The sequence below is a fragment of the Diprion similis genome, chromosome 2, assembly GCF_021155765.1.
Source record: "Diprion similis isolate iyDipSimi1 chromosome 2, iyDipSimi1.1, whole genome shotgun sequence".
NCBI classification, from domain to species: Eukaryota; Metazoa; Arthropoda; class Insecta; order Hymenoptera; family Diprionidae; genus Diprion; species Diprion similis.
Genome location: NC_060106.1, coordinates 22,243,274 through 22,345,839, shown reverse-complemented (window position 1 = coordinate 22,345,839; position 102,566 = coordinate 22,243,274). Strand labels below are relative to the sequence as shown.

The window sequence follows — 102,566 nt, the reverse complement described above, 5'->3', positions numbered from 1 at the left end:
TAGAAAGAATGTTAGATTGAAATGCACTGGAATTAATGATGGTATATTTTTTTCTATACGCACTTCGTCGATAGATTATGAGTATCTAACCACGAGAAATTTGGTCATTCAGTATATGTGGATCCATGACTGTGTAATTATTGTAAGTGTACATAATAAATATCACATAATCTTCGGCCAACAAATAGAGTGAAATGAAAGAAAAGAACGAAAATACGCGATCTTCGCAACACACTTTCATACATCGCACATCTATTTTGCGAATTGTGGCTTTCGTGGTGCGCGTATGGAACCTAAACGCCGAAAATACATCAAGTACAGCGTGTATCGTAACCTTAGAAACATATATGTATTTTACTTTACATCCAATGCACTATTACTTCTACGATTATTTCTGCTCCAGGGATACAGTGAAAACATAATGATTTACTGGTATTCAATAAAAAAAAAAAAATGTGATTCATGCAAAGTGTGTCGTGTGAGAAGAGAATAGGGAGATGAGAAAGTCCATTTTTGATGTACCGACTGCGATTCCAAGGTTCATTCATCATTACTCCTTCGTCACTCTTGTATTCCACCGGAGGCATTCGGTTGACTTTTGATGATCACGAAATATTTGGACGAAGGCGATCGTTTTTCATTTCGCTTTGCATCATCCGTCGTGTACTTTCTTGCGGGATATTTGATCACATTTCACGTTCAAAAAGAATGAAAACGAGGTCTTGCCGTGAATATTTACAAATGTACTAAACATAGTCATCGTAAAACACTGTAGGGCTTATGAGTGATTTCCAAAGAAATTCCATTTGTCACCTTCGAGATCTTCTTGCAAGATTAGTACGCGATATGCGAACGCTGAATGATCACGCACTAAAAGAAATTGGCAGCTAATTACAAAAAGTGTGATCCGAAATTGAATCGCTTCGAGAAGTACCTATTATAGAAAAACAAAACGTATTATTAATCCTAATCATATTCGTAGTATTACCAAGTGTGATTTTAATCCAATGTTTATACATCACCGTTCGTACTGCAGTTCATGATATTTATTAATCTTAATTCAAGTTTATACGTTAATACTTATAATCGATATACTTATATCGTAATGCAAACTGTATAAAATGCATTATTTCGTAAGAAAATTTTCGATACAAGTTATTTTCCTCTCCCATTACTCCCCTTATGCTGCATCGTGTGTCCCAATGTCAAAGAAATTTAGTCAGATGTGCCATCTTGTATTTCAACACGAGGCTTGACCACAGGTTTGAACTCCATTTCTTTCTTCTTTTCCGTGGTAAAAGATTTGAATAACTATATTTTTTAATTTTTAGATCAATTAGAAATCATCATATCGAACCAAATAATCATTAAAAAAAACCGCAAAACAGATTAGTTTTATAGATTCTTTTTAATCCAAGGTCTACGAAATTCGAAAATATCAAGGTACTCTAATAACCATTCAACCATTTGTAATTTTTTTCACATCGGGCTTAGTAGAGTATCAGTAAAATCGGATGGAGAGTCGCGTTCGAACACCGTTCGATTTATTTGAATTCAAATCTTCAAACGGATAACCAATATATCGATGCCGCCACCTGGGCAAATGTTTCCGTATCATTTTGCCGTCATAATCGGCACTGCAGTGGTTACCCTTGCTTCCAATTATCAAATCCAACCTGTTCTAGGGTAAATAAATTCATGTGTCGAAACTGTCGGATTACGATCTCTCAGTTACCGACTGGTCGTAACTGGAAACTTTCGAACGAGGACAGCATGGTTGGGCCAAGAACTGTTAGATGTCAGTTATGTCGGAGACTTTTGTCGAGGAGGGGGATAGGAGGTAGCTTAATCTTGTTGTCGGTAGGTGTTCAGTCATGGTAGGGAGTCCGCTGTTGATAGGCGCGAACGAGTTGAAAGTCACGTGTGGCTGCATTCCCGTTCCGTACGGTTGGGATAGTAAAATCATCGGTGTGTCAAGTAAGCTCGGAGGTTTTGAGGAGTAGTAACAGGATAGTAAAATTGAAATAGAAAAAGAAAAGAAGGGGAATGATCAGGTGACGCGTGTGATGATCAGCTTATGCGAGGACGCGGCTCCTGGGAGCGGTTCACTCTTGGACGAAATCAATACAATCGCCTGCGACTTGGCCAGCTTCGTACTCGCGACACTCGGTTTTCTAACCTCAAACGCGACGAGTACCTCGGCGAGGAACGAAGAGGACGCATACGGCCAACAACACCAGACTCTGCTTGAACTTTGCCAAGAGTTTTCCGCCTGGCTCGCCTTCGACGAGTTTCAACTCCAGCTCTTCAAACTCTTCGCCTTAATCCTCGTCAGCAACGTCGCTCTCATTTACGTCGCTTGGCACGTTTACGGCGATCGGATATCTGATCGGTTCATGAAACCAGGTCAGCCAGGGAACACCGATCTGACAGAACACATTTTCCTTCACACTTTCCCTTCTCACGCGTATACTGTACCTCCGTACTAGCAAACTTGTGGCATTGCGTCACATCTTTCTGCACAGCACAGGAAAAACTCACTATTCAATCCAGTCTCGGGTTAGGCTGGTTCCCTATACCTGCATTCAGGTATATCTGTTGCGTTGTCAAGTAACCTTGCAGGTAACGGTCTCCAATGCTCATACACCTAGTTAGAAACTAAACGCGGACCGTGAGCAGGCATCCAGTGTCATTAGTCTGGGTTTGTGTCGTATATAGAGAGCATTCATTCCATTTTTAAATTTGAAAACAAGCTGGGCCGCGCTGCGTAACGTATTTGTATTAAAATTTGTGAAATTCGGTGTATTCGTTGCCGTTCAATTTTATTCTGTCGAGTTGGCACGCTAAATAAATTTTCTGTTTTCACTAGGTGACTTAGCAGCGTGTAAAAAATATCCCGAATAATATCATTTTCGAATGCTGTGATCATAAATCACGTTAATCAAAGGCAAATTCAACTTTACACGGGATACACCGCGAAGGTACGACAAGTATACCCTCGTAAAGAGACCAGAATCGTCTCGGTGGTTTCACTTCGGTATCATCTTACGAATTAAATTTAAGCACTGCATTTACGCAATGCTACAAGACGCTAGTGCTGTATACAGGATGTAACCTTCACCTCTACACATGTACATATTTGTCGTTGCTATAATGTATAATAATACAACCTACATAGCGTTATTGGACCATACGTCTGGATTACAGCTGCTTCTTCAAGTTTCTTCGCGACTAAGAAGCGAAACGATTGGACGCAACAATATTTTCTATACCTCACAAACATATCTCAAAACATATTCACTCGACCAATATTATTTTGAATACTAATTTTTATTTTATAGAATGCCGTTAAATTTGATAGTGATAGTGCGGAACACGTATGACAAGTTACCAGTAATTCGCGACACTGGCGTAGGTAATACTCATGTGGCTGGGAAAGTTCTCTATGCATGCACGTTCTTCATTACTTGAAATTGTTATGAAAATATGGCACTATTTATGTTGTATACTAATTCGGAGAATATAATATACTAATTACTGTCCTTCTACATCAGTCTCAATTTGAATATTTCGCATAGGTATATTCACGGTATCAGTCAAATATTTGGTTCCTATTTTTTTCACATTCTTATCTCGAGCTTAGTTGTCGTCTCTGCGTCACAATTATATAGACGATGCACTGACAACGGCGTACACGATAAAATAGGAAGCAGTGTCATCCTTAAGAATTTACCCTAATTAACGACTGTAGAATTCATCGATAGTTTAAACTACATACGCGGTAAAGCTTCGCGGTAAACGTTCCGTTATAATCGTACCCTTGGGTAATATACATTGCAAAATCTATATTACAACGACCTTGAAATTCTTAGCATATGTGGTGAAAAAAATCGAATTTTTTTTCCCATCTCACTTTCGTTCCCTACTTAAAATGATAATTTTGTAAATATAGCGATGTAGATAATAATTAAAGTGATAATTCATCTGTTTTGATGAATGCGACACATCTTTTAAACGACTGGGAATGCAACGTGAGTAAAAATAGAGGAACGGGTACTATAGGTATGTAAGGAGTAATCAATTGCGGCAGTAATTGAATCAGTAGAGGGCATGTATATTTAATGTACATACACATAGCAAGACCTATGGATTCTGAAGCAGCCTAAAACGTTAATATAGGAATAGACTATAGGCGTATATTTGTCGTGCTTGGACGTAATTCGAAATACTGCGTTGTACGTAGCCGCCAGCGGTAGCTTATAAAAACCCCGAATTCTACATTGTATCATCGTCGTCTCTACTGAAACAGAAAATTTTTTATACAGAATTTTTTCATGTAGTACCTTCACTATTTGTGGAGATGCCTCTTCTAAAGAGTCAAAAAAATTGTAGCGATTCAAATTAGACGTACCAGATCCAAGTATACAAAAAATGTTCAAATTTCATGTATTTACCTGTAGAGCATATTAGTTTCATGGGTGGCATAAAGTTCTTGACTATCGATAAGTATAGTACAGAATTATGCACCCACAGAAATAATGCAATTAAGGTTGTGTAGCCATGTGTCAAGAGATTTCGAAAATTCTTGACGCCATACTCGCAGAGCCTGGTGTACATTTGATACATTTTATGTTAATGAAAATATGTAAAAATTATGTGATGAATATGATAATGAAAATTTGTAATTCACAGCGACTTCTGCTGCCGTTGAGGAACTGAAGAAAAGCGTCTCCCGTTTGAAGTTACCCAAGGAGCATTCCCCCCGAGTTTAGAAACTCATTCGCCAACTAACACTTCATCGATAACGAACCGAAATCAACTAACATGGCGGACAAGATCAAAGCATTTTTCCAGAAAAAGAAATCCGATGCCAAATTTAAGATGGCTGGAAAGGGGTACAAGTTAGTATTATACGTTTGATACGTATTCACTGACTGATCGATGTTGATTTACTCGCAAAAATTAGTCGTTTATTCGGGAGACATTTGAACGTTTTGAAATATTGTGATAGCTACAATTATAAAAAACCTAGATTATATTCTTTGTTTCAATGTTTGCAGATTGACCGAATCCGGGAGTTCATCAAAATCGAACTCTAAGGAAGCAGTGAAGCCAGTGACACGGGCGGAACCAACCACAGAGGCTAAAATTGCCGGACAAGCTGCCCTGGCGAGGCTCGAGTCGAAGAGGCCAGACCCGACAAAGTTCAACACGTAAGTTTAGCCGGAGATTTCGATTCCGTGCCCAGTGTAAATTAATCATTAATCACGATGGATGAACAATTTACTAAGTTTTCCTCACTTTTTGCTTATTTACAGATCGTACGCGGCTATCCAGGCACAAGTCAAACGAGAACTGGAGGCGGAGAGAAAAGCGGCGAGTAACGAAGTGAAGGAAATCGCGCTGCCAAAGAAGCAAAAAATCCCAGAAGAGGTCGAGGCGAACCCGCTACTCGCTGTACGCGGGGTTTATTTTCGCTGTCCGATTATTTCCGACGAAATATTAACCAGGGACGAGTGGAAGAGCAAGATTCGACAGTTCCTTTACGAACAGCTTAATCACGAGGAGCCCGGACTCACCGCCTGCCTCATCATTCATAGTTGTAATACCGGGAAAGAAAAGGTTGAGCAGTGTGTCGAAACGATATGCAAATACCTGGAAAACATCGTCAATAATCCGGGGGAGGAGAAATACTGGAAAATACGAATGTCGAATCGGGTATTTCAGGTGTGTAGAAGGGTTGTTGAAATCACGACGTAAAATACGCGAATCGAACGATTTCTCGGTGAATTCACGTGATACTTATTCAATGTTTAGGACAAAGTGAAGCCCATCGAGGGTGCCTTGCAGTTGTTTGAAGCTGCTGGTTTTGAAATAGTCAAAATAGCACATCAGGAACAGGAAGAGGACTTCCTGGTCTGGAGTCCAGAAAAATCTTCGATCGAGCAAATCGGTGTGCTGGTTGATGCTCTGAGGACGGCAGAACCCGTTCGAATTGAGTTGGACAGAAACTTACAAGTCTTACTGCCGAGTCAAGCAGCGAAAAGAAACGAATTGCCTCCGATTTTTTTCACCATGTCACCGGAGGAGATTAAGAAAGAGCAGCAGCTCAGGTGCGCCATTATTTTTCTTTTCTTGGATTAAAAATATAGCAGTTGACACAACTTGTCAAAAACTTAATTCATACCACAGGTCTGAAGCAGCAGCAAAGAGTCAAATTCTCCGTACGAAAGCGATGCGGGAAAAAGAGGAATTGCGAGAAATGAAGAAATACCGTTACGCGTTGATACGGGTGCGTTTCCCGGACGGGGTACTGCTTCAAGGAACGTTCGCGGTTTACGAAAGGGTCGAAAACATCATAGAATTTGTCAGAGAGAATTTGATCAGCGACGAGATACCGTTCGTTTTAACAACGCCGACGGGTCATCGGCTCGGGGATGAAGACTATGAAAAGACCTTGGTTGACAACAGACTGGTCCCCGCATCAATATTGAATTTCAGCTGGGATACGGAGATTTTAGGCGCCAAGGGTCCCACCGAATATCTCAAAGAAGAAATTATCTGCCTGATACAGTCCACGTAAGCCTTTGCACCCTGATTGAGCTACGATTTTATCATCATCAGTCTCAACCGGTCAATGGTAAGCGCGGACACTCTTGTTTGTACGAAGCGAAGTTTGGAGTCGTTGTTACTTTTCAAGCTGTAGAGAAGTCAGACGCCAACGCATTGGTAGGAAATGATGCATTAAATTACCAAAATAATCGGTTTTGAACATGTTAATCATTGACTATTGTGCTCACGGTGCTGATTGGTTGTAGAAATCGTCGTGGTCCACCGTCTCACATGCGGTTTGGTTCTGTTTTCGATATTCTACAAGACGATGAAACTGAAATCAATACGCAAGGGAAAGAAAAAAATAGAAACTGAGTAAACGAATTAAATAAAGACGGTGACAACATTCTTTACCGTCTGGTATGCTTAGATTTTAAAATTAATATGCCTTTTCATAGAAATATCCCTTAAGAACGCGAATAACGCGATGTTCTGCCGAACGATTGTCAGGGGTAAATGCAACACTAGGGACATACAGGTATTGTACACTATCGATAGCAAAATATTCTCTTTGTAATTGATTCCATACTTGTTAAAAAAAAGAGACGATTGAAATAAATATCCTGTTTTATTTTCATTTCTGTACGATGTGCTCATCTTTGTAAGACATCAACCAGTTGTAAGAACGGCGTGGAGGAGAAATTTTCACCCTCTCCCATTGATGGGTGCGCATCAATACGAAATGGGCCAACGTCAAAGTTCTAATCCGCATGTTTCGTACCATATGGAGGCACCTTGAAATCGTAATCAGTGCGTAAGTCCGCCTTGTCGCAGGCAACCACCTCAAAATCAAGGGGTCGGTGGCGTCCTCGTCGGAAATGTACGAAACTGTTTCATCGCAGAGCAAAGCAGGCTGGTCAGCCAGCCAGCGGTATTTGTAATAGATTTCAATTGGTGGATCGTAATATTCCATGAAACGCCAACCGTAACCGGTGTTATTACCCAACGGCAAAGGCCGCTTCGATGGAATTTCGTCCCGTCGTCGACTCGTCAGAGAGAAAGTACGGTTCGAAAAAGAACCACGAAAACCACGGGGACTTTTCATCCGGCGATGAAAGGCGGTTGGCAAGGCTGCTGCTGAGAACCGTCTGCGTCGTGTGTCAAAACATATGACGACAAGGCGAGGATTTTGAGGATCTTGAGAATTTGTAAGAGAAATTTGGATACACGTCGTTACAGCGGATAATAAAACCGGCGACATCGAAGGGTCGGAACAGCGAGTTCGTCGAGGGTACGGCGGACCTCGTCGAGCGCAAATACTTGGTTGGCAGAGGGCTGAAAGGTGTGCGGAGGTACGTAGCCTGACTTGACTCAGTTTGCTCGTGTATCTGACGTGTGTGGAGGTAGGTTGATAGGTAGGTGGTTATCATCTCTCCTCGTCGCACGCTTATCGGAACGCACCATTATTGCACGTAAATATTTGTGTATAATTTGTGCCCCGTTTTCGTCGTCACAACCGAGAAACTCGTCCGCGCACTTCGTCCGTCTTGGCCAACAACTCGAACTGCGTATTCCTCGAAGAGCGAAAAGCTGGAAAGACTCGCCGCCGTCCGTGCGACTGGTTCGCTCCGTAGTCCAGGACGCACGGCCTGTCGTTGACAGTTCGATAGCTGCATGATTAGCGATATTGAAAACCGCGGAGTCACCCGTCGTCGTCGATGATGATGATTATGCCGTTGCGATAATTACGTAACTAAGAAACGTACGTTGTCTTCACTTGGCTCTTCAGTATATCAGCGGCGGCAGGGCTTTGCTATGGTTTTCGGAGAGACCAGCAGCACCAGCTGCACCAATCTGCTACTCTTCCGCGTTTCTAAATATTTCATATTACCGTTCGTTGTAGATTAGAATGCATCGCCGCGGTGTCGTCTAGATGCTTGTCCCTCGACTCTTACATACACTTTCTCGCTGTTTCTCCGCGCTTATTTTTGTCTTTCCGGTTTCCTCTCAGTCAGTTCCTTCGTAGCCCGCTTTCTTTTCCAAATTCATTTAAAACTATAACGAAATAGATTCACGAAACACGGTCTCTCGGGAAAGCGTTAACACTGCGATTATGTATGCGCGTGTGCGTGCGTTTTGTGTCCAAATTTAATACTGCGCTGTCATTGCCACGTGATCGCGCGATATGATACATGATTATTATTGTTTTTTTTTTTTTTAAATTCATCAAAATACGAAATCGAAATATCAAATATTAATACATGGGAATCCGAGGAGTTGTGATGTACCGACGATTAACAATGGCCATAACTGTTAACCGATAAGGTGAATATATGATTTACTTTAGGGAAACATTTCTTTCCCAAAAATTGTTTCAGGAGCCTCTCGCCGGCGGTGTCCGGAGCTTCGCTCCATCCCCCGGGTCGTCGGAAATGTTATACCGGACGAAAAAGCGTCCCGGAAACAAGTCAATCCGGTCTCATACGATGACTAGTTGTCGGCTTTGAGAATAAAAAAAAAGCGAGTAAAGACGGGGTCCGAGACGACGAAGACACACTGACAATAATTTCACGCAGAGAAAGAATCATAACAATATCGATAATAATAGAGATAAAGGCAACGATAAGATACGAGAGTAATAATTTCCGAATCGTTACATTTTGCAAAATGTCAGAAATCGACGCGGCACCGCCACCGGAAGTACCGGACAACCCTGAGAGCCGGGTAACGGTTACTCCCTCGACATCATCGTCATCACCGTCGTCTTCGATAGCTTCGACGGCGCCGACGCCACCGCCTCTACCACCTGTTCCACCGGTCAACACCATCAACGGCGTAATCGGGGCGGATAACAATCACGGACTCGCAGCGGCCATTGGGCCCTTGAATAATAACAATATGAACAGGGCGAGGAACAACAATAATCAAAATCCACTATTCAATGTTCGGGACAGGCTATTTCATGCCCTCTTCATCAAGGCTGCCCTTGCCTACGCCAGAGCCTTTCCAAGACCCATTCGACGATTTATCGAATTTATCGTTCTGCTCAAGGTAATTCTCATTATATTACTACGACGTTGACCTTATTTCTCTTATTTTATATAATCTGTATTTACGAGTAATTCAAAGAGTTGCGAGATCTCGGGGAAATTGGGCAAATAGCGGCGAACGTAACGGAAATTAGAACCAGTACTTGCCGGATTTCTCCTTTGGATAGTGTCGTTTGACGGAATGCCATATGGAGCAGTCTTGTTTTACTTATACCATACTAGATTGGCGGGGAAGAATGCGTATGAATGAAGTGGTTGAAACAGTAGTGGAGTTGTTAGGAAATATTGTAAAATGGTAACTGGAAATTTGCGAAACCGACGGAGATGTATTTTACTGATTATTTTCCGTGATCTTTAAAAATATATCGTGAAGATATTTCGAATTCATTCGAATTCCTCCCCGAATACTTATTATCACACGGAGTTCTACGTTGTTAGGTACTTGTTACATCCCGACGATGTCCTCCGTGCTTGCCTGCGAATGAATTGCACTTTAAAATTGTTAATTTGGATCGTTTCAGGCGATAACGTCATTTTTCGTGCTGGCTTACATCCATATAGTATTCTCCCGAGCACCAACCAACTGTTTGGAACACATAAGAGACGACTGGCCTCGAGATGGTATTCTCAGAGTCGAGATCCTCAGAAGTGGCGCTGAGGATTATACCATAGAAAAGAGTTACGCCAAGGAGGAGAAATTGAGGCAGGAAAAGGTCGACGACCTCGCTAGTGTGTTAGGAATTTTAGCTAGAGATGGGTAAGTCTTCTCCAATATATCACTACCTAATTGCACAGCATATTTTCAAAGAGAAGCAGCGAAGAAAATGAAAAATCAATGATAATCGTACGAAGGTTTTTATTCTGATTCCTAATCATTGACAACAGATCATTTCTGAACATCGAACCTTCGACTGTCGAGGAAGACGCGCAGACAAATGCTGAGACGGAGAGTGAGAACGTTGTTAAGAATTTCACGCAAACGGAAGACAACGTCGAGATTGGAAGTCTGTCGGTTACTGGCGATGTGCAAAGCCCGAATTTAAGTACAACGAACGCGACGATAAGCCCACCATTATCAACCAAGCTGTGGGACGGTCCAAGTAGTGCGGAACCGCTCGAGGTAATGCGATCGAAATTGAAAATATGGAATTAAAAGGACAATTTTATTTGATTATTTTTACAAGATTCCTGGTATTCCTTAACCAACTATCTCACGCTTGATAGCTTTGGAAACATCAAGTTCGTGTTTTTTTAAATGTTCTGTTGTATTGGGCAGTCTAGAAGAGATGCATGTTCCAAGTACCCTTGATTGAAATAGCGAATTAAATTTTCAGACAGGCTCAGAAGTGGTGGACAAAACGACGATACCTCCTACGCACTCTTACGACAATGTTACCGAGGATCAATCGAACGATGAAACAAATGCCGATCACATCATTCAGCCGTTGAAAGGACAGGTTTCCGAAGTGGAGAAGATAGTCAGAGCAGGTAACTGGGGATATTTTTGACTATTGTGTTAACGTCGGCACAATGTATGTTACAACATGTATATATCAAGATTGGATTTTGTAACGTTAACGTAACGTAATACTGGCAGAGACCACTCGTCTCCAATTAAGAAAGAAAGATGCTCATACTTGATTGCACCGCGAATTTACGTTTTACTTAATTTAACCCTGAATTCTCGGAATATGGTGTATCTTAAACACTGATTCGTTAGGATAACGTTACGAACCTCAATCTTATACATTGTTTTAGTAGAATACATTGTATGCGTCGGGAAAACCGCAGCAAACGAGACAACTTCAATACCGATATTGGTAGTTGTGCACCAGGCATGTTCTGCCTACGAAACCGAAAGTCATTACTTTCAGATTTTATAAATGCAGGATAAAATAACTAGAATGAAATTAAATACGGTGTCAGGCAGGGGGGATGTGGAAAAGAGGAATACATTTACATTACAAATTAGATGAAGGATAAATTCTATACAACAGAACGAGATTAACACAGTTTCGAACCATCTACCCCCAGGTAGGATGGTAAGGTCTTTGATTCTATCACTTTGGTCACAACTCTTATGTAAGGTGAAAATAAATATGCGGTAATTGTCATGAAAACTACGAATGATATGTTCGCTGTTCAAGAGAAAATTCTACTGGACATGGGTAAAAAATCACCGAATATTCCATTTTCTTATTACAAAGTGATGAATCACATATTCGGTACTGCGATTTATAGTCTATGCAGGTACAGTGAGTTCGAAAGGAAAAAATTTTCTGCAATCAAAATAAAACTTCCGAAGGTATACATTCTCATCGCAGAGTAATTCCCTTTTTCAGTAATGTCTATAGTATACCAAGAACAGCATAGAATAGTACTAAATACGGAATTTTGGGTTCATCATTATCTGTTCACGAAATCTATTCTGTGATCATTTTTCACCCGATCTCGGCAGCAGTCTCCCGTAAAAAGAGATTTCAGAAATCTAGGTAGAATAATCACGGAAATGCAATACAATGAAGTGAATTACTTACATGGCGTCGGCTGGAAACAAAAAAGCACGCGAGTCCAGGTCGTTGATATCGGCGTCAAATACACGAAGCGAAGGGTATGAATCCCACACAGCATGACAGAGAATAAAACAGTTGCAAAATTTTTAAGCGAAAACGAGGTTAAACGGTTAAATACGTTGGCACGCCGTGAATGGAAAACTTGTTCACTTATACTTTGCGGTGACACAACCCGGTGCACAACGTGCAAACAACGCTTTTCGGTAACACATAGGTAGCAAAAAGCTAAGACATAAATAAAAACACTTCAGACACATACGGTCGCGGAACAATAATTTGCCGTCTTCGAGAATCCTCAACAACGATTCGTGGGGTTTGAGGGACAAGAGCGTCAATGATTCCTGCGGTGTGGCACTGATGTCCTGGCAGAATTCTGCGGCGGTCAGTAGTTTCGTTTTGTCTCTTGCTATCGTTGTGGGATGGCGTTGGTCTCTTAGAAGGACGTGGAAGGTGCGTTCTGATGTTAGCTCCCGGTGCTCTCAACAATCTTTTATCTCTTTGCGCTACCGACATCGTGAGCAACTGCCAGCTAATTTCGGAACGCACTGAAGTTGAGCAACGCTGTCGCGAGTCCAGCCGGGGAATCACGTTATTCCTGAAACCGGCGCCGGTTTATTCCGGGGATTCCGTTGTCACGTATGGACCTTAGAATCGCGATGCACACTTTCAGCATATTGCTGCGATAGGGTTGATGGAGGCTTTGTTCCCATTGACGCATAGCTGCCTCGATATTTATTATTGCTTCCAGCTTTCGACGGTCGATCTGTTTGGTAAATACCACGAATAGAAAAAGCGGAGACAACGGACAGTAATGCGGGTGCATGGCGCGTTGTTAAAATGTCTAACGGAAAAAAGGAAATATTAATAAATGAGGTGAAAATCGACTGATATGAATTGAACGCGCTTTCGACGTTTAATCCTATTTGATCTTTAATTCGATCTCAGTTTTTCCAGAAGACGAATACATTGTGGAATACTCGTTGGAATACGGATTCCTGAGATTATCACCGGCTGCACGACAGAGGCTTAACATTCCGGTGAAAATAGTCACCCTTGATCCGTCGAACGAGAAATGCTTTGGGGACGCCTTTTCCCGCCTTATTCTTGACGAATTCTTAGGATACGATGACTTGCTGATGGCCAGTATAAAGACTCTAGCTGAACACGAAGACAACAAGGGTTATTTGAGGTAGGTTTTCATCTCTCTACTTTTCTCTGGCCTTACTAACGTGGGCATGAAGGTGCAGATATGACGGGTGTCAAAAGCTTTTCATTTACCTTTTAAATTCCAGCGAATGAGAGGCTAAGAATTATTTACAAGTTTAAATTACTTGAAACTTCAGTTTCTCGTCTTTCGCCGACAATGCAGAGCACTGTTTATGGTATTCATCAAAGCGCTCGCTTTTATCGACGAATCTTGATACCGTGAAATAATTTATAAGAATTTGAATTTCGCGTAGAATTTTGGAGATCCTTCTATTTGTTTTTGTCTACCGACTTCGAGGTTTATCCAACTACATTTGCAACGTGGTTTATTTTTGTCATCAATCTTCTTATCGACAATTCACAGAACTTCATATCAAGAACCGGCCATTCAATACCGATAGATACAATTCCACCTCTTTGCTGGTAGTTTTGATAAACTTATCGGCAGCTGATACTTTTTAGGCTTGGAAGGTAATTAGTTTCAACTAGATGCAACTGCTCAGTGGCTTGCGCGACTTTAAACTTAGTTTCCTTAAGTTAATAAAACGCTACACGAAGATTGTATAAAGGAACATTGCACGTACCGACAACTTAGAGCTTAAGAAATTCGAAGAGAAAGATCTTTATCAAGAAAGAAAATTTTTGGTTGTTAAAAAATGGTCTAAAAAAGCTGATGAATTCCTTATAATCAAAGATGCGTATTGCAGACATTCAATTTTTCATTTATATAGAAAGAAAATACGTTAAGATTATCTATTGGGCTGATTCAAACCGTAGTTTATGAAATTTGAGCTCACGTTATATCATAAGTTCTTTTTCCCAAGTTTAACATTACCTTTCAATTGACAATTTCAGAAACGTCGTGACTGGAGAACACTATCGCTTCGTAAGCATGTGGATGGCTAGGACGTCTTATCTTGCCGCATTTTTCATCATGCTTGTCTTCGTAAGTATGCCAAAACCTCACATTGATAATTACTGTTTCCATTACCTTCTAGGTATATAACTATCTATGTAGTACTGGGAATTTAGAAACCCTATACTATAGCAAAAACGGCTCGAAGATAGGATTTGCGCGTTAGGTTGCGTTGGTAGCTAGGTCGAGTCGTTGCATGACGCTGATCGTGACGAGGGGTAAGACGTGGGTTACGTGGCTCATGTTTCGGGACCTAGGGGATAAGTGCTTGTTAGCAGAAGCCTGCAGCACCTTTCGAAAACTCGGCTACATTCCCGCGAGTTTATCTCAACTTTCGTCTTATATACGGGTGATGCCGTGTTTAAGAAATTCAAATCCGAGTTCAACTGAGTGATCCTTAATTACAAAGTCATGTTTTTTGAGTGAAACTTCTGTCGGAGTGCTGCTGGAATTTTATGCACCTTTTGATGCTCGGTTCCTCCAGGGTTTCGTTTTTTTGCGATTTGGTTTGGATTTACTTTTTCTGATCTGATCCTTTTTTTTTAATTTTTAAGTGATCCGTATATTTTTTTGCGATCAATTGAATCGACAAAATATTTTTTTTTGTCAATGTTCTCAACGGCACAATCCAGAATTTTTTCTCTTGTTATAATTAGAATTGTGTGTTTTTCTGATCACATTATTAATAAACCGAGCTGTACTATAGGAAAATTATGATAACAAATTGTACGAAATATCCCAATTTCTATAAAAATTCATAGAAAATCGTAGAAACCATTTTCAGCAGGGTAGTACACATGAGACTGAGAATTCGTCGAATAAATGAAGATGTAACCTAATTAAACTTCTGTAATCCCAACGTCTCATCTCTGGTAATTATTGGATCTGGTATTAAATTTCATTCGGTGGGGGTTTCTCTCGGCGTTTCCGCGCGCTTCGCCTCGACATTATTGCCATCGCTGGCTGCCTCTCTGTTTTATCCTTGCAGGTAACTAAGTAGATCTGATACGCACAAATATCCTGCCGTCCGCAATTGTCTGTAATCATTGCATTTTCCCTAATACACGCAAGTTAAAGTACTGATAATTTCGAAATGTGAAAAACAAAGAAAATCAGAACCCAAATATTTTTAACGCTTACGTTTCATCTTCATAGTTTGTTTCGAAAAGGAACAAGTTATATCAATTCAATATGTTTGTAATTTCTTTTGCTTATGTTAATCAGTGAGTATAAGGTAAGTGTGCCAGTTATTGACCCTGTCTCAATGATTGACGTTTTTTGTTAGAATTTCCAATTCGTGCCGTCAAGTTACAATTTTGGAAAATAAAAGGGTCAATAGTTGGGTCTAAACGTGTCGATAACTGGTACACTTATCTTACTAGGGAGCATATCGCGTACGCAGGTGCCTTTGCCATTCCTCCAGTACGTCGAAGAATATAGAATAAAAATACAAGTCAAAGAAGAAGTGAGAATTTCGTTCGTCGCTTCGTACAATTTCATGCCTCACGGGGGTTGTGAGGGAGAAACGGCAGAATGCTAGTAACCAAAGCTCCGCTGCCGGCGTCGCGGACGTTCACGCCATACGCGCGTTAAATCTGAGAAGGCGTAAAAACGAACGCGACACCCTCGCAGCGGCATAAGGGTAGGTAGGTACCTCATCGAGCGCTCCTCTTTCAGCCCCTCAAATATAATACAGAATACGCAGGACTAACCAACGCTTGCGGAACTCTTGTATAATCATCCATCATGCATCCACCCGCCTTAGTGCCTATAATTGTGCAATCACGAAATCACGATCATGCATCTTCGATCGCCGACGCCAAGGAAATATTCGATCCTCGCTAGACCTCGGGGGTTGTTCCTGGGTGCTGAACGTTGCGAGGGCAGTGGCAATGGCACCGGCTCACCTATTTCAATATAATTTGATACGAAACGGCCGGGCTGAGGTCGTCGTCAGGAACACGAGGCACCTAATAACGTTGATTTATACCGGGCGTCGTCCTGAACCGGCAACCGAGTCGACGGGGTAGGTATCGGGAGAGCGAACTGGCTTCTGGTGGTTAGTTTGAATTGATTGCCATATCTTCTTACGCGTGTGAAGCCGCGCCGCCACGTATGCTTCCCTCCCTCGTCCACCAGCCTCAATCTGCGCGCTGCAATTCTCGCCTTGCCCCATGCTCGATTTTACACAGCTTCGCCACCAATTCCACGACTAAGAATTTCTCGCTGTAGAAATAATTCCGCCAAGAGATATACCGTCGATCAGGCTTGAGCTTCTCTGAAGACCTACGGAAATCCAAACAAGTTTAAATTAAAACACGATAAACTTGCAATTTTACCGCCTCACTCCGTGAAAAAACCGGTAATTTTTTCAGTTTAATATGACTAATAAAATGAAACGAGTTTCACAAAGGAGCCTTTAATTTTTTTGCCGATTTTATTCGTTCTCTCTACAAAACTTTCGTAAGCTGTACATACATTCTCATATTAATGGATACGGAATATAATATTATTATAAATAGGAATACGACGTTAGAATTTTTTTTCTTCTTTTCTTTATTACGCGACGTTCTTACCGCCACGCGTACCTTACATTAAACCTACGTTCGAGTGATGAAAATAGCTGTACGCCCGCTTCCTCCGGCGCTGGAAGAGCAAGGACTCTCGTCTGGTTTTGTCTTCTGTGATCTCCGGGAGCGTCGTGGTTATCGTCGATCGTGGCTCCTTTGGGATAAAACGGGGTAGCGAACCGCAGGCCGGAAATGGCAGCTGAAATGGATTTGCTCTATACGAATCGCAGGGGCGTCTACGGGCGCCGAGGCATGGCCGGACAACCAATTGGATGATGCACGGGCAGACAGTTGGATTAGCACGCTTCTAATAGTTCCGCACATACGCGGTGTCCGATTCCAATTCAGCCATTGTCCAGGGTGCAACCAATGTTCGAAGTCAGGGAAGTCGGCGAAAAATTGGCCAATTATACGTACACAATATTTCTATACCCTCATCATTAATCATACCAATGGACACGATTGAAACCGGTTTGAATCGCGTAACATTTTCATCGTGAGTAGTGCATACTTTGATCAAGTAAACAAGATTATATACAGTTATTATTTAAGATCCCTGCCAAGTATCAGCACATTTTTGCGGTTTTCAGACGCGTTCAATTTACATTCACGACTTAACATCACTGGGTATATTATTGGTGCAATTGTGTAATCGATCAATCGAAATATTGTGTATTTAAGCAACAAATTATCACTAGTGCATGTTATCTTGATTGACACTCATTAATCAGACGCTTGGAACTTGTAGAATGTTTATACAGATGCATAAAAACTTTAAGGAAGTCAAAGTGTCAGAATTCGTTACTTGTCTATTCGAATGATAAATACAGTGCGTGGGAATTAAAGTCGTCTTAATAGCCGTGCAGGCTATTAAAACAGTGGTTTATATATTGTCTGCTTCCACCGAAAAGCTTTATTTTTGGGAGGTAAACCTTTTTATTGAACCGGTTTGATTTAATAGTGTTGATTAATAGCTGTTTTGCTTTGTGGGGGAATACAGTCAGCTTATTGTCTGTGGAATCTTGCATGCCTGCGATGCATTGTGTCAGATTGATATACATTCCATCCCCGTCAGGGTCGAGGTCAATGTCCTAGGTTTCATAAACAAAAATGATGGTCCATAGTGGGGACATTCCTGTGCAGGTTTCGGTCGATTATTCATAAAAAGAATAAGTGAGGTAAGGGAGAAATAAGGAAATAACTGAGGATCTGAGGAACAAAGAAGCAAGTGCAGGAGAAAAGAATAGGAAAAGAATGTTAAAGTATCGCATTGAAATTTTAACTCACTTTTTGTGAAATTCGTTAGTCCTAGAAAAGTATAACATTCCGTCGCCTAATTAAAAATATACAGCTCTGAATTTTGATTCCATACTTTGCATGCATTTTTCATACTTCCATCGTTCGATCAACGATCAGCTTCAATTTCCAAAGTGCACGTTGCAGGGCATCCGAATTTATTTCATCTACTATTGTCCTTTTTTTAATACTATGGATCCAAGTTGAAACAAGTGGAAACGTTACGAACGAAAAAAGAGAGTGTCAGGCATCTGGATCATTGATTTTGCTCAAACCCCGCGGGTCGCTTCCTTGGACTAATTGTAAGTTATGAAGCTTGTGATATGTAGTTTCATCTTACAGGCCTCTCTTCATTTCGGGTAAAATCGATTGTACATTAGCAGTTCGCAGATGAGTAAAATGCCATTGTAAATAGAATTTCCTGCGTATTTTTGCCTTAAGTATTGAATTTCGTTGTCCTCGGTTAAAGTTTCGATGGCGGGATCTTATACATACAGCGAATTTTCTGATCAATTATAAATTAAACAGAGGAAAACCCAGTTGATCGAACTACGCACAAGACGCTCCGAATTTAGGATCAGAGAAAAACACCCCCAAAAGTTGCAGCAAAATCCGTGATCCGAAGGCCCGATACTCTCTCTCGCTCCTTGTAAGCTCCGAGTAAACGCTGAGCGATTCGGTAACAGTTATTTCGACAGCGCGGTTCAACTTGCGGCGAAAATTCTCCACCTCTCCTTTCCCTGTTTCGCCCCATTCCACGAGCCCGTCGCTCGTGTCGAGCCACGTGAGTGAAACGTGAGCACCGCCTAGCTACCGTCTGAACGTCACGTGTATCGGACTGTCGCTCCTACGATTCACCCCTTGCCTCCTCCCCCTCCCATCAACTTCGAACTCCCTGGTTCACCACGAGCGAAAGGGGCTGTTGGGAACTCGTTAATTTTCCTGTACAACAGATTTCATCCTGCGGTCGCATCTTCGTATCATGTTTATTATTACATATCGACGAAACGATTTTCAGTAATAACCATGAGTGCGGTTAACTCTTTTGCCAAAGTTAAGGCGAGAGATTGTACGAAGAATCATATTTCGCACGAAAGGCGAAAGCCATGGCCTGAACTGAGAGTGCGGATCGGAATGATTTGTTTATTGTACTATATTTATGCACATTTCGATATGCTGAACGTTTCATGAGTCCTGTGGACGTACACCGCCAGTTTCCGGTGAAAGTGTCGACTCCGGGCCACGCGGTCATCACCAGCGCCATCACACGTATAATTTTTACGTGAGCCAAGCGTAGCGGATAAATGCTGCGAAAGAAAACTTGTGGATGTGAAAATTCCGGGGATATTTTAACTGGCAACTCACACTTCGTGAGGGAGACATACTTCCTATTTCAATTATATTTTGAGTCAAACAATCCATGTTTTACCAAATTTTGGAACCATCGACGTTGACTTTTAACCCCTTCATGCATACATTTTTTCTTACATGCGATTCACTTGATATTTTGCATAGATACACGGGCTTCTGGGGTCACTGATTACGAATCTCAAATCGAATTTCGAAAATTCAAAATGGCGGATCCAATATAGCGGACAAACAAAAACAACAAGAAGAAAAAGATTTTCGTAAAATTCCTATCTGGATTTTCATGGTAGATTACCAGAAAATGCTTGTTTTCGTGGAAAAGTACAAATTTCAAGCATCTTTTTACGCGTGCTATTTTTACAATGATTAAATAAATAAAATTCATACGTTTTTTAGACCTAGAGATATTTTAGGGATCATGTAAAATCACAAAATTCGGCAGTTGTTGCCAAAAAAGTTCTAAAGATGAAAGGCTGTAAAAAAAAAGGGAGGACGCTGAGGGTCCCAGAATTAATTACAAGCTTAACACACTCTTTTTGCGCAGTAAATAAAGAGTTCAGCTCGTTTCCCGGCCGTATTGGAACCTTGAAACTGGGAGCCGGTACATTCACCTTGTTTTCAAAATAAGAATCATTTTTGAGGTGATTGTGGCCAAGTTTTCGGTTCACTGCTGAATGTGAATTCCAGTTGCGGCATTTAATGTGGCCACGAGTATATTAAAAAACAGCATGAAAAATGTGGATTGCGAGAAGCGTAACGTATAGTTGCGGATCTCTTACTGTTACTCCGACTTCGAGTTCTTGGTCAAAAAAGCATGACAGGCGCAGTATAAGGCGCAAAACGAACGATTTCGCAACGCAACGAAATCCAAAAAAGAAGAGAAAGAAACAGGAATAAATAATGAAAAAACCGAAAAGAAGGGTACTTGGAGGATAAACGTTCAATGCGCCGATCGATCACGCATACAGACGATAAAAAGTCAGGTAGTTATATATACGGGGCTGTGGCGTGGGTACAAAGGGAAAAGGGTTGGTCTCGGCGAAGTTGCGGGTGTAGGTAGAGGCAACCGGTGACCATCCATCAGCGGGGATTCATAATTCATAAGGCTAATCGATCTTGCCGAGAAGCACCCTCGTTTTCATTCGTGATTCTTAGGCCCGGCCGCAGACTCGCTTCAGCCGCACTAGCTACCCTCTCCTTTCGAACGCAGGAACCGATGGAATTCCGGTCGAAATGAAATCAACCGTTACGGTGAAGAACTTCCAATTATTTCCTCGATTATTTTCATTCAGTTATTTTGATGCGATAAAAATTTTATTGCATAATGGAAATTCGGAATTCATCTTTGCTTTTGGTACTGTGAACCGGACAAACCTGTTCTCTGTTGTTATTCGATTGTAAATCACAAGGTGAATCGCCCCCTTGGAATGATTTCATGCTTTCTTTTATAATTCAGTAGATTCAAAACTAAACTTCGATTGACGGATATTGGGAAATGCCGATCGTACACAGAAGAATTGAAAAACTTTGCTATCGACCAGAGGAAATTGAATAATTTGGTAACTTTGAAATTGCTTGATATTGAAGATATTATACTTGATACTTTCAGGTAATTATTATATCGAGTTTTCGCAGCGTTTTATTTTCTAAAAGCACCCTGAAATCAATGACATTTCAACATAAAATTATAATTTTCCAAATGATTTACCAGGATTTTTATTACATTTGAAAAATTCTGAACATCTTCGTAGAAACCTTTCTTAACCAATCAAAGTCTTCGGTGTTCCTTTTATGGTGAATTTGGGGTTTTGAAGACACGATATTGAGGACTGATGGAAGTAGACAATTATTTCAAATTCCTGCACCAAGTAGACTTCTAAACTTGAAATCCCGAAAGTGTTCGCAATGAAAATTCTACCTCGAATTGATATCGCCATTGAAATAATCATATTACCTGCGACGTACGTCGCTACACGTATTCTCGTACCCGAATTGAATTGCTTTTCTGTTTAAATTCTCCGAATGCATCAATTATTCCCATCTCAAATGTCAACGTCTGGTCTTGCAGTTTCTTCGAAATTTAACGCAAACAATTTTACTGCCCACCGTACTCGTTATTCAGTATTTTAATCAGGGTCCCCGTTTCATAAGAATGACCAAAAATAATCGATTTCCGATTGAGTCACAATCGGTTTTTGTTTTTTCACTTCCATGAACGACGCAATGCAACATCAATTTATATTATTAAAGTAACAATTACCTATTATCATTGTCTTACTTACTAAGTACTTATTTTATATAATTAGTGAAAGATCAATCAATATTTTTACCTGAAATTGAAATTTTGTTTTCATACCAGTGGCCACCGCTTGAGTCCCCCAGCAACCTGGCAAATCAGAAAACGCTGAATATCTGTCAATGCATTTGCGTTTTTCGGGATAAAAAATCAGGAAAGAATTTTGCGTCGTTGAGTTACACATTTTTATTAAATACATTTTATTTGTATTCCAGTTCTTTTACTTGTATATAAACACTAGTGAGGTGGAAAGAAGAGGGGGTATTTCAGGAATAATTAAGACGATGCAAGCTCTTCAGACCTGCAGCTAATTGTGAGAAAGCTGTTTGTTGCAAATAATACGTTTACTTCTTTCGATGGGGTGCAGGTGCCGATTCGAGCTGCAATATTCAACGCTCGATTCTATTATTCGCTGCGCTCGATCCATTAACGGGTGCAGTGCAATTCCCAATATGCGATTTGCAATTTGCCGGCTACAATTTGTCTCTAAAGCTACGCTTGTCCTTTCACGAGAATTATCGAGCGGGTTTCGTGCTCGGTTCCCTTATATTTTATATATATATATATACATGAATGTACATCTATAACGTATATTACGACGCCTTACACATTTTTATATACATGAATGTTCCGTGAAATGAATTACACAAGTTTTTGGAATCAAGGGTTCGTTGTAAATGAATTGGTAATTACAAGTAATTCATCATCGGCCGAATATTTTGTCCACAGCTATTTCGCTTCACGTATTAGACTGTAAGATGAATTTTGTCGACTGATGTGAATTTTCTTTCTTTTCTTTTGATAATTATCCAGTCTTATATATTTGTCATTTGCTTCTTTTTGTTGCAGACTGTCTCCATCTCAATGCTCCTTCGATACTCCCATCACCAGATTTTCATCTTCATAGGTGAGTGATTTGCATTTATTATTGATATACTTCATTCTTTCAGCATTCGAGTACCTATTACGTATAATTCGGTAAACGTGGTTCAAGATGAATCGGTTCGATATTCTGAATCAAACATTGTGAGAAGTTATATTATACCAGGTGCCCTGGTTGATTTCAACGTTGACGTATACGTCTCCAAATATCAAAGTTCACGTGTCTTGATCGTGAAAAAGGGCTCAACACACCCATTCTATACACAATTCTGAACAAAAACACTCTAATCTATTTTCATTTGACGCAGAAATAACGAAATGGCATGAATTCTACGATTAGAATTTAATAATTTTAGATGATTTACCATCGCCATTTCTTAGAATACTCGCTATTTCATTATTTTTGCATCTAAGAAAAATGCATTGTGACGTTTTTGGTCAGGATTGCGTGTGGAATAAGAATGCTGAGCCCTTTTTCGCGTTTGAGATACGTGGACTTCGATATTTGGAGATATAAACGTCAACGTCGAATTCGACCAGGCATCTCCTTAAAACACTGTTCGAGAAATCCCCAACAACGTTGTTTGCTCCGAAGATAGTGAACATCAATATCAGAACATCCCGAAACCATGAGTCCAAAAGTATCAAAATCAAAATTAGAATCGAATAAAAAATCACCAGAGTTCAATCATTTTCAATCAGTATAGGCATGTTCAGGCGGCCCTGTTGATTCATCCTTTAAGTGATTGCCGCGATGTTTTCACAGCTACGAACTATGCATGCTTTGTTTTTTGTACGCTACAGATTTTCTGCCGTTTTATTTTCTGCACTTTTGTTTCCGAATACAAGTTCTTACAAATAACTGCTTTACGTACGTATTCAACTGTGTTCTGGGAAAGTTTATAGCAAGCAAACTGCAGAACTTGTTAACACCGTGCGTCGTTACTGCCCATGTCAAATAGCTTTTTTTATCAATGATGATCACTGGGTGATTATGCAACGATATCAGCATGCCCCACAATTTTAGTCATGATGGCTTCTCTTTAGCCTCATATTTTCATGCAGAACATGAATACTTTGCGACAAAACTGTGCAAAACAAGTGATCCACGTCTCAAATAACTCATATTTGACTTATTACTGGTAAAAAATAACGTCATTGTTATTGTCGTTCCTGCCAGCCTCTCGGTAACAAGATTCCAAGATTGTGATCTGCATTTTGATGGGTGGACGAATTCGGTCGCTCAGTTTTAATACGGTTATCATATACAGCAATTGAAAGTAGTACGTATACATTATCTGAACCATCGCGGATCTCTGTATAAAAGATTATTTGATGGCAGTAATCAATTAGTAGTTCTCGTGATTTCATAAATTTTTTTTTTAAGAATCAAAAAGTTTTTTCTCCGGGTGTAGGTATAACTGACAGGTCGAATACAAACCAGGTTTATTATTCGAGTATAAGAATACCATGGACTTGTCAATTGTAGACGGCCAACTGTCAAAAGCTGTTAAGTTTATATGCAAGGTCCGTGCGCCTGTGACGTGTTGTTTTGCAGGATTGCGTGTCGATTAGCATACAAGGCCGCCTACCTGTTCCTTGCTACCCAAAGAACCTGCGTTTTCCCTCCCCCAATGGTTTTCAGTCTTGATAAAACTCGCCCGGTGAAATTAAGAGGCTGTAGTATTCGAGTGCCAAGATTCGGCGAAATATTTCGCGCAGTATAATCCCGTCCGTTTTTCCGCATCAGGTTCAAATTTCCGAACGATCGGTGAATTTTTCTGAAACCATGGATTTAGTTTCAACGACACTGTTGCTCCTCGGTATCGGTGCTTTATCGGTACTCATGACCTGGGTTCGAAAAAGAATTTTTTTCTGGCAGCTGAGGGGCGTCCCGGCCGCAAGCGCAGTGCCATTTCTGGGTAGTTACATGCCGTTGTTTTTACGGAGACTGGCGCTACCCGATTTTCAAAAGTACCTGTACACCATAGACATGGAGTCGAAATACATAGGAATGATGGACTTCAATACGCCGTCTGTTCTCGTCAGAGATCCCGAGCTCATTAAGCAGCTTGGTGTCAAACAGTTCGAAGAGTTTCCGGACCACAAGCCTGTCGTTGGTGAAGCTACCGATTCGTTCTTCGGGAAAATGATGTATTTTGTGACGGGCAACCGATGGAAGGAAATGAACGCCGTGATTAGACCGGCCTTCACGTCCAGCAAGATCAAGTTCATGTCCGAGCTGGTCTCAGAGACCGCGACCGACTTCGTTGCCTACCTTTTGCGACACCCCGAGCAGACTTCGTCGATAGAAATGAAAGACGCCTTCACGCGCTTCACCGCTGACGCCATAGCCACAGCAGCATTTGGCTTAAGAGTCGAGTGCATGGAGGACAAAAACAACGCTTTTCACACTTGGGGCAAACAGGCCACGGATCTCAGCAGTTCCTTGGTTCTGTCAAAAATTATTTTATTCCGAGTTTTTCCGCGGCTATCGCGCTGGTGGGGCATGTCCCTGATCTCTGAAAAGTCGGCTAAGTTCTTCAAGGATTTTGTCAAGGAAAACTTGGCGAGTAGAAAGAAGCTGAACATCGCGAGGCCGGATGTTATCCACTTGCTTTCGCAGGCCAGTAAGAAAAATGACGGCATAGTCATCACCGTTGACGACGTTATCGCCCAATCGTTCAATTCCTTCTTTGCCGGGTTCGACACCTCATCGACGCTGATGTGCTACACCGCCTACGAGCTAGCCGTTAATCCGGACGTACAGGATCGTCTTCGGGATGAGATTGACCGGTGCTTGCAGGACAACCATGGAATCATATCGTACGAATCGCTCAACGGCATGAAGTATCTCGATGCCGTTGTCGCCGAGGCGCTCAGGAAGTATCCACCGCTGCCATTCACCGATAGGATATGCCGCAAACCCTTCGAATTACCTCCTGCTCTTCCCGGGACCGATTCGTTCACCCTACAACCAAATATGGTCGTGTATTTTCCGATTTACGCAATCCATCACGATCCAAAGTACTTTCCGGATCCTGAAAAATTCGATCCGGAACGTTTCAGTAAGGTAAACAAAGCCAAAATCACACCCTATACTTATATACCTTTCGGAGTTGGCCTCAGAATTTGTTTGGGAGATCGGTTCGCCTTGATGAGCGTCAAGCTGATCCTGACTCATTTGCTGGCAGAGTTCGTTTTAAAGCCGACTCCGAAAACCCCGATGCCGCTCAGATTTTCTAAAAAGTCCTTAACCATGGGTGTAGAGGATGGGTTTTGGCTTGAATTGCTACCGAGAAAATCGGGTTTTTAATCAACTATTCAAATCCAAGATATACCTCCTGATATTATTATTTTTATACTTTACTCACAGCCTGAATTTCATTCTCACCAAGTACTCCTGGTTTTTTTTCCTCTCTCTCTCTTTTATTTAACCATCAATTCGACCAAAATGAATCATTTTTGCCGGAAATTATTTGGATATTAAGTTATTTATACGTATGTGCTACATGTAATCCAGGATTTCATAATCCCAGAGAACTCATTTTTTATCAGTGGCATAGTTTATTTTATAATTGAAGCAATAAAATGTGTGAAAATGGATAAAATAAAATTGATGATCTGATAGTAGTAAAGGTTATTGTTCTGGTATGACCATGCGCTGTGGCTAAAAAGTCTGTATTTTTATTTCGTTTTCTGATCGTAAATGGACAAAAGAGACGTTTTACTATTCTTTTTCTAATTTTGTGAAAAAGTTTCCCAATAGCTGCCCTCTTAGATGGGCTTTTCGTTAAATTCTTTGGTAGCATCGGGCTGCGTTTCAAAGAGCTTTGAAAGCCCATATACTTTTACGTCGGTTATTATAGCTTCTGATGTAAGAAGTAATTGCTCACTGTCGTAAAATTTATCATACGCGTCGATCTCAGATGGCAAGGCTGCTAAGTTGCTAGTTGGTGAAGACTAAGGCATAAAGGATCGTGTTTCTTTACCGATAGAAGCAATGCCATTTGTGGGAAAGGCCAATCCCCAAAAAGCATATCAGGTACAAAATCCTTGCGCCAAGTACATGAGTGGAAACGATCGATAAAAATTTACTTTTGTTTACAATTTAGAAAGCACCAAAATAACAATGTACTTTAATAAGCACCAACAGCGATACTCTTACCTGGAAAAAAATATTAAAATCAACATCCTTACTATAGATAAAGAAGTACGTATCTCCTTCGCAGGAAAACTAACGAATTTATGATGAAGTCTGAAATTCGGAGTTAGTTATACTTGGTGGGCCTATTTAGAAAATGAAGAACGAACCAGGGCGTAAGTCCATCGATATGACCAAGATGAATAGAGGCGCCTTTGGAGCGAGTAAATATAAAATTTTGCTGTCATCGGACCTCTGAGAAAGTCTATCTCATTTAAGGACTCGCATTTTCCCACTTCTGAAAGTTTTCCTTCTACGAAGATCTTTTCTGTAGCCCAAGTTTGAAGAATATTATTTTAAATTCCGTCATTTATTTTTATTTTCTCAGATACAGTTATCAAAATGAGAAAATCGAAGTTGGCTATCCTGTAAATACTGAGCTTAAGAAAACTCATTGGTTACATTGAAGTTACATTGAAATATTACGAGGTTGACGAATAATGCACTTCGGAGCACTGAGGAGGCCCTACAAGCAAAAATTGTACTTTGTCGTGAAAAATGATTTCTATAAGATAGTGCGATTGGGGACAAAATTTTAGACAACAACATAATCCGATTACTATTATCCGTTAACTTTCTTTCTGTGCCAAGTACCTCGATTTAAAATAGTTTTCAGACCTGTAAACGCTTCCAGGTATTTAATTAGCGAACGTATCGAGTCGAAGGCGTTGGTGAGTATGTGAAATTGACGATCTTATCACACCGATTCTGAATTCGAAAAAGAAAACCTCAATTTTTTGGAAAATTACCGTAAATTCGGTAATCTAGATAAAGAGTAACAAGAATGGATTTGGTCGTTTCGGAATCCAGATGTGCTGTGGATCGTTAATTTTAGCGAAGAACCGTTGACAAAAGATGTAGATAGTGGAAAAAGAAAACCAGAAAATAAAAAATAAACTTATTGTATTCCCTGTAGTTGTATCTCGATATTCCTGCGCGAAACTCATGACGCACACGTGTGACCAGCGACGGAGGAATAACGTCGTATCGTAAATACGCGGAGTGATTGGCGTCTTTCCTTTTTCATCTGAGTGGCTCTCTCCGCTCCGTTGCTTCGCCTGTCGGTTCTATGGCATTTCTTGCCCACGTTAAGTGGAAATGACCCCTACGCCCCCGCCTATAACTGACAATAAATATGCCCGCATCCATAGGAACCACCCATACTCTCTTACTCAGGCGTGAATACGCTCACGTGACTCTATGTGTGTCCATCAAGAAGAACGTATCATCGCCCCAACGCACTCAATTAGGTATCGATGATGTTTACAAAGAAAATTTCGTCCCTAGTCCGACCAGTTTCGACGACAATAACGGAGCTACGAAATCGAGTGGACGGTCAAGTGATATCGGGGTGTCCAGAAATGATTAATCCCTGCAGGCCTTTCACCCCTTTTCTTTTATTTCACATTTCAAGCAATATCATGTTATTCTCCAAAAATTAAATTGAATAAACTAGCTAAATAATTATTGTTTCATAAGTGCTAATTATTTTTGTAATCTAGCATGATGATATTAATAAGATAACTCTGATGAAAGGTTGCAGATAATCGAAACCTGTTCGTAACTCTGAAGTGTTTATTGAAACCACCATGTCATTTAATACTATAAAAATTTTCACTCCACTGGAGAAGGAAGTTCGTAACAAATTGACCACAATGATGAGTATTGTTCATTCTTCGCCAGTGCAATTATTCGTTTTTTTTTTCATCATCACGTGCATTTCAAGCTCAACAAGATCATGCTCTGCTCCATCATACTTTCATCGCAAGGTGTCAATCTCGTTTGTCAATATTTTTTTTCTCATTCAGAGCATTTCGACCCGAGGCTTGTCTTCTTTCCACAATATTTGGCGGTCCCATTTGCTTTACGTACGTGACGTACAGACGAGTTCCGATCCATCCGGCTATCATGCTGACTAGAAATATGAGCCAGTACCACGAGTCGATGTCTCCCTCGAACATGGTTCGCAGCCTTTGGAACTGATACAGTTATTTCTCCGACTTCTTCTCGTTACAAGTCTCGGCGATCACTTCTGATTACACTTGGAGCAACACTACGGTATTCCAGTGATTAATTCCTCTCGTCTGTGGCTTCTACTAGACAGTGTTGAACGTCGAACGGTAAAACCGTTACTTCGCCAGAGTCACATGACTAACTTCGGCTCTCATCGTCGACAGTCGTGCTTGTCTCTTGACGGGACTCGCTTCGGTGATCGCAATCCATTTCACTCATGGTGGAAAGTCGTTATAAGCTGCACAATTGCGGGGTTTGCGAAGGTGGTCAGCCAGAACATAATGTCTCTTGAAAACATTGGGAGATTGGCAATCCCTTCATCATTTGTTCGTTTTTTAATTAACACCCACGTTGATATTTCTCCGCTACGTGTTGAGAGCCACTGAGTTAGTTCACGTAGCGTAGATTACATGAGCCAGATTACGAAATACATATGGGCGTAGCTTGCTCAGAGCAGACGACAGAATGAGATAGTGTGGCGTGGTTACACACCGCGTACATTATTTCGCTTATCCACGTGACGGCATGCCCGAACCAAACTGACGAGTCTTCTCACATGCATAATTGCTTATACTTGGAACGCAAAATTATCTCGAGATTTCGGCGTAAGAAATTAATCTAGCCTTCAAATTGGTCAATGTAGACGTGTTCAGCCGAGTAGAACGCCGGTTTGAGTTCCTAGACCATTAAATAAATTTCCGCTTTGTTGTATTCATACCCGGTGATAATGTTGAATGTTTCTTAAAAGTTTTGGAAACGAATTGAAAATTATTTATCTATCCCTAGAATGGTTCACTGGGGTACGTTTGTACCCGATGATGATTCCAAATCTTCTGACAAAGCAGGAATCGTTCGGAATCAAACCGAGTTCAGGTCAATATTTGACGCACATTTCAAATTTTCCAAATTTTTTCAGTAGTCCCATCTTTTTTCTCATTAAAAACGAATACAATCAAAAAAAGAGGAAAAAAAATTCCCAATTTATAACAATGATAATCGTGATCGATGAAAAAAGTCAGTGTACCATTCCAGGCTCATTATTATTGCTTTACTTTGAGTCAATTAATCGACGTCAATTTATTGAACTCTCAAATATCAACTTCAATTTCGTATGCAACATTTTAGTGCATCGATAACCTCTGTGCAGAATATTTATATCGCAAATTTTCACAAAATATCACCAAGTTCACCTAACGACAATAGAAGATGCGTAAATATGATCATAGAGAGTATTTGATAGTTTGTACAAACAGCGTACCAAAAGAGAAATGACGTTATTATGTAGCTTAAAATCTAATCTATGGACAGTGAAAAACGAGTGTCGTAAAGATTTTCAACCTACTGCGCGAGGAGAGGAGCAGGGAATCAGGGGAGAGAGGGGAGTCTGGCTCTGAGAATCCCCTCGGGAGGATACGAAAGTTGCAGGGTGAGTTGATAGAAGAAGGATCCGACACAGTGTAAACAGGGAAGCTATTTCGGTAGGTTAATCATTTGAAATACACATTAGCATAGAAAAACAGCAATGGCCTCATCCCTACGCCAAAATTTCCCTCTTCGCCCACTCGTCTTATATTCTTCTCTGGCAAACCATTTGTTCTCTCGATGTTTATCTCCAACAGTCTGTTTTCCCTCGCCCGAACCTTATACAGCTTTACGTAGGTGTCTCGATAATGGCGGTGATATACCTCTTAGCTTCAACTGTGCTTACGCTTTGAGTTCTTCTTCAAAACTCCAGGCGTCCGATCTTATACGTCGCTCGCGACGAACGTGAGAAGCTGGATCAAGCAGATCCCGCACCTGCTGTTGATGAAAAAAAGCAGCATAAGGTGAGGTGAGAAAGGTGAAAAACAATGGAACAGAAATAAAGCAACGCAAAGAAAATAGAAAAACCAACGAAACTGTACTGAACTCGGCAGGGAAAACTTTCGGCTTGTGGTGAGAGGAATCGAGTGAGATATTAATGAGGTGAAAATCTAAAATTCATCAAACCGATGCTTCGCGTCCGGGGAATTGGTTTGAGGAGTACTTTTCCTCTCCTTCTCCTTCATCTTCTTCATCTTTGCCGTCTTCGGCATCATCTTCTTGGTTCATCTTCTTCCTGGAAGTGCCTCACAGACCTCTGCGTGACACGGCATTCGCGGGCGGTCATCCGCGTCGCCATCAAGGCAGCTGCCGGTATTACAGGCTCCACCTTACGCTCATACCTGCCACTCGCACAAGCGTAGATACAGACAGAAGCGTGAGAGCGAGAGCAGTGCCACTCCGAGTAATGTGATGATAAAAGTTTGCAGAAATTTAAACCAAGATTGATGAAGACGCGAACTTTAAAATTAACTCTCATCGGGCTTTGAAGTGGCGCGTTGAACCGGTTCCTCACTCTCGCCCAACTCTCCGCAACTCGACACGCCATCGTCCCATCGCCTACCTCCGCCTCTTCCTCATCCTCATCCTCATCCTCCACCTCGTCTTCCTCCCCTTATTCATCTTGGCACCATCTTCGCGACCCCTTGCGTAGGCAACCTACCACGACATCACCGACCGACGCGTTATCAATATTCATAAGAAGCCGTACACAACGAATTTCAATCAATCGCACTCGATGCTCCTGGCGATTTTCGTCCGTTGTGTGTACTATACGGGTACACGGACGTCAACCTGGGAGTAAAAGTTCACCTACTGGCTACACCATCCGTTGACAGAATTTGGAAATTCGCGGAAGCGTCCCGCAAATTTTAAAGAAATAACGAACTTGAACAAATTTTACAATCGAAACTCACCGATAAAGAAGTTTTTGATGTGGTATACTTGTATACAAGATTTCAGAATTACAAGCGTATAAAAACGTATTTTTGCAATGTACCTATTCGAACTTCTTTCAATGCTTTAATCTAAAATCACACAGTGTTTGAACTCCGATTCTAGAATTGAGTTATGTAGAACTTTCGGGTTCGATATTCACTGTAAGGGATTTAAAACGAACCAAATAGTAATATCTCAAATTTGTTTTCATGTTTCAGTGGATCTCCTCCAGATGCTCGAATTCAACGTGACGGTGTCGTTCCCTGCAGCACCATTGCTCACAGTTATCTTGGCCCTTGTTGGTAAGTGATGTTTAACATACTCGAAAGTTGATAACAATTGTACAGAATCTGGTTCTAAAAAGTGATCCGTAAATTCATCCGTCCATCCAATATTCATCGATCGCTAGTTCGAATGTCAATCCCAACTTATTTGCTGCCCATAGACGGCGACGCAAATCCGTATCGGCTGAAGTGTGATTTTAATCGGTTGCTCACTGATCCTGTTCCGTAATGGCTTACCCAACTTTCTGTATAAATTTCTAATGAACGCGCAACAGTTGGGGTCTCCAGATACAAGCTTTTCAAGGGCCAAGACCAGTGACTAGAAATCGAAGCTCCGGCTCTAGCTTTTCCTCGCTCCATGGTTAGCCGAGCATTAGACCTTCTTTTTTGACTGATCCTTATTTTCTTTCTACCACTCGCTTGAAGGACGAGAAGCAGCTTCAACCAAGAGCTGCGAAAAGAATATTAGAAAAAGTAGAAAAATCAACTCAGTGCTGAAAGAAGATCAAAATCAACAGCGTATTTGTTTTACGATGAAACCAGGGGTCCTTGTGAATGTTTCTACTTCGATTTTATATAGTCATTCCACGTCTCATAACCTCAAGTTATCAATTCGGTAGCAAATAAATTACACAAGGAGTAAAAGACAAAAGAAAAAAAAAAAACAACTACATAAAAATAAATATTAAAAGTGTTAGAAATCAGGGGTGAGGTTACAGTCAGATGACACCATAAGGATCGGAATGGAAGAGGAAGGGACGGCAAGAGGCGACGAAGAGGGAACGGAAGCGTCGGGAAGTTGTTATCTGGAGTAATGGGTTCCGGTTCCCGTGTCGCTTCCTGCCCTCCATTCGTCATCCTATATACTCTTCGAGTCGGGTGAGTTAGTCGGTGATCTCACGCCCTTGCGCCCTGATCTGTCATTCCTATACAGACTTTCTTCACCTCAATCAAATGAAAATTCTAGCAGGGTGTGGACTCGCGGTAGCAATAATCGAAGCATGGGATTCTCATACTATAACTTTCCTAACAAAAAATGCCAACGAAAGTCGCGTAATTATGTTTATTCTGTTTGGAATTCCATTGAACCGAAGCTTGAACCATCTTCATATTCAATGGCGTTGCGAGAAAACGATTAACTTCCAGAAGCGAATCTTAGTGGGTTTCGAAAAATTATTCTTCAACTGTTATTATGATAGGTTTTTAGTGATAGGGATCTTGCGAAAGGGTGATTAGGTTTTCGATTGAGACTTGAAAAAAATTCTCTTGTCCTTGATCGGCAAGGTATAGAAGCATTCTTCCCCAAGAAAGTGTCCCAGCACGAATCGGTCAATCAAACATCTTGCAAAATCTTCTCGATATTGGCATCGAATATTAATATTCATACGTATCTATGTTCAAGGGGCTACGATTCAAATTAGACGCAGAAAGTTCCCGCTTTACAGTCGCCGTGACGCCTTCAGCGGGAATCCGTGTCAAACCCGATTGCAGTAGGCGGGTGTAACGTCGGGGCTGTTTTTGCATAATTGAGAGTTAAATTGCGCCGGTCGGCGCCGGCTACGTTACGTCCGCATGACCAAGTGCCAAACGGCTCGTGTCAGCCGGACATTTTCGGCCGCGTGTACCAACGAAAGCTGAGGTGTCGATGGGGAGGAAATTGATAAACGCGTACGCGCTTCGGACGTCGACGAGAATCGACGTTAAACGCGCATTTTTTAGCTCTCACAGCTCGGTTGGATAAACCAATGCACCGCAGAGCGGGGAAATACGATCTCTTAATTAGGTATCGCGTCGCTTCCGTTAAAAGCCGCCAATCCACGAAAATGAAAAAGAAGGCGGGAATTATTGTAAGCCGTGCAACTGCCAGCGAGGCACGAACCTGCAGGACTCCCATCCCTCCGCCATTCTTTCCACGGAGGACGATATGAGCGATGTTGACAGAGGCCGTGGAGGTATAGCCGTCCTCTCCGATTCGCGATATCAGGATTGTTACGTCTTACTTATGATCTTATTATAAATTGGACTGATTAGCGTCTGGATTGAACGGATATACATTTATTGTAATTACAATTTACAATTTTCAAAACAATGATCCTGTCAAGTAGTCACGTCAAGGAGACATCATCCCAGGTCTAACAGACAAGCGGAAAATGTACTTGTCATAGCCAAATCCATACTAAATGAAAAATAGCAAGGATCATCCAGTTTTAATTCACAATCAGTTGTATTTCATTTCGATTAGTTAATCGGGCCTCAAGATTGCAGCAGTTTATCGCCTCGTTGAACAGCTGAATTCAATCAATAGATAGACTGCAGACAATTTTCTTATTGAATTCGATATTTTCAAATCATTTTTCAGGAACAGTTTACAGAGTATCTCATCTTATCAGAATCATACTTCCGATTATCGTGTCGATCATTCGCGCGAGCTGGATGGCTATATGTGTTAAGCAAGTATAGTAACGTGGAAATTCCGGGTATATGGATGGACATGTTTATCGTATACATCGGTGCCCGTCCACAAACATACGGAGTTATACTCGTATAACATTTTGTGTCCTCCTCCTCCTCCTCTTCTTCCTCCTCCCCCTCCTCCTCCTCCTCCTCCTCGTCACAGCTACGCCCTCTAGCTCTACCCTACGGTTCGCGTCACAGATCAATGATACCTGCTCGATGTTGACACAAGCTCTCCCTCTTCCCTCCCTTTTTTCCACGTTCTCCGTACCGCGGTGTACACCACCCTACCTCGGTTTATCCTGAACCAAGTTTTCCTCGACACTCCGCATTCCTTCTGCCGAAGATCCACATTGGATAGAGAAATGCAAATCAACAGTTACCTTCGAGTATAGCTCTATTAAATATGTACCGTCGTTACGTGAGGCGGGGCATCTCTTACGCGGTTAGAATGAATTCCTAATTTACCGAATAGCTCTTCTCTGGAAAACAGGAATTTGTTAACCTCGATGTTCGTTCTGTAGGGTAAAACAGAAATTACAATTTACAATTTCGTTATGGATTTATAAAGTGGGTCTTGATGAGGATATGCGGTAATATTAAGTTCATTTGTCGGTGTATAAATAACAGACGTGTACTTTTGAATATTTAAATCGCAAATGAAAAATACTTTGTGTTAAAGTATTTACCAAATGGTATGCATTTATATCAAGATAGTTAAAAAACGAATCTATTCAACATCTATAGTATTTGTACCTGTAATATAAGAAGGCTTTCGAAAACTGAACTTGCACTATCCGTTGAAGCTCCTTAAACCGAACTAAAAGACGATTAGTGTAAACATCAAATGATAATTTACTTCTTCTTTGAATCATTGTAAGAATACCGTGGAAAAACGGGAATGCAAGTCGATTGGAAATATAGCGAACATTATTTTGAAGTTTAAACAGCTTGAGGATTTGGGAATCGATACTCTGGAGCAAGAGTTCTAGGCTGGTCGAATAAAATGAACTCTCGCAAACAGCAAAAGCTAGAGCTGACTAGATTTTGGAAATAGGCTATTCCCTTTACGGGCTAGAGACACTATGAGATTTTAGGATCGGATAATGCCGCCGGGTAATGCACCAGTTTAAATGCATACTATATCTGGGCATTTCTCACTTAGGTCGAGTCGCGCTGCAAGCAGCCGGACGGTCGCGATGGCTACTAGACCACCTTTTATATAAAGACGTTAAAATTCTCCTCGTAATACGAGGGGAAACTCGATAATCTTATCTCAGCTCCAGGATGAAATTGCAGGGGAAATTTTATAAATTTATTACGGCCCCAGCGAATGTTCCTTTTTTTTAGACCAGGTATTGCAACCCTTAGTTTATACTGTTTTAATTCGGTATGGCTGGAGCCATGAAACTAACTTGACAATGTTTAAATATTGTGAAAACTGTGCTTTGCGTGTTCCTGATAAAACCGTGCGAGCTTCAATATTTGGCGAAAATTCAATTATACGTTTTTCCAGTACTTGCAACGCATCGAGGAAATCGTTGTGATTTAGTTAATTTCCATTCGTCGACAATTTCGTACCGCCTCGTGTGGATCGAACACAGGTATTCACACCAGAGACGCGAGTTTGCGTATATCTATACCTGTACTTATTTGTATATGACGGCCGCAACGCTCTCGCAATGTCGAGCAATTATCTTGGTCGCAATCGAAGCTTGGAAAGCTGTGAACCAATTTAAATGCGTTGAAACTGATCGATGAACTTTTTTCACTCCAACAACTCGCTAATACTTTCGTACGATCAATTGGCTACTCGGTGTTATGTACATACCTCTGTATACCGTTATCCGAGCTCGTTAACGAGTTCGAAATTGAAAAAAAGTAAATGAATGTCGAAATTAAAAAAACGAGAAAAGTCGGGGAAGAAAAATAGGGTGACAATTCGGAAGGGCGTCAAAAAGAAACGGTTACAAGCATGCTTCGTCGCTCTCGTCGGCGCTTCATTAGCATTCCTGAGATGCTGTTTCGTTTGAGGCTCCATCTTGTCACCCTCGCGATGCAGGGGTGGGGGAGGGGAGGAACCGCGTCTCGACGCGGAGTGTCCGGTTAAAAAACTAATTACCCAACGTCTCGATCCTTCATCTTTCCTTTCCCTCTTCCGAATTTCAAGGGGACTGGATACGCTGTAAGATTGTCTGAAAATTTTCTCACCTTCGATTGCTCAGCACACAAAGAGATACAGAAAAAAATAACGTCATGACATACAGTTATGGTGTGGAATTTATGTTCGGTTGAAATACAGAATTTTCATGGGTATTCAGTCCCCTTAAGGAATTTCTCCTTTCAAAAATCATTCATTCTTATGTTCGTTAAAATTCGGAATGTTTAGGATTTTTCTAATATCGCAAACGCAAATGAAGTCTCGTTTTCTGTATCTCAAGTCGGATAAACGGTCCAATAGAAGTCTCTGATCCTTTCCTTTTTTTATTATTGACTTTTAGATTGTTTATACAGTTGCGTACCACTGTGTAAAAACGCTTTTTCAATTAATTAGAAAACTTTTTTAAGACAAAAATGGATTTCGCATAATACTTTTAAGCTGATGACCAACAAAGATCGGCCGATTCGATGTAATATATATATGTATATATATTTTCTCTCTTACATTCCCTATTGCACAATTCCCTCGATTCAACCCTTTGAATTTTCACATCCCTAAGAGTCCGTGTACTGTATTGGGGACTGTTTCCGTATAGGGGAGTCCAGTTCGCAGTCTATTAATCACGTTTAGCGAAGCGTTTCAACGTATTCATGACATAGGTAGTGAAGATGCCGTATCATCACTTCGGCGCTGGTTGTTTTAGTCGGGTCATTCGCCGTTTCGTGACCAAATGACTGACACCCGGTATACCAGTCCGCGGCCGAACTGGATCAGGAGGCGCATTACTTTGCACCGAGGAACGGCAACCTCGCCGTTTCAGGGGCAGGGCGCACCTTGTAAAACGCACTTTTATTATTCCCGCTCGACCTCCCATAGCGTATACGGTATATCATTACAATTAATTATCGCACACGCGAGACTGCACGCTCCGTTACGCTTTACGTACATACATATATACCTCAACGCCATCGGCCATGTTCGTAGATAGATACGGATACGAACATGTAGGTAATGGTCTGTGTTTTTAATTGACTTATAGCCGAATTACTCCCCGAACGATTATTTCGACTAAATCGCGTGGAGAACAAAATTTTTGAATACATTCATACGAACGTACTGCGAACCGACCGATTTTCGCGTTGATCATCACTTTGTTGTATGTTGCTACTGGGTCAGATATTGAAAACGATGACCTTATGGAATCGTGATTTAAAACGTCGATGGTGGACCTATTCGAATCAACAAATTCTCAAAGATTTCACAATAAATATAGGTTGATCGGAAAGAAAACGATATCTAATCTAAATTATTTACAAAAATGAGATTAGTGGTTGAGAAACACAGGTGAACATTGGAGCTACATATTTTCGTATTACTCGTTTCAAAGTTTAAAGCATCCGCAGTGAGGTGATTGAGCAAAGAACGAAGATACTTCTCGTTTCGAAAAGTTGAAAATTATTAATTCATAGTAATTGGTTGGTAAAGGTATTGGTACTGATACAGAAGAAAGGAAACGCCCGCAGCGGAACAAAGTGTTTTAACAAAGGCTTTGCGTCTTGGGAGTAGCTACAGTCTACGAGTAAAGATAAAGTTGATGTACGTTCAGCGAATGTTGGAAATAAAGCCTGAGAAAAGTTTGAATATCAGTAACGCGTGATTAGACCGTGTAAAAGCAGTTCAGAAAGGAATTCCCGAAGTGCGATGCCTCTTGGGGTGGGGGATAATAATTCCCCGAACTATACGTCGATGTATCGATTCTACGAAGAACAAATGGCAGCCGAGTATATTACGGTGCGTTGAAGCGCGATAACAGTTGCGAAGTTTTGGGTGTTTATCTTCGATTGAGTAACACTTTCCGTAGTTGGAATGAGGGTGCTTCGCCTGGTGTAAGTGGTGAGATGATATCTATATCCAAGGATTCAGGTCGGCTGGGATGGGGATGTATGGGGATGCGGATGATGGGTGGGAAAAAGTTGCCCAAGTTAACAGAATCAATATTGCTCTATCGGAATTCACTCGCAAACTGTTTTTATTTACATTACGCTCGATCAGGTATATGTGGTTGAATGAAGTACCTATTACTATTTTCGTCAACGTTTACCAATCTGCATAGGTATGTTATGACGTACATGATGCATTTATAAACACGTACGCATCTCCTGTGGTGCAGGAAGCCGGTCATGTCGTGTTTACAGTCCAATTTGTAAGAACAATTTGTTCAACTTGTCGAGCCTTCGTTCACGGGCATAATGGAGTGTGTAATAAAGGCCGGTATGGCTGAATTAAATTTAACTGGGACAAATTGATGCTGCTCTGGACAGATTTAATTGTCCAAAAACTATTCGATTAATAGGTCCATTACCAAGCGTCGATAAAATATAGCGAGCCGGTGTTATCTCAGGTTTATAGAAACCAAATAACAGCAACTACCAGGTACTCGCTGCTACCAAAAAGACGATCTGAAATCCTACAAAAATAAAATCCTTTTAATGAGTAAAGACAGATGAAAAATTGGAGTTGGCAGGTTCGAATTCATCTCCACCTAGGAAGGATCATCCATCTATCCTTAAGAGTGGGTACAGTGGAATCGTTTGTTTTCCGCAAAACTCAGGATCAATGGTTGTCTCATAGGAATTCACCCGCCGTACGGGATGCAGCTGTATGTATAAATTTCAGATTAGAACGGGAATGACGAGACCGTCGTAAGGGTGTCAGGGCTCCTCCAGGAGCGTGAAGGGAGGGGGGAGTTCTATCAAATCAACTTAACAGCTCGAGAACATTAGTCAACTTCTAGGTCCGTCTCTTCGATCTTCCTTTTTTCGGAAAGAGGAGTCGTAAGAGTTCTCGTAGCTACACTGAAACTCCGCGAGAAAAACGAGCTTCTTATTCTAAGGAAAAGGTGCATTTGTATTTATACATAAAGAACTGCTTACGTATACGTGCATCACCTAATCTGTATTAGTTATTGTATATGTACGTTAGTGTCTAATGTGTTCATGTATTCCTGTTAAGGTAAAAGATTGTAATTTTATCTTACATAGAGGTTATCCTATTTGTTGTTGCTATAATCCATTTTTACTTTCGATCAAATTTAAACGTATCTTTCCTACTTCGAGTAACAGGGTTCACTCTTGTAAGCAGTAATTCAGTCTGCGTGTGACATGTGGTAAACTGCGGAGAGTAGAGGCAAGGGAACGTATTTTATATGGGGTTTAAATTGAAAAAGTGTTCACCAAAAGCGACGGATAGTGGTTCAACAAGTCACCGGAATGGCGCTAATAAGCAATCGGGGTCCCATTTAATCTGTGCTTTCTGAAACTTTAGCTACAGCAACGCCATTCAAATTGTATTCTATTTTATGGACACTATCTGTATACGAGGACAGTCCTCCGTACCTCTACCCTCTATGTGGTTTTGCCTCAAATTGAACAGAATTTGGAATTGATTAATCGCAAGCTCAAGATCGTGGCACACGTTGTCACTGAACCCATGTTGAGACTGCGTCAATATGCATTGAATCAGGCCACAAATTGTAATTAAACCTAAGGTTACTTGCAATTTGATTTTCAAACGAAAGTGAGCATCGGATAATCCGAAAGTTTCCTGAATTTACTAGAAATCTTATGAAGTACGGTTTGAAAAAATTTCTTGATATAAAAAGTACAAAAAGAATTCACTATCTTCGTATGCCGTTGGGAATGGGTATCTGACAATGGGCCTTTTTTGTTTCGATACTCGATGAAAACTTTGGTCATTTTGATATCATTGTCTCGTTTATCGACTTTCAGGAATGGAGGCAATCATGTCCGAGTTCTTCAACGACACGACGACTGCCTTCTACATAATCCTAATAGTGTGGATAGCTGATCAGTACGACGCCATTTGCTGTCACACAACCGTAACAAAACGTCATTGGCTGCGGTGAGTACATAAGCAAAGCAAAACCTAAGAAAATAATCAATCCCTATTCTCGCATATTACGTACTAAATCACTTGGCGCATACTAAGTCTCCGTAGTATATATAGTGTGGGAGAAGGCAAGCTTGGTCGTGCTTTCTCTCTCTATCTCTTTCTCGCTCTCTTTCTCCCTGTCCTTCGGCAAGTAGCCGCGACGGAACGATCGAAAGAGGGCTTAATTAAAAAGGATTAAGTCACACCGAGCCCTACGTCCGCGAACGTCCCGTTGGACTCTAGCAGGCCCCTTGGATTACTTTGCTTCCACGTCCGACTAAAATCGATCAAAGTGTCCATCCCGGCGTAAAGTATAGCCTTTGTTAGCCCCTTGGGAAACAGCTTTGCCTTGTATACTTTCCTCTGTCTCAACGACGAGAGCGCAGTGACGGAGGTGGTATATTAGATACTGAACGGACGATCTCTTACACGCTGCATAGCTTCGAGGGAGGTACACTACAAGAGAAACAATGTCAGGATATTCGAAATTCTGCGACGGATAATTAATAATTACACGATCAAGTATCTGGTATGCACTTGGAATGTCAGTGCAGTGCGAATATGAAACCGTTCCGAAGCTTGAATCTCTAAATAAATCGTAGTCGAAGATTTTAATCCAATGGTTCACGTCGAATATGTATGTCGAAGACTCGAGACTGAACTCCGCGTGACCTGTCAGTGAATTTTCGGGTTGAGCTCAGAGCAATAAGGTCTGGTATTTCCGATCTGGTACCAAACTGTCACGCGTCGTGAGGCTCGACAGACTGGGGTGTTAATGAAGCCTTTACAGTCGATGTGGCTTAGAACGGCAGGAGTGTATAAAGTCAGAAGGCATTGCTTCGCGGCTGAGGAGAACAGAGTATCAGCGGCATTAGATGACGATCGAACAGATATCCAACACCATGTCGGCGCTTACCATTCCCTCGCGGCGATCGTTTGTCGAACAGGGGCTCCCTGCCTCGTCAGGTAGGGTCCCGGGACCAATGCCAGATCATTACCACGGGCTATCGGGTTTTAATTAAGACTCCGACTCGACCGCCACGGTGTGGCGGGATGCCGGTATGTGAAGGCAAAGGCACTTCGCTCAAATCGCTTTAACCAAAATCTCTCCGTGTTGGGTCGATCGTCCAAACTCACGACTTCAATCGCACATCACTTCCGGCGCAAGCCTATCTCGCCCATTACCTAATCCTCAAACTGAATACCACATAATCGCATGGCCGCGCCATTACTGCAACCTCGCAGCCAAAGTCGGAAATTTGCATTCCGAAAAGACTAGAATCTTCTCTTTTTGTTCGCGACTTGAAGAAATCTACTCCTTTATACTTTCTGCGACGTAAATTCATCTCTGGAGAGCGAATGTTCCGGTAATTCTGTGAGGTAACAAAGACTAGTTTACAGTTTTACCAGACCAAGGAGTTCCTCTGTGGTGAAATTTAAAACGCGTATAAATAACGGCACACCTTCGTAAATGTATACCGTCTTCGTGGATATGAATATTTGCACAGTGTCCATGGCTCTGCTTTGTCTCCCCTCGATCTTCTTTGGTACATATAACCTCAGTGATTAATCGCCTGCACCATACACTCTCTAGACTCAACCCTTAACGGTTTGTCCTGGATCTACGTGCCGCTCTACTGATATTCGCAATTTATGGCTGTAACAATTTTTCACTCTAGTCGCATACCGCGCTAACGGAGCCAGCAGATATGGATGTGAGATTCAGCTTTGACAAATGAGTAAAATGTAGGCTCAGCCACGTTGTTGTTCTTTTCTTCGAAAGCCAATTTTCCGAATTTTTAATTCCTTGCGTATATAGGTTTTTGCCTGGGTCTCTTGTGGCTTTACATCGCAAGGCAGAAGTCCCGCATGCAACGTCAAAGCGTCTTCATGCACATGTGTAATACCGTACACGTACGTGCAGTAGAGAGGAGATAGGAAAGGCCGGGAGCGTAATAGGAAACTGGGAAAGTTTGACGATTGGTTTCCTGATATACCTACGCTGCTGCAACGCTGCTTCCAGAGTCTCTACCTTGCCAATTCTGTTTTGCTCCGCATTGCCTACAGCTTGATATCGGGGTAGATATACAGATCCAGGAGATCATCCAAAAGTCCCTCTATAATACACCCACGACTCTCAGCCGTATTTTCTACGCATTGCACACCTGCAGAATGCCTTATATATCTACCTAACAACCTCAGGAAACCAGAGACATCCCTCATCCGATCCACTGCCCCGGGCTCTGACTTTTTTCTTCCTATTGAATTCTTCGACAAATTAGGCACGTCATCGAAACTATGCTACGTATTTTGCTTTTCTTACAAAAATCTATAATAATCGGGTGTGACGTGCTGAGTGATGACGTTTATTTCAAGTACCTAGTCACGTCTTTCCGAGTAGAACCAGGAAACTGCAGACAACGAACTTGTGAGGTCTTGAATTTATTCTAGATTTATTATTTGCAAGAAGCAATTTATACATCTCTCAAATGTGGAACCAGAGAGTTCGATTCGAGATACGTAGATCACGCGGAACTGGAAACGCTCGGCTAACTGCCTGCTGCGTACCTCGACACCCTTACGATGATCCAGAGGCACAGCCGAGTCGGTAACGACGAGGAGGTTCGTTCGAGGATTGGCCGGACGGTCGCCGCCGTTTCTCAGATCGTAAGCCGGTCGGCGGATATCCCAGGTGAAGCGGGTTGCCTGCAACGATCGCGAGCTGGGGATGGAAGTTTCAGGGGTGGAATACATACTCCGAATGATCTCCGTACATTAGCTCGCTGACACGACGTTCGGCTGCTGAGTCAGACCGCCCGTTGACCTAGCGACCCGTGTCATTCGAATAACAGCATTATCCCGCATACGTCGAACCCGCCTGCGTCCGCAAGCCTCCCATTCACCGGCGAATATCTAACGAATCGAAGCGAAAATCCGGCCAACCAGATCAAACCATAGGCTAAATAGTAGCCAACTCGAGTTGACTAATTGCAATTCTGACTGATTGCCGGGTACAGGCAGCCTTCTCCTTGGATCTGCGGGGTAATCCGCTCGTAATTTTGGCCGCATGCGGGGAGCGCCCAGGATCTTGCGGATCGAGAAAATCGTTGCAGTATACAATATCACTGATTTCTGCCAGTCCCTTTTGTGCGGGTCCGGTCATTGCAACGTTATGAAAACTCGTAAGTGATAAGGTAAGGGTACCAGTTATTGACCTGTTTTGGTCGTATCTGCTTGATCTTTAGTTCTAAAATTACCAAAAAATAAATTCTCAGTTTCTAACCTTCTAACAGTTGGTTCTACTCATCGAGAAATTCACAATTTCTACCGTCAAATTATAATTTTAGAAAAGAAAAGGGTCAATAACTATTACACTTACCTTAGCTACAAAAACAAGGAGGGCCAAACACGCACTTCAATTCATACGTTTTCTCCAACTATGTCATTTGCTATGTCCGACCGATTCTTGGTTTTTACCTCGATTTTACTTTTACCAGGCTTTGATTCAAAATTCAAAATTTTTGCAAGCCAGTAAGTACTTGTGATATAGGGTCTCACCTCGATTGAGCACCGATTTCAATTATCCTCGTCAATTGGTTCAATTTCTTGGCTAGAGTTGAATCTCTGTAAGGGAGCGCGCGGGTAGAAAGAATCAAGGGTTGGTTGGACGGTCCGATTCGGCTGGAAGTCGCGGGAAGTTTTCTTCGACTGAGAGCCGCCTTAGTCGAGCAGCTATAGACGAGGAAGTGGGAAGTGAGGGAGCGAGAGAATCGGTTTTTCCGCTGTAGGCAAGGGTTAGGAGAAAGAAGAAGCCGCCCCTCCTTCAATTAGCAATAATCAGATTGGCTTTAGTGCCTACACCTCCCCCGTCAATTTAGTCGATCTAATGTATCATCTACGCCGATATAATTGAGGGTATATCGTATGCCTCTATTTCCCATTAATTTCTCCCAAATAAATTCAATAAACGTAAATCCAATCTTCGAAAAATCAACCCTCAACAGATTCCCTGCTACTCCTAATTATATTTTCCCATTGATCTTACCTACACCTCGGTGAAACAATTTTTCTTTCTTATAATAATTTCTTATACTCCGTAAATGATCCACCAATCTGCTCCTTTTCACCTTCCTGTACTTCTTCGCTCCTTTCGGATAACCTGATTTGTGAATCACCGGTAAATGAAAAATGAATCCTAACGAGAAATTGCGTAACAAATATAGACAGTTAATTCTTACGAATCACTTACTTTTTGCTAGTGCTGAACAATCGTCAATTCGTTCTATACTATGTACTCATTATACCTTGGATGAAGCTTAATTTATACACTCGAGGAGTTGATATGATGGGTCTTTGGATTTGGCTGAGCTCGCTGCACACAATTTGCGTAATTTCTTGTTTGAACAAGAATATCTTCAAATATTTGAGGATAGTGAAAAAGGACTCGTGTGTCACATGGGCGCTGGAAACAATTCACCTAGAAGGTTGGCGCGGTAATGCGAGATGGTCTACGCCCGCACATCCATCATACCTTATACCATTCGTGTCGCCTTAACCCGAGCCGAACAGCCTGCAGACCCACCTCGAGAGCAAGGCATGGCGTCTCCGTAAAATAGCAATTCCGTTTATTGATATTTTCGAATAATTTTTATTTTCGGTTCAAAGTTAAACTTAAGGTAACATTAAATGAATGAGACAGTAGCAATTTTTATATGAAAAAGGTTATATACCAACCCAAAATACATAAAAATGGTTAACCCGGGTAACCTTAATGGGCCAGCGTGAAAACTTCTTTCGAGAACAGCGTTTCTAGCTCAATAAACATCATCAAATGAAATGTTTTGTTAAGCTTTTTGTGCAGTTATTCAAATAACTCGGAAACTAATGAAACCCAAAACTTAATCAGTCTTAAGCTAAGAAGAACCCCGTCGAATGAGACGCAAATCAACCAAATCCATTCATTCGTTCCAGATATACCTTGTAGTGACAAAAAATAATTAGACTCACGTGCAGCACAGGCTCTGATAGGTGGAGATCCAGTGAAATCTCAACATTTCATTCGCGGGGTGATAACTTTGCTTATTTTTTATTTTCGTTTTCTTTTCACGAGTGGAAACACGACGAAAAAAACCTCTCGGATTTACATTCGAGAGGATAATTACATGGATAGCGCTTTTTTGGTGTAAACGTTACAGGGGTTGTGGTGAGAATTACTTACCAGTATGTTGAAGTTACATTCACGAATGTTCTTGGAACTTGTCAAATACATACCACAATCCAGGTAATTTTTATTCTAAAAAAGCACCGTCAGTCAAATAAATCCACCAGTTTTTTTCACCAAAAGTTGACTAATTTTTTTCATAAAATAGTTTCTACAGTTCAGTCCGTTCAATTCACTTGGTCCTGTATTTTTAATTAACAAATAATCATTGATTAGAACATAGTTCAGGGTTCGCGGATCCCGCGACATTTTATGCGTATTCGTATGAATAACATGGTAAAAGAGAAAACGGATACCTAAGTAAGAAAAAATGTTAATCAATAAAGAACGGAGAAATAAAAAGTGCAGAAAATAAAGGAAAGTACACAAAAAAGTGTAGTAGTCGCCACCGAAGTATAACATCGTGGTCGTGGCTTCCGAGAAGTAGGAGGAGGCTGGCTAGCAGTGTATAACGACGGGTAACCTTATCTTCTCCACAGTCTCACATTTTATTTTATATTGTGTGCACTCTCAAAAGAAAGACTCTTCGTTTGCCCCGCTAAGACAGCTCGAGAGAGCGGTGGCCGTAAAGAGAAAGAGATCGGGATGGGAGGATGGGGAGGATGGGGTGGTTGGTGAGGGGGGGTGAGGGCGGTGAGGAGGAGGGGGGGGGGGGCAGAAGAGCGAACGCCGTAGGGTGAGGATATAAAATAAAGCTCTTCTCTAGCTAAATTAAAAATACAGCCTTTTTGACTGGATATCTAATACCTACCACCGACAAGACATGCCTCGCCTTTAAACTCGAGTTCATTCTCGCCAAAGGAAATTACATTTCAATGGATTTTTATCTTTCTACCCCGTCTTTCTTCACCGTCCATATTTACCCACCAGATGGAAAGGGAGGTAGAGGAGAAAAGAGAGACAGACAAAGTTATCTATTCACCCGAATATTTCAACTGTATATAATATACGTGTAGATTGGGGTGGCGCAAAAAAAAACCGACTATTTTTTTTTTTTTTTGTTTTTTTTCTTGAGTCTCGTGTGACAAAATGTTAGTTTCTGATGTTTTAAGAGCCCACTCCAAAAGACAGCTCAAAAAAAAAAATTTTTAAGAGGACGCTCCAAATTTTAAAAAATGTCAAATATTGTCAAAAAATTAAATTAAAAAAATTGTATTTTCAGTATTTTGTTTGATTTTGAATTCATGTCGTGGTGTGTTGTTATAGATTCTTTCTTACTAAATGAAAGAAAAAAAATTTATGAAATTTTAATGTGAATATTAAAAGTCGCTCGAAAATATGTAAAGAAATGCACCAAAAAATTGAAAAAAAATTATGAGCGACCTTTCAAAATTCAAATTTTGAACTGAAACTTTCGGAAACTTATTTTTTTTTTGTCTATTTAATCATACCGTTACGAGGAAAAAAATTAAAAAAAAACAATTGATTTTTGACAATTTCTTACGTTTTAAAAAATGTGGAGCGAGCTCTTATAATTTTTTTTTGAACTGTCCTTTGGAGTGGGCTCTTAAAACATCAAAAACTAACATTTTGTCACACGAGACTCAAAAAAAAAAACAAATAGTCGGTTTTTTTGCGCCACCCTAGTGTGGATATATATCTGTACGTCACGTACACTTCTTTATAGAATGCAATCAACCACGTCGCAAGCCTTATGTTTTCTCTTTTTACTTGGTCCACTTACTTCGGATCGAGTATCAGATTTACACGTCCATATGTATAGATTTCGTCTTTAAGCTGCAATTTGTTGGCAGAGGTCTTTGAAACGGAAAAAGAAGAAGGAGAGAAAAATTTACCGTAGGGTAGAACAAAAATAGCAGGAGCCTGCGTTCCGTGGAATATCAAGACCTAGAATTTGTCGAGCTTAAGGTATACTGCGGTTTCATCTGCTCAGAGAATTTTTCTCGAGAAGCTTAGGCAGGGCTTAGATTCTCATCCAACTAACCAAGGGTAGGTACATGCTGTAGTCTAGGAGTAAAACTTGTCTCTCCGGCTGACTGTAGAAGAATTCGCGGAGTTGAAAGATTTTTCACGAAGAAGCCTGGAGTACAGCGTTGTTCTCTTATTGGTTCAATTTTTGAAAGAAGGGACTCCTGACTGTTCCTCCATACCGAGTCTATGACTCCAGACCATGCAGTTGCAGACGATATACATAGAGAGAGAGAAAGAGAGAGAGAAAGAAACCTTCTTGGTTTAAAATTATACTTCAGAGTTACGATATCAAGATTGTTGATTTTTAATTCATCCTAGAAGTGTCAAAAGAACCTCAAAGCGATTACAGAAAGAAATTGGCAAAATTATTTCTAAAAATACTTGTACAGCTTCTGTCCGAATTTATAAAATTAAGTCGTCAACGCCTGAACTAGTATGACGATTGCACGTTTATACACAGACAGAGTGTCCTTACCGTTGCTGGTCCTGTTATTATTGCTTATTACCGTTATTGCTATCGTCTGCTGCTGGTTCTCCGAGCATCGCTCGAAACTAATCCTCATGCGATGCGCTTTCCCATGTGAAGCTCCACTCGTGCCCACTCATGTCCAGCTAGTGTTTGTCCTTTCTCTGAAATTAGGATGTCTCTTGCTCTGGCGCAGTGCGGTATACAGGGAAGAAGAAAAGCGGAGGAAAGAATAAATTTTACGCCAGATCCTTACAACGCGGTATAGTTTCGACTTCTGTTGACCATCAGACGTAGACTGTTGTTCCCCTTATACAGCATCTCATGGTCGTCTCAAGTCTGCTCCTTCAACTACTTGCTGAAAACAGCTGGATGCAGCATATATTTTTATTTCCTCTTTTGATAGCGTAGGTTCCAACGATCTAGTCGATTCACACAAAAGACGCGAGTTGTCGGTGGTAGGGGAACAAAATCTCTACAGCTGATCGCACGTTGCTCAATTCAAGTTTTTCACGCTTGTCTAATACGCGCGGACGTTTTCTGTTTTCCGGAAGTGTCGTATCTGGGTGACGCGATAGAGCACATTCGGCGGGAAAGGGGATGAAAGCGAAGGGAGAAGACCAGGGAACTTGGAGCCGGGTTCTACGGTATGCGCCCGAGATATGGCGGAAAGATTGCAAGTATGGGGGGTAAAAGTGCCACTCGAACGGTTATAATCAGCTAGGCTTGTCTGCAAATAACACTGCAGGATGATTATGATTGAATAAGGTTCGTAATTGAGGCTATTAAGCAATTATATAAATAACACACACGCGGGACTCCCGGGGTGTGTTATTTCATCGTTGCAAAAGGTGGGCTTGGGGCGCCGGGAAATTACAGTGCAAACAATACCGGTAGCAACTACCCCGTTTATTCTCTACATACCTAGCTAACAAGGGCTCGTTGTTGTAAATTTGAGGATCCTGATGCCGATTCTAGTTTTTACATTTTACGCCTCCCAGTGACTGTAATGGTTTTATTTGACAATGAGTGAAAAACTTGATTGGTCAGAGTAAGATATACTCGCTAGAGGAACTACCATTTATTTAACTTTTGAGAATATTTTTCTTAACATAATTGTTTATTCATGGACAGTAAACTGTGATGCCTGTTTATTAGCTATTTGCCAATTATTTTGAGTTTACTGATGTACGAGTTTGTACGGATGAATTACGTTTTTGTGACTTCTAATTACGACGCAAATACAATAGGTACCGCCGTTTTGGTACTCGGGACATAATCAGATCAGCTTTTTGCAAAAAACTTGACAAGATTTTGTCCTTTTTCGTTTTCTTTACAAAGTTAGTTTGTCGTACGGGACGTCGAAATATCCAGAGTCGACAAGAATACTTTTTTGATATTCAAAACACTTCGGACTGCAGTATTATAAATTCTATTTGTTCTGCAGTGCTGAATTTGCGTATTATCTTCGTTGCTCGATAGTTTGGTACACTAGAATAGATATACCTACACAAATTCGCATCTAACTGGTGGGATTGAGAATTGCGGACGTCTGCGATGGCGGCAGACGGGCGCCTTCGAGCGAACAAGTCGCCCTGGTGTAAACGCTGATGGGCGGAAGGGATGAAGTGCGGAAGAGAGAGAGGGAGAGAGGGGGAGGGAGGCACCTACGACCGCCTTGTGGACAAAGTCGGAGAATTCGGATGACCGGCGGGGTGCCAAAACAATCGCAGCGGGTGACGGCACGTGCGTCATAATGTTCAATTTGCAAATAAATTTCCCTTTCCGTCCGGAAATTCTACTTTGGGTACAAAATTTTTTTTTTCTAGATTCCTGGAAACTAGTAATAATTTTGAAATTGATCCATCAGGGTGCAGCGTATGCTTGATCTTACAGTTTGGATAATGTCCGAATCAGATTTCACGAATTTTTTGTGCGGAAAGTATATCTTGAAATATTCGCGACGAATCTACCGTGAAAATTGAATCGCCGTTCGTCGGACTGAATTGGCATTGCAGATCCGGGGTTAGCATTCCAGGAAGGGTATTGTGAACGGGGCAGTTCAGGCGTAGTGACAAGTCACGTGATTAGTTCCTGCACGGAGAGCGGCGGCGAGGCACGCGATTAGTCGGTGGGAACTCAACGCGAGTGGAAAATTAGTCTCCAAAGGGTAATTAAACAAGGTAATTAATCGCGTTCGCACACGAAACGCGGACGTGGAATACTAACCAGAAAACTTCTCGTATTGCGGTCCCGCTGAATAACCAGCTTTTCTTTCCTTCGTTTCTACTATCAGCCCGCGAATGTGACACACCACTAAAGAACTTCTCATCTATTTCCCGCGCGTCCGTATCCTTCTGCATCCTAAACAGCCGGAGACTGCAGTCTCGCAGGATCGTGAAATATTATTCAAGCTCTCCTGTATACCTACGTCGGAAGCGAATTATTCAAGAATATTTCCGTCTGTAAACCGGAGTACCGCAAACGAACGTACTTTACGCATGATTTTTTTTTTCCCCCAACATTCAAAGATTGTATATAATGTACCTCGCGGTTTAAGCTGCACTGAACTTCAGTTTGTACCTTGAGGCCGGATGACGGGGTGGAATTAGTCGGATGATATAAGATTTCGGCAGTGTGATAGGGTTAACTGATGACCATGATGGCGGTCTCGGTCTAGGGCTTCAGAAAGTCACGCAGCAACTAACAATAAGCATCAATCTTCGGTGACGACGTGCTCGGGCGCACTTAGCAGGTTACCCCCTTTCGGAAGACACTGCCTTCGGCCAAAACCGCATATCCGTGTAGGTGTAATACGCTCATGTCGTTAAATCCCTCGAATGAGCGAAGGTGTAACAAGAAACGTCTCTACTTCCAAATATTCTACCACGTGACAGATGTTAGTGAGATTCATTCGACTGTCTATATTAGGGTATTCGAATGTCCCGATGATTGCAGCCATTCGCATATCACACTCAATACTTCCAAGCGCTCTGAAACGCTGTGGTGATTAAAGCATGCTGCCCTTATGCCGCGGATGGATGAAGGTGACTAAAAAGACACAACGTTCAGAGGTTCGTTCTGCAGTACGTTGTAATTAAGTTAAAAGTAAGAAGAAGTAATGAAGATGGCAGGAATCTATCTGAAAACATCTTGTCTCCTTAGTTAGCCGCACTTTTTACTGTATACGTCATCAGCGATCGGAATCGTGTGAAAAGCGATGTTCAGGGAACTTAGCGGCAGTCTGTCTGATAATACTACGAAATAATGGAAGTTCTTATCTTCCAAGTACATGCGCTAGAATTTCACGTGAAGTAGGTCCACCTCCCAAGGTGGATTCGGACAAAATTAAGGTCACGAGTGTCGCCTGCTACCATTCATTCAACCTGCATGTCAGACGACTCGATCGGCCTTAAATCTGTACTTTAGAAGGTTAGATGCGATTCCTGCACTACGATTACTCTTTCTTCAATTCCAACCCCAATGTTTGACATTGTTTGTAACGAAATTGGCACGTGATAGTGAAAGCAGGGATGAAAACATTAGGAAAGCAGTCGTGAGAGCTGGCGCGGTACAGTTCTCGTTCACACGGTAATAGCGCGTCAAACTTGAGGATACTGCAGGTGGTAATTATCCTGGGTAGGATTTTTTCGGTGGTGTCTGTATGTCACTGCATACCTGTGCCTGCCTTCTTCTAAAGGCTGCAAGACGTTGCTGGTAATTGGTTTTCCTTAGCTACGCCTCTCTGGCAAAACCCCCTCCTGCAAATTCTCGGCATCCCTCTTTCCACTCCTCCTGATCTTTGGCTCTCTTTCTTGGCTCAACGATCTCTGCTCCTCATTCGCGTCTTCTCTTATGAGAGGAGCTTCTTACGCTTTAACAAGCATATCTCCAACCTCCGTGATCCCGAACTCTTTGCAACCCTGATTGAATTGAGCAGAATTGAAAGGGATTTTGAAACCCTTGACGGTGGTTCCCCGAGACCGTTGCACGCGTGCGTATCGAGGACAGATGTTATCCGGATCCGCGTAACGCGGGTAAAAAATAAATACAAGCGTCAAGATTTCCTTTCCAAGTGCCAAAAGATCCGAACTTCAACTGCAAACCTACGCTTGGATTTTCGCTATAACTTTCACTGTAATAGGATTCAACCCCATAACATGGGATCGTGCTAGAGGATACTTGCATCTGTTGGCATTTTTTCCGCCTTTCTGTAATACCGAATGATTTGTGAATTTAGTTATCAATTGTTTCCACTAAAGTCTCGAAGTCTTCTCAATAGAGTCGTGACGCGATTCTCGCCCCCAGAGATTAGCAAGATTCTCGTCTGACGGCTGCGCTACAAGCTGGTAAATACGTGGGTTCTGGGTGAACGCAGATAGAGATCCTCGTTCTCTTGCGCATATGACAGAACAATTTCATCGGCGGAATCAGAGGACAGCACGGGGAAACCGGCGCGGTGCAGTGAAGCGACACTCTATTAAATGGTGTGCCATCGAGCACGGTTGAACAGGCGCCGCCAGCCCGACGTTCAGCTTTACCGCGTGTCACTCGGAATCTATTTGCATAGTAATGGCGGCGTCGCTTCCGTTTACAAGCCAATGCCTGGAGGGGGACGTATAGGAAACTGACGACACACGTCGTTCGAGCCTTGCAGAGCTTACTCGCGTAGTACCAAAAGCGAAGTTCTTTTCAACGCTTCGATCGATGACACGTGTCCACCTCTAGTGACGGTCGATGATCCAGGGGTAGAAGGCTGTTGTTGTGGTGTGACAATTGTCGAAAGAATCGCAGGATCAAAAAATAAAAAAAAAATAAAAAATGATCTACGCTAATGCTAATGATTAACACAAGTGATCAGGTTATGCTCTTTAGTGCTGCAGTTTTCGGGAAAGTGTAGTTAAAAAATTTGTGCTTTTCGAGCAGTGCTTCTTCATGCCCTTGTAACGGTTCTAGGGTGTCCTTTGACGCGTACACTATCTTGCAGTTTTCTTAATTATATTCGAATTTATTGATGGAAGCCCTCGGTTGTAAATTACTGAAGCCCTAAAGGTGTAAGGGTATAACATAAATTACGCGTTAGACATCAGCAAGCACTTGAACGGGACTTGGAGGCTTGTACAACGAGATGAGAAATATTTCTATTAGGATATTCAAATGCTTATAGGATCATGCAGTTATTGGCAGAAGCCTTTCCGTATTAACAGAGTTGTTTTATTGTTCAATTCCATCTGCTTGTGTCCATGCCATAGACAAAATGAGTTTGTACCGAATACATAGCATGCCAATTGTCACCTGATGTCAACGAGCTTCATAACAGTTGTTAGGACAGCTGAAATCATTCTGCCCGAATGACGAACATTAAAGAAAAACGTTGCTCGTCTTATGCCTCGTTATTATCCTCGTTATTATCCAATTAAAGGAATCCAATTTGTGCGTTACCTACATCATCTTCGGGCCCCTGCCATGGCTCGTCTGGCGGAGCAACGGAAACAAGCAGCCGTGAAGCAGTGAAGCATCAAGGCTCGCTCGGTAGCCTGCAAGCTGCTTGAATTATTATTACTAATTGCATCGGCACTTTGATATTCCGTCGTTCTGGTCCTCATTCTCAACTGTTAGGTTAAGTTTCTCAACTAATCCGGCTTCACCGGTTAGTTGATCACATCTCAGCCGTCAGGCTCACTCTGTTGCGGCGGGTCTAATTGGCAAGTGGTAAATGTCGTCCCATAGCTTTGAGGTGGATTGATTCTCAACATATTTTTTTTTTTCCACACGAAAGAAGATTTAAGCGACAAGCATCAGAATATAATACACATTAATTAAGGAACGCTTTCTTCTGTCGTAAAATATGCATTACCCAGGCGATGAAGAGTCGACTATTTGAGTAAACATTTTCATTAGGTTTCATAAGGCTATGATAAGGCTTGTCTTACCACCTGATTAGGTACACATCAGGCTACCTAATCAGGGCCAGACTAGAAATGTAACCTACCGTTCTAGAATGCCTTGACAGGGCATAGTTCAAGTTTGATGATCAGAACCTGATCAGGCGTTGATCAGGCATTGATCAGGGCAGGTTGAGGCAATGATTATTCAGATTTATTAATGTTTAATGATACTCTTATCGTTAGTATATAGTTTGATACTCTTATCACGAGAATGCCAAGGATTTCTATGACCTCTGGTGGCTGTTCGCGATACTTGCAATGTGTCAGGATTAGTCAGGGTCAGATCAGGTTCGCCGTAGTGAGTTTGCCTTACCTGCACCTGCTCAGGGCCAAATCAGGCATGCCCTGGTCAGACATGCCTGCAGCCTGACGTTAACCTGACCGAGGGCACTCAGTGAGGGATGCCTTAATAAGGCACGCCTGATTTCAATTTTTTAATTTAATGGAAGCAGGTAATTACGATGGCTGGGGCAGGGCAGACGAAGAACGGAATAAGATACTAGATCGCTTTTTGTCCCACCGGAATCACATATATATATATTATAGTATATATGTACCAATTGTACCATATGCCTTCTGTATCTACGTATATATTAAGCGAAATCACCCCATGGCCCATGATGCTTCCAATTATAAGGAAGAAGCTGGCGACGCTTCTGCTCCCGCGCCCCTGCTCCGATTCAGCTCGGTCTTTAATTTGGTCGCCTGGAACCGTCAAAGATCTTTTTAGATTCATTAGTTTTTACGCTCTGTTTTTCACCTTCGTTGATCCGTAAAAACAAAACGTAATATTTGAACGGCGTGATCGTTCGAAAGACAGAGCTCTCAACACGTGGGGGAAATCCTAGAAATTTTGCGTCAACTTCAAGAGTGTAACAAGTTGTCAATTGCTGAAAATACTCTGTTGTATATCTAAAGTGAGGCAAAAAAAGGAAAAATAGTCGAACTTTAAAGACATTCGTTGACTCGTGATGATAATTATTCCTTGAGACTCCAGAATGCCAGCAACGGTCATTTGACCTCTTCAATCCTGATGCAAAGGATGCGAATCATTTAAACACGGCGCCAAGTAGGTCAGCTGTGGCCGACGGTGTACGACGACGCCCGAGAGACCGAGTGCCGTGCCATGCCGTTACCATGGCATCCCCAATGTCCCGATATCAATATTTATCACGGGTATAATCAGAGGTGCGAAATGCTACTTGACGGACTTGTCGTGCATGATCACCAACAGCCGAATATGTATCTACAGTCACATTACAAACAGCTGTGGCGAACATAATCATTGGACAATCGGGTCTTTATATTTGAAAAAGAATTTCTTTTTGGTCCTCTTCATGAGAAAAAAAAAATTATGATAATAATTGCGGATGTACAAGCAATTCAATTGCATTGATTCTTAAGTGAAAAAGGATTCCGGTATGAATGCAAAATTGTTTCATGTAAAGAGCCAATAATTGCTCGAGAAGTGTCGACGCCAATAAAAGTTAGTTAGTCGCCAATCCCGATTAGAGTGTAACACACGGATTTCGTTTGCCATCACGTTTCAATTACACTCGTAAAATCTGGTGTATACGATTGGGGAAAAAAGTACACAGTCAAAATGTGGATACGATTACCATTGCACTCAACAGCCAGGCTTGAACAATGAATTATAAATATGATGTTATTTCATCCACGTATTCAGTGTTATTAAGTACACAATTAAAAAACAAACACTTTTTCTGACCCCTTGAATCTTTCATTTGGCCTAAATTTCGGAACGACGGTAACGCTAACGTTATTCCATGTGATTCCTAGTCTGAAATGTCCGCTGACCTCTCGCTAGAGATTTTCATAAAGAATAAATGTGAGGGCAGATAATTCTGCTACTGATTGTGAGAACGGATGAAGGAGAGGGAGGGAAGGAAAGAGAGAGAAATGGAGAGAAATGGAGAGAGCTCAGGCTTCTCGAGCGACGCGATATCACTCCGCTAATTAGGCATTAGCGCAACAAACAAGCCCGGGCTACGGCGTTCCGTGCTCCTCCCCTCGCCCCCGCCCCCGCCCCCGTCGGCCTCCGCCGCCCGTTCCCACTGCCACCCCGTGACCCCCCGACGCGAAGCTCAAGTTACAAATTAACTTGCTGAGAGATCATCCTGGCACCCTGCCCTCCGCCCATTCGCCCCTCGCTAACACACGCTGGCTCACCGTTTCATATACGTCACAGACGCATCGGATAATCTGGTGTGGGCCGATAATGAAACCGGCGGTAAAATCACTGTTGGCTCTTCATTCCCGCGAATACGGCTACTCGCTCTCTCTCCCTCTCTCGCTTTTTCTCTCTCTCTCTCTTTCTCTCATCGTTTGCGAGCTGCGCAGCGTCACTCTCCTCCGAACTCATTGTCGAAATTTTCCACGATCACGGTATTCCTTTTCAACCTTATAATCTGCAATCGTAACAAAGGTTGTTTCCGATACCTCATATATTCTTGGCAACTTGCAATTTTGAGGAACTCTGCTATCCACTCAAAAATTTAGGAATCGCCGAGCTCATGTCTCTAGTGGATCCGACACGCACATCGTGGACGTTTCAAGATAGTAGAATATTTGTAAGATTTCGATTCTTGTTTTCCACGTTCGTTTTTCAACATTCGTTTCGATTGGGAGATTGACAGCGGAAAATCGAGAACCTTCGGAGATAGCGCAGTCACTGGGACTTAGAGACTTCGCGATAAGATCTTATGCCAGATTCCACGCGTGACTGTTAAAAGGAAACTCTATCAGCACGCAAAACTTATCGAACACTTGAACGCTTGATTAGAGTTTCGATTAACGTACCTGATGCCGCTCTCTTGTCAACGCCCTGAAATCCATTTCACTTCCGGGTTTCGATTCATCCCTAATTTTTATCTTTTGAAATCTGGAACCGTTTGAGGAACTTTCCAATGCCCAGGTCTCATTCTCTCACAAACAGATACGTTATTCATACGGCAGCAACATTGGCAGCTCCAGACTCACATTAGGCACTGTTTATTTCCTATCGGGAAGGGAAGAAGCGTGGGCGTGGTAATAAATGGAAAAAATGTTGTACAACGAAAGTGGTAAAAGTATGGAGTGCGCGGTGAGCGTGTTGGGTGTAGATGGAGGCGAAAGCCTCCTGCAGCGGAAAGTAATGCACTGGCCGTGTACTGGCCAGTAACTCCATTGCCCTCCTGCTGATTGACACCCTTCGCATCTCATCGCTCTCTGGACCGCTGCGACCGTCGTCACCTCTCCTCCTCTTCGTCCTCTTCGTTCTCACTCTACTTTGCCGAGGGGGAGAAGCAGGAGGCGACGCCATTAAACATCAGCGAACATCAGCCGCTCTGGCCAACTTCCATGCTCGAATTTCAGTCGACACTTACGTCCCTTTCAACTTGCTTATCGCTGATAATGGTATCTTTCAAGCCGCAATCCTTACGTAGTTATGGACAAATCGGATACTGGACTTTGCAACATCGAAAGAACGGTGATTGGCCAAATGGCCAATCTGTCGTGATTCTTGTCGTGGTATCACTTCTGTCTTTTCATTTTGGTCGCTATTTACCTGAGAATAAATACTAATTGTACATAGGTGGAAGTGAAAAGACGAGAATCGAGGGTCTAGACGTAAAATAGTCTGGTGCTATATATGTATACCTTAGCCGCAAAATATGCCGTTAGACTCACATCGGTCTGTAGACAAGTTTCTAGCCGATGTTGGATTAAATATTAACGATGGTCCCATCTGTTATTGGATACGCGGAGGCGGCAGACCAGAGAACGGGGCGCACGGTAGATGCGTGGAACGCGCTCAGCGTCAAAGAGCTTAAGTTCTAACTTCAGCGTCCGGCCGAAATCCGACCTCAACTACTTAGTTTACTACGTGCTTGGTCGATGAATCGTAATCATCTTTCTATGGTGGATTCGCAATGAGAATCTGGGATGCGTGTATGCTTACCGTGTTGGTGGAATTAGCGAAAAATAAACCCGATTCAAACGAATTTCATAAACTGAAAACCTGCAAATTTTCTTAATGCTTCTATCGTGAACAGAATATTTTCTAATTATAATCGCTACGGGGTGATTATTCACTTCTGCACAATCGCAGCGTCAGAATATTATGCTTGCATGGTACTGAAAAAAGGAAAAAGGGTTCCCGATTTCTTGGCTCCTTAGTGGGTTATTGATGGTAGGTACTGGTAATAAGAAATTTTTAACATCTCAACATCAAAACAATACGGTTGGACGTGTTTTTGTGACAAATATGAATGCATATGCTTCAAACGTATCGTAATTTTTATTTTATGAAAACATTTGAGGCCTGAATTTCGCACAATGTGGTTTTTGCAACTTTGTCAATATGAAATTAATTTTTTTTTTGTATCATTCAGCAACGACAAATAGAATTGTAAAAGGGCGATACAGCATGTTGTGAGCGTATTGCAGCTATATGCAAGCAGTACAACGGCGGTTTCGTATGAATAATAAATTGACAAGTAATCTACAATGATGACAAATTACTCGGGAGTTATTGCCGCAGAGCGTTCTCGAATATACCGCACATTGTAGCGACAAAGTATCGAAAGACTCTGAGCGAATGACATGATGTAGTAGATGCAGTGAATGTAGGTAAGCGATAATATCATAATCGGAAGCGTCAAACGCATGCTTTTCGATTCCAATGTTTTTATGTTCATTTCATTTTTCTTATGGTTATCAATCGAGAAATACGATTATCCGATGGTCAGTAAAATCGAAAGAGTTGGAATCGAAATTCTCACTGGGGGATAATTAATTAAGATTAGATGGGATGTTGTTATTACATCGTGGACCTACAGGATAAATTCTCCCTGCTCCTCGCTTCGTCCATACGTCTACGTAAATTTCCTTCACAAAGCGTATTTCCATGTTTGTGAAAATAAAAATGGCGGGACTCCCTTCTTCCGACTTCCCTCCCTCTCGCGCGGCTTCTTTCTCGGCCTCCTCTTCTCGGCACGTTCCTGGATGCTCGTCCGCGAACATTCACTTTTACTTCGCAACCCGTAATCCGGCAGGCTGTCCCCTGAATAACAACTATTTTCGAGTTTTACTCCACCATTCCGGTATATATACGTATACATTGTACGTACGAGCTGGGTACGTCGACGCAACGGAGAGAACGCATCAAGGCATTAGCGACGCTAAGGCACAGATATAAAGCAGAGATAAACCTGCCAGGAGTATAATAACCGGCGGGAACTTATAGAATCGCGAAGGTACCTATTCAGCCGCGTATATCCATAGACGTATGCCTGTGTGGACGCGCAACTCTGTAGCATAGCCGGCTTCCACGCGTCGACACATCCGCGGAATCGTTTGATTAATGATACCGGTGAGTGGGAAGGAGGAGGAGAACTTCCGGATCAGCCGCGAGTCTCACTGAATTATTTTATTGTCGCGAATCGGCGAATTCGCCAAGGATAGTAGAATACGTGGCACAGGGAGTAAATGTTAATAAAAGAGAACGTGAAAGAGCCAGTTTTATGTTTAGATAATCATTTCCTCTAAATGAAAATAATATGATTGATGTCCCTGCCTTTGTCTGCCACACGCCTCAGTTCCACAGGATAAATATTACATGCGGGACGAAGCGGCGTCAAACTGACCGGGAATAATTTATTGGATAATCATTAATCAGGGGGCGCGTTACGACGTTAAAAAAAAACAACAAAAAAACTATAACTTCTCGTACTTGGTAGTCGTTGCTACTTTTTGAAGGTATTAAAAAGTGAAACTCATACAGGTATCTACTTGTGACACGTAATATCGGTAAGAAATTTCGAATTACGGTGAGTGAAGTATACTTGCCTTTTACCTTTCACTTGGTTGCGGTGACTTTACTCATATTATACATCGCCGGATAAGACGCCTAACGTTATTAAGGTTGAAAAGGTATATCTACCCTCTCTTTAGCTGCAGATACAAGGCTGATGATTGCCCCTTAAAATACCTATTAAATTTGACGATATTACAAAGGCTCGCGCAACTCCGAAGGTTATTTTATCACCGCAAAACGGACCAGAGGATAAAAGATTTATTTACTCTCAGCGATGCGACTTATTTCAAGCGACATCGCACTCACTGTGACATTCGGATAAGTAAGAAAGTAATAGCACCTATAACAACCCCTAAGTCTTGTAGATGACTGAAAATTCATGCAACCAGACATCTGATTTCCATTTCAATGAATGCTGGATTTGAATCGCGTAGCCGGAGAATACTTGGAAAAATCTAACACTCGCGGGGTTTATACAAATATAAGATACCCGGAATAAAAGTATAAGAAGCGCGAGGAGATGGTATCGGGTTTGGTAAAAGGCTACTGCCGGCTAGCCCTTATTTGCGACCCAGCAGCTGCCGCGGTAAACTCTGTTTGTGTTGATGCTCCGTTGCAATAGGCTATAAATACATTATCCAGATTTGCCGTCCGCTTTTCAAGTAGAATCTGCAGCGTACCTTTCTGCCCAAAGAGCGAAGAGCGCCATGTGACCGGATCCCACGACGACAACGACGACAACGACGACAACGACGACAACGACGACGTTTCTCCCTTTCTCGTCTCTCTTCTGGGATGGATGGAGTAGGTACACATCCCCTGCGGTGGTCGGCGTGTACCTTGCTCACACCGCCTAGGGAACCGAAGACCATGGCTGGTCTGGCGCCGTGTTTGGGGTGATATTTCATTTTCCGCCAGTCTCAGACTAACCCCTCCCTCCCTCCCCCCCATCTCGACTCCCCCGTCATCTTGAGGTGGGGAACCTCCCATGGGTCGGAATGGACCCTCCGGTAACCTCATTTGCCGCTTTACGACTGGCCGCCTCCTGGACAAAGGTTACCTACACCTTCCGTCCCGCTTCCATACACTCTGCTCACACCAGATTCTCCGCCTCTTCTTTCCAAATTATCACCGTCCGCAGTCCGAATCTTCCATTTAGTCCGTCACCCGTGCAAAGACGATCCTACATCTGGTGATCTCTGAGCCTCGTGACACAATTTTCTTCATAACCATTTTCATTTGCAACTTTACGTTTAAGTCACGATCTGGCTCGAATGGAATATAATTTGTACGGAAAAGAAAGTCGTAGTGTCAGAAATCTGTCGAACCTTGATAATTGATAAAGCAGTAGCAACCCGATATATTATTCACCCGTGAAAAACCGGTAAATTGAAAATTCATTCTTTGACCCAATCGACGACAAAATCGAGCGTCTCTAACACGGGACGACAAAACATATTGGCTGGAGAGCTCTGGCACAAAGGTTCGAGTAGGTCGTGAAGATACTACAAATACCTCAAAATTTGTTTGTAAGGAAATCCAATCGATACCCGACAAGGTTCTGAATTGTTATTCCGGGAGGGGTGATAAACTGACAAACATTTCTCAGTTCTCCTACAATCCAAATCTTTAACAGGGAAGTGTATGGTATGTAGATTATGGATGAGAGTATTCATCGATTCTGTTCATTCTTGGCTGTGAAATATTAATCACCAAGGCATTCTAGAATTAGGTTGGAACCTCCGGCCGAATAAGATCATGGAGTTTGTGGAAGGAATGTAAATATTGTCTAAGATACACGCTCGATACGTTATATACACCCAATACCTCGTGCCCTAATGCAGGTCTAGAGCTCGTACGTGCGTTGTATCTGTTTGCGAACGAAGACTGTGATACGGAGAATACAATAATGCCTTTCCCATGAAAAAAATTATATTTTCTACTCGCAGACTGCGAACCTCATGGCCCACTCGATCCTCGAGAGCACGGATATTGTGATGCATCATCCACCTCTTGAACACTTCCTCAGATATTTTCCCAGCACTTCGGTCTGTCCTCACACGGGCAACCGACCGGACACTAAGGACCAACTCCGCCCCGTTCTTCCTTCCTTCCCTCCTTTCTGGTCAACCTACTTACTTACTTACTTACTTACTCGCTTGGATTCTTCGTCACTCGTCTTGTTCCGCACCATGTCTAACCACGGTAACAAGGCCCAATATGGATTGCGTGCACTCGACGGAGAGAAACGGAGGCATGAGGGTTCCGTTTGCTTCCACCAGGAGGAATTGGTTGCGCGTCGTGCGGCTTTCTCTCTGCTTTCTCCCTTACTCTCCCTTTAACTCGTCCCGACGCTATGTGATGCATTCGACGCCTCGCGGGACCCCGCTTCGTCCAGTGCCTCCACCCCCGGCTTCACCCCGGCCCCAACCCGCGGCGTCCCCCCCGTCAGCCGAAGCTCAGATTGCTTTTATACCCTGGATTGATTGACAATATACTTACCCTACGGGGCGAGTGGACCTTACGGTTATGGAGTCGCCTACTCGTTTCATCCCTCAGAGCCTGGACCAGCTTCTGGCAGGGCTATGCCAAGGAATCGTGTCCCGGCGGTTACGGATATTTTTACCTCTCGTACGAAACCCTGCCACAATACATCCTACTCTTAGTCAAAATCAGTACACAGACTTACTATAAGGATCGAATTCGTGACGCTTTGTGGTATCGATTGGAACAGTTATTTCCAAAATTGAGTTTTCGCAACTCAAGAATGGTCAACGAACAACAAGGATATTAGTTATCTACTTTCAAATAAGATCCATGTCCATAATACGGTGACTTCGAATGCGCTTAAACATGGCCGAATATAGGCGTAACATTATGAGTAGAAAACTTTCCGCCTTCGGCAAAAAAGACGTGTGAAGAACCGTTCCAGTTGCTGGCTTGCGAAAGTTGAAAAGGTCGAATAATTTTCAGACTACGATTGGTCAGAATTTGAAATATTTTATATTTTCTATACCACTTATAACCGCTTCGATTTCTATAATATAAATACGATAAATACGAGCAACCGTATAGCTGCAGCCTTTCGTGAATATGGATATAAGTTATGATCGTTGATTCTGTCTTCTTATGTTCTCGTGCATATTCTGTTGAAAAGTATCACGGTATACTGGCAGCGTAATAAAATCAAATTTCATACCCTTCCAAATTTAATTTCATTCAACTAAACACGCGCTTCCGGGTATCCCCTGGATCTATACAAGTATGAGAATATACACGTAGGTACCTACGTCTAACCAACAAGCGCCGAGCGAACGACAAGAGAGACATGCGAGAGAGAGGGTTGAGGTAGGCACCCCGGTTGATCCCTCGCGAGAGGAAATCTCGAGCGTCCCGCAACTTGGGGATACTTCCTCTTACTTACGTCTTTGAAAAGAAAGAATTTATACGGGCTGCGTATTGCAGCCCTCGCCTCGTCGAGGCCACCCTTCGGCAACGGGAGATACGTGGGTGCTGGAAATATCAGAGGTAGATTTACGAGTATAACGGGATACTCGTACTCCGTTCTCTAGTATTCTTACGCTCGAGTTATCCACAACATCGCGAGTATACACTTACTCGTCTTACCTCGGCTCCTGTTCCTCCCTCTTTCCGCAATAAGAAATCGCCGTCATTGCTCCATCAGAGCCGATCAGTGACGTATTCCCCGAACAATGATTGGTCCGTCGTAAATCGTCGTAGTGTTATGTAGGCGAGCAAATCAGGACCTTCTGAGACTTTTCCTAGATTTTGCATTCGACGTTATTCTGATAATATCAAAAACAATCACCTTTTCCGGAACCAGACATGTACACACCTCTAACAAGGAAGGTAACCCAAGTCGATTTCTTCTACTTGATTTCTTTTGTAATATATTATAGTAGACTAAAAACTAAGCGACACGTGTTTTTTTTTATCTGCCATTAAACACTTCAAGGGGTCACACACTTCCTGTTGTTTTTTTTTTTTTTTTTTTCTAATCGAAAAAATTAGATTTTTCATTTCTCGTTATGATAAAACTTTTCCGGTTGGATTGGTTGAAAAATATTACGTCCTTGTGGGTGGAACTGCCAAATCGCCTCGCCGGACATGCCTTACCGTGGAGGGTGGTTTCACGCCCTTAAAGTGTTTAATGGCAGATAAAAAAAAACACGTGTCGCTTAGTTTTTAGTCTACTATGATATATTAAAAAAGAAATCAAATCGAAGAGACTGATCTGGGATATCTTCCTTTTAAGTATTAGTCCAGCTCTTACATTAGCTGGAGCCACACCCGTTTCCGAGATGTTTAGTCTGCGCTCCTTCTCCGATCCCCCCTCTCTCCCCTTCCTCCCTCCATCTCTCTCGAGGTCTCGTATGAATTTGCAGCAAATCGGAGGTAATAAAATAAGGATCAACAATGCCCGATCGGATTGCCGTAAATTCAATAGCACGCAAATTTGCTTCAATAAAACCAATGGAGCTCTCGTATTGATCAGGGTCTCCTGTTTTTGTTTGGGGCTGCCTGCCGCGCCTCCGCCACCCTCTTCGCTCCACCCACCAACCTCGCTAAAGGCACTGTTCCACTCACCAGGAGACCGACCCATGTTTCTCCTCCACCTGTCACTACCTGCATTTCTACCTTTTTCCTCAAATTCCATTCCGCCGCTATGCTGATGACGTATTCGAGAGGAATATAAACACGGAGTATGAATCTACTGCACGATCTTCTCAGTTGTTATTATGTGAAATTAGACGAACTGAAACGTTTTCGCTTTAATAAAACATAAAACTGTATATATTTTACTAAATCAATGAGTGATTGAATGTACACAAAAGCGAAAGAGACTCTTGAATATTTTATACCATTTCTCGTGAGTTTTATTGTGTAATTAATTGTAAGTGCTTTGATGCTTGTTGAATCTTCTTTATCATCGCCACTTTGAGTAACAGGTACGGGCGTTGATATTATTACATCACAGGTGTATCAAAGTTGTTCCGATGAGGAAATTGAGTGCCTATTCATTTTTTGAAAACGTCTTTCTAGAAGCGTTTTACGCATCTGACTCAGATACCCCTTATTATAGAAAAATAAAATAAAAAAAAAACGGTGTGAACGAATATCGCCTTTCCTTCCAATTCCATTTCGTAACTTAACTGACGATCCGCTTGCGGTCTGCCTTCTTCAGCCTTCAATAATCTCTTCCTCATTAAACCGGCTTTTGACTTAATTCCTTATTAGCAAGACTTAATAGCTATTATAATTCAGCTCTTATAACTGCCACTCATGATACCCACCTATTCTGATTCGCGAAATTGTCCAGCCTCAAAAGCTCCGCGAGTCTGCCCTGAAATTACGACCGATCTTCTTACGTAAAATATATAAATCAAGTGCTAGCGTTTCTCAACCTTTTGAGAAAGACTGAAATTGAGATATATTTCTCAATCTTTGATAATGTGACTTCTATACTTTCCTGCATACTGTGTGTAAAATCGCATTATACACACTAGTTGTATAACATACTATTTCAACATTTTCCATCTAATTAACGAGTAAAGAGGATGTTCTTTTTGTGTATTCAGGTACAGATTATAAATCTGTAGATCCTTTTGACGGATAAATTCATAAACTGATAAAGTCACTGAAGCATCCGGAGAATGAAGGATAAAAACCTGTCACATAGCATCGGAAAAAGGTGGTGGAAGAACATCAAACGAATAACTACGCAATACCGTCTGGAAAAGTTCGATGTACCAAATTCTCATAGCTCTTGTTCCACATTTTCATACGCATCTCGCTTATTGCGGTACTGTAACACCTGTACGAATTGCCAATCCCATTTTTAATAATTCTTTAACACGACCCCCTTACAATGTGATCCGCAAGTAGCCATCATCGCTGAGATTTCACCGTCGTTGCCGGATATAATAAGTTTGATATGTCCCAAAAGGTTTGCTCATTCTTTCGGAAAGAGAAAACGAAAACAAAGGTAACGTCGATCTTCTTCCATGATTTAAGGAACGGATGAAAGACTACACTTTCTTACTCGGGAAACAGGGACGTACTTTAAGCCAGCGTCTACGTGTATTACAGTATATCGGCGAGGATTCCCGAAAAGTTCCTTCAAGCTGTGATATTTAGAGAATGAAATTCCACGCATCGTCCCCTTCGAGGAATAGTTCGAATTCCACCACTCGAGCCCGTCTTCGCCATCCTCGTGCCTTACGATTCCGAGACTGCTGCAGCGGTTCAATAGGATCGGAGCCTGTTGAATGAAACTTGATTCTCTCTTTAACCATTAGACCATTAATGTCCACCTAGTTATACGCCAGCGCAAGTTGGATTCTTCCTAGGCATCGCATTATGAATAATAGTTTCTTGCTAATATGGTCTAAGAGTCCAAACACGAAAGTTTCCTTAGCAATGTGCAAAGATTGGTCGAAGCGATCGATGAGCTTAAGGACGGGCCACGAATTGGTTGGGCGGAGAAAAAGAAGAGAACAGCTGGGCGAGGGGCTACTCTAGGAAATTAGCCGTTGTAGCTGCAGAGGCCAAGGTATACATGTAGACACAGCGATCCCTTTCCTGCCTCATCCCAAATATTGTACAAAACACCGCCGTGAAGCAGATCAGTGATCAGTTGGATTTTTCTATTTCATATATTTCTAGTTCAGTCCTACCTATTTTCTCTTTTTACAATTTCAAACGAATTTACGCATGCGGTTAAACAAAAAATTTAAATTTCTCGATTACCCAGAGAAACCTTCGCTGGCGCTATAACGCGTTTAATTTTTACACGAAGAAACATGATCATGATTAGCGTGATTAATCATGGGATTGTTCGAGGACCGGAGGATGATAAATCATCTTCTGTCAATGTGTCACCGCAGCTGTGGTAGGGCAAGTTTGAATTTTATCATAAAACTTTAGAGATTCTCTTTTACGTACACGATGCAGGTGTCTGTTCGTATAATATAAACTTGACACACGTTGCATAACTGTTGAACATAATTAGCGAACTGTAACATTTAGGGTACAATCATTAATCAGTATCGCCAGAAGCATCAAATTTTTATCCAAGTCAAAGTATATCTATAGTGGAACCTTACACCGACTCAGCAAGCTTGTGATCCATAATATTTTGTGAATAATTATTTGCTCTCCATCATCACATCGTGACCAATATGCACCCGGGATTTTCGGTCCATTATTCATACAAATTTTTTTAGCGATCTGTTGAAGTCCATATAACGACAACTAATCTTTATCCGCATGTATTACGGAGGCGTCGATCGATTATCCAGCCATAATTCGCGCAAATATACACAGAAACGTTGCAGCATAAGTGAATACATGTATACGTATGCATTTGAATGTTTATATGTATCAACACTGCTATTCGTGACGTAGCGAACAGCCAATAACCAATAACCAGGGGATAGGCGTGAAGCAGCCTAGGGCCTTGGCCCGTTGTACGAAATTAATGTAATTTATCGACGGTTTTACGATCGGGCGCTATTTTTATTGGAATCGGCGGATGGGAACGTCTCCGATACTTGGTCGCCTCGTAAAAGGGTGTAACCTCGAGTTTCCGTGGCGGGGGAATCCCGGAACGACGATCATCCAGCTTCCTTCGTCCTGTACCTTTAACTCCCTCAATTAATATACCGTCCGCGTCGATTGGAATCGTCACCGAAACATGAAGTGAGAAAAACAACGCTGTTTCTCCACTCTTGATAAAGAAACCGTCGAATCACTTGCTTCATCGACGGCGACTCTTTACAAGTCCTATCTCTCAAAGTTTATCGAAATTTCGTGAACACCGTTAGTCTAAATTTCAAATACTTCTGGATTCAAAAACAGAGAATATATTATGAATTCGGCAAGCTTGAATCTTACTTAGGTTTTTTGTTGGTTCGTAGAGCTCTCGAGATAAACGCGTTTTTCATAATTATGATAAAATGACGATCTATATAATCTGTTGTGTATGTCTATGATAGATGTGCGGTCGTTTTTTCAATCTCTCTCTCTCTCTCTCTTTTTGGTAACGCGTAGCTCACTGACGCCTTCATTCACCGTGTCCGGCGGTGCCAAATAAGGGATAATATGATCACCGCCGCTATTGTCGCGCTATAATTATCGTCATCATCGTCGTCCTCGCTATTGACCGTTCGTATGTTTCGTCCTTCAGAAACCTGTCATACCGACGGAGCCTAATTTTCGCTTTTTGAACACAATGGGCGGATATTCGATCTCTTTTTATCCATAAATCTCTACTGATACTGCACGGCCCATTACCATTACCCTCCGTCGACACGTAAAATGAGCCGATCCCAACCTTCGAGCTTCCATTCACCTATACCTCGATCTCACCTGAAGAACCGTCTCTTTCCCATCTCCTTCGAGACGCGTCGTGTAAACACTCCCATGTAACACTACACTATCAGCACACCCTCCACTGCAAATCCGACGTTCACTCAATTACCACTCTCTCTGGTGTAATACAAACCGCTCTATACCGAGCGTATAAAGCAGCGTATAAAATAAATCCCGTAATTAAAAAATTGTCCTTTCTATACCTTCCATCATTCGAGTTACAGGTATTTCGCTAATATTCCTCAACCGTATTATCCCTCATTACTTGGGAATCCCGTCATTCCGCACCTCAACGGATCGTTATATTCATTCTCCAAATATCATCAGAAGCTGTTACTTGCGTCAAAATTCCATCGTTTTATTCATCAATCTACGGAAAATTGGATTTCAAACGAATCGACGTGCGTAAAAAAACTAACCTAACCCTCTCTATTTTTCTTCGCCTGTTACAGATTCTTCTATCTCTACCACTTCTCGTTCTACGCATATCACTACCGCTTCAACGGACAGTACAGCAGCCTCGCTCTGGTTACGTCTTGGCTTTTTATACAGGTGAGAAGAAAACGCAGAATATTTCGTACTGTAGTAGACACGGCAAATTCTCTAAACATTTAATCATCGTGGACATTTATTCGAATGGCTGTTAACGTAACTCTGCAGATGAATTCCATGGAACGATATAAACTCGACAAACAATCCGTGAATAACCGGCTATATTATAACTTATATTTCATCCGAGAATTGTTGAGGAAATATGCTATTATTCAGAAATCTCTGGGGCACCTGTTTGACCCGAATGCCCCGTTTCGTCAGAGACTTGTGGTTCTGACACTTCCAATAGGTGTTTTCAACATCGTGTCCATTTCTTTGTGCACGAAATTTACTCGCCCCATAATAAGGAGCACATGCAGTAAGAAGTGGTTGTTACAATACAACCATAAGCGTTGTTGAGAAGCACGCGCGGTCACTCTTGCGTCCAGAATGCAACGTCGCTATATTGCATCGCTTTACATAATCTCTTCCGCGGATTCCGAACGGCTGGTGAAACACAAGGAAGGGAGTTTCATTTTCGGACGCGTTACTGCACGCCTGCCATCGGCATCGATTCACAATAGTCCTGGGCTCTTTCTTATATGTAGCGTCGCGTCGTCGAAAGCAGAGCGTGCTTTACATGGGTGCATTGAGGGAAGAAGGGTGGCGAGAGATAGAGGGTAAGAGTGAGAGTGAGAGAGAGAGAGAGAGAGAGAGAGAGAGAGAGAGAGAGAGAGAGAGAGAGAGAGAGAGAAGTCACCCCGTAGTTGCGTAACGCCGGTTTGCTCAGTTTCACCGGAGCGATTCTTCCCCGCTCCACCTGCCCTCGGATTTCCACCAACCCGTTATATCGTGTCGCTGATCGCATCTGTCAGTCGCAGACTGCGCAAATTGTTAACGGCTCGAGATATCGAATCAACCTGCCTGGAAAATATTGAGTAGATATTAGCCGGGCAGATACTGCGAGGCGTGTGTCTTTTGCCTGCAACGAATGAGATTCAATCTTGTAAACTACGCCTTATTTGTTTGCCTACTTGCTTGCTCGCTTGCTGCTTTTGCTCGCCTCCTTGGAAGCCCTCCTTATATATGGATATGTACATTCGTTCGCTTTAACCATATTTCTTCCGTCGACTCGACGTTTCCGGAATAGGGAAGAACGTATCGCTAAAAGGAACCCTTCTTCTCATGCCCCGTTCAGAAATATGCATTTGACGAATAGCTATAACCAAACAGATTAGGAGAATGTGAATGGAAAAAATGGTCGAGAATTAGGTGCCGCTGAAGTTTTGATTGAGTTCAATTCGGACAATGAGCTCTTTGATAAGTTCGGCAAATGTCGACTGCAGTATTACCCGTACTACGAGAGTTCGAAACAATAATTAATGTCCATCCTCGGTCGCGCAGTTTACGCGACGCGACGTAAGTTGATTCGAATAAGATCAGTCGTTATGTGCCAAAGACACTGCAGTCTCATCGAAGCTGTTGCGTTATCTTTCGTCGGTAAGCGTAAATGTTTCTACAAGGAATTCGTTGCAGTTCTTTGAATCAAATTATCAATGTCGTCCTCGTTACGATATGCTCCTAAAGGTACTTGCCTTCAAATGGAATCACAAATTAGTAAACTTTTCTCACCCGTGAACGCAGGTGTCTAGAAAGAAAACTTCTTTCTTTCACTCTCTCTGTCTCTCTCTCCATTTATCTTCTCACCTTCCAAATATCGGAAAGCGCCAAATGAACTAAAGTGACGCGAATGAAATTTGTTCAAATCAGGAGCAAACGGTTGCAAACACAAGGAGAATATGAGAGAAAATAAAACATGTTTTTCCTCGCAAATATTAATAATAATAATAATAATAATAATAATAATAATAATAATAATAATAATACGAATAATAATGACGACGGTGATGATAATGATGATTATGAAATAAAGGAAAAGCTTTTTCGTCGTGATTTGTTGCTGGCGAATGGCCGGGGCTAATTTCCATCAGGAGGGATAGTGCCGTAGGGAATCTCATCGACATAATCAACAGTTAAATCGGTAATTAATTCGTTTAATGAATTTATAAATACCTCGACTACAAAATTTCGTTGGCCGGAGCGGAAGAGCTTTCGAACGGTTACTCCTGCCGCTCAGCCCCCGGCTGGCTCGTCGCCGGGTTTATAGGTCAACAAAGTTGAACCGATTAATTTCGCAGCGCTATTACACCACCGATATTTCCTGTCCCCGTTCGCACCCCTCGATCACTTCTCGTTAAAATTTCATTCCTGTAGCGCTTAAGCCGCAACCTTGAACAAACGTATCTCTCCAACGCCTGCAGCTCTCTAATACCTCGCGTTAACCGGGACGACGATTATTCTTGACTACACTTTTTTTACACAGAGATGTTTTTCATGTTACAAACGTTTTTTAATTTTCCGTATAAAATACAATGTGTGTAACTTGAATTTTGAAGTGTCGGGGTGAAGAAGCTTCGACGAATGTCGTGAAGGTATTTTTAAACAGATGATGAATTTTGTTTCGTAGCCGAGGGTCAGTTCGATAGTGAATCTGATAACAAAGAGGATTGCAAGAAGTTTAAAACGATTGAGTAGAATGCTCAATTTCAACTATGCGGTATTGTGACCGCGACGTTGAAATTGGATACTTATGATTGATTTCAGTAAATATATTCTCGAATTTCAATTACATTTTTAGTCGCGTAAAACCTGGTGTTAATTGAAGATATTTAATTAACGGAGCGGAAATATTGGTGAGTTATTTTACGCGATGATTGAAAAATAGCAAAACTTTAATTCTCAAAAATCTAATCATGTTAACTCACAATATCAAGACTCAATCGAACCGACCATTGAGGAATAAAAATAGTGAAACATGCTAGTGAATAGTGATAATAAGAATAATTGTGGAATATGCGGTAGCGTTCAGAGATAGATTTGCACTCGTGCAAAGCTTGCAGCTCGGTGAAAAGATCCAAGTTTCCCTTTTCACCTGTTGCTCCCTTCCTTTGATTCCTCGTATGTTCTAAAACGTCCGGACAAATGCGGCTTTTATATGCAACCAGCGAATGATAGCTGATGATGTACACTTCCAGTAAGTAAAAAGGAATTTCGAAAGTTCGCAAGAACCGGAAGCCAAACAATGGACCCAGATGCACGACCTCGATCCGAGCTTTTATGCCATCCAACAATGATAGAAGCTTGTGAGTTAGCCGCGAAGTACCTTGTAAATAGGCCTTTACTATCCTAGTTCCTCCCTTGAAGTGGTCAGACCACCACGGGGTCTTTGGATCCTTTATCAAAGGGAAATTGCACGATGAAACTATCCATGGTGATGACAGTCCGTTCAAGCAGCTTCACGCGACGAGGTTATACTTGGAAACCGCATGACAACCATGCCAGTTAATTTCTTCAATGTTAATCACCATTCCACCGGTTTGGAGATATTCCTCCAGTCACGTTGTAATGAGTTTACAAAGAATGCCATTTCGCAGATCATCGAAAAGAAATCCGTGACACGTGAGTTAGTCTTCAGAGTATTTTAAATTTGTCGGTCAGTCGGTGTTTATTCATTATCAGAAGTTTTTGACACTTTTCTAGGATTCAACAATCTCCATGGAAAATTACGTCTTCTTTTAGGAAAATAATTTTGGTTTCGTACAATTTCTTGTTAATTGATTTATTCATTTTTGTCAATCTAGAAAAATAATCACGATCTCATTACAGTCTTATTTTTTCCATTTGAATACACGAACTTTTTTCCACTTGAAATAACGATCAAGTTAGTCAAACATCTGATGAGAAATCATCCAAAATTTTCTGTCCCAAAATTGCAAGTCTATCATATCTTGGAAAATCATCTTTTTTTTTCGTTATACATACCTATATACTGCTAGAATGAAAAATCAAAGGAATACTTGTATGTGGCAGGGAAGCGGAGCGAAAAAGTTTGATGGCATTATGATTGGCTAATACCAAACAAGGAAAGTGTGTGCCGCAGAGAGAGGGTTGCTGATTGCAACTTGTTGGGGACAACGCGTGTGTTCAACGAATGATAGAGTTGCGCGTGAGCGTGAACCGCGTCGACGGGTCGCCAATTCGAAAGCCTGTGTGTCGTTTGCGGCAACAAATTTATATGGAAATTCACAAAATTTGCTCCCCGTCCCCGCGTTTCTCTCCCTCCTTTCGCCGTATCTATCAGTTTCTCGCTCTTTATTTCTCTCTCTCTTCCTCCCTTCCTTTCTAACCCTCCATCTTTCTTTCCGCACCGTCTCTGCGTCTCTCCGTGGTGACGTCAACGCTCCTTTCAGGAACCCGCGATTGCCTCTCTCTGTACCTCCGAAACCCCTCGACAAGATAGTCGCTCCAATCTGGTTACGAAGACGATTTGAAGAGCGCCTGGAATCTGTAGGGTTTTACAGAAACTGATACCTCGTTGGCTGTGGTTACCATTTTACTTCGAAAATAAAGCTACTCGCTTAGAGAGAGACATTTTATCTCACATGCTTTTCTTTCCGTTTTCTGTTTTATTCATATTCATATCTGTATACTGTTGTAATTACTGATATCAGAGATGGATGATTCGTTGATCGAACCTCTCCAAGCATGGGGAAATCATCAGAGCTTCGAAGCTTGGGACGGTTGTCACCTGGTATCACAACATATGAGAGACTCGGAAAGTTTCATACCACAGTTTCATTGACGATACGATTTTTCAGTGCTAACTCCATCCGAACTGGTCCAGTAATGTTTCGTAACTTGAGATACAGTAGCCTTTCGTTTAAAAGTCTCTGCAAAGCTCGGTGAAAGAGAGAATCAATCTTCGTCCCAGTTTTCGAACAAGTGCGATAAGATGACATTCGAAATGGAATGGATCACGAGACGCACTGCGTGCGAATACCCTCCTATCTTCACCCCCCTGCTATTCTTTCATTTGACTGATTACGGTGTCTTTCTTGTCTCTGGTTCCAGCATTCGATGATGTACTTCTTCCACCACTACGAACTGCCGGTGATTCTACAGCAGGCGCAGCTCCACCAGTTGCTCTTACGAAATCACGGACAGCCCGTTCAACCCCCGACGCCGAGCACCGCGCCGACGACACCCGGCCCGTCGCCGACGGCGAGTCCGTCGCCAAGTCCCACCCCTGAGGGAACAACGCCCGCAGAAACGGAGCAGCAACAAACGCAACGCAACTACGTTTCCGAGCTTTCGCAACTGGACCCTGAGCCTCCCTCAGGGCCCCAAGACGAGACACTTACAAGGCGGAGAACCTCGGAGGAAGGTACGTAGGCTTAAAGGATTAACCTGTCGCAACACATCGCCACACAACCGTAGACCTAGGAGTTTGTTTCTATTCCATTTTCAGCTGAATATTGAATCGAAGCTGTCGAAGTATGCCTAATGGAAATGCTATCACCTTCTAGTTTTTATCTCACGAGATTGGTTCTGATATCGATAATGACTTACGATATTATGGCTGTGCAATATAGTTCTGAAAGTATTAATTATCAATCAATGCGGCGGTATAAATTGTCACTCAATAATCAATGGACCCCGTAAAATCCTTATGGAAATTTGCTTTCGGTCGAATTGGATGGATTTTCAGTATGTTATAGTAGATAATCTCACGATGAAAAGTTCTCATGGAAGTCCCCGAAACCAGTACTCTCCGACTTTTTGATATCATAGATTACGCCATTCGGGACTCGAAATAAACGCGTGAAAAAACAAGACAAGGCGATTATTGCAAGAGTCGGGTCTTCTTTTTCACGCGAAATCAGATGTTGCACCTCCTTTCGGTAAACCATCAAGTTCATAGATGGAATCAATCACACCTTTTTACCTATCGTTGAAAACCAACGGTACAGTTTTTTGAGTAATTTTTTTTATTTCAAACCGCGTCGAAGCTTTATAATTCGTAAGAATCACAAAATCCATTGATATCAAAAAATCTGGACACCCTTCTTTCGAAGTCTGTATCTCGGAAAGTACTAATTTTTGGGACCTGTGTCATTGAGAACTTTTTATCGGGAGGATATATACTATAACAAACTGAAAATCCAACCAATTTCCATAAGGATCTGGCGGTGTCCTTTGACTGACACAGCAGCAAGCTTCGCGCCAGTCGCAAAAAATATGGGGTCCATGCATGTATCCTTGCAGATGTTACAGTCGAGTCGGTTCATCAAACGCGAGGACCGTCCCTAGAGAATGGCGGTGGTGAGCCTAGCGCAGAATCATCGACTTTGGGAAAACCAGACGCCGCCGCGACCTCTGGCGGCGACTGCTCAACGTCGGAGGAATTCGAGGTTATTGAAGCCGCCGCAGAGTCGCCGCAGAAAGACGAAACCGCATTGTCGTCGTCGCAAGGTTCGACCGTGACGACCGATCAGCAGAGCAGCGGAACATCCCACGATGCTTGAATCATCAACTCGCTGTAATTTCCCTTCATTAGGAAAGATAAAATGCAGAGGAATGGAAAATGGAATTCACCTGACCGACTTGTGCGTCCCTATTTCGAAGGTTGTATCAATTACGGAACGTTGGTAAACGTCTTGATGCTCCACGTTCCGCAAGATAATCAAGAGGCTCATTGTTAATTTTCATTCAGTGTAAAGGTCGAAGAAGATGTAAAGAGTTTTTAAAGAGATTAGACATCAAAGACGGCATTTTTTTGTTTACAGTAGGTATACACATTTTTTATTTTTTCCTCTTATTATCGTATGGAACTTGATTAAAGTTGCGCATCTATATCTTGCAATCAACTTCAGGTTAACTATCCGTTACACCATAGATGATCTTTGGTTTTGATCTCGAATAATTTCGATAACCTATCTCGGCCAATCGCAGAGTGTCGATGCGATCATCGTAGGCAAAATATTGTACAGAAAACTTTGACAAATGGCTTACATAAGTATCAAGTATAATGAAAATAATAAAATCAACAATAACAACAAGAATAATAGTAATAATAATAGTAAGAATGATAATGTCATCACGATAATGGTGATGAAGAATTGGAGTAATGTTGATAATGATGATAGATAAATAAATGAAATAGTGACTATAAATTATTAATATTAATTAATGTCAATACTTACGATGATGAATAGTTAACGATGAAAATAATGGTAATAATAAGTCTTATTATAATATATTGGTATAATGAGTATACAGATTTACACAATGCAATTCAATCTGAGATTTACGTAGGTATACTGCACCTTTTCCTTGGTGATAAATCATTCGATTTTGAACTTTTCTATGTCAAATATTGACCAACAAATTGGTCGATCAAAATATAATTCAAACTTTTTGAATTTCAATCAATTTAACCTGTCTTATTTTTATTTCTTAAAACTTCTTTTGATCAAATAATTATATTAGCTAAAAATAAAATGAAACAGCACGCAAATTTCCAGAAGTTAGTCAGCGTCTACTTGTTTGTAGGCAAAGGTGAATTGGGCACAGCTTTGTAATCATCATTTCTTCATCAACACCCTATTAATTTTTTACGTTCAAATCCCTCCCCCCCCCCCTGCCCCTCATTGTATCTTTATCCATGTAATATATTATGTATAAGTTACACCTTTAGACTTATATAAAAATGAATATATGATATATTGAGAGAAATTAGCGAGACGTGGGCGTGAAAAGAGAGTGAGAATCAGTGAGTGACCGAATCGTTTCTCTCCACGCATCAATCTGCGGGCTGATCGTGCAACGCAATGGATCAAACCCTAATCGGTACTACCTAGATATTATTTGTGATACGTTTACCACTTACGATTAGGAGATACATATTTAGTAAGTATATATAGGTATGTAACATGTATGTAACACGTGTATGAATTCTCATGTCGAAAAATCCCTCGCGTCGCCATGCGTTGTTAATCTCTACGGAAATTGAGATGAGGAATACTGAACTACGTGAAAATCCCGTCATTCGGATAATATGTCAACTATGGGTACTTATGTTGTATGTATGTATGTATGTATGTATGTATGTATGTATATTTATTGTTTATCGCCTTGGCTATAGTGACGATAATGGCGACGTGACGAGTGAGAATCTACAAGAGGAATCAAGTTTTGGGCTTGAATAATTTCCTCGGCCGTCCCTCCGTACAGTCATTCCAATTATGAGCTGCACCTACCTAAGTACGCTTTTGAAAGAGGTGTAAAATTTTTACTGCATTCGCTAAGTTTTCCTCAAAAGACGGTCGCGACGTAGGCGAGGTGAAGCAAAAAATTATTGGTGACAGCGCGGAGGGACGACGACGGGAAATTATAGTAAATTTTTAAAAACCCACAGCCCTGAATATCCTCTGTACCATAATATTTGCCCGGTATTTGTTATATTGGTTTCGAAAGCTGTTTGGTTGTACATAAATTATTATATAGTATACAATAAACGCAAAGCTTTTAATACCCCGTATTAAACTCATTAAACTCGCCATTGATCTCCTCTGCTCATGCTGTTATTCATGCTTCATCAGAACATATCGGATCATTTATCCGTTTATGGGTTCGCCTCAGCTTATTTAAAGAATTGTAATCCCTCTCGATCGAGCCTTGATTCTCAAGCCTAAAACTCCGACGCCCTGTGTTTCCCGGAAGCGCTGTAAGCCCGGGAGACTTGGAAGATGGATTCCCGTCGATTGAAATTGATCGTCGCACGGAGATTTCAGGGGCAGGGGGGGGGGGGGGGGGCTAACAGAGTGCGGATAAGGTAGCGCCACAGGAAACGGCGGGGTCGGGGTCGGTACGAATAGACAAATAGTCAAACGAACGAATCGCCGCGAGGTACCTCGACGAAGATACGCGACACTACTACCAATGTACCGATTTGTTTTCATTACTCCACAATTAGGGGACGGTCGAGGGAAGATCCCTGGGATCCTCTTTCGACAATGACTTTATCTCGGTTCGACGTTCGGGGAATGCTGTTGCTGGGCATCGCTGATCGATTGACACAGCCATCAGCTTCGATTTCACAGAATCTCTTCCTAATTCTTTCAGGGATTTCGAGTGTATACCTATACCGATGAACTTGTTTCCTGTTGCTTCCGCCACGCAATCTGAATACCAACAATTCACCGTGAGTACATAATTGAACGTCGCGTCGCGTCGGCATTTATCGGGTGCACCTTGCAAAATTCTTCTCACTTTCTATATCGCAGCGGTATTCGCAGACTCATCCGCTCCCTTCTTCTCTTGTACAAATCCACAGCGCCAGACTGTATCTTCTTCCACTCTAATTTTCAGAGCAGCGTACCACGTATGTGGCGTATTTTGGTATCGAAGGTAAGCCCGAGGTCCTGCGGGGTCTCGATCCTCCAGGAGATCCGAGAGTGAGGTGATAGCAGGAGGGATAGCCAGGGAACGAGCGAAGAGATGAGAGAGGATAGGGAAGACGGGATGAAGGCGGGAGGAGCAGGGTCGAAAGGCCGGAGGGGCCAGATTTGCATGCAGCAAAGCAGCCCGGCTACTTTATTTGATTGGCTGACCACAGACCGAGTCTGACCAACACAATTGCACGGTTCCCAGCTCTTTTGTACCCCTGTATCCGGTATAAGCGTCTCTGGATCCCGGCTACATCGCGCTCTGATATCCAAACACAAGCCCGGCTCGTACCGACCGGCTTCACTCTGATTTCCAAACTAACCTAACCACTTTCCCAGTTCCGATGCAAATTTGCGCTTGCTCGTACCCTGCCTCCCTCTTTCCGTCCCGCCGGCTATTTCCGTATCTTCACTGATTTCGAACCGACGGATTATGGATTCTTTCCATTCTTTTCTTTCGACTTCGCGATTGTGTTCGGTATTCTTTCACTCTACTATTGAATAGCGTTGCTCCGATGATGTTGTACGTAAATGGAAGAGTCAAGAGTACCACACGGTGTCACGTACTATAATTGCGCGGTAAAAAAATTACATATCTTCAATATTGTGATTGTGAAATGAAAACATCGAGCACCAAATCCTTGAAAGTTGAATAAAACGTCAGCAGTTAATCGGAGAAATCCGAAATTTTGCCCGTACTAATTTACACCGTTGTTCCAAGGGGTTGCTGATCATGCGTCGGGTACAACAAGATTTGGCAAAGTAGTTGCAACAGTAAGTATCAAAATCAACAGCGGTACGCCCTGCAGAAAAATCGTCCTGCAAACGGTGCAGAAGACAGTGTACATGGAGCACGTGGATAGACAAAGACACAGATACGTCGTACGATGGGTTACGGAAGTTTAATAAGAAAAATGTTGATCGATTCTGTACAGTCCGGGGATATGTCCCGCAGACGATGCTTGTCGTCGCGAATAATCATTCCGGCTTAATAAAAACGGCTTATCCGGAAAACAATGGACTGTCGTTTGCAGGACACCAACGCCGTACCCGTTTCACCGCAGGATGAGGAGACATCAGAAACGCCGCCGACTCGCTGTCTTTTCCCTTCGCCTTCTTCTGACCGCCTCACAGAGTTGGCAAGCCTTTCCGCTCATCGCAAGTATTACCTGTCCTCGCCGTCCTCCGGTTATTAAATGCTCCTCCGCTTCCCCCCTTGTCTTCCCTGAGCCGAGCCTCTTCCCGAGAGGAGAGAACTCGGGCAAACTCTCGTCGCGCGCTAATCCCCTCTCGCGTTTCACCCCCTCTTCGCCCTAAAATATTCAGCTCTTTCCGCAAGGACATATCCCCCGGCTCTCCGGTGTAGGGCTCAAGGTCGTTGTACTTTCCGCCTGGCCGGTTCCTAGATCCCCCGGATTCCGGAGCTTAAGCTTCGCGTAAGCGTCGACTCGACCATATGAACATTCGCATCCGTGTCTACCGGCCATTTTCGGTGCAGCGTCGAGCTTAGGGTTCTTCTTGGTTTGACGGTGCTTGACTTCGGAGGAGGGAGAAGAAGGAGTGAAAAAAACAGGAATGGGGTGGGAAATCAAAATGCATTCGCGAGCACGGAACCTTCCGGACTTAGGGGGATACATTGTACTCGGGATTAAAATGGGGTGTCTTTGAAGCGCCGGCATCTCTCAAGAGAATTTTCCAATAACGTGGTTTTATTACAGCTGTTGACTAAGCCTTCAATGTGTAATCGTGTGAAAGACCGGATTTGGGAGGTGGTATTTCGCAGAATTCTTGAATTCGCTTTGCTGCAGATTACGATCGGACGACGTTCAAGATCCAGCCGATCGATACGGCTTGGGTTAAAATACGGTTTCAACCTTGCTTGTATCGAGTGTCGGTGAAATTTTTCTGCCCAAATGATTACGGACAGTTTGCCGAAGTAAAGCCTTTGGGACACGTAACGTCCTCATCTCACGAAACTGCCGATCAGAAACGCGTGGTAAAGCGAGATCGGTGTGCATAAACAAAGCATAACTCCCTTGGGAATATATTCGATGTCGTTTAACTCGAGGGGGAATACAAGACACCGGGATCGTGGCTGGGCTGTCCATGCCAGGTGCATCCCTGCTGGACTCCGATGTCATTTCGATTCAGAAACCGGCGTTCTCAAAGCCTCACCAGGGTGGCTTACAAACTTCACCATCCGGATCCGGAGGAAACGGGACAAGTTTGGGGACAATCGAAAGTGCTGTCGTCCTCTGCAGCTGGCATGTCGCCCGGCAAACGCACGCCGGAATTCTCCGACGAAATTACGCGGACCTCGCACGCGCGCAGCGCCGGCTCACCGTGGGTCCCTCCGGTCGGACAGCAGGTGACCCGGGTGCGGGACGCGGCCTCCTGGAGGAGATCGCCTCGATCTTGATCAAAGCTGGTCACGTGCGGCGGCTTGACGAGGGTCCTTCTCGCTCCGCGCCTGGTTCCTTGATCCCTGCTCCTTGTTGACGTTCGATTTTGACCCACTGCATAATATCAGACGTATGTATGTATACATTCCCCTATGCACGCACACATCTGTAACACATCTTTGCTCTTGGATAACCTACATAATGTACCTATATCGTATGGCGTATGTAGGAGCTATTGCCATAGCTGAGTACATGTATTACCTGTAATAGGCTCGGAAAAATTGTTCAAACGAGCAAGCGGGTTACAACTAATTCTGAGATCCTTGAAATCAATAGTGTATCTTCAATTGTATCTTTTGTTCAGAAGAGCGTGTAAAATTGATCGGAATTTTTTTAATTCTGTTGCAAACTAGTTACTTCGTCACTTTGGGAAGAATAATTGTTTACTTTTTCCTCATTCCGTTCCGCAGTTATAATTATTATTAACTGTACTTTTCTGGCTACTTACACTTCTCAATGTTTTTACTCTATCTTTCACTCTAGTTTCGTATCGGAAAACCAGTATGTGTTCGATTTTGAAAAACTGATCAAACATAGGTTGGCGAGAAAGTTGTTCTAATCGTCAATCAATTAAGTTGGTGATCAGTAATTCAAAATAAGTCATCGAAGCCTAGGCTGATCTGTTAAAAACATAATTATATTGCGTGACTGCTTATTCAACATTATGGAAAAGATTTCGAATGAAAACGTTACGAAGTGAAAATTGGTCTAGCTATGAAAGAAGAGACAAGGTACGAATATAAATAAACGCGAGTCGATGTTTGCGAATCCGAGAGCTGAGCTGATGGTCCATCGGTACAATTTCATTACATGACTCCAATTATACAGCTGCAAACAGGCGGCATCGAGTAACGTGACACGCCGATGACAGGGTACAGCTCTATGCGTAGACGCGCTTACCTTATAGGTATACGAATAGAAGGGCCGCGGGGTTATCGAGAGTAAAATGGAGCCCCGCGGTGCGGGAGACGAGAGACGAGAGGAGAGGCTGCCTGTGTTATCGAGCGAGGCCGAAGCGAAGCGTGAAGAGGATCGCGACGCCGGAAGACATCCACGAAATCTTGCGCCGCGGACAACGCTCTAATCAGTAATCACCGTTCATCCTCAATCAATTCCTCGGCGAAATCGCGTTTCTTCATTTAGAGCAAACATACTCCTCACATCGGGTACCGCACGTGGTGGCGCGGCAGGTATTTTTTTCCTCCACGTTTTTCAATCTTCTCTTCTTCGAGCCGCGAGGAGGCGACGAGGTCGATTCGCAAGGATCGGCCGACGGCCTCCGGAGATGCCAGGCTGCCAAGGGAGCTTGGGGCGTGGGGTGGGCTGGGTTTAAGCGGGATCGTATTTCTACTTAGTTTCGAATAAAGATCGATCGTGGAAAACAATATTGTCCCGTCGCAACGTCCGCCGACGACGCCCGCCGACGCCCACCGGCCCCGTCCAATCGTCGTCCCCTCCGGCACCAAACGCCGCAGCATTTTCTTTCTGTCGAAGCCAAGCCGAACTCTGAACGTCTTGTACAGGTTTCATTCACTACTCTCAAACAAAGCCGAATAATTTAAGATAAACACGAAACGCGTTTTTCATCGAGTTCAGCAGATAGTCGACTATACATACCAACTACAATTTACAGTCAATGACACTCAACCCATCGCGCTGAATTTACTTTTCGTCATCACAATGTCTTCGACTTTGTTCACCCTGTCACATATACACTACAAAGCAAGCTCTGACGTTGGATGCCAATCTTTGCCCTGACAGGTACGAGTTTCTTCCGACGCAACTATAAATGGAGAAAATACAAATTTGCACACTTGATGATTCTTTTTTTTTCTATTCAAAGTCCCATCGCAATGACACAATTGTTTTTCCTCGACCCGCGTGTTCACTTCCCTCGACGTCACATTATTATCATCATTTACGGTTAAAGATTCCCGCAAGTACCGAGGCGAGGCGAGGTCTGAACATTCCGAATGAACGTGAAATTCCGTCACGTTTCCTCGATTTGCACCCGGATTTCGTCCATTTCGCACACCGTACCCTCCGGGATGACCCGAATACTTTCACGCGGCGATGCTGCCGCTCTTCGCCCCATAGGCCAGGGGCTACGGCACGCCGCGGTGGTGAGAATGATATTGCAATTATAAGATCAAATGATCGCGTAACATAAATTCAGTCCCCGTGGCTGCTGTCTCAGATCAGCCTCCCTAGGACCGTAATTAACTTCGCGGTGACATCAAGCCTGTTAGCACACCGCTCTGCACCATTTTAGCCCACAAAGGGGCTCACCGAGCTGCTCCTTGATCCCATATACTCGACTCTGCTCCGCGTCCTCTATCGATTATCGCTGTACAACGCTCCGAGTTCAGTGTGTCGAATACATTATATTCGCGATTCCGGTTTTTCCCGTCGGCCGAGGGTCGAGAAACGTTATTCACTTCGTGCACCTGGTTTCAGGAGAATCCCTGGTCCGACCTGAAATTATTTTACTTCTGAATTCGCTGATACTTACGCGACCAAAATTCAACAATAAAACGAAATACCATCCCAAGAGATATTTTTACTGAAAAATTGATTTACGAGTGGAGTAAATTTTCACGGCCGGCAAATAGACCTCACATTTTAAAAGTAAGGAAGTGATCGGTAGGTTTTTGCTTGTAAATAAGAAACTTGCGATCGAAAAAAATCTCCTATTCACGAGTATCGTTTTTCGCAAAGGGCTCATTGCCGCCGACATCGAATTGACGTGTCGTAATTTGATAAAGATGGGAGGGCAGGTCTCAACTTCAAGGGTTCAGAACTTCAAGAGGTGCTTGTATACACCAGTCAGCGAGCAATTAAACCCCTCCCGTCACAAGTTATGAGAAATAAGGTGAGGAAAACAAAAAAATAATAATAACAAAATGAAAAGCTTGACATCCGTTAAACTAACAATCATAATACTGTTAATAATTGTAGGTAATTATCCATTGGACAGGTAAGTGGAAAAATATACAATTTATTACATAATTAAAACAAAAATTTTTGTTGGTACTTTCATATTGTATATTGTGTACTCGTCACTACCTGAAAGATTCGTTAATTTTATAGAAATGTTGAACAAAAACTGTGCTATACCTACGTACCTAAGTTTTATCACCAAAACGATACATAAGGGTCGTTCAAAATTATTGTTGGTGTTTCGAAGGCTTTTGCTCGACGCATCATCTTGATTTTATTGTGTTGAAAAAATTTTCGACCGACTTTAACTTGGTCGATAAAGAAAACCGAGGCATCTTCCCGATTGCCGAGTTGTTTATAGAGAGTAGCTGCATATGCGGGGGAGGCAATGAATATCACGTACAATTTTTTCCCTCACTTTTCTGCCACAGTATATGAGAAGACGGAAATAATTGCCTTGCTTGCCTCTGTAGAAGAAGAAGAAGAAGAAGAAGAAAACGAAGAAGAGGATCCAATAGAAAACGCGGTGATCCGAGGGTGTGGAGCTGGGCGAAAAGGGCCGGGGAACATACTTTGCTCCAGTGACACCCAAGAACTGCGTTTGATGTCCGTTCGGGCTCGTTGTTAAATGTAGGTATCCATCGACTGTTCTGTTATGAAAATGCGAAGACGGGAAGAAGCCTTTTGCTATCGGGGCGACCGGTCTCTACGTGGGGGTAGGAAAGCAAAAGGAAACCCCCGCCTGCAGTGCAAGGACCGTCGTCACCCTCCGCGCAGTAGTACTCATTCCAAGGTTGTTGCCGTCTTGGAAAAGCGGGGAATATTCTCAAGCGGGGCATTCTTTTCACTATTCTCAAATCAAAAATTCCAATATGATTTTACGATCCTGCAGTGCATACCAACGGTTTTCCTCGTGCAGGCAACGACATCCGGGTGTGCGATAGATTCTCTTCGTGACGCGCGATTCGTGCAAATTGTTTTACATTTCACCGTGATGGTCGTCTCGGAAATTTAAAAACTGCATCGTGCAATTATCCTGGGATTTTCTTTCGGGTACAGATTACGGTCTGTCTGAGATTTGTACGATAAGCATTTAGTTGCATTGAAATGGATTATTTTAAATATTCCAAGTCGATTTAGACATTGATAAACTTTTTTAACTACATCGTCGATCATATCTTTCCTATTTATATACACAGAGGAGAGCTTATGGTTGAAATTTGATTCTATAGCACAAAGCGGTATTGACGGTAAAAAAAAAGACGGAAACTCCCTCGCGACTGAATTTTTACGTCCAACTGGCGTCAAGCTGAAGAGAAAAGTTCAAGGTTTTGGTAGCTGGATGTTTGAGAGTCCCTGAGAAGCCGACAAAGTGTTTTTTTCCTGAAAGGAAAATATCAATTGAAGGAGAAATATAATAATAACAACAATAACGTAAAGGAAAAAATTTAGTAAAAGTGAAATACAGCGAGAGAGAGAGAAAGAGAGAGAGAGCGAGAATAAACGCGTGTTAGGAGAACGAGCATTCCGACTCAAGTCATCGTACCGTGATAATGAGAATTGAGCTGCTCAAAGGCAGCCGTACCGTAATAATTGTACGTACAGAATATATTTAGATAAGTTGGCTGTGTTATGATTTCTCGTGGAAGATGAAAACAGGAAAACAACTCGAGTCCAAAAGTACCCCAGCTTTCGGAGGGTTAAATCTGTACCTCATGATCCGCAGACTAACGAAGTAAACGCGGAAGCGACGAGAATCACTTGCGGTGGTTTTCGAAAAGCTTGAGGTGACACACACGGAAAATTGCCTGAATTCTTGGCGAAAACTTCTCTTCCATGTCATGACGCTGTTGCCTGACTACATAGTGCATCGCCAAGTGTATTACATGCACATACACCTATAACACATCGACATATATCCACCCGCGCCTTGTTTCTCGTCATTCTCAGCCTCTTGTCTTCTCTATTCTATCTCGAGCCACTAGACGATTTCATAAGCACGGCTAAGATATTTTACCGCAAAGGAATCTCGTTGACGTGACGTAATAAATATTCCATAATATAAGATCAGGGGTATCTGACGATGACGATGATGGCGGAGATCGAAATCACGAGAGGACATTTGTGAGAAGAAAAAAGAAAAGGAATTGAGAACGGGAGTGAGGAGAATATCTACGACGCATGAGGTGGTTTCTTTGTGCAGAATTGCACTTAAAATTGCACTTAGTTGTAGCAGAAATTTGAAAATAGGCGTCTTACAATTAGACCTGTTATAATTACTACAAGTTAAACACTCATCTCGACACCTGCAGTGCAAGATGAGTTCTTGTACCAAATAAATTCGTTACTGGGGTATATTGTCGTAGTATTAAGTATGGGGTTCCCTCAAGCAGCAGTGTCAACCATGCCGCGAGCGTACTTTGAGCATCACGTGCACGGTAATAACTGTTGAAAGCAACCGACGAAAACATCGCCCATCGCGAGGACGGCGTGCGAAGGTTGAAGCAGTCGGCGACACAGAGGGAGAGCTCTTTAATCGAATGAGGGAAAGTTGAGGTGATGGGCAAAGCGTTGAGGAAGGGGGGGAAAGCGATGGGGTGATTCACTTATCGGAGCGGTTCATTGTGCATTCCTCCGGTCTGTTGGTCTTTCGGGTCCTTCGCGGTCTCCGCGTTTGACGGCTGCTTCTTTTCTTGCATGCTAAGCACTCCATGACGCCGCGACGGCATCGCTCGCCGTCGTCTGCTTCGCCTATTATGTATCTACTCCTCTGGATACAAGGGCGAAGGTAGGTAGGTATATCGGGTGAAACTGATGAACGTCAAGTTATGTTTCACATGCGAAAACCGCTGGACCCCCTGATGTGGGAATTTGGCAATTTCGCGAAATTTCGGCAAGCCTTTGGAAGAGCGGGACAACGGATGTGGTAATTAGTTTCGAGCTCTCCGTCCTCCAGATATAAAGGCACACAGAGGATGCTCAAGAATTCTCGAGGCGCGGCATGTAATTAATTGCGGCTTACAATCGCCCATCGCCCATCGCCTACGCGACGACGTAAATATGTACCTCTGCAAACCGCTGCTCTGCCGGAGAGGGTCAACGATAAAGTTTCACACTCCTGCTTGCAAAGGGTGAGCGTAATTTTAGCGGTGAGCTCAGAACGTTTTTCTCTACCTTACCTAAGTTGTAAGTCTTGTGTGTACCTACGAGTCCGAGGCGAGATCGTATTTATTAAATAATTACCGCGATGCGATGAACCGATCTGTGTAACGAGCTAATCATCACGCTGTATAATTTTCCTCGATAATTATGTCACTCTGTTGGTTATGCAACCAGCTTCTGTAGCCATCGGAAAACTGATCTCGGTTGATGCTGATTATTTAATATACCGAGCCTTTTTCGTCTGTAGGAGAAATAATTGTTAATCTCACCGTGTTTTTATCTTCTTTTGGTTTTGATATTTTTATAGTGCGCCATGCTGCGTATTATTAACAAACGAGAGAAGTACGCGGAGGGGGAAGGAATGGGGTGAAAAAAAAGGTGCGCGAGGAAACCGGTGGCGCGATGATGTATTCTCATAAGAATCGTGGCAAAGGGGCATGAAACTGGGCCGAAGCACCCCAGTTTCCATATTTATGATCTCCGGTAAAAATTCACCCTCTCCACTCCTTATCGTAAAATATTTAGAGACAATGGAGATCTTGGAATATTGCCAGTGGTACTCATGCATGCGGACGTCTAAAATCGAGTTGTGAATTCATCGAGTATTCATTGCATAACATCCAAGCTGTTGCCTGTCATCACAAGTGGATAAAGGATTTGATCATGCTTGTATACCTATTCTTAATTCTGCGTATTCAATATCTGATTAAGGATTTATTCTGTTCCTTGAATGGTAATGACTACGTTTACGAGACTGAAAGTTATTCAACGTCAACCATTCCCCCGAAAACTTTCGTAATAAGTTGACTCACAATCAGAACGAATATTATTATTATGTTTTTTATAATAATATTGTTATTACTTAAGTAGATATTCTTTCAAATCATGTCTTTCCCATTCTTGAAAATACTTCGTATATAACATTTCAGGTACCTCAGTTATCAAAATGTCGACTGTCAGCTGATTATTTGATGCAAAAAATTTAACTATGAGTCGACAGAAAATTATCAAGGCACTGCCTGCTCACCTGAGATGTGACAACGACTGTGAATAAGACAAACGTCTAAGCAAATGTAATAGGATAAAAAAATATGGTAATTCTCGATATTCTAATGTTTCGCTTGGCAATTTTTTAACAACGACAAGTCAATCACAGACGACTTGCAAGCAGATACATGTACACTAAAGACTCTAATTTGACAACCCAGCGGACGTTTGTGAACGTTCCGTTGACATGTAGTCAATTTTCGGTTTCAAATAGGCCTTTTTTTTTATCAGTTTCCGATTAGTCAATTTAATTTTCTATCGGCAGAGTAAGTCGTGAACGCGAGTCCAAGACGGTGATTAAAAGTATAATTACATTACGTATCAACGGCTTAGTACTTTGATAAATACGAACTCTGCAAAGTTAACGGACACCGTATTATCGAGCTCAACCATTCGAAGGATTCATTATCGCGCCACTGAATATTTGAAGAACGAAACGGCGGTCTGAGGCTTGAGGTGCATATGACCATATGTACGGGTGGACGTCCTGCGGACCCTTGACGTAGACGTTCGAAGGGTGGAGGAGGGGTCAGAGGATGGCGAGTAAGCCTGGCAGCGGTTCGATTCGACTATGATTTGCACCCTCGGGCTGTGAGCCTAGATCGCAGTGAGTCCGAGAAACAGTTTGAAGTAATCGGCAGACACCGCAAGCTATCGAGGATAAACAGAATAGAGCCGGGGGCTGGCGCCGAAGGGTCAAATAGATCCTGTCGGGCAGCGACGCTCGCTTTGATCCTCGCCGCAAACGGATAGGAGTCAACTTTGCGCGCAAGCCGCGTCGACTCGAGAGTGATCCTGAGCTTGACGTTTTCGCCGCGGGAAAAACCGCTCCTTTCCACCGTAATGGGAAAATATCCTGGAAACTTTCTGTTTTCCAAGCGCGTATTAATTTTCATAACATAGCCGAAGCGTCGCGACGGCGGCGCTGCCTCTGCGCGGCTATATTACCCCACCGTAGCCGCGTAGCCGGCAGGAATAATAAGTTTCGGAATAATTTTACGCACGGACGATCACCCGAATTCGCTCGGCCTTCGCTCTCTTGCTTTTCTCGCCCTCCACCCCCAGCCACCCTTGCCCTGTCCTCTTCTCTTCTACTTCGGGCTCTTCTCTATCTGTTCTTTCGCGAAGCGCACGCAAAGGTCTCGTCACGCTGCTAATTGCGCATATCCGAAACTCGGGGCTTCCCCTTTTCTCTCGACTGTGAGCCGTGTACGAATACGTCTACCTTGAACAGGGAGGTATAATATCCCTGAGGTATATCTCTGGCGGTATGACGCTTGCATTTCTGCACTTCGAATAATGAACGAACGAACGAACGATCAGCTTAAATTCATCAAATTTAATGTTTTCAACTCACCGCTGTTTCAAGCGAGTCTTGAATGTCAAATATTCTAACCATCCGCTGTTATTTGTACACGGCAAATGAATAAAAATCATTGTTCAAGAGTGTATTTTTAATAATCTCAATTGCATTTCTTCGAATCTTGGTTTGTACACTGGAATTGGATTCCATGTCGTTCAAACCGTGCTACCGAAGCCATGATGTTTGTTCATTACGAGGCGGTCCCGGAGTACATTTCACCTCGCGGTAAACACAGGATCATGGCTTCGACGAAATTCATTCAATGATCCGTTCTGTTGATAAACCTTTGAGATGTAGGCGGTTCTTTAAAGTGTCGAATTCCATACCCACCTTGCACGCTTGTCTTAAATTAGACCGTCTATATCTATGCTTGCAAAAATAGTCAGACGACTTTAATAAACAGCTGCTACTGTGCCGAGGGCAGATATAAGCTATTGATGCTGAAACAGCAAAAAACGGACGCCCCGATCTTTTTTCGTACACCTTGGTTAGTTTGAGGATGTTTTTGATGCTATATAGGGAATGCACAGGGTAGAGTAAAGAAAAATAACATTGCGATGAAAACGGTGTATCAAGGAATACAGAATGGAAAGCAAAACCCAGTGAAACAAGGTGCAGAGAGGGCGGCAGGGGGGGGGGGGGGGGGGAATGCGATTGAAAGTGGTTGGTTATAGCTGCGATGAAACAGGGAAGGAAGAAATAAGGCTGGCTAGCATCCTGGATATCCAAATTTTTTCTTTGCGTTACTTGTTATTTTCAGCGAATTGGGAATTACACTTTTCAAGTATGCGTTCGTGTTTGAACGATGCCCACCAATGTCGCCGCTTCTTCCACTGGAGAATTAGTGGAGGCTCTATCTGCTTCAGATACATGACCGACGATTGCTTCAAAGTTGTAAATCATTTCCCAAAGATTGGTAATTGGCGAAGATGATAGTTTATTTGAGGTAACTAAATGATCGTTATCGGAAAAAAATATCTTATTAACTCAAGTTGTACATTATTATCTTCACCACCTGCCAAAATTTCTTTATTGATTCAAATAATCTCTTTTATGGCGACGAAGAGTTACTATACTAATTGTAAGAAAGTATCGTCAGTGATTCTTTTTCTACACCTTGGATTGGTAACGGTTTCAGTAAGTCATGAAATTCAATGTCTGTCTAATGTTTCTTGCTGCAGTGACCAAGTATCTTACAAGGCGGCTCGTGATCACTGATTCAGTCGATTCTACCGATTATTTTTCTTGGTGTGAAATAATTTTACAAAGAATATTCAAACTATAGAAAATACAGGATATATGAGAAACCTGTAGCCGGAAGCCATGGGAGGATATATTCTGGACTCGAGTAAACATCATCAACAACTCTTCACTACAGCGGCGGAAAACAGGAATCGCCGAGGGCAGGAGCGCAGCGACGAAGCTGGTTCATCCAGAGGTGGTGAGAAATTAATACACGTAAAATCACAAAAGCGAATCAACCGGAGCTCACAGCTAGCCACTCATCCATTACCTCTGGTCAAATCCAAGAGTGAGCCTCTGCTCTACTTTTGATGATCCGCGAGCGCCTGCAGAGAGTATTATGTATGTGTAACGCCGTTGGTACCTGCCGGTCGAAGTAAGGGGGGGACGGGGTTGTTTGCTCAGGCACCGTTCGTTTAATATTCTAAATGTTGTGAGCCCGGTCCGAGCCGCTTTTCCCAAGGATCATATTTACCGTTCGACTTGTTTTATTTGCGAAAATACGGATGCGAATCCCACCCGCTGCAAGCGGAATCGTGATCGGCCCTCGCCCCTGCTAGTTGCGGACTGATCCCTACGTTATGCAATTCCCATTAATCGGTAATCCGCTTTGGATTCCCTCCCCATATTGTACAATTCAAATCTCTCCTCCAAGTACCTCCATAATTTTCGTACACCATAATAATTTCATTATACCTTTTCTGACAAGCGTCAGCTGAAATAGTAAAACTGAATCAAACATTTCCCATACGCACGTAATTTTGATTGAGTTAAGCTTAATTAAATGTTCTTGCGTTGGTCGACTTGGCTGATACAAGTCGAGAACAAAATTCAAAAGTTTTTTATTCCTCGAAGCAAGGAAAAAGTTTTTGAATCACTGATGCGCGGCAGATGCGACGAGACTTCGCATATTGCTCGCGTCAAGTCTCTCTGTAATAATCGGATTCTTGCTCGTGTATTGATTGACGGTATCAGAGCGGGTGCATGAACGAGGACGAGGACGAGAACGAGGGAGGAGGGAGGAGCCAACGGCGAAAGGGCGAGAGACTTTCCCTAATAGAATACCAATGTGATTAGGCGTGCCGGAGCTGCATCGAAACCACCAGAGTCAAGACAAGGCAAGAATACGTACGAGGTACGTGCGATGACGTAGCTCCCTGTGATCCTGCGATGCAATCCTTCGTCCGATCGGAGCAAATGTGGGCTCGAAGTAGTTCCCGTCGTTCCTAAAAAGGATCGATTGTTTGATTCGTCTGATTCAAACGGAGTCGGGTTCAATGACGGCTAGTTGGAGAATCCTTGGAGTAGGTAACCAAATCCTACCTACCTACAGTGTAGCGCCGTTCCAAAGGAGTCAATTAGGTGACAACTGGGACAGGCTTGCATCTAGACCTTTCCACGGGTCCGGGCCCTCTAAATATAGGAGGCTCCCTGTAGCTTAACGTCCGTCAGAGTCAACCTTTGTTTTGCGCATGGCTGGCCTTTCGGGGTTATCTGTGTGTAGCAGGTTGTGCGGTTTATTTATAACTCACGCGTCCGTTCGTCTTACCGATCCTCTCCGCGTGCGGCGTGGTCCTTGCGGAAATCGGAGAGCCGGTACACCGTTTGCTAAGAGCACGCTGCGAGGGCGTTCCGCCTTGGCTAATGGGGCGTGCGGGAGGCCATAGGACCCCTTAAAGCTGAGGGATGATTCGCGGAACGTCTCCTTGTCCCATGCATCAGCCGGAAGTACCGGGTGAGAGGTCCGAGAACCTGGATGAATGCCTCCCTCCGAGCATTGCCTTCCGGTAACCTGCGGACTTTTTCTAATCTCGCGTCCTTTCGATCTTCACAGAAGCACGAGGAGACTTACGTCTGTTTCTAATTTCTATTTACGAAACTCCATGATTCTAGCGATGTCCATCGCTGGAAATTCACAGTCTCACCAGAAAACAAAGTAAGTGTGCTTCTCTCCCATTATTTTTTTCTTTTTCTTCCATATGACTATTCCGCCGAAGAAGATGTGGCAATTCTCACATCAATCGATCGCAAATCAACGATGCTTACGATTTATTATACCTAACGATTTATCTTCCGTTTTAATTTTCTTGCTCTGCTCTTTTTGATTCTGATATTCCTATGCGCAGGTGGAACAATTTTTTGGTTTATCCATTACCATTGCGGAAAAGTCTCCAAAGCTTTTGACGTCGTTGTGATGTCATTGGTTCCTGAAAACGATGAGGAACAAAACGAAGTTGTACCATGAGTGTACAATTTTCATTTCATAAGAAATGTTGTAGACGCAGACGTAGAAACTCGCCACTTGCGTTGTAAAGATTGGTATCTACATCGAATAGGCGTGATATGCAATTGAAGCACATGTACATAAATCACACTTATATCCGTATATGAGGTACATGTGACTCGTGAACGTGAAGGGATAAGCTGCACGAGTAGCTGTGAGTGGAAATATACGGTATCCTGAATGTAAAGCCGCATTTTTCCGAATCGCAGAGATGCAGCTGTATTTAAGGGGTTTCACAATGTGGCAATGGGCGGCCCTTGTGTCTTGTACCGTATCAAAAAGGTGTCGAAAGGGCACAAAGATGAAATTCTTAGCAAAGACGGAATAGAAAAGCAATGCGCGTCGAGAATGGTGGAATTAAATTTATTCAGGCGATGCCAATAAGTTGGAAAGTCGCACCCTAAAAGCTGGAATCCGTAGCTGCAGGGTTCCGCCTTCTCACCCTCTTCTTATTCCCTTGCCGCTTCCCCTTCTCCTGGCCCCGCCGCCAACGCGACTCTGCCTCCTCATCCTCCTATTCCGCAGCTACTGGAGTCTTTGTTTTATTGTGCGCTTGGGTCTAGCTAAACGAATGCCACACCTCACCTGCGACCTCAAGTACATATAAGAAGACTCAAGTTCACCATTCAAAATAACCCTTGGCTGGCTGAGAAGGTATAGGAAAGGGATATTCTGCCACTTATTGTTAAATATCTGATTAGTCTGTACGTCGTTAGAAGGAACTATAACAATACGAAAGGACATGGATATGTCTTTATGTACATAGTAACATAAGTCATAATTCCATAAATAGCAGTTGTTGGACTGTATCACTGTATGATGAAGAGATCCAAATACATATACTATACGTTTCTGAAATGGGCTCTGATAAGACCCACTCTTAGCAACTTAGCTGTTCATATGTTGGCACGCGGGTGATGTATGTACATACATGAGAAGTGGTGTTGTACAGCTGGAACATTTACGTAGTACAAGAATGCAGCTTTACGTAAAATTCGTCTGCTAATTTGCCAGAAAAAATGCATGACCAGATGTGACTTCCAAAGTTTTGTATGTCTCTGTATTGACTGGTCGTATTTGTTTGTAATACTGGCTTTCGGCAATTCTGCAAGGAATAATATAACGAGAAGGTGAACTCGGTCGCTTCAAACTGAGCATCAGTTTAAAATCTGTTTCGTAGGTAGGTAAATACAGCAAATACGGAGGTCGAAAGGACTATTGCTTCCTCACCGCAATCGAATCTTTATGAAACACGGTAATGTTTCTTTTTACACAAGATATTTCATGTTTAATTTAAGCTGTAACTGGCAAATTAATGTCAATATAGTATCGGGACTGCGTGCAATCGATTCCGCCCGAAAAATTACTGCTAAGTTGTACGAGAAAAAATTGTTTCCAGCATTTTTCAAATTCGTCGAAATTTTGGCCAAAAATCCGAAGGGGTTAGCCTTACTTTTGTGGGGAATTTTTTAGCCGGAAATTTCTGGGCTCGGAATCGATTCGTATGACCCGTTCTAGACTCTTTCGACCCCCAGGAACTCAGGAAATACATGGAAGATAGCATTAAACTAACAGCAGAGAAATGACGACAAAAATTTGCAGTTTTTTGCGCGTAACTTTTCAGGCGTTGCTCGCAGCGTATTGGTACTGCGCTTAATCGATTTCTCTCGCAAAAATACGTCGGAATAGTGCCTTGAAGAATTAATTGCAGCACTTTTCAAAGTCGACGAAATTTCCGCCAAAAATCCAAAGGGGTTAGCCTTACTTGTTTGATGAATTTTTGAGCCGAAAATTTCTCGGCTCGGAATCGATTCGTATGACCCTTTCTAGACTAATTCGACCCCCAGGAACTCAGAAAACACATGAAAAATGGCGTGAAACCAACAGCAGAGAAATGACGACGAAAATCTGCAATTTTTTGGCCGTAACTTTTCAGGCGTTGCTCGCAGCGTATTGGAACTGCGCTTAATCGATTTCTCTTGCAAAAATACGTCGGAATAGTGCCTTAAAGAATTAATTGCAGCATTTCTCAAAGTCCACGCAATTTCAGCCAAAAATCCATAGGGGTTAGCCTCACTTTTTTGATGAATTTTTGAGCCGAAAATTTCTCGGCTCGGAATCGATTCGTATGACCCTTTCTAGACTAATTCGACCCCCAGGAACTCAGAAAACACATGAAAAATGGCGTGAAACCAACAGCAGAGAAATGACGACGAAAATCTGCAATTTTTTGGCCGTAACTTTTCAGGCGTTGCTCGCGGCGTATTGGAACTGCGCTTAATCGATTTCTCTCGCAAAAATACGTCGGAATAGTGCCTTAGAGAATTAATTGCAGCACTTTTCAAAGTCGACGAAATTTCCGCCAAAAATCCAAAGGGGTTAGCCTTACTTTTTTGGTGAATTTTTGAGCTGAAAATTTCTCGGCTGGGAAGCGATCTGTATGACCCTTTCTAGACTAATTCGACCCCCAGAAACTCAGAAAACACATGGAAAATAGCGTGAAACCAACAGCCGAGAAATGACGACGAAAATCTGCAATTTTTTGGCCGTAACTTTTCAGGCGTTGCTCGCAGCGTATTGGAACTGCACTTAATCGATTTCTCTCGCAAAAATACGTCGGAATAGTACCTTAAAGAATTATTTGCAGCATTTTTCAAAGTCGACGAAATTTCCGCCAAAAATCCAAAGGGGTTAGCCTTACTTTTTTGGTGAATTTTTGAGCTGAAAATTTCTCGGCTGGGAAGCGATCTGTATGACCCTTTCTAGACTAATTCGACCCCCAGGAACTCAGAAAACACATGGAAAATAGCGTGAAACCAACAGCAGAGAAATGACGAGGAAAATCTGCAATTTTTTGGCCGTAACTTTCCAGGCGTTGCTCGCAGCGTATTGGAACTGCGCTTCATCGATTTCTCTCGCAAAAATACGTCGGAATAGTACCTTAAAGAATTACTTGCAGCATTTTTCAAAGTCGACGAAATTTCAGCCGAAAATCCAAAGGGGTTAGCCTTGCTTTTTTGATGAATTTTTGAGCCGAAAATTTCTCGGCTCGGAATCGATTCGTATGACCCTTTCTAGACTAATTCGACCACCAGGAACTCAGAAAACACATGGAAAGTAGCGTGAAACCAACAGCAGAGAAATGACGACGAAAATCTGCAGTTTTTTGGCCATAACTTTTCAGGCGTTGCTCGCAGCGTATTGGAACTGCGCTTAATCGATTTCTCTCGCAAAAATACGTCGGAATGGTGCCTTAAAGAATTATTTGCAGCACTTCTCAAAGTCCACGAAATTTCAGCCAAAAATCCAAAGGGGTTAGCCTTACTTTTTTGATGAATTTTTGAGCCGAAAATTTCTCGGCTTGGAATCGATTCGTATAACCCTTTCTAGACTAATTCGACCCCCAGGAACTCAGAAATGAGGTAGAAAATAACGTGGGACCAACAGCAGAGAAATGACGACGAAAATCTGCAGTTTGTCAGCTGTAATTTTTCAGACGTTGCTCGCAGCGTATTGGAACTGCGCGCAATCAATTTCTTTTGCAAAATCACGTCGGAACAATGCACGAAGAATTGTTTCCAGCATTTTCGAACTTCGTCGATCTTTTCACCAAAAATCCAACGGGTTAACATTACGTTATCTCCAGCTAAATTTCCCATGCCCCATAATTGATACGCATGTTTTGTTTCAGACTCTTCGAGTACCGAGAAGTGCGAAAAAGAGATTTGCAACAGGAAACGACTAACAAATAGAGAATAGGACACAAAGAAAATACGGTTCAAATTGATTTATTCTCACATGTCAATATGGGTGACGTAGAACACAATACATCGTATCCTGCATAAGTGTGTGGCACCTGCTCGAGGGCCGAATCTTCAGCTATATGTTAAAACTGTAATACTACTTATCTACCATAGTATTTTTCACATTCCGCTAACGACAACGCATACTGCACAACTATTTCCCTTTGCAATAATCAGATGTCATATGTAATCAATAATCATATTTGTGCATTCCTCTCCGAATCTTACTCTACTTTTAATTGTTAACTTGTTAAATTGCTACACACTGACACTCTAACACTTGTACTGGAATTAGGGCATATTGAATAAACTGGAACTTTGAGCTATGAATTTGTAACTTTCCTTCTCCCTCTGCTCGCTAACTCGTCGCAAACATGCATTTCGATCGTAACCTCTCATCCGTTACTCATAGGGTGAGATTTGCTGGTTTTGTAATTTTTGGAGACTGATCCTCCTGGAGAAATGCAAAACACACATGTTGAACTGCAAGCGACTAACCGCTGGAAAAACACTGCGAATTATATCCATTCTACGGCTGTACTCTTAATTCGTTGCTCGCAGCGTTTTCGTACTGCGCGCAATCGATTCCTCTCGCAAAAATACGTCGGAATAGTGCCTTGCAGAATTGTTTGCAGCATTTTTCAAATTCTTCGAAATTTTGACCAATAATCCAAAGTTGTTGGCCTCACTTTTTTGGTGAATTTTTGAGCCGAAAATTTCTCGACTCGGAATCGATTCGTATGATCCTTTCTAGACTAATTCGACCCCCAGGAACTCAAAAAACAGATGAAAAAAATAGCGTTGAACCCACTGCAGAGAAATGACGACAAAAATCGACAGTTTTTTGCCTTTAACTTTTTAGGCGTTGCTCGCAGCGTATTGGAACTGCGCTTAATCGATTCCTCTCGCAAAAATACGCTGGAATAGTGCCTCAAAGAATTAATTGCAGCACTTTTCAAAGTCGACAATATTTTAGCCAAAAATCCAAAGGGGTTAGCCTTACTTTATTGATGAATTTTTGAGCCGAAAATTTCTCGGCTCGGAATCGATAAGTAAGACCCTTTCTAGACTAATTCGACCCCCAGGAACTCAGAAAACACATGGAAAATAGCGTGAAACCAACAGCAGAGAAATGACGACGAAAATCAACAGTTTTTTGCCTTTAACTTTTTAGGCGTTGCTCGCAGCGTATTGGAACTGCGCTTAATCGATTCCTCTCGCAAAAATACGCTGGAATAGTGCCTCAAAGAATTAATTGCAGCACTTTTTGAAGTCGACGAAATTTCAGCCAAAAATCCAAAGGTGTTGGCCTCACTTTTTTGGTGAATTTTTGAGCCGAAAATTTCTCGGCTCGGAATCGATTAGTAAGACCCTTTCTAGACTAATTCGACCCCCAGGAACTCAGAAAACACATGGAAAATAGCGTGAAACCAACAGCAGAGAAATGACGACGAAAATCAACAGTTTTTTGCCTTTAACTTTTTAGGCGTTGCTCGCAGCGTATTGGAACTGCGCTTAATCGATTCCTCTCGCAAAAATACGCTGGAATAGTGCTTCAAAGAATTAATTGCAGCACTTTTCAAAGTCGACGATATTTTAGCCAAAAATCCAAAGGGGTTAGCCTTACTTTTTTGATGAATTTTTGAGCCGAAAATTTCTCGGCTCGGAATCGATTAGTAAGACCCTTTCTAGACTAATTCGACCCCCAGGAACTCAGAAAACACATGGAAAATAGCGTGAAACCAACAGCAGAGAAATGACGACGAAAATCAACAGTTTTTTGCCTTTAACTTTTTAGGCGTTGCTCGCAGCGTATTGGAACTGCGCTTAATCGATTCCTCTCGCAAAAATACGCTGGAATAGTGCCTCAAAGAATTAATTGCAGCACTTTTCAAAGTCGACGATATTTTAGCCAAAAATCCAAAGGGGTTAGCCTTACTTTTTTGATGAATTTTTGGGCCGAAAATTTCTCGGCTCGGAATCGATTCGTATGACCCTTTCTAGACTAATTCGACCCCCAGGAACTCAGAAAACACATGGAAAATGGCGTGAAACCAACAGCAGAGAAATGACGACGAAAATCTGCAATTTTTTGGCCGTAACTTTTCAGGCGTTGCTCGCAGCGTATTGGAACTGCGCTCAATCGATTTCTCTCTCAAAAATACGTCGGAATAGTGCCTTAAAGAATTATTCGCAGCACTTCTCAAAGCCGACGAAATTTCAGCCAAAAAGCCAAAGGGGTCAGCCTTACTTTTTTGATAAATTTTTAAGCCGAAAATTTCTCGGCTCGGAATCGATTCGTATGACCCTTTCTAGACTAATCCGACCCCCAGGAACTCAGAAAACACATGGAAAATAGCGTGAAACCAACAGCAAAGAAATGACGACGAAAATCGACAGTTTTTTGCCTTTAACTTTTTAGGCGTTGCTCGCAGCGTATTGGAACTGCGCTAAATCGATTTCTCTCGCAAAAATACGCCGAAATAGTGCCTTAAAGAATTAATTGCAGCACTTTTCAAAGTCGACGAAATTTTAGCCAAAAATCCAAAGGGGTTAGCCTTACTTGTTTGATGAATTTTTGAGCCGAAAATTTCTCAGCTTGGAACCGATTTGTATGACCCTTTCTAGACTAATTCGACCCCCAGGAACTCAGAAAACACATGGAAAATAGCGTGAAACCAACAGCAGAGAAATGACGACGAAAATCTGCAATTTTTTGGCCGTAACTTTTCAGGCGTTGCTCGCAGCGTATTGGAACTGCGCTAAATCGATTTCTCTCGCAAAAATACGCCGGAATAGTGCCTTAAAGAATTAATTGCAGCACTTTTCAAAGTCGACGAAATTTCCGCCAAAAATCCAAAGGGGTTAGCCTTACTTTTTTGATGAATTTCTGAGCCGAAAATTTCTCGGCTCGGAATCGATTCGTATGACCCTTACTAGACTAATTCGACCCCCAGGAACTCAGAAAACACATGAAAAATGGCGTGAAACCAACAGCAGAGAAATGACGACGACAATCTGCAATTTTTTGGCCGTAACTTTTCAGGCGTTGCTCGCAGCGTATTGGAACTGCGCTTAATCGATTTCTCTCGCAAAAATACGCCGGAATAGTGCCTTAAAGAATTAATCGCAGCACTTTTCAAAGTCGACGAAATTTCGGCCAAAAATCCAAAGGGGTTAGCCTTACGTTTTTGATGAATTTTTGAGCAGAAAATTTCTCGGCTCGGAATCGATTAGTAAGACCCTTTCTAGACTAATTCGACCCCCAGGAACTCAGAAAACACATGGAAAATAGCGTGAAACCAACAGCAGAGAAATGACGACGAAAATCGACAGTTTTTTGCCTTTAACTTTTTAGGCGCTGCTCGCAGCGTATTGGAACTGCGCTTAATCGATTTCTCTCGCAAAAATACGCCGGAATAGTGCCTTAAAGAATTAATTGCAGCACTTTTCAAAGTCGACGAAATTTTAGCCAAAAATCCAAAGGGGTTAGCCTTACTTTTTTGATGAATTTTTGAGCCGAAAATTTCTCAGCTTGGAACCGATTTGTATGACCCTTTCTAGACTAATTCGACCCCCAGGAACTCAGAAAACACATGGAAAATGGCGTGAAACCAACAGCAGAGAAATGACGACGAAAATCTGCAATTTTTTGGCCGTAACTTTTCAGGCGTTGCTCGCAGCGTATTGGAACTGCGCCTAATCGATTTCTCTCGCAAAAATACGCCGGAATAGTGCCTTAAAGAATTAATTGCAGCACTTTCCAAAGTCGACGAAATTTTAGCCAAAAATCCAAAGGGGTTAGCCTTACTTTTTTGATGAATTTTTGAGCAGAAAATTTCTCGGCTCGGAATCGATTAGTAAGACCCTTTCTAGACTAATTCGACCCCCAGGAACTCAGAAAACACATGGAAAATAGCGTGAAACCAACAGCAGAGAAATGACGACGAAAATCGACAGTTTTTTGCCTTTAACTTTTTAGGCGTTGCTCGCAGCGTATTGGAACTGCGTTTACTCGATTTCTCTCGCAAAAATACGCCGGAGTAGTGCCTTAAAGAATTAATTGCAGCACTTTTCAAAGTCGACGAAATTTTACCCAAAAATCCAAAGGGGTTAGCCTTACTTTTTTGATGAATTTTTGAGCCGAAAATTTCTCAGCTTGGAACCGATTTGTATGACCCTTTCTAGACTAATTCGACCCCCAGGAACTCAGAAAACACATGGAAAATGGCGTGAAACCAACAGCAGAGAAATGACGACGAAAATCTGCAATTTTTTGGCCGTCACTTTTCAGGCGTTGCTCGCAGCGTATTGGAACTGCGCCTAATCGATTTCTCTCGCAAAAATACGCCGGAATAGTGCCTTAAAGAATTAATTGCAGCACTTTCCAAAGTCGACGAAATTTTAGCCAAAAATCCAAAGGGGTTAGCCTTACTTTTTTGATGAATTTTTGAGCAGAAAATTTCTCGGCTCGGAATCGATTAGTAAGACCCTTTCTAGACTAATTCGACCCCCAGGAACTCAGAAAACACATGGAAAATAGCGTGAAACCAACAGCAGAGAAATGACGACGAAAATCGACAGTTTTTTGCCTTTAACTTTTTAGGCGTTGCTCGCAGCGTATTGGAACTGCGCTTAATCGATTTCTCTTGCAAAAATACGTCGGAAAGGTGCCTTCAAGAATTAATCGCAGCACTTTTTGAAGTCGACGAAATTTTAGCCAAAAATCCAAAGGGGTTAGCCTTACTTTTTTGATGAATTTTTGGGCCGAAAATTTCTCGGCTCGGAATCGATTAGTAAGACCCTTTCTAGACTAATTCGACCCCTAGGAACTCAGAAAACACATGGAAAATAGCGTGAAACCAACAGCAGAGAAATGACGACGAAAATCTGCAATTTTTTGGCCGTAACTTTTCAGGCGTTGCTCGCAGCGTATTGGAACTGCGCTAAATCGATTTCTCTCGCAAAAATACGCCGGAATAGTGCCTTAAAGAATTAATTGCAGCACTTTTCAAAGTCGACGAAATTTCCGCCAAAAATCCAAAGGGGTTAGCCTTACTTTTTTGATGAATTTCTGAGCCGAAAATTTCTCGGCTCGGAATCGATTCGTATGACCCTTTCTAGACTAATTCGACCCCCAGGAACTCAGAAAACACATGAAAAATGGCGTGAAACCAACAGCAGAGAAATGACGACGACAATCTGCAATTTTTTGGCCGTAACTTTTCAGGCGTTGCTCGCAGCGTATTGGAACTGCGCTTAATCGATTTCTCTCGCAAAAATACGCCGGAATAGTGCCTTAAAGAATTAATCGCAGCACTTTTCAAAGTCGACGAAATTTCGGCCAAAAATCCAAAGGGGTTAGCCTTACTTTTTTGATGAATTTTTGAGCAGAAAATTTCTCGGCTCGGAATCGATTAGTAAGACCCTTTCTAGACTAATTCGACCCCCAGGAACTCAGAAAACACATGGAAAATAGCGTGAAACCAACAGCAGAGAAATGACGACGAAAATCGACAGTTTTTTGCCTTTAACTTTTTAGGCGTTGCTCGCAGCGTATTGGAACTGCGCTTAATCGATTTCTCTCGCAAAAATACGCCGGAATAGTGCCTTAAAGAATTAATTGCAGCACTTTTCAAAGTCGACGAAATTTTAGCCAAAAATCCAAAGGGGTTAGCCTTACTTTTTTGATGAATTTTTGAGCCGAAAATTTCTCAGCTTGGAACCGATTTGTATGACCCTTTCTAGACTAATTCGACCCCCAGGAACTCAGAAAACACATGGAAAATGGCGTGAAACCAACAGCAGAGAAATGACGACGAAAATCTGCAATTTTTTGGCCGTAACTTTTCAGGCGTTGCTCGCAGCGTATTGGAACTGCGCTTAATCGATTTCTCTTGCAAAAATACGTCGGAAAGGTGCCTTCAAGAATTAATCGCAGCACTTTTTGAAGTCGACGAAATTTCAGCCAAAAATCCAAAGGGGTTAGCCTTACTTTTTTGATGAATTTTTGAGCGGAAAATTTCTCGGC

At 42.3% G+C, this 102,566-nt stretch overlaps 4 protein-coding genes across 12 annotated transcripts; all 4 read left to right on the top strand.

Annotated features, from left to right (window-relative positions):
• The first annotated feature begins 1,861 nt into the window (after positions 1–1,861).
• LOC124413225 lies at positions 1,862–4,830 on the top strand. The gene is made up of 2 exons (XM_046893669.1): positions 1,862–2,406; positions 4,693–4,830. Exons 1-2 carry the CDS (start codon positions 2,067–2,069, stop codon positions 4,770–4,772), a joined length of 420 nt encoding a protein of 139 aa, XP_046749625.1. The 5' UTR covers positions 1,862–2,066; the 3' UTR covers positions 4,773–4,830.
• On the top strand, positions 4,693–7,188 carry LOC124413214 (UBX domain-containing protein 6). Of its 2 annotated transcripts, XR_006929853.1 has the most exons (6): positions 4,764–4,901; positions 5,061–5,213; positions 5,319–5,727; positions 5,818–6,113; positions 6,193–6,640; positions 7,011–7,188. XR_006929853.1 is itself a non-coding variant. In XM_046893653.1 (5 exons), the coding sequence occupies exons 1-5, from the start codon at positions 4,825–4,827 to the stop codon at positions 6,581–6,583; spliced, it is 1,326 nt and encodes a 441-aa protein (XP_046749609.1). In that variant the 5' UTR covers positions 4,693–4,824; the 3' UTR covers positions 6,584–6,909. The 2 variants fall into 2 exon arrangements, 1 of the variants encoding a protein (XP_046749609.1); XM_046893653.1 differs by lacking the exon at positions 7,011–7,188 and having other exon boundaries at positions 4,693–4,901; positions 6,193–6,909.
• A 580-nt stretch (positions 7,189–7,768) lies between these two features.
• LOC124411217 (membralin) lies at positions 7,769–77,321 on the top strand. 8 transcript variants are annotated; one of them, XM_046890248.1, is made up of 13 exons: positions 7,769–7,904; positions 8,931–9,603; positions 10,124–10,359; positions 10,488–10,722; positions 10,937–11,090; positions 13,130–13,364; positions 14,237–14,327; positions 22,677–22,734; positions 31,944–32,027; positions 40,413–40,545; positions 68,807–68,906; positions 73,857–74,169; positions 75,027–77,321. In XM_046890248.1, exons 2-13 carry the CDS (start codon positions 9,220–9,222, stop codon positions 75,308–75,310), a joined length of 2,307 nt encoding a protein of 768 aa, XP_046746204.1. In that variant the 5' UTR covers positions 7,769–7,904; positions 8,931–9,219; the 3' UTR covers positions 75,311–77,321. The 8 variants fall into 8 exon arrangements, with proteins under 8 accessions (XP_046746204.1, XP_046746225.1, XP_046746214.1 ...); XM_046890269.1 differs by having other exon boundaries at positions 13,121–13,364; positions 75,051–77,321; XM_046890258.1 differs by having other exon boundaries at positions 13,121–13,364; positions 75,039–77,321.
• LOC124411250 (cytochrome P450 9e2-like) lies at positions 24,231–26,291 on the top strand. The gene has a single exon (XM_046890291.1). It carries the CDS (start codon positions 24,499–24,501, stop codon positions 26,023–26,025), a length of 1,527 nt encoding a protein of 508 aa, XP_046746247.1. The 5' UTR covers positions 24,231–24,498; the 3' UTR covers positions 26,026–26,291.
• Positions 77,322–102,566: the final 25,245 nt, after the last annotated feature.

Excerpts from the sequence above, each read along its gene's own strand:
- LOC124413225 (XM_046893669.1), top strand. The coding sequence starts at position 2,067 with ATGATCAGCTTATGCGAGGACGCGGCTCCTGGGAGCGGTTCACTCTTG. Across the intron at positions 2,407-4,692 it reads TGATCGGTTCATGAAACCAG|CGACTTCTGCTGCCGTTGAG; the intron begins GTCAGCCAGGGA and ends TGTAATTCACAG.
- LOC124413214 (XM_046893653.1), top strand. The coding sequence starts at position 4,825 with ATGGCGGACAAGATCAAAGCATTTTTCCAGAAAAAGAAATCCGATGCC. Across the intron at positions 5,214-5,318 it reads GACCCGACAAAGTTCAACAC|ATCGTACGCGGCTATCCAGG; the intron begins GTAAGTTTAGCC and ends GCTTATTTACAG. Across the intron at positions 5,728-5,817 it reads TGTCGAATCGGGTATTTCAG|GACAAAGTGAAGCCCATCGA; the intron begins GTGTGTAGAAGG and ends TTCAATGTTTAG.
- LOC124411217 (XM_046890214.1), top strand. The coding sequence starts at position 9,220 with ATGTCAGAAATCGACGCGGCACCGCCACCGGAAGTACCGGACAACCCT. Across the intron at positions 13,365-14,236 it reads GACAACAAGGGTTATTTGAG|AAACGTCGTGACTGGAGAAC; the intron begins GTAGGTTTTCAT and ends TGACAATTTCAG. Across the intron at positions 32,028-40,412 it reads AGTTATCTTGGCCCTTGTTG|GAATGGAGGCAATCATGTCC; the intron begins GTAAGTGATGTT and ends ATCGACTTTCAG.
- LOC124411250 (XM_046890291.1), top strand. The coding sequence starts at position 24,499 with ATGGATTTAGTTTCAACGACACTGTTGCTCCTCGGTATCGGTGCTTTA.